The sequence below is a fragment of the Myotis nattereri genome (assembly GCF_964212035.1).
Source record: "Myotis nattereri genome assembly, chromosome: 5".
Lineage (NCBI taxonomy): Eukaryota > Metazoa > Chordata > Mammalia > Chiroptera > Vespertilionidae > Myotis > Myotis nattereri.
This window is the reverse complement of record NC_138080.1, coordinates 62,089,723-62,233,901: the sequence shown is the minus strand read 5'-3', so window position 1 is coordinate 62,233,901 and position 144,179 is coordinate 62,089,723. Positions and strand designations below refer to the sequence as shown.

General features: G+C 40.8%; 2 protein-coding genes and 1 pseudogene across 7 annotated transcripts; 2 read left to right on the top strand and 1 right to left on the bottom strand.

The window, feature by feature from the left end:
• Positions 1 to 27,254: 27,254 nt before the first annotated feature.
• NOCT (nocturnin) lies at positions 27,255 to 47,250 on the top strand. 2 transcript variants are annotated; one of them, XM_081091755.1, is made up of 3 exons: positions 27,255 to 27,638; positions 44,059 to 44,328; positions 45,279 to 47,250. In XM_081091755.1, exons 1-3 carry the CDS (start codon positions 27,458 to 27,460, stop codon positions 46,112 to 46,114), a joined length of 1,287 nt encoding a protein of 428 aa, XP_080947881.1. In that variant the 5' UTR covers positions 27,255 to 27,457; the 3' UTR covers positions 46,115 to 47,250. The 2 variants fall into 2 exon arrangements, with proteins under 2 accessions (XP_080947881.1, XP_080947882.1); XM_081091756.1 differs by lacking the exon at positions 27,255 to 27,638 and adding an exon at positions 37,558 to 37,625.
• Positions 47,251 to 49,871: 2,621 nt separating this feature from the next.
• Positions 49,872 to 129,284, bottom strand: ELF2 (E74 like ETS transcription factor 2; the record flags this gene model as incomplete). Of its 4 annotated transcripts, XM_081091751.1 has the most annotated exons (10): positions 49,872 to 52,291; positions 52,694 to 53,041; positions 53,869 to 54,061; positions 59,546 to 59,632; positions 65,524 to 65,697; positions 67,648 to 67,761; positions 105,199 to 105,364; positions 118,793 to 119,031; positions 121,138 to 121,222; positions 128,231 to 129,284. In XM_081091751.1, 8 exons carry the CDS (start codon positions 118,865 to 118,867, stop codon positions 51,664 to 51,666), a joined length of 1,785 nt encoding a protein of 594 aa, XP_080947877.1. In that variant the 3' UTR covers positions 49,872 to 51,663. The 4 variants fall into 4 exon arrangements, with proteins under 4 accessions (XP_080947877.1, XP_080947878.1, XP_080947879.1 ...); XM_081091752.1 differs by lacking the exons at positions 105,199 to 105,364; positions 118,793 to 119,031; positions 121,138 to 121,222; positions 128,231 to 129,284 and adding an exon at positions 96,526 to 96,542 and having other exon boundaries at positions 65,524 to 65,661; XM_081091753.1 differs by lacking the exons at positions 105,199 to 105,364; positions 118,793 to 119,031; positions 121,138 to 121,222; positions 128,231 to 129,284 and adding an exon at positions 77,417 to 77,474.
• Positions 55,544 to 56,049, top strand: LOC308519235 (ubiquitin-conjugating enzyme E2 variant 2-like; annotated as a pseudogene). The gene is made up of 2 exons: positions 55,544 to 55,586; positions 55,649 to 56,049. The product of its transcript is annotated as a ubiquitin-conjugating enzyme E2 variant 2-like (transcript).
• Positions 129,285 to 144,179: the final 14,895 nt, after the last annotated feature.

The following is a 144,179-nucleotide window of genomic DNA, read 5'->3' as shown; positions in this document are numbered from 1 at the left end:
CTGGTGTGGCTCAGTGGTTGAGTGTCAACCTATGAACCAGAAAGTCACGGCTCAGTTCCCTTAGGGGCACATGCCCGGGTTGTGGCTCCACCTCCAGTGGGGTTGTGCAGGAGGCAGCCAATCAATGATTCTCTCTCATCATTGATGTTTCTATCGCTTGCTCTCTCGCTCTCTTTCTCCCTCTCCCTTCCTCCCTAAAACCAATTTTAAAAATATATATTAAAATAAAGAAGATTTGAAAATGAAATCTGACTATATTAGCTACATGTTAATTACACAAGAGAATGTTTTTATTTTGTTTCTCTTTAAAAAATAAAACTCAGGTTGGTATTGTAGCATGTGGCATCAGCATTAAGTTTACTTTCCAGAGACTTTTGTCTCCTTGACACTTGCATTTGCATTCAGGTGAAGGTCATCTTGCAATGCAAAAAGCATTTATTGAGCTGCTTCTACATACCAGATTCTGTGCTTGCTGTTATGAGAGACTCCAAATGCCTAAGAACCGGCCAGTCCTCAATCCAGTGCAGTAACACGAATCATGAGGGTCTCACCTTTTAAAACTATGAACTCCGAGAAAAGCCATGTCTATGCCACCTAAGTCACAAAAGGCATAATGTCAAATGTTTGAAGAGCAGCCACAATTTGTGTTTATGTATGTGAACTAGTACTTCTCTGGGCATCGCTGGGGCGCGCTATGATGTATGTGAGGTGACTAACAAATTCTTTTCAAACAAAGTTGACAATGATGACAGTGTTAAAGAATAATGAGGCCGAAACCGGTTTGGCTCAGTGGATAGAGCATCGGCCTGCGGACTGAAGGGTCCCAGGTTCGATTCCGGTCAGGGGCATGTACCTGGGTTGTGGGCACATCCCCAGTGGGAGATGTGCAGGAGGCAGCTGATCAATGTTTCTCTCTCATCGATGTTTCTAACTCTCTATCTCTCTCCCTTCCTCTCTGTAAAAAATCAATAAAATATATTAAAAAAAAAAAAGAAGAATGAGAACATGCAGCCCCAAGAAGCATTACACAAATGAATGTATAACCACATATGTACTAGTACATAGGGTCATCTAAACCACCTTTGTATTCTTGCTGGTGACGTATAAATTGTTTCGAAATATCCTCAATGACCTCTCAGGCTGAACTTAGTCCTTGTTTTTACTTATTAGAATCACACCAGGTTTTTTTGTGTGTGTGTTTTTTTAGGTTTTCAAATAACATTAACTGAACTGTTGTAACCTGTCAATAATTGATTATGAAACTTCTTATATTTAATGAAAACATATTTCACTAATTTGTATAAATATATAATTTATAAATCAAATATAAAAATTTCATACCCAATTAGTTGTGAAAACTTTTGGTAACCTTTCAATAAGTATAGATCAAAATGGAGTGATCTCTTATAAAGATCCTTTCTATAAGTTAATTGGAAATTAAGTGAATTATAACATTGGAATGATAGTGAAGAATATGAAATATGGAAATTATATTTTTTAAGTAATTTTATTTCCTAAGTACATCACTAACTTCCTAGTATTTTATTAAGTACTTGTTAGAATGGTGGGAAGCGTAAAATGGAAGAATTCTCATTTTTAAAACCAGTAGACACTACTTTTCAAAAGATGTTAAAGGTAATACATGATGTATGCTGCTGAGCTGTGCATCCTTTGAGAAAACAGAATTTGTTGGCCAGAATTGTAAGAAAAGTAACTGAAAAAAATCATTGCTATTATATCCAGGAGACTTGTAATCATTGTGAAATGTTTACTGGTAATATATTCTTTCCAGAACTTTTTACACTAAGGATAATTTTATATAAAAAAGTAAGAATAGCCCTGGCCAGTGTGTCTCAGTTGGTTGAAGTGTCGTCCTGTACGCCAAAAGGTTTCCGGTTTGATTCCTGGTCAGGGCACATACCCACGTTGCGGGTTTGATCCCCAGTTAGGGCACATGCAGCAGGCAACAGATCCATGTTTCTCATATCAATGTTTCTCTCTTTCTCATTCTGTCCCTTCCTCTCCCTAAAATCAATTTTTTTAAAGTAAGAATAATATTTGCTTACAATGCAAAATCAAGTTTCAGCTGAAAAATTAAGGCTATTAAAAACAACATCAGAAACAACAAAAGCAAGTATTTCTTCGGCAGTTCTAACAAAAGTATTTGCACTTTTTAAAAAAAATTTTAGTTGCCGAAACCGGTTTGGCTCAGTGGATAGAGCGTCGGCCTGCGGACTGAAAGGTCCCGGGTTCAATTCCGGTCAAGGGCATGTGCCTGGGTTGCGGGCACATCCCCAGTGGGGAGTGTGCAGGAGGCAGCTGGTCGATGTTTCTCTCTCATCGATGTTTCTAGCTCTCTGTCTCTCTCCTTTCCTCTCTGTAAAAACTTAATAAAATATATTTTAAAAAAAAATTTTAGTTGATTTGAAAGAGAGAGCAAGAGAAACATTCATATTTTTGTTCTACTTATTTATGCATTCCTTGGTTGTTTCTTTTATGTGCCCTAACCAGGGCTGGAACCCACAACCTTGGCATACCAGGACGATGGGCCAACCAACTGAGCAACCTAGCCAGAGCAAGGATGTATTTGCTTTAATAAAAAATTTTTTCTGGTGTTTTCTTTCTCTAAAAAGGAAGACAATTAAAGAGACTCAGATATCTGAATGTACCATTAGTAGGTTACAAAAAAATGTAATCAGAGCTAAGATTTCTCTTTTCTGTCACTCTTCTCAAACTGTATTTTTTCCATAATTTTCTTTTCCAATTGGTAAGTGATGGAGAAGAATTGGTCAACCAATTTTCAAAATGTCAGATTCCCTTAGTTTCCAAATAATTACCTGCTTTTAAAACAGGTGCTTTTTTTTTTAATTGCTTGACTTGGTTTTGAATTAGTTGATTGAATTGGTTCTTTAAAAACTAGGAAAAGTACACCCAGCCAGCGTGGCTCAGTGGTTGAGCATCGACCTACGAGCCAGGAGGTCACAGTTCAGTTCCATGCTTAGGGCAGGTGTCGAGGTTGCAGGCTCCATCCCCAGTATGGGGCGTGTAGGAGGCAGCCAGTCAATGATTCTGTCTCCCTTCCTCTCTCCCTTTTTCTCTGAAATCAATAAAAATATATTTTAAAAGAAATGTAATAAAATACACATGTAGTAAAATATGAACGTCCTCCTTGGCCCCTAATTCATTTTCATTCCCACTTCTCAGGGCTTTCCCTGCTTTACAGTCTTTGTATGGATCTTTCCAGATACAGATAGTTTTTCAGATGAACATAAATACATGCTTATTTTAAACATTGTTCTACCACATTTTTAATATGCCAAGTTCACACAGCTAGAAAGACCCGGGACTGAGGTGTGACTCCAGGTCTGTCTGATTCCACAAGGTCAGACAAGGTAGTGAGATAGGGTGTGTGGTGAAACAGCTGCACTGTTTCCAATGCTCAGTGGCCAAGAACATGGCACGAATTTGGGAAGGCTGGTCTGTGGTGTTGTAGTCATATAACATCAAGTGAATTCTTCATTTAATCAAGACATTCTCGATTAGTGGCTTGTAAATACCCAACAAACAGGTAATAAACTGTGTATTTCAACTAGCTCATCTATCAATGGTGAAAATTATGAAAACTATGTTGCAACCTGGAGAAGTGACTGTGATGAAATCTTAAGTGGAAAAAGAAGGTATCTTCTCCTGGTTTTTAGCAAAACAAGCAAATTTTTGGACCACATCTAAATAGGCATCCTCGTCTTCTGTAACGAAACCACCACCTGGTTTTAATGGGAATTTCCCCCTTAACAAAACATATAAAGTCCTGTCTTCCTGGGCAGAGATAATAAAAGCCTTCTAGAAACTCTAAAGTTATTAGACAATTCCTGATTATTATTATTATTTTTCTACAAACGATGAGAAATTGTTACAGGTTGAATTGTGCCCTCCAAAAAAAGATTTGTTGACACCCTAAGCCCTGGTACCTATGAGTGTGACCTTATTTGGAAATGTGGTCTTTCCAGATGTTATCAAGTTAAGATGAGATCATTAGGATGGGCCCTAATCCAACATGACTGGTGTCCTTATAAGAGAGAAATCTGGACACAGACACACAAAGGGAACCTCATGTGAAGGCAGAGACACAGGAGGAAGAAGGCTATGAGATGAAGTGCCACCTGAGGTTAGCAGCTGCTGGGAGAGGCCAGGGAGGAGGCGCCCCAGGGGCTTCAGACGGAGTAGGGCCCCGCCAACACCTTGCCTTTGGACTTCTGGCTTCTAGAACTGTAAGAATAAATATCTGTTGTTTTAAGCCACCCAATTTTTGGAACTCTGTGATGGCAGTCCAAGGAAACTAATAAAGAAATCGTCGAAGATGTTTGAGAGGGGGGAGGGGAAAACTAACATTTATTGAGAACCTACGATGCTGTCCAGGCTCCATGCTAGATGCTTTGCATATTTTATTTAATTCTAACACTACGGGAAGAAGGCATTTTACAGATGAGGGAGTTGAAGCTCAGAAGGTCAGGAATACACTGAAGTTCCCCCGCTGGAGAGGGCTGAGCTGAGCCTCTGCCTCTAAAGCCCACACAGCGCTTCCAGCGCACCACTGCCAAGGACACGGTGCTGGTCTGAGAAGGCTGACTCAGCAGAACTGCAGCCACCGATGGTAAACATCAGTTACCACGCAACCTTTACCCAGGTGAACCAGACCTTCACGGTCTCCTGGGAGATATGTCAGCATCTCTTGACTGCCAAATGCTGTTGCTTATATAGCACTGAAGGTTCATAATTTGCCAAATAGTACTCGGGCCCTGTAAGTTTTTAACCAAAAGTTACCTGTAAGGCTGAGACTGTGGACAAATAATCCCATCTACTTACTTATAGACCTTGATAGAGAATGGGAGAAGTGAAACATGGCATGGTGTACTAGGGCGAATGACTCTTTCTCCAGCAAATACCGATCACATCATAACCTAGTATCCAACTTAATCTTTGGTTTTAAAAGGTTTGCTTCTACCTTCATATTTTCCCAAGGCTTCCGTGCCTGCTGGCTGGTAAGTGATAAAGCTGGTTTCCAGGATATAAAAGGTCAGGCCACTATCAGTTTAGAAAGTCAGTCTGAGTTCAGAATGGCTGGGCTCTAACATGCACAAAGACACATGCTGGGCAGTGGGCTGGATTTCGGGCTCTGCTTGCCCTTCAGCTGGCATCCTTATGCAGAGCTCAACCTGCACAGTCCTGCAAGGCCACCCTGAAGGTAGGTTTCTCCCTCCCCTGACTATAGGTGGGAGTGAGATAGGGTATGTGGCCAAACAGCTGCACTCAATAAAGCCATAGGAACTGTCAAGAAGATAGTAAGACCACTCCCCCCAAACCCCACCTCTGGCTGATTTATGGCTTAACACCTGCAAAGACCAGCTCAATCCAACATGGCCACTAATTTCACCTTATGATAACCCCTAGCCCTATTATATGCTCATTGTAATACATCAGCATGCAAAACAGCACACCCCACCCCAGGATGCCCTGGTCGGAAACAGAAAGCCCATATAAGGACACAGAGTGGCAGATGGAGCTCTTCTGAGAAGTCTCCACCTCTTTCCCCAGAAAGATCCTGAATATTCCTCCCCTTCATTGAATGCCTATCTCTCCCCCACCCCATTAAATAAACCTCAATAAAGGAAGCAAACTCTGATTAAGAGGGGGCTGCTCTGTCTGTGAAGTACCCACTCTCTGTCTTGGGACTTCACTAACAAACTCGCTTTCACTTTAAACTCTATGCTGGCTCATGTTTGGATTCTTTCCTGCATGGAGCCAAGAACCCACAGTGGGTCACAGGTGCTCGGGCTGCTGGACACCCCCCCCCACCCCCACCCCCTGAGCACCTGCATCAGTAGTGTTCTCCATATCACACTACCTGCCCCAAACATACAGGTAAAAAGGAAGCAAAACAATCTGTGAGTCCAAATCCATTCAAAATATTTGATACTCATGATATTGCTAATGAAATCATGCATCTCCCCCCAAAAGGGAATGCAGAAACTGTGTTACTCCAGCACCATCGTAACCCTCAAGTGGGACCACTTGGGGAGAAAAGACAGGACTTGGAGATGTGGTATTGGGATTTAGACAGCCACGCCCCTCGCCTGTTCATCTGATCCCGCTCAGGAAGCCGGAGTGGGGAGATGACAGCCTGGATGTGGTTGGGGATATGTGTCTCCAGGAGGGCTAATTAGCAGCTCATGGAGAAGAACCCGTTCTCTGGTGCCCCATTAATTACAGAGCTCCTGGCAACCCAGGCGGCCCACATGAATGCCTCCTGCACAAAAAGGTCACATCCTGGTGTTGCTAGTCAGATCTGTGCAAGATCTTATTGCTCTTCATGGTTATTTCCCTGATAATCACTCCCCAGAGGTCGGTCTGGCTACAACCTAGAATATTTGAGTGCAGTAATTTGCAAGATTTATGGAAAACAATTTCTCAGAAATGTGCTTCCAAGTTTCATTGGGCAAATTCCTCTTTCTCTGGCAAGTGCTGGAGCATATGGAGGAGGTAAATGTCTTAATGGACAGCATAAAAGTAACATTTTTCTTCTGAAGTTGATGATTTGCACTTAGAGCTTCCAATCGCATTTTTTTTTTTTACTATAGTGAGTGTTCAGAACAAATTAAAGGGAAAGGGGAAAGCTTCACTCTTTCAACCTCACTTCTCTGCAGCTCAGAAATGATGGTATCATTTCCCAGACTCGCAACACCCCCTCTGGTGCTCCCATCCTGGGGAGGAAACTTTTATTGAATTTCTCTACCCCAGGTTTTCGGCTCCTACCTGTCTCTGTTCTAGACAAGGAGCCATTCCTTTCTAAGATTTAACACAATAAGATGAAAATGGCCAAGGGCAGTCTTCCCAGTCTCTGGGTAGAAAGATTAATGGTAGAAACAATCACCTAATGAAAAGTTAGGAAAAAACACCTAGTGCAGGTAAACATCACCCAGGTGAATGTGCTCGGCAGCCTGCTTGCTCTTTGTAATCATAACATTCACAACCATTATTACATTTTGTTCTTTTATGACATGGAAGAACAATAAAGGGGGGGGGGGCTCAGAATCAGCCATCTCGCCATTTGAAGTTGGAACAACAGCAATATAGTTCATTCATTTGTTCAGCCATATCCATTTATTAAGCATCCACTAGGTTTTACACACCTATTTGTTCCATCTCCAAGTGAAACCCCCTATTTTACTCTTACACGTTCATTAGGTATAATGCCTTCTTCATGTCTCCGCAATGCATTTATCACTACATGTTGCAATTACCTGGTCACATGGTTGTCTTCTACGTTGACAGTGGACTGGGGTGCTAGGTGGGGCGATAATACATCCTGTTCTCCTCCGAATACTGGGCCAGGTGTTCAATAATGAATGGCAACATGTGTTCAATAAAATAATGCGACCTCACCTGATAGCAAAATAAACTCTACTCTCCTAAGGCCTACACTGAGAGTCAATGGGAACGGTTGGACACTTCTGAGGAATTATGAAATCGAAAGGAAAAGCCCTTTCTCTAAAACTGAAATATCAGGGTGCTCTTTAAGAGCTGCTATTAGATTTTTTTTAAGCACCAGGAGGAGATGTAGAGATCACCTGGGAGACTCCACTCCTTTCTCTGTCCTCCCCAACATGTAGAAAAATGGAAGTTATAAAATCTGCTTAAAATCATGCAGCTTGTTGGCAACTGAGTCATAAGAAGAGTAAAGGTTGTCGGATGCCCTCTGGTCCACATGCCCTGAAAGGCAAGCTGACCAACCATGCAAGACATACCCTCCGAGCACTAACTTCTGCTTTCCGAAATGAACTCTGTGTTGCAATCAGAGAAGAAACATCTCCTGAGTGTTGTGGGTTAGGTAAAGGTTTGTGCAAATGAAGTTTGTCCTTTAGTTAACCTCTTCCCATCTGGCAGGCGCACGCACACACACACACCAATGCAAACATCACTTCTTCAGGGAAACATTTACTTATTATCCGCTCATCCTCACGCCCGATCAGGTTCCCCATTATACACCTGCGGGGCACCCCATACTTGTCACAATTTGAAGACTTACCACAATTTAAAGTGACTAACATATCTGTGGGACTGTGCAATTAACGTCTGTGAGCTGTCTCCTCCATTAGATTAAGGGGTCATAAATGATATCCCTAGGACAGGAATGGGGAACTTCCAGCTCCATTTGGTCTGGCCCTACCAAGGCCTTAGGGGAGAGTTAATTAAATGTTTGACCAAATATAGCAGGCTAATTTTTAATCTTTATTTTTGAAAGTACATATGTCTCCTGTTCCCCCACATGCACCCCTTCTACTCCCCCCCTCCCAGGCTTTCACCACCCTATTGTTGTGTCCATGGGTGATGCATATATACATACAAGTTCTTTGATTGATCTCTTCCCACTCACTCCTGCCTTCCCTCTGAGACTGACAGTCTGTTAGCAGGCTAATTTTTAAGTTGATAATTTTGTAAGGCCCTCGAATACTGTTATAAATATCCAAATGGCCCTTGGCAGAGAAAAAGGTTCCCCACCCCTGCTCTAGGGATAAGACGCGTGCTAAAAGCACATCCTAACCCATCTTTTCTTCACAATACCAGCCTGGGAGTACAGACAGCATCAGTGTAATCATATCAAAACTATTTCATCCAGTCTACCTCAGTACCTGGTGTGGGTCATTCAAACTCAATTGAAGACCTCCTCATCTAGGGTTCTAGGGGTCTGAGGGTGTGTCCACCACGTGCTCACACTTGAGTCCTGTCCGCCCTCCTTAGGCATCTCACACTTTGTCCCTGTTGGGTGCTGGCTCCCTGCGCAGTGTGCTGCCACGGCCTCTGCATGCCTCAGGCCCACCTTGGAGCTGTCATACGTGATCCGTGGGTCCCAGTCATGGAGACTTCAGTCAAACTATTCTCTTACTTTTTTCTCCCAACCCTGCTCCCTAGGACTCAACACTGATGTCCTTCAGGGTTGGCAGAAAAAGCAAACCTCTCCCCTGTGTCTGGAAGCAAAGGCTTAGATCAAGCTCGTGAGCCTCCATACCCTTTGCCAGAAGCCTCCCTGGTGGCTCATGTCAATAGACCCCTGTAGGGCCTACCAAATGGGCCTTCCTGTCAACCCAGGCCTGTGTGCATTTAAGGGCAACACAACTAAGTCTCAATCTTGGGCCCCTGCCAAATCCAGAACCAACATTGAATGCCTGCGTGGCTCAAGGGGGGTCTCATCCTACTGCATCCATCCTACCACAGCTACAGGGGACTTAAAGGCAAGGCTTTCCAGGACAGGCCCTTGCACAGGCCTGAAAATTACAGCCAGGGACACTTCATGACTTACAGCGCCTGGCGGAGTCATGATGTGACTTCTGGACGGAGGCGGGGATGGACAGAGTCATGATGTGACTCTGGACAGAGGTGGGGATGGACAGAGTCATGATGTGACTCTGGACGGAGGCGGGGATGGACAGAGTCATGATGTGACTCTGGACAGAGGTGGGGATGGACAGAGTCATGATGTGACTCTGGACAGAGGTGGGGATGGACAGAGTCATGATGTGACTCTGGACAGAGGTGGGGATGGACAGAGTCATGATGTGACTTCTGGACAGAGGCTGAGGACATGCCAGCTGAACCTTGGCTCTGACACTTGCCAGATGTGTGAGCTTCGGCAAGCTTCTCAGCCTCCGTGAGCCAAAGGTTCCTCATCTATACACCAGTACAATCTCTGTCTCTCAGGAAAGTTTATTAAAATTAAACAAAAGTAAACCAGCTGGCACAGTGCTTGGGATGTAACAGATGTTCATTCCCTTTCCTATAACTTGTTGATTTGTTCTGATTTTTACAATCATGCCTTCTCCATAAAAATCTTAAGATGTATATTTCATGAAGCACTGATTAAAATTCTACTGTGCTCCTAGAGTTTATACATTCAATCCAATAAATTATTCTTACTATTTTTTTTCTTTTTACCCCTTCACTATTTGTATTGATGGATTACTTTTTTAGAGAGAGAGAGAGAAATATGGATTTGTTTTCCACTTCTCTATGCATTCACTGGTTGATTCTTGTATGTGCCCTGACCGGAGATCAAATCCACAACCTCTGGGTATCAGGACAATGCTCTAACCAACTGAGCTACCCAGCCAGGGCTCTGCTCACCATCAATTAGCTATTTCCTGGATTCTTCCTTGTGATGTGAGGGACACTAAATTCCCCCACTTAGAAAATGGCTTCCAATGGAAGAAGCCTATCTTAGGTGAAAGGAGGGGAAGCTAACATTTCTTTATTACCTACTCTGTGTGTAGGTAGCAGTAAAGCTTGGCAGCTAATGGCATGGGCTTTGGAGCCACAATGCCTAGGTCAGTGATGGCGAACCTTTTGAGCTCGGCGTGTCAGCACTTTGAAAAACCTTAACTTAACTCTGGTGCCATGTCACATATAGAAATTTTTTGATATTTGCAACCATAATAAAACAAAGACTTATATTTTTGATATTTATTTTATATATTTAAATGCCATTTAACAAAGAAAAATCAACCAAAAAAATGAGTTCGCGTGTCACCTCTGATAAGCGTGTCATAGGTTCGCCATCACTGGCCGAGGTTTAAATCCAGATTCCACCCCTTAGCTAGCTGTGTAAATTCTCGGGGCCTATGTTTTTAATCCAAACAATGATGGTGATTGTACCTACCTCATAGGATTGTTGTGGCAATTACATGAATTATTTAAAACAATGTGTGGCACATCAGTCCTCAATAAATAGTAGCTATCATTACTTTCCTGTGTGATGGATACTTTGATCCTCACATCAGCCCTCCAAGGGCTGTGTTTTTTGCTCTCATCCCTGAATGAGAAACCGTGATGGCAACCCTGCCCCAGAGCCCACGGCTAGGACACAACACCCTCGTTGCTGCCCACGGTTTTATGAGCCCAGAGCTGTGACCGGTCCTCTACAGCCCCATGCTTTCCCAGAGGTGGCACCTGGTTCCCCTGAAGTGTTCAAACAATGAAGAACACATTAATTACGTCCTAAAGCGCAGAGGTCTGAGTCCAGGTTAGACAAATGAGTTTCAGAGCCACTTTGTTCCAGGTTAAATGATGGCCACATCCATGGTGACTGAGCCCTGCACCCACCTGGCAGCCAAAGACAACACTGCAAACCAGAAGCTTCAGAGCTGTTTCAATAGCAAAAAGGGAAGGGAACTCTGTCTAGTGAGTGCCAATGTGTTGTGCTAAGCATTTTTACCTTTGTTATTTAATTCTCTGTGCAAAGTAGGAACTATTTCCCCCATTTTCTTTTCTTTTTTAAATATATTTTTATTGATTTCAGAGAGGGAGAGAGAAATAGAAACATCAATGATGAGAGAGAATCACTGATCGGCTGCCTCCTGCACGCTCCCCTCCCCCCTGGGGATGGAGCCCTCAACCCGGGCATGTGCCCTGACCAGGAATCCAACCGTGATCTATTGGTTCATAAGTCGACACTCAACCACTGAGCCACACTGGCTGGGCAATTTCCCCCATTATCTATATGACAAACAAAGCTCAGACAGATTATGTGACTTTTCCAAAGGTCACACAGCCAGTACGTGTCAGAGGCTGCACAGGTGTAGACACATGGCTGCATTGTCTTATAAATAAATCATCTCCATAAATACCTGGCAGCTCTTTATGACATCCTCTCAAACACCTAACTTAAAGCATAGCTAAGGCACCCTGGTCAGCATGGGTCAGTGGTTAGAGCATCGGCCTAAAGGATCCCGGGTTTGATTCCCAGTCAAGGGCATGTGCCTGGGCTGCAGGTTCCATCCCCGAATGGCGTGCAGGCAGGAGGCAACCAATCGATGTGTCTCTCTTACATCTATGTTTCTCTCTCTCTCTTTCCCCCCCTCCCTTCCTCCCTTCCTTCCACTCTCTCTAAAAATATAACAATATTAAAAAAATAAAATAATGAATCACTAGAAAAAATATCCTTGGGTGAGGATTAACAACAACAAACATCGTAGCTAAAGCTTATCAAGTGCTTGCTGTGCACTAGGCCAGTGATGGCAAACCTATGACACGCGTGTCAGAGGTGACACGCGAACTCATTTTTTTTTGGTTGATTTTTCTTTGTTAAATGGCATTTAAATATATAAAATAAATAACAAAAATATGTCTTTGTTTTACTATGGTTGCAAATATCAAAAAATTTCTATACGTGACACGGCACCAGAGTTAAGGTAGGGTTTTTCAAAATGCTGACACGCCGAGCTCAAAAGGTTCGCCATCACTGCACTGGGCTCTGATTTGGGCTTACATGTAGTATTTCATTTAATCCCCACCACAGTCGCTGGGAGGTTGGTACCACCACTACTTCAGTTCACAAAGGAGGAAATGGGCCTTGAGGAGTTCACGGCACTTATCAGATGATTTCAGAGTGTGTGATCTTAAACACCAGGCTAGGCTTTCTTGCAGGTAAGGAGGTTATGAGCATGGACAGTAACTCCGGTGTTCCTTCTCTAGCAACATGCTAGCCTCAACAGAGCACTGGACTGGAGACAATCTATCTCAGTGCTGATCCCGATCTCCACTGTTGAGCAAATTCATCACTCCAGGACTCAGTTTCCTGATCTGTAAACTAGAGAGCTTGAACTTGGATTTATTCCCGTGTATAGCACAGGATATATTCTAGGATGTATAGCACATCAGTATAAATGACATAAGCAAATCAATAGAGAAATTTTCATTTGGCCATGTATGCTCTTCCTCGTCAAAGACTGTCAGGCAGGTTGCTAACATCCATCTGAACTAGAAACTTGCTTTAGAACTCATATTTTGCCACCCTAGAAAATGCACTTAATACAGGAATTTAGAATTAACTTACCACCCATGTGAAAGCGAAAGTTCAGCATATATAATGTAGATATTTTACTGTCTGGGATGGATGGATAGAGGGAGGGGTGGAGAGAGGGACAGGTAAATAGATGATAGACAGATATGGCATTGAAGGCAGATATCTACCTGTGTTGCTGTGCTCCCTCGGACACTTCCTGGCTGTCTGACTTATGCAGAAGTCACATAACCTGTCTGAGCTTTAATTTCCTCACCTAGAAAATGGGGGAAATGGTGCCTCCCTTCCTGAGAGAATTAAATAACAAAGGTAAATGCTTAGCGCAATATATTGGCACTCAATAGACAAGAGTTCCTTTTCCCCTTTTGCTTATGAAACAGGCATGCACACATATATATATAATCCTTAATTTTAAAAATTCAAAGACTAATAGGAAAAGAAAAAAGAGGCAAGGACTACAAAGAAATAATTCAAGAGTGAACTGAAAGATGGCTATGTTAGGGCAACCACCTAAATTCAAATGTATCCTCCAGGGAGGGGCGTGCAGGGGGAGGGGCGGGCCAGGACAGGATGAAGGGGGCACATGGGCTGCAACATGCTGCCAATCCACCGAGAGCTGTTGACCGGCTTCTTCCCCAGTCCCTCCCGCCCAAGTTTTAGGAAATGCTAGCAAGCTCTAACCTCTCATTTTCCCCAGGGGAATTCATGTTGTAATTCACCAATGTCCCTGTTGTCAACTTTAATCACTTCAAATCAGGGAAATCTGCTAAGGAAATGTGCGTGCTACATCCCACACAGGCTAACAAACAGCAGGTCCCTTTGACGTAGTTAGAAGAGTCATCAAAATCACTTCCTGGTATGTTCACACAGTGCCTGGGCCACAGGAAGAGAATAAGAACAAGGCCTCCCTAACAGGTCAGGGAAAATGCCAAGAAAGGCAACTGGAGAACAGAGCAAGCAAATTTTGTCCTTTTTTTTTTTTTTAATTGAACTTCCTATTTTGAGATACATTCACATTTGCATGCAGTTGTAAGAAATAATACAGAGAGATCCGGTTTGTTCTTTACCCAACTTCCCCCAGTGATAACCTGTTGAAAAACTAGACCGCAAGTCACAACCAGGATATCAGCACTGACAGGCAAGACTCGCTCGGCTCCTCCACCGCAAGGCTCCCTCGTGGTGGCCTCCCCTACCGCCTCCTTCCGTAACCCCTGGCAACCATGCTCTCTTCTCCTTTTCTACATGTTTCTCGGTACAGAATGATAAGTGAAATCATACAGTATATCATCTTTGGGGTTTCATTCTCTAGAGATTCACCCAGGTCATACGAGTACCAACAGTTCTCTCCTTGTATTGCTAAGCAGCATTCAGTGTGGATGTATCACTGTTCGTTTAACCATTTGGAGAATATCTGGGTTGTTTCCAAGTTTTAGCTATTATTAATAAAGCTATAAACATTCACATACAAATTTTGATACACAAGTCTTCATTTCTCTGGGATAAATGCCCAGCAGTGCAATTCCTAATTTACACCCAAGTATTTTCTTTAAAAGGAACACAACTATAAATGGTATTGTGATTTTAATGTCAGTGTCTATATGTTCATTGCTGGCATAGAGAAATTCAGTTGATGTTTGTATGTTTATCTTGTATCCTGTGACCTTGTTGAATTCACTTAGTTCTGGGAGGTTTTTAATTTATTTATTTTTCTGGAGATACCTTGGGATTTTCTACCAAGAAAATCATATAACCTGCAAATAGGGACAATTTTATTTATTTCTTTGCATCTGTATGCCTTTTATTTATTTTCTTGTCTTATTGTTTTGGCTGTAACTTCCAGCGCTATAATTGAATTAGAGAGATGAAGTGAGTATTTTTGTCTTGTTCCCAATCTTAGGGATGCTGTGGGCTATAATTATGTCCTCACCCTTCCCCCCAAATTCATACATTCAAGTCCTAACCCCCACTATGATTATATTTGGTAGAATTCTCCAGTGAAACTAGCTAAACTAACTATATTTCTTTCTTGGGAGTACTTAAATTCAACTTCCTTAATAATTATAGGAGTATTCAAATTATCTTGTATTGGGTGAGTTGTGATAGGTTTTGTTTGTTTGTTTGGTTGGTTGGTTGGTTTTGTTTTTATTTTGTGTTTTTGATAATGCTCACCCGAGGTATGTGCCCTTGACTGGGAATCAAACCTGAGACCCTTCAGTGCATGGGCTGACACTCTAACTACTGAGCAACATTAGCCAGGGAAAGTTGTGATAGTTTGTGGGGTTTTTTTGAGGAATTGTCCTTTCCAGCTAAATTATTAAATTTACGTATAGAATTGTACCTATTATACTCTGTTTATACTGCTTATTTTTTAATATGTTGATCTTTTTTATTTTTGTTCCAAAGTGGAAAAAGATTTTATACTTTTTAAAAAAAGTATAAAACATACTCATAGTAAATAAAAAAGCTAAATAAAAGAGAATAGCACCCAAAAAAGAAAGTAAATCAAACCAATCAAAGACTGTTAACATTCTAGTGAAGATCCTTCAGACATCTACTTATCTATCTGTCTGTCTATACATTGTCTATCTACACACTCGTGTATATTTAAATATACATTTTATTTAAATGGAATTGTACTATGTATGCCCATCTGTAACCACCTCTTTCATTCAACAATATGCGGTATAAATCCTTCCATGTCAATGTAGATCTGAATTGTCATTTATAATGGCCACAAGGCATCCCATTGTGCAAATGTATCATAATTTATTTAAATAACCTGGTGCCAATTGACCCAAAATTGAAAACATAAATCAGAGGATGTATTTTTTTGTTGTTTACTCTCCAATGGATTTCCATTGCTCTTAGAATAAAATCAGAACTCTAAATGACAGCTGTGATCTGGCTCCTGTCACATCGGCTCCTTCTGTCTCTCAAAGTCATCAAATGATTTTCCCACCTCAAGGCCATTACCCTCAATTCTCTGCCCCAGCTCTTTCCACAGTGAGGCTCATTCTCATCCTTCAGTCTCAGTTTAAATATTGCTCACTCTCTCCTCTCTACTTCCTTCATAGCACTGACCACACTGTATAAGCATCCCATTTATTATGCTGGCTTATTATCTGTGTCTCCTCCCTCAACTAGGGCATTTTTCTGCCTCACTCACAGTTTTATGCCCAGCACCTAGTACTGTGCCTGGAATATAGTGAGTGCTCAATATAAGTGTTTATGGAATGAACAAATGAATGAATGCTTAGAGATCCTTATACCCTCTGCCCCAAATCAGAGTTAGGAGCCATGAAACTGAGTTACCTAACATACATCACCTTGTGGAAAAAATAAGTCTCCAAGAATTTATAGGCTAAAGTTCATTCTTATAAAAGGCAAATGCTCAAAGTGCTAAGAATTACAGTTAAGGAGTCTCTGTCCCACCACCAGAATTGATAAAATTGGGATGAATTTATCATTTGGAAACAGAACACATGGTGGCTTCTACCCACAGGTGTTGTAGAAAAATCCAGATGTTTGCTAACTCTCCATTGTCAAACTCGCGGCCCAGTTGTACCCAGTGGGCTATGGTTTGAACGGAGTCTAGAAAAATGAGCGCCAGAAGAAAGAATCTGCCTATGTTTCTCAACCACTGTATATTCTAGGGGAAAAGAATATTTGTTTCTAAACAACCAGCCTTTCTTTAAACGTAATTATTCATCAGAAGTGGAAAAGCACTCCTTTCACAGTTAGCAAGCCCAGGGGCAACTGAGAAAGAGGCTGCCCCAGTGGGGTTCAGCTCAGGCACTTCCTCTACCTCCTGTCCTACCAGCAGTTGGAGGCCCTGTGACTTCTCTCTGGAGCCTGAGGCAGTCTCCTTCCAAAGGAACTGTTGGTAATAGTTACCTGGGGGGAAGGAGTGGCTGGAGTGAGGTTGGTCTTGTCTGGTTTGAATGATGTAATGCCTGAAAATGAGACTGTAGTATTGCATTACTTATAATAAAGAGAGAAAATACTTTTACTTTAAAAACAAACCTCTAGCCCTAGCCTGTTTGGCTCAGTGGATAGAGCATTGGCCTGCGGACTCAAGGTTCCCAGGTTCGATTCCGGTCAGGGGCATGTACCTTGGTTGTGGGCACATCCCCGGTGGGGAGTGTGCAGGAGGCAGCTAATTGATGTTTCTCTCTCATCCATGTTTTTAACTCTCTATCCCTCTCCCTTCCTCTCTGTAAAAAATCAATAAAATATATATTAAAAAACAAACAAACAAAAAATCCTCTAGCATACCTTCTCAGAGTGAGGCTCTCTGTCTTCCTGTGTAACAGCCACAAGAAAAACCATTTGGCAGGTTTTTTTTTATCAATGTACATTTGCCATACAATCCAGCAATTCCACTCCTAGGCATTTATCCAAGAGAAATGAAAACATATGTCCACACACAGATGAGCACATGAATATCTATAGCACTTTATTCTTAAAAGCCAAAGCTGGACACAATCTAAATGTCCAACAACAGATGAGCAGATAAACAAATTTTAGCATATATGGAAAACTACTGTTAAAAAAAAGAAACACCAGGATAAAATGGAGTCACTTTTGCTAAGCCACATCACCACACCACAACACCACACCATAACAAGCAACTAACCTAAATTTCAGCCTTTTCCAGGAGTGCAACTTTAAACCAATCAGTCGACAGTTTCCTGATCAGCACTAACTAGTATGGCGATCTGCCTATTAAGACCCCTCTACCTTCCCCGAAGAAAAGGTGCCCTTGTCTGAAATAACCCACTCCTTTGACTTTTTTTTTTAATATATTTTATTGATTTTTTACAGAGAGGAAGGGAGAGAGATAGAGAGCCAGAAACATCGATGAGAGAGAAACATCGATCAGCTGCCTCCTGCACATCTCCTACTGGGGATGTGCCCACAACCCAGGTACATGGCCTTGACCGGAATCGAACCTGGGACCTTTCAGTCCGCAGGCCGACGCTCTATCCACTGAGCCAAACCGGTTTCGGCTCCTTTGACTTCTTAACCTCACCCTCTTTCTGCTGAATAAACCCTTCCATTTTGTACAAGTCATCTAACTCCAAATTAGTTACTAGACAGGAGGCTGCTCAGATTCATGAGTTGCTTAATAAAATCAAAGAGAGATCTTCACATTTTGTCCGGTGAATGTTGACCTTGAACTCTACACTACCCAGCAGTAACAGAGAGGGAACTAATTAGACACACAACATGGATGAAACTAAAAGCATTATTCCAGCCCTAGCCAGTTTGGTTCAGCGGATAGAGCATCAGCCTGCAGGCTGAGGAGTCCCGGGTTTGATTCCAGTCAAGGGCACATGCCCGGGTTCCAGGCTCGATCCCCAACAGGGGGTGTGCAGGAGGAAGCCAATCAATGATTCTCTCTCATTATTGATGTTTCTATCTCTCTTCCCCTCTCCCATCCTCTCTGATATCAATAAAAATATTTTTTAAGTAAAAAATAAATAAATAAAAGCATTATTCTGAAGAGTACACACTGCATATTCCATTTATTTATTTGTTTGTTTGTTTACTTATTGCATATTCCATTTATTTTTAGAAAGAAAAAAACAAATCTACTCTATCATAATAGATGGTGTAATGGTGCAGAAACTCCATTTCTTTAACATGACCTTTTATAGACAGTGTAGTAAGAAGCTAGGAAAATCCCTTGGCAACTGGAATGGGGAAACTGAGACAGGCAGCTGAACAAATAGGCCCAGCAATTGACAGCCCAATACAGAAGGTCGCCAGGGTGCAAAGGCCGAGAGCCTAGCAACAGGCCAAACTGGTGCCAGCGTGGCCTTTCCTCCCCTGACGTATGTTTCAGCCCCTGGCCTTTCCTCCCTAGAGATAACATCTAGGCCTCAGTTGTGTTTCAGCTCCAGGCCCAGAGAAGCAGCAAAACCAGGCTGGTGAGGCCAGGAGCAGCTGTGATGACGACTAAGGGCACCCCGCCCTGGCACCGGCCGATCAGTGGAGACCACAACCTTGAAAGGACACACCTGGGGAAGGTGATGACTACTTTATTGAGATCCTTCCCTAAAACCTCCCCTAAACTCCCTGCCTTTAAATTTTTCATTTATTGATTGATTTTTACAGAGGGCGGGGGAGGAGAGAGGGAGAGAGAGATTTGTTGTTCCATCTATTTTATGCATTCCTTAGTTGCTTCTTGTATGTTCCCTGACCGGGGATCAAACCTGCAACCTTGGTGTACTGGAATGAAGAACATAGATGGACAGAGTCTTCATTACTTGATTTTGTTTGATTACTCATGGATATGTTTGAGTCTTTGACAGTGCTATGGGCTAAATTGGCCCCTCTGCCCCTAAACATCAAAATTTACATATTGAAGCCCTAACCTCAGATATGACTATATTTGGAGATGAGGGCCTTTCAGAAGGTAATTAACCCTGTGATTAGGCATCTATAGTAATAAAAGCATAATATGCTAAAGCCAGGGCTTCGAGGGAAGCCTGGGTCCCAGGTGAACTAGAGGCCCGGTGAACAAAATTCATGGGTGGGTATGGTCCCTAGGCCTGGCCTGCGATCAGGGCCATTTTCCCTGACTGCCCGCAGCCAGCCCTGCCCCCTGCCGTCACCCACCCTGGTTTCCCATTCACCATTGGGTGATTGGAGCCTGCCAGCTGGGGAGAGGGACCAAGAGGTCAGCCATTCTGGTCCACTCGCTGGCCCCACCCACGCCGCCAGTCACCCTCTGTGTGTGGGGCAACCAGTGGGGCGGGGGCCTTGGCCTGGCACCGCTTGCATCTCCTGCACTCACCCCCGCTTCCCCATTTGCCATCTGGCAATGGAAGCCTGCCAGCCAGGGAAAGAGACCAAGAGGTGGTCAGCATGCCTCATAGTGACTGGTCGAGCAGTCGTTCTGGTCGTTCCACAGTTTGGGTCAATTTGCATATTACTCTTTTATTATATACTAGAGGCCCGGTGCACGAAATTCGTGCACAGGAGGCTGGAGGGGTCCCCTCAGTCCAAGCTGCACCCACTCCAATCCAGGACCCCTTGGGGGATGTCCGACTGCTGGTTTAGGCCCGATCCCCAGGCAGTTGGACATCCCTCTCACAATTCTAGACCACTGGCTCCTAATCGCTCACCTGCCTGCCTGCCTGGTCGCCCCTAACTTCCCCCCTCCCTGCCAGCCTGATCTCCCCTCACTGCCTCTGCATGCCGGCCTGGTTGCCTCTAACTTCCTCCCCCTGCTGGCCTGGTCGCCCCCAACTGCCCCCCCTGCCGGCCTGGTTGTCCCACGCAGCCTGCTTGTTGAGTCTGTTGAGTCTTTTGGTTGTCCCTCACTAAGCCCCCTGCCGGCCTGGTGGTAGGCAACCATCTTGTGAGGGCATGAGGGTTAATTTGCATATTATGTCTTTATTATATAGGATAGGATAGGATAGGATAGGATAGGATAGGATAGGATGAGGTGTGAATGAAAAAAAGGTTCTATGGAAAGTATCTTCACAGAATGATCAGGTCATAAATTTCTAACTGGGCAGGTCATGGTGGGTAGTCACTCCCAGACATAAAACTTTATAGTAAAAGGTTTATCTTTGCCTTAAGCAAGCCCTGTCCATTGTTTCTGTGCATGTAGATTAACACACCTTTGAAATAAGCCCTAGCCACCCTCAAGAGAGCACAGAATCTTAACTACCCATAATCCAATCCCTGTTTTACTTTCTCCCTCCTTCCTGTAATCCAGTGGTTCTCAACCTTGGCTGCACATTAGAATCACCTGGAAATCTTTTTAAAATCCTGACTTCTGAGCCTCATCCTCCAGAAATTCTGTTTCTTTGTTATGGGTGGGGCCACAACATTAGTAACAAAGAAACAGAATTTCCGGAGGATGAGGCCCAGAAATCAGGATTTTAAAAAGATTCCCAGGTGATTCTAATGTGCAGCCAAGGTTGAGAACCATTGCTGTAATCTTCCTTATGTCTCTTCCTTAATGTCAAATAAAAGAAGCTACAAAACTGTTATTTTCAGGAGCACTTGAGGTCTTGCTCCCCAGCACATGTTGTCAGTTTGGCTCAATGAAACTCAAAAATTCTCTACAGGTTTGGAAGTTTCAAGAAAACCAGAGCTTCAAAATGGCATCATTTGTGCTGAAAGCCCACCACACCTAGACTTACTACCTGATCTAATTGCAGTTTCAGCCTCTCCCAGAAATGTAATCTTAACCAACCAGTTTGGAATTTTCTGGTCAAGCCACAGGAAGATAATCAATCTGTCACATGGGCCCTCTCCATCCCCCACAGAAAGAAGAGGCAATCTGCTTGATAAAGCCCTTCCCCTTCTCTTCCCTTAAAGAAAAGATAGCCAGACCCCAAATAACCCTTTCTTTCCTAATCGCTCCCTTGCTCCACCCTTCCTCCTGTAAAAGCCTTCCATTTTGTAGAACCCCTCAGAGCATCCTAGTTGTTAGATGGAATACTGTTGGGCTCATGATGCCAATTAGATTTTCAATTGTATTTAGTTGAATTTTTTTTAAAATATTTTTATTGCTTTTTACAGAAAGAGGAAGAGATAGGGAGAGAGAGGGATAGAAACATCGGTGAATGGGAAATATAGATCGGCTGCCTCCTGCAAGCGCCTCCCCCGCCCCCCTCCCCCCCCCCCCCCCCGGGATGTAGCCTAAAACCTGGACATGTGATCTGAATGGGAATTGAACCAGCAACCTCTTGGTGCAGGGGTCGACCCTCAACCACTGAGCCACACCAGCCGGGCTTGAATTTTGTTTGTTAATGAAGGGTGGGGCCCTAGTCCAGTAGGACTGGTAGCCTTATAGGAAGAGGAAGAGAAGAGATTTCCTTCCCCTCTAGCTTGCATGTCTTCTTATACAGCTTCACTTCTGAGAGCTGAAGCCAGACGCTGATCAACTCAGGAACTGGTGAAAATGCTGGGCAAATAGCAGTGCTAAGCAGGAAATCTTCAGAGGGGAAAAAAAAACTACAACTTCTATGATTATTGGCTCCTTTGCCTCAACGTATATTTTGAGAGTAAATCTTAAGAGTAAAAAGACAACTCACCTGGTTCTTTATCTCATTGTCCTTTCACAATCTGGTTTCCACCACCATCTGCCTATCTACAATTATTCACACAGAGATAAAGCCACCTTCTTTTTTAAAATATATTTTTAATTACAGCTGACATACCATATTATATTAGTTTCAGATGTAGAACCCTGTGAATAGGCATTTATATAACTTACGAAGTGATCAGCCTGATAAATTTAGTACCCGCCTGGCAGCATACATAGTCATTACAATACATAGTTACTGACTGTATTCCCTATGCTGTATTTTACATCCCGTGACTATTCTGTAACTACCAATTTGAACTTTTAAATCCCTGCATCGTTTTCACCTGAAAGCCATCTTCTATTATCACCTCCAAAGGATTCAGTCCCCACCTTGACCTCTTGGAGCATACATCACCGTTAACCCTTCCGAAAACCCATCCCTTACTTTTAAGACACCAATCTCTCCTTGTTTTCCGTCTCAGACCAAGTCTCTGGTCTCTTTCCCACAGGAATTTATCTTGGACTTTTTGTGGGTGATCTAGTTATCCACAGCTGCAACTACTGAACTCTTAAAGGTGGCCCTGACCCTGCTGTGAACCCCAGGTTCATAGTTTCATTTGCCTACAAAGCGACTCCACCTGGGTGTTCCAGGGGCACATCGCAATCATATGTTTCAATCTTAACTCAGGGTCCTCCTCTGACAGAGGCATCTCCAACGGTTTCCCTTGTTTGGTACTATTATCCACCAGTCACCAAGCCATCCCTAGACAGTCCTCTCCTCTCTCCCTTGGACTTCATCTGTTTCTCACGCCTGTGGTTTCTGTCTCCTTCATAGTCCTGAAGCCCATCTCATGGCCGCTTTCATTGACCCAATTCATTTGTTTAAGGAGCAGTGCTGAGGGACGAAGGGAACGTGCACCACAATCCCCTGGGTAGGTTTCTTTTCTTTTTTAAATATATGTTTATTGATTTCAGAGAGGAAAGAAGAGGGAGAGGGAGATAGAAACATCAACGATGAGAGAAAATCATCAATCAGCTGCCTCCTGCATGCCCTCTACCAAGGATTGAGCCCACAACCCAGACATGTGCCCTGACCAGGAATCGAACCGTGACTTCCTGGTTCATAGGTTGATGCTCAATCACTGAGCCACGCCAGCTGTGCTCTGTTTAGTCTTTCAAAGGTTCCCCAGAACCCTCAGAATCAAGTCCAAACTCGTCTGAAAACCATTCATGTGTTCCTTCTTGCCCACAGCCCCCGACTCATCTACCCCTCCCTTCTGGGTCCCCTGCACTCAAGCCTTATCAGGTGTGGTGGCACTCACTGTTCCTAGAACATTCCTCCTTTCTTTGCCTTGCTGTTCTCTCTGCCTCATACCTTTCTGCTTGGAAGTCACCTTGTTCAAAAAGCTTCACCTGACTTCTCCTGGCAAGTAGGCATTTCCTGGTCTGTTTCCTTGTGTCATGATTCTATATTTATCAGATACTAGTGGCCCGGTGCACAGTTTTGTGCACAGGGAAAGGAAATTAGAAGAAATATTTTAATATCACTATTTACATTTTCTCTATAATAGAAGTGTCAACCAAATTCATGATCGACAATGACAGATCGAAACACACGCGTGCGAATGGCACCAGCAAGAGCTTTATATGTATCGTGCATGCGGGAGTCAACTTAGCCTTTAATATATATTAAATAAACTTGCTTAATTAGACCTGCTTTCTGATTTAGCTAAACTTTTTCCAGCCTAGTGAAGCACCCCAACTTCTCTTTCAGGTAATTGTCAGCAACACAGCAGTAAATAACAACACAAAGCAGATTATTATTGTAGATCACGCAGAGAGAACAAAGGGTAAAATATTTAACTGCAGCAGTGTTTGACCAAATTCTGCACAGTGAGAAAACCTGAAGTCATTTTCAAAGGTCCACCATTTCTTACTTCTTTTAGGTTGGGTCAAATTTCTAAACTTTCTAAATCTCCACTTTCCAGATAATGAAAAGAAAATAGTATTCTACCGAGTCTCCTATCTACCTACTTCAGGACTTCTGTGAGGATCAAATCAGACGAGGCACAGGAAAACGCTTCACAGATATTTGGTTTAAGTGTAAAATGTTTGCACCTGGCTATAAAGCAAGTTGTGTTCCTGGGCTGAAGAATCTCCAAGGAGGCTAGTTGCTAGGGAGAGGAAACCAGGTGTTGCTATGTGACGTCATTACCTACAGTGACCATTTCCGGGGTGGGGTGGGCTGTGGGCCACATTTTGCACTATGGGGTCTCGGCAGCGTTGGCTGCGATTTGGTGGGGTGTCACTCCAGGGTGGTGGCAGGGCCCGTGTCCCACTTGGGAGAAGCTGAGTATTGTTTTGTCAGCGCCAGGTCCAAGGTTCCCTTTCTTTGTAAATGGCCAGTGCGCATCACGGCAACTCCTGCGTTGCACGTCTGCCCCCTGGTAGTGCGCATCATAGCAACTAGTTGGACAGTTGGAGGGACACTTAGCATATTAGCCTTTTATATATATAGATTATAAGAATTTGTGTTTACACCGCACCCATTAAACTGTGAAAGGACTTTGTTCAATTCATTTTTGTATGTTCTTATGTAGAGCCTGGGATATAATATGTACTAAACAAATAGCCACTGAATAAATTTTTGAAGTGATTCAGTTTTAACTCATATTTTTCTGATTGCTTTAATCTATACATATAAAAAGCCAGTGACCATAATGACCATAATGACCAGTCGCTATGACGCCTATTGTGGCCAGTGAACCGGCCTGATCAGGGGGTGGGGCTAGCCAGCCATCCTCATGGCCCCTCCCCTTTGCCAGCCTGCCCCTGATCAGACTCTGAATCAGACTCTCCCATCCTGATCAAGAGCAGACCGCCAGCCAAACACCCCCACCCTTTCCCCCCACACACACACCAGCCCCGCCCCTGATCAGCCTGCCCCACAACAATAGGCCTGCAGCCCTTCCTCCTTAACGTCCCAACCCTGATCACACCCGCCACCCCAATAGGGGGCGGGGCTGGCCAGCCAACCTCCTGCAGCCACTCCCCTCTCCCAGCCCCACTCCAGATCGGCCCCCAACTCCTTCAGGGGCAGGGCCCGCCAGCCAACCACCCATGGCCCCTCCCCCAGGCCACTGGCCCCTGATTGGCACCCCCCACCCCAATTGGGGACGGGGCCCACCGGCCAATCACCCGTGGCCCCTTCCCTCAGCCTGGCCCTGATCGGCCCCAATCGACAGGCCCACCGGATACGCCCTGATTGGGGTCAGGCCAGCCGGACGCCATCCATGCCTCTAGTATATAATACAAACACAATACTACTTTCAGGATGGCATGCTCTTTGAGTCCCTTTTAATAATGACAGTTTATATTTGAACAGTACTTTAATTTTTCTAGCAGTTTTTCCCCAACACTTTGTTATGAGTATTTTCAAACATATAACCCATCACTTATATTCTAACTTAACCTTTTGTTATTCAGGCATACCTCGGAGATATTGCAGTTTGTTTCAGACTACTGCAATAAAGCAAGTCCTAATGCTTTTGCTTTTGGAGGGTCTTGCTTTCAAATTTGTATTGTGAATCCCAATACAACATGAGGTATGCAAAACACTCTTATGGCCTATTTTATTATTGCCTCTTATTTCTAATGACTAAGGTCTGATTCTACCTGTTTTATTAACAAGGGAACTGAGACTAAGGGTTTATTGACTTGCTAAAGAGCTTGCCTTTCAGGAGCTGTAATCTCCTGCCCTCTGACTCATCCACACCTTCTGGCACTAGATATGTTGACGTAAGAAGGTCTGAACCTGCAGAGAATTTTATAAGAGTTTATTTGAACCAAACTGATGACATAAGCTGGGGAGGAGGACTGTAAATACTCCAGAGATGAACAGTTTCTTTTATGCATTTGAAATTATGGAGGTGGGGAAAAGCAAAGCGAGGATAGGATGACAGGATAGTTAATAAGATGATGTGCTCTCTTAAGGGTGGTTACAATTTACTGCAAAGGTGTGTTAACCTAGATGCACAGAAAAAATGAACAGAGCTTGATGAAGGCGAAGGTAACCCTCTTACTTAAAGTTATGTGCTTGGGGTGTGACAACCCACGATGACCTGCCCAGTTAGGAATTTATGATCAGGTCACCCTGTGAGGTCACTTCCCATATAAGTCAGGTCTGAAAAAAAAATAGGAGAATCAGCAAAATTATGGGATAACCAACAAGAAAATGTTTGTAGCTCATAAGTAATTCAGAGAGGTGTCCAGTCTTGGGCACCCTCCCCCTCACCCCACTTCCATTCCTGGTTAGTCATCATTTCCTGTGGGACCTAAGATGTTACTTCCATGCCTTCTCCTCTAGCACAAGAAGCAAGTCTAGAGCATCTTCCATCTCAGCTGGTCCACCCTTTCTTTATATGTGCCAGAGATACCTCACCTCCATTAAAGCAGGGCCCTAATCACATCCTTGCCCAACTCACAAAACACAGCAGCTCACCATTTCCTACCAAATGGAGTCCATTATAATCTCCGCCTTCCACAGTGTAACCTGCCCAAGTATCTGTCCTCTTACTCCTTAGCTTCCACTCTGTATAACTAAAAGGGAGAGTTGTTGCCCCCAACACACCCAGGGCTTTGTGATTATTTCCTTTCTTCATGTATAAATCGCCACCACTCTCCCCCAGATCCCAAACGTGTAAATTCTAAATTTACACGTTATGGCCCAATGCCAATTGTTCTAATAAGCCTTCTGGGAACTCCAGGCTCGTTATAACCCCTATCGCCAAATTTATGACAACTTGTGGTACCGATATGGTCTGATTTCTCCTACGATCTTCTGCCCTTCGCCTGAGTAAAGCAACCTTGGGGAAAGGGACGCTACCGTATTCATCGCCCACGCACAGTAGGAGCTTTATCGTGCTCAATTTCGTTGAAAGTAATATATTCCGCCCAAAGAGTCGGAAGCATACGCCCTTTGCTGTATTCACACTCACACTCACACGCACACACGGATGCTGTCTTCTACTCGATACACACGTGCCCCGGAGCCCAGCCCTGGAACTGCCTGGGGACTCCCAGCCTGTGGGCGCTTCCATTCCAGCCATCTGGAGGGGAGGCTCATTTCTTTAAAACCGCTCCATCGGATATCTTAGTCCTCCTTAGGCCTCAGACAGCCTCCTCTCCACCATCAAATAATAACATCTTTCCTTTAAAAATAAAATTACCCCGATTCTTGGAATACAGCCTGGCCGCGCGTGGGTCCGCCCCATGCATCCCCCCCGGGTCCCACTTGGTAGCGCCCGCTTTGTCAGCGTGCGGGCTCACCGCTTACCTCCTGGTCTCGCAGTCCACAGTCGGCAGTGCCGCCGCCGTCGCCGCCGCAGGTGTAGCCGCGCTCCAGCCTCTCGGTCGGGCTCGCCTGTCCCGGACTCTCCCCGGCTCTGAGCGTCCCTACCCAGGGACGACCGGAGTCTGCTCACCGCCCGTCTCGGCCGTGCTCCGCTCCTCGGGCGTGCGAGGGGCCGCGGCGGTGGTTGGCAGCGGCGCCCGGCATGTATCAGAGCCCGCGGCGGCTCTGCTCCGCCCTGCTGCTCAGGGACGCGACCGGCCTGCGCCGCCGGCCCGGCCCCGGCCCGCGCGGGCAGTCGTCCCCGCGGGCGGCCGCCCCCGGACCAGCGTCCCCCCGGCTCCTGGCGGCTGCCTCGGGCGCCGCGACGCTGTGTTCGCGAACAGGTGAGTGGCCGGCGGTCCCGGGCGGAGGACGCGCCCGGCGGCCGCGCGGAATGAATGGGAGCCGCGGGCGGCGGGGCGGGCGGCGGGGCAGGCCGGGAAGGCGTCCTCTCCCGCTCGCCTCTCCCCTTGCCTTCCGAGCCTGGGGTTTGCGTCCGGAACGTTGTGTTCGGGCTCATTGTGTGTGATCCTTGGGTGCCGAGCCTCCAGTATTTCTCGCCTGGACCTCCCTTTCATTCCCCGCTAGCTGAGCCGAAAATGATTTGTGTTGGTTTTACTTCTTATTCCGCGACTTATGGAAATTTTATGCAAAAAAGGTAATAATTGAAAGTTACACTTATTTGACCTGTGGCTTGCAGGGCCTCGATGTTCTGTTTGGTTATATATATATATATATGTACACACACACACACACACACACATATATATAATTGATTTCAGAGAGGAAGTGAGAGGGAGAGAGAGATAGAAACATCAATGATGAGAGAGAATCATTGATAGGTTGCCTCCTTCATGCCCCCCACTGGGGATCGAGCCTGCAACCCGGCATGTGCCCTTGACTGGAACCGAACCCCGGACCCTTCAGTCCGCAGGCTGATGCTCTATCCACTGAGCCAGACCAGCTAGGGCTTGGGTTTTGTTGTTGTTTTTGTAAGTGTATCAATGCATTGTAACACACCATGACTCGCTTTACATTTTTTTGGATTTTTGTAATTTTTTTTCCTTTTGAGCCTTCAGCTCCTAGTGCGTCATTCTGTGTCCTATATACCTGGGTTACAATCTTGTAAAGGTGATGCCTTCTCCAAGAGCCAATTTTAAGGCTCCACATACCTAGGACTTTTCCTTTTTTTTTCCCACCTCAGTTTCTACCTGAGGACACATCCCTGTGGCCACAAAATACATACAATTTAGTCATACTTTTAAAATGAGTAAGTTTCTCTTTCAGAATGGCAGTTTGCACTGAAAGTGTATTTTGGTTGTGCTCAAGTTAGGCTGTTGCTGTTTGAGACATTATGTGCCCACCCTACATTATAAATAACGTACATTTCGCTCGGAAAGTTTTGGAATCATTTAAGGACAAACAGGAAGAATATGTTCAATGTGACTTTCTTTAATTAATGAAAGTGATAATCCAAAATGTGACTGAAGCCAAGACTTGAAACTCTATTCAGATTATTGGCAAATGTTATGCTGAGGCATTTATTTATGTATTTATTTATTTACTGAAGCCCTTCTTGAACTAAAATTACTAAAGAAGACACAAATTTATTACGACGCTAACCATGAGTACACTAACACGTAGGATAATGTGAAGCGGAATAATCCTACACTAACCGGCTGAGGCGTCCTTACACAGTCAAGATGGTAAACTGGTAACTAAGACTCTAAAGTAGGTTGTTCTTTAGAAGGGGTGAACTTGACAGCCTTCCGTATTTTTTCCCAGTTCTGTAAGAATGAGGCACACTGAAGGAACTGTTAGAAGACGTAGCACCATATAAGTTAGTGTTTTCCTTGCTGGAAGTTTTCAAGAGAAACGTAATTAGGCTTGGGGCGGAAGGAGGAAAAGAAAACCAGTTGGTGTCCCAGCTCATGCCCCTCAGGGTAGAGTTGTCAGTAGGTCCACCCTGGAAGCAGATAGCTTGTGCAATACACGGATGTACATAGCTGTGCTGTCAGCTGAGGGGAAAAAATGGTCAGGTCACACAGAACGTTGGGAATGTTAGGCTTTTCGCACAGAAAGGTGTTTTATGAACTTTTTAAAAAGTCCTCTGAAACACCCTTGTTTCACATAGAAAGAAGTTATTATGGCCCGAAAACTACTGTAGACAGTTACTGCAAACTCTAGGCAATCTTCCTGTTTCATGTACTTTTACCCTCATCTACTTGTCAGGACATTGGTTCACTGGTTGCTCCATCATCCATTCATTACCACAAGTTTAAAATGTCTCAGGCACTGTAGGCGCATTATTAGAGGTAAAAGAATGTGAGTCTTAGTCTGCCTTTAAGGGTTTCACTGCCCAGTAAGACAGTTGAAATCTGCAAAAAGAAATAACTAATGAGATTAAACACCTTTTACATTAAGATAAAGGTTTACAAATGGCACAAGGGTGTGGGAGGTAAGGGAGTCCCTTTCTGCAAAGGTCATCCTTAAGGGCTCAAGAAGTGTGTTGCTTGACCATGAAGATGGCTTTTCCAGGTTGAGGCTCGCTCATTGCACTCGGGGTGTGCTGACCTATGTGATTTCCCATATGTGGGAAACTCAACTGCATAATTTGTATTACCTGGGGGACTGCATTTGTGCTTTACCCTGAAAAAAAAAGGGGGAGGGGGGAGTGCATTTGAGATGGGCCTTGAAGCATGGTTAGGATTGAAAGATTGAAACTTTTTGTGTGGGGAAGAGCCCGGAGCAGGGGGTGGCGTGAGACGTGGATGCAGGGTGAGAGAAGAGGCGCCTTGCAACATATTTCTGAAGAGCCTCAGACCAGCATTAGGTGCTCTTAAAACTGCTGTTCCAGGTCTCTGACCAGTGGGGTCAGACCACACCTGGGTTCAGCAACCTCAGTACTTGATTTCTGGCCCAGAAAAGAATTCAGAGCCAAGACTCAAACCCTGAGAAGATAAGATTTACCAAGTAGGACACTCAAATAGAAAATTGCAGCCAGTGGCTCAAAGAGCTGCCCTGCAGAGTGGGCTAGGGCTCCTTTTAAAAACTCGAGGGGAGTTAACTGCTTTCTTCTTCAAATTGACTTACCAGGGCCTGTCCTGTCTCGTGTGCCCTTGCATGGAAGTTAATGGGGCTTTCCTCCAGCCCCCTGGGGCAACCACATGCCTGGGGAGAAGAGATCTGGAGACTCACCTGCATGACCTGAGGCACTATAGGGTGGAGAGGTCTTAGGGTGAGGATTGAATAACAACACTTATCTCTAGTACCTGCCATTCTAAGGTGGAGAGAAGTCTTAAGGGCAAAGTGTTGAATATCTCCAATGTCTGCTCTACCAGTTCTTCTTCATCCCTAGGTGTCCGTCCTCCCTGGTGACCTTCTGTAACTAGCGCATCGTCCTTGCTCTGCTGCCTACCACAAAGCATGCAGGTTCATGAAGCCTCCTGTGGATCTATTAAACAGGATCATTATTGCTGGGCCCCAGGTTCCGTATTACTTAACAAAATAACAACCGTAATAAAACTCCAGGTTATTTGTACGTGCCCCGAAGTTTAGACATGTGGCAAGAGAAGCCTTCAAGGAGCTAAAAGCTGTTCTCTTCAGAGAGTCTTGGGGGTAGGGTAGGGGCAGTAAGTCCCAACACTTGACCCCATTCCATGATCAGCTCCTTCCTAGCTTATGCCCCTTGGCAATCAGAGGTTACTGGAAAGATGAGTACAGCCCCTTTGGAGTCAGCAAATGCTAGGCTATTAGAATTTAAAGGGGACATTGTTTTGCTACCTTTTCTCTTAAAAGGACAGCATCCCCCATAAAGAAGCACCAGTTGCCACAGTTACTGTCCCAGATGAAATGCAGTCAGGAGTCATCTGGGGGCTTCTACATGCTGTCCTCCAGGTGCCCTCTCAGATAATGGAGCATTGGCGGAATTACTCTTCTCCACCACTGGTATGTGTTACTTTTTTCTTAGTACAATTTTAAAAGCAAATACCAGCTCATTTGAGGAGACAGCTTTATTTAGTATGTTCCTTAATTGTGAGCAGACTGCTTAGGAGAGGGAAGAAATGGGAAAGCTTGTAATTATCAAGCTTCTACAGAAATGAATTGCCTTCCATGTGAAAGAACTAAGGTATATTTTCCTGTAACATTCAATGGGAAGAGTTTGAATGCAGTACTGTTGAACACAGTACACTTAAATGGCGAAATATTACCTGGTATCTCATGACTAATTGTGGCAGCAATTGACAAAATAGAGTAATTGACTAAAAAGTGGCTGGATTTGGGGGAAATGGCTTTGCTTTCAATTGGTGAAAGGAAGGAGAGGAGACCTCAAGGTGCCTGAAAGTGACAGGCATGTGAGCAGTTCTGTTAACCCCCACTCCTCCTTCCCAAAGGCACTTCGTACTGGACAGTTTGAGGAAACTGGGAGAGGATTCTGAGAAAGTGTTAAGATCCTCCAAGCTTGGGCCTAATACAATTCTAGAGACTCTGGAGGAAGAATATTGACCTGAACAAAAGCAGGCTTTTAGAAGAGGAAGGCATTGGTGTGTTTATGGGAGCGAAACCAGACAACCAGTGGGTCTGGGCTGCCTGTCACTACTGGAGCCAGTGAAGCAGAGATAGGGTTGAATCATATAGTATGAGCATTTATTCCAATAGTGCCAGCAGTATGGGAGAGGAGTAGGTCCTTCGTAAACATTTGTTTTGTCCCTTCCCCCCATAAGCCATCTGCTTGTAAGGGATACAAGAACCAAGATTACATGGGGAAGTAGGCAAAAGGAATAAGAATGGGCAAGCCAAATGGTCTTATTGGCCTGGGGAAGCCGGCAATGCGGGCTGGGTTGGGACTTCATTGTTTGGGTAACAAACAAGGTTGTTAATCTTTCCATGATAATAGGTAGGTTTTTGTTTTGTTTTTGTTTTTATAGTAAAAGGTAGAGATTTATTGAGAAACAAGCACAGACTCCCACAGGGGGAGGGAGAAAATCCTGATAGGTAGTTCTTGAATGAGAATGGACTGCATTCCAAGGTTGATTATAGGTACAACTCCACAGCCAGGTTAGAATGTGCTTTAATTTAGAACAACAATCAAGGTTAACAGAGCATGGTTAATATTTCTTATAACTATATTTAGTCCCCAATATTCTATTTCTGCCCCTAACAATGGAAGTGGATCAGTGTAGCTGTACAGCTTTTGGAGTGACTAGGTAGGTAAATGTAGTATTATGTAGGTTTCTGTGATGTATACTGAAACAGAAGTGCATGGGGCGATTATATTCTGTTTTCTTGGAAAAAGGAGGGAGGGAGGCCTTTGCTGTGAGCAGTCACTGCTCGAATCAGAATGTTTAGGTCCTTGATAACCACTTGAATACATAGAAATTCGATAGATGACATCCATAGGTTTCGGCTCCATAGTAGAACCATCTACTTTAACGAAAAACAGTTAAAATAATTTGGATTTATTTTTAGAATAGGGGAAATCTGACTTTCCAAGGAAGGAGTAAGACCTCCATTTAAATCTTAGGTGGCTGCTCTCTTTGTTATGCCCAGAATTCAAGATCCCCAAGAAACCACGCCAGGGAGCCAGTCCGATGCAAAAGCAGAAGGTCCTTTATTGAGTTAGCTAACCCGACCCGGGCCTCCAGCTGACGCAGCGACCGGAAACCGAGTGCCACCCATGAGAAAATCAGGGCTTTAATAGTGAGGGGAGGGGAGCTGACTGTGGGCCCTGCCGATTGGCCAGGCGCAAGTCGGGTCTTGTTACACAGGATGTGGTCATCTCTATGGCGCGCACATCCCTTGCTTGTCATTGGTTAGTTCAAAGAAATCCCGGGCGTGGCCAGCAGGGGCCTGGGCTTCCGGAAAGAAGGCACTCTTCTGAGCACATGGCCTCTGCCCCAACATGGAGGATCCAGGGTAAGATAGAGGGCATAGCCCTCGCCCTTTCATCTTGTCTCTACTACAATGGTCTCAAAGCAACACTTGAGAACACACCAGCCACTGTGAATTCATTGAGAGGGAGATGGGCAGGAGTGCCCAGGGGAAAGAAAGCTAAAGAAAATTATTACCATAAGCTTTGACTGTTTTTGTAGAGCCCTTTTTTTCTCCTCCCACTACCAAAAAAATGGATGAGCCCAACTGGGTTCTTCTGAGTTTTCATGTCTGCCAGTGGGGCCTGAGCATGTGATGACTAGCCCCGTGGACAGCACTTACTGACAACCCAGGTGAGCAGCCAGGGAGGACATTTGTTTTACTAAATGCTCCAGGGGGTCTCAAACTACGGCCCGCGGGCCACATGCAAATACAAATATTGTATTTGTTCCCGTTTTGTTTTTTTACTTCAAAATAAGATATGTGTAGTGTGCATAGGAATTTGTTCATAGTTTGTTTTTTTTAAACTATAGTCCGGCCCTCCAACGGTCTGAGGGACAGTGAACTGGCCCCCTGTTTAAAAAGTTTGAGGACCCCTGGCTTAGACACCTGCTAGAAGTTTCTTACTAATGAAGTTTCTTAGTTTCATGAGAAGTCCATTGAAGTGAGTGCCTAGAAGTTACCAGCAGCCAATTACAATAAAGAAATTGATACCCCCACTGCTAAACTTGACTGGCTTAAAAAAAAAAAGAAAGAAAGAAATTGATAAAGAATTATTGCAGTAGCCCTAGCTGGTTTGGCTCAGTGGATAGAGTGGCCTGAGGAATGAAGGGTCCTGGGTTCGATTCTGGTCAAGGGCACATGCCTGGGTTGCGGGCTCGATCCCCAGTAGGGAGCGTGCAGGAGGTAGCCAGTCAATGGTTCTTTCTCATTGTTGATGTTTCTCTCCCTCTCCCTTCCTCTCTGAAAATCAATAAAAATTTAAAAAAAAAAACACAAAACGAACTATTGTGGTAGATGTCTGGGAAGTGCCCTAGGCTTGTCACACCCTCTCCCACTGTCTTCCTTTCCCCTAACTCTCTGCACTTCCAGTACTTGGGCAGGCTGGCTGCCAGCCTGCAGATATGCTGTGACTCACCATGCCTCATCCTGTGTGGAGTGCAGAGTAAATTGCTTTGTAGATTCTAGTGATACCTTGAATATAATAGCTTTCTATTTCCTCTCAATGTTTTGCTTTCATAGATGTTAACCATCATGGAGAAGGAAGATGTCATCTTTCAAATTATAGGTCAGATTTTTGAGATTTGGCTGATATGTACTCTACAGTTAATTTCTATCATGGTTTAAATTTTTTTTAAATTTTTATTTATTGATTTGAGAGAGAGAGAAGGGGGGAAGAGGCTGGGGGAGAAACATCAGTTTGTTCCACTTATTTATGCATTCATTGGTTGATTCTTATATGGGCCTTAACCAGGGATCAAACCCTCAAGCTTGGTGTATTGGGATAACACTCTAACCAACTGAGCTACCCGGCCAGGGCCTAAACAAAAGTTTTTTAGGTCACAAAAGTAACATATACTCATTACCAAAAACTCAGAACTTTAAATGTCTTTGTGAGTATGTATTGATTATCTTCATAAGCTAATGGATTTTTCTTATTTTTGTTCCGAAGTTCCATCAGAATCAATGTCTATTATGTGAGATTTTCTTTTTTAAAAATGTATTTTTATTGATTTCAGAGAGGGAGAGAGAGATAGAAACATCAGTGATGAGAGAGAAATCATTGATCCGCTGCCTCCTTCACACCCCCTATTGGGAATCGAGCCCTCAACCTGGGCATGTGCCCTTGCCTGGAATCAAATCTGGGACCCTTCAGTCTGCAGGCCAGCGCTCTATCCACTGAGCCAAAACAGGGCCTAACCAGGAATTGAACCAGCAACCTCTGGGTGCATGGATCCACGCTCAACCACCGAGCCACACCAAATGTCATTCCCTGTTTTTTTAATCCTCACCCAAGGATATTTTTCCATTGATTTTTAGAGAGAGTGGAAAAGAGGGAAAGACAAATATCGACGTGATATTGATTGGTTGCCTCCTGCACAAGCCCTGACCAGGGCCTAGGCCGGGTAGGAAACTGCAACCGAGGTATGTGCCCTTGACCGGAATCAAACCCGGGACCCTTTGGTCTGCAGGCGGACGTTCTATCCACTGAGCCAAACCAGCTAGGGCCCAGCTGTCATTCTTGAATGAGCTGTTCTAACAGTTGCCCCCCAGCTTCTCCCACCCTTTGTGTTGACTCAGCATAGAGTTTCTAGAAGCTTCCTTTGGAAGAACCATATTTAATTTATCTTTGGTAACTAGGCAATATTCCAGGCTTTGTAGGCCAGGCCTCTCTGTTACCACCACTCAGACCTGCCATTGCAGTGTGGGAGCAGCCACAGGTAACACCGGCTTTATTATGGACACTGAGATTTTAGTTTCATACCATTTTCACATGGCATGAAATATTATGACATTCCTTTTAGCTTTCATATTTCCATTTACACCTGTAAAAGTGGGCCATTTCCCTGAGTGTCTCAGGAATGTTAGTGGTGGGCATCATGCCCTAACACAGACCTGAGGCTCGAGTGGACAGCCATTGTCCCACAGCAGCCTGTGGTTTCTTCTGCCCCTGACACTGCCCTGCAGTGTCATCATGTTAGAAAAGCCCAGTTTGTGCAGATGATTGGCCAGCCAGCTGATGGCAGCACCAGCTATAAACGTTCAATCGAGGCCATTTTTTGGAGGCATTTCTTCTTCTGGAGTAATACTTTCTAGATGAATCTGGCAGGACTGGAGGTACAGCTCAGCCCCCTCTGGAAAGCACTTTGGACTTCTTGTCTGTTCTGTGACTGCTGCCCAGCAAAGAAAGGTCGTTGGGATTGTCGCTGTGGTAGGTGCTTGTATTTTTAGACACGTTAGGCCGAGAGTCCTGACCTTCACTTGATATCTCTAGCAGTGCCACGCGGGGTGTGATGCTGCTCTGTACACTTTGTGCCGTGCCAGTGGGTGTGCTGTGATGGCAGTGACGTCCACAGGAGGCGGTGGAATTCGACCTGTTTACTCCTGTGTGTGCCCCTGGCCAGGCTCCATCCCAGTCGTCCTAACTCAGAACCAGCAGAGATGCAGGTGAGCGGTCCAAGGTGCAGGAAGCCTTCTCCAGCGCCAGGCCCTTCACTGGTTATGCAACCTGGAGAAAGCTGTGCAGTCTCTGAACCCTAGGCGCATACCTGTGAAATGGTGAGTCAGGACCAGCTCTGCTGGGTTGCTGGGGAGAGGAATGAAAATGCCTGGAAGTAGAATGGTACATGGCAGGCTGTCTGATGATAGCCGCCTTCTCCTGAGCCCCAGAACGTGAGCTGCACTAAATAGGACAGAATAGCTAACATTTTAGCTGACACTTGGGATGTGCTGGACATGGCTCATTTACCTTGATCCTCACCGCAGCCCAGTGAAGTAGGCTGCACTGATCCCCAGGTGAAGGAACTGAGGCACAGAGAGGTACATCAGTTGTTCAGGGATGCTATTAGTGAAGAGAGGAGCCGGAATTTGAAGCTAGGCAGCCTAACGAGTCATGTGTTTGGATGTTTTGCCTCTGAAACGCAGCCCAAGCATGTCAAACTCAAAGGCTAACACGGGCCAAATAAACAAGGCATGCGGCCCATGGGCCAAGAGTTTGACATGCTTGCTGTAGCCTGATCTTACTGAGAAAAGCTGACGTGCGAGCCACCAGGCTTTCGCCCATAGCATGCTCCATTGCTGAGGACTCCAGGCAGGCCTGCCCATCGCCCACCAGGGTGCAGTAGCAGACATTTGAAGACTGGGCACTGACTAAAATACTGTATCTGACCCTTCCCAGAAAAATCTCTTCCTAGGTTGGCCCTTAGAATCCAGTCTCGAGGGGCCAGCCAGGAATTAATGTCTTACAGCCTTGCACTCAGTCGTAAAATGAAGCCTGGCTGGGTAAGCAAGGTGGACAGAACCTGCCCTCGTGGAGCTTACAGTCTAATGAGCCAAGGACAGGAATTGTAGTTCACATATCAAGAGTGATTTAAGAGAAGCCGGCCAGGTGTAAGAGGGGAGGCGTGGGCTTGGTCCTTATAGCTGTGCAGGCGGGGGACTAGGAATCTGTTGATTTCTGCAATCAGCTTTAAGAAAAGGAACCACATATCCAGTATCCAGGCTGTTTCATGTCAGTGGGTATCTTGCGAGTGTTCTCACTCACTGGTGTTGAAGGCGGCCGCATTTACTCAGGAACCACTCTGTGCCCTTGCTGCGGTGGTTCAGCACGCGGCCACTAGATGGCAGCGCAGGACTGCTCGGCGGCGCCTTCCTGTGACGTCTGTCGTTTACAGTTTGTGTGAACTTGACTGGCCGAGGTTTCCTTGGGGCCGAGGTTGGGCAGCTCCGCAGCTTCCCAGGTGTGTACCCAGATAACCTTGACTTTTGTTGAATTTTTGGTTTTTAACTCGCGGCTTTGCCAAGCCCGGGGGTTGAGAGGCTAAGCTCCAACTTAAGGGTGAGCAATGATTCACGGACTGAATGGTTTGGGCAGGCTCGAGAATAGCAATGGCTGGGCAACTGCAGAACATCGTGGGGACAGACGTCCCTCCGCGGCGAGTTCCCGGTGCGGCCAGGGCCCCTGGAGGGGGCCCAGTCAGTTTGGGTGTCAGCGGACGGGGTTCTTTCTCATCCGGCACGCTAATCGCCAAACCCTGGTCGCTTCCAAACTCTGGTGGCCGGCACTCGGACCTGGTGTTGGGGTCTGCTTTTGCGCCACAGTGATTGGCAATACGGAGAGTAACGTGTATGCTAAATCATCTCTGGCAAGTCTTTAAAGACTATTATAAGGGTAAGGAGAGTTCGTTTTCTATTCCTATAAAGTAAAGTAGCAGTGACTTAATAATGCATCCAGTTCTCAATGTATAGGGAAATGTGCTTATGGAATTAGGCAGTGGCAAGGGATGGAGTGGTGTTGCTACATGAACAGCTCCGCATAAGCAATAAAGCTATCCTGACCTGTTGCCTGTATAAGTTATATAATGTATATCATAGGGAATGATGGCTGATACTTTTTCTCCTGAATGGCTCAAGGCGGGGGGCATAGGGGAGCGAGGAATTTGGGGCAAAAAAACCCCACAAAAAAAAAACAGTTGCCGAACCGGTTTGGCTCAGTGGATAGAGCATCGGCCTGCGGACTTAAGGGTCCCTGGTTCGATTCCAGTCAAGGGCATGTACCCTGGTTGCGGGCACATCCCCAGTGGGGGGCATGCAGGAGGCAGCTGATCTATCTCTCTCATCGATGTTTCTAACTTTCTATCCCTCTGCCTTCTTCTCTGTAAAAAATGAATAAAATATATTTTTTTTAAAAAACAGATAAGTTATGAGGTCTAATAGAAAATACCCACATCCAAACACACACAAAATTGGAACTAGAAGCTAGTATGAGTGCCAGATTTCAGCAGAGGTTTTATCAAGATTTTGTATTTTTCAATATCTTAATTTTACCACTCGATGAATTATTTGTGCTATCTCACCTCAGGCTTTTGATGGTGAGCTATTCTGAATCTTTTTTGAAGCCCTGAATAGCAACCCCTATTAAGGCATAAAAACTTCAGTAGAATGACTTGAAATATTGCAATTGGACATGTGTGAAACAATTTTTTTTAATGATTGATACTCCTAAAAAGAAAAAAGTTAATGTTATCTTTAAGAACAGGTGAGAGACAATCAGTTGTCACCAGCATCATTCTTAGGATCGGAGAGGGGGAGAAAGGTCCCCCATAATCTTCAGCTTTCTTTTCAAGTTTAAGTAAATGGCCTTACTACATTGCGGTTCCTAAGTGGGCCTAAGTCCTGGTGTGCTGTGTTAAAAGTGTAAAAATAGTATCTGAAGTCTTTATAGTGTTCACTTCAGTTATTCGTTTTCTAGCTTGGGAATTAATTCATTTGTCAAAGTCTGCATTCCCTCTTAAAGATCCCTGCACCTCCTGGTTTACATCAGAAATGCATTTGAGACACCCATGTTGCATGGATGAATCCTGCAAGTTAACAGCTTGTTTCTTTGTATCACTGCATACTGTTGCATTGTATGGGTGTACCACAGTCGTTTATCCACTTGCACAGTGAAGGGCATCTTGGTTGCTTCAAATTTTGACGATTGTGAACAAAACTGCTTATAAACATCTGCATGAACCTGATTTTTCAGTTCACTTATGTAAATACTTAGGCGCATGAGTTCTAGGCCATATATTAAACCGATGCTTAGATTAGTAAAAAACTGCCAAGTTGTCTTCCATCGCGGCTGTGCATGGGAAGCAGCGCACAGGAGTTTGTGGAGGATTGGTATTATTTATTTAAATGTTTGATAGATTGGCCGGTGAAGCCACCACAGCCTGGGCTTTTCTTTGTGGGAAGATTTGAACTTAATTCCATATCCTTGCTGCCCTAGTTGAACTAGTGCCACAGAGCGGAGGTGGGGGGGGGTGGGGGGAATGCCTCAGAGGAGCGCCGTTCTGACCTGAAGCTCCCGGCCTTGAGGAATAAGCTTCCCAGTTTGTTGCATGCCTGTGGTCCATACCCAGGGCACGGAAGCAGCTGGTTTTGACAGCTCTGTCCAGGTTTATGGTTGCCTTTGGGGGAGAGGATTTGTCAGCATCCTTAGGACATCCTGCCAGAGTCCTGCTTTGTGGCGTTCTCCCACCATCACCCGTCAGCCAACGAACAAGGGTAGAATAATATCCCAGAATGCTCTTGCCTCCATCTCCAGCCACATCTCTCCCCTTTGGGGGCAAATTTTCTGTAAAATACTCCTGTCTGCGCTATTTCCTCATCTCCCCACAACTCCACCCAATCCCGGAAGTTGGCGATTTCCATGTTGCCAAATCCAAGTCTGTTCTCAGTCTTTGTTTTCTTTGCACCGTCCAGTAGCGCCTGACACAGGAGAGGACCACCTCATGGATGAGACCCTGTTTTGTCTCCAGGAAGATCAGACTTGCCTTGCTCTTCTCCTCCTCCTCTGGCCAGGCCGTTTTTGCAGACTTCTACCGCATCTTCCCCAGCCTGCCCCAGAGCTCAATCCTCTGACCCGTTTTTTCTCTAAACTCACTTTAGTGTCCTGTCCACTCACATCTCCCAGCCGTTTGTTTCCAGTTTGCATGTCTCTCCGGAACATCAGTCATAGCTAATTGCCAAACTTGTTTTCCGCAAACTCACCGCATCCTCCCAACAGGTGCTATTGGCGACTGTCCCTCTCGTTGTCCGGCAGCAGCTTTGGAGGCCTTTTGACGACTGCTCTCATGGACCACGTCCAGGTCACCAACAGAAGTCGCTGTCGCCAGTTGAGATTTACTCAGAACCCCACCACTTTGACTATTACCACTAGTCCAAGCTACCAGTGTCTCTTGCCTGGATTATAACTGTCCTCTAAGAGGCTTCCTCTGTCTGCCCTTGTTTCCTGACACTGTAGTGTATTTTCAACACATGGACCAGTGAGGCTTTTCATGTAAATCAGACCCTCTCTCCTGCCTAGAATTCTCCAGTTTCCCATCTTAGAGAAAGTCCTGAGGATGGCCGGTAAGGCCCTTCACCTGCTCCCCTGTCCTCACTGACCTCATCTTCTGGTCTCTCTACGGCACTGCAGTTGCCTTGCCAAGCATGCTCCTTTCTCGGGGCTTTTGCATTTGCTGTTCCTCTGCCCAGAGTGCTCTTATGCTGGATCTACGTAAGACTTACTGATGTCCTCACCACCTCGAGTCTCGGCTCACATTTCACCCTTCAGGGAGGCCTCACTGAGCATCTTGTGTAAGTTAGCAGCTCCCCGCTCACTAACATTCCTTTTGCCCTTTCTCTGTTTTTCCCCATAGCACTTCGACCATATGACAAACGGTCATCTCGTCTTCCCCCACTACCACATAAGCTCCACGAGGACAAAACGTTTAGCATGGTTACTGATATATCTCCAGTGGGCTAGTGTCTGGTGTCCAGTGTGTGTGTGTGTGTGTGTGTGTGTGTGTGTGTGTGTGTGTATAACAACCTGTAAAACCCTTCTTAGCTCAGGGACTGCACAGAAATACTCTGGCTGTAGTTTGCCAGCCCCTGCTCTAGTAGTTCCCTCAAGAAGGTCTCCTAGAGTCAGTATTGGTTTTGCTGGATAGGAAGTTCTTCAGTCACATATAGATTAGCCATATATTAGTTTTCTTATAAGTTACTTGCTGGTTTTGCCTATATGCCCAAGGGACTTTTCTCTTTTTCTTTACAGTCCAGTTGGTGTTGGTTATTCTGGGTTAATATTCTCAGGTATGTGGCATGTTATTTCAATATGTAGTTTCAAGTATTGCTTTTTTTTTGGCTTTCTTTTTTTTTTGGCTTTTTTTTTCTCAGAGTGACAAAAACCAAGCTTTATGCATTGATGATTGAAAAAGTCTGTGATACATTTTTAACCTGACTTTTTCTTATTCATTTTTTCCAGTTTCATTGAGGTATAATTAATAAATAAAAATTACATATATTTAAGGTGTACCATGTGATGTTTTGCTATGTGTATACATTGTGAAATGAATACCTCAATCATGCCAATTAACATCTGTCCTCTCACATCGTTTTGTGTGTGTGTGGTGAGCACTTAAGATTTCGAGCAAATGAAACAGTTTTATTAACTATAGTCACCATATTATATATTAGAACTCCACAACTTAATTCATCCTGCATGTTTGAAACTGATTTGTAGTTCTTAGTGTTTTGTTTTGTTTCATTTCATGCATTGGATTTCTTGCTACTACAACTCCTGTTATTCATGTGTGTTTTGGATCTTCTTTGCCTAAAATAAGCACATATTTGCCACTATCTCTCCGATGCTTTATCTCCTCATTTCTGGGTTTTCCCATTCTGATTTAGGCCAGTTACCATTTTCTTAATGACCTTCGACTCATTTTGCAAATAGGATACCGTTTTGATCTGCTTTCTGGGTACATCTTTCTGGCAAGCTTTCCTTGTCTGGACAGATGTTATGCTGTACCATATTCTTTTTATCTGAGGTTTTTTCTAAGTTTCTAGAAGGAAGTGTAATTCAGGGCAGTTTTTCTGGCTTCAGATAACTCCGCAAACCATGAACTCCTCCAATTGGGCACTTATCCTCTTTTTCACATACTTGCTTTTTATCAGTTAACCACCCCAAAACTCAGCTTGCAAAGATATGATGCCATCAAAATGATGTAGAACCATTCTGTTGTAACTGAGCTACATTGAGCTGGTAGTTCCTCTGACAGATGTCAGGTATTGCTGTTTGCTTCACATTGAAAGCACTCCACTGTGCCCTGTGAGTTTGCTGTGGCCCATGTGACACTTTGATCTACAGTTGAGGTGATGCTGATCTGACCACATTTAGTAGGACTCTTAACTGCTTTAAAAAACGTGGAGGTACAGAAGAAAGATTTTCAAAGGTTTTCTGCCAGCCAAGAAGAAAAGTTCTTCCTTTGGACCCATGTACTCAGGCAAGCAGATTGATTAAAAAGAACATATTCAAATCCGTTTGAAAACAGGTGTGTATGTGCCCATCTGTGCATGTGTGAGAAAGAAGTCTTGCTTGCTGATGCATGTACACTTAAATGTATGCTGGGGAAACTAGGGTGTTTCTTTGCTTTAATATAGTTTTATTGGGGGGAAAAATTACTTTTGAGTTGATGAAAAGGAATGAGAGAGCATGCTTTATTGACCTTGATATTTAAAAGACATTTGGTGCTAAGTATTTGAATTTGCTTTTGTGATCTGTCACCGTGAATATGACTGACAGCTAGTTTCAGATTCAGTCCATCAGCCTGCTAAACAATGTATTTTCATAGAGAAAATTTTGTGTCTTTCAAAAGAAGGCAAAGATATGGATGTGGTAGGAAAATTCAAATTCCTCCATTCCAATATTCATCATACACAGAATTGGAGGTGGTTCCAAGTAAAACATGCCCCTAATTTATACCATAGTGAACACAAAGAATGGTTAATTTCCAAAAGAGCAATCACTGCTTACAAGTGAAGTGACAGGTACAGCTTCCTTCATGCTAATTAGCTGAAGGCCATGCTCTGTTCTCCTTAGTGATTTAAAAAGGAAGCACTGGAAAATGCCCAACAGGCAGTGCGCCACCTGCGCCGCCTCACCCTTCCTCCCTCCAGGATCCCAGGAAATGTGGGCAACTGTCTCTTGTCCCTTTCCCTCCTCCAATCCCTTTTCTGATTTCTTGTTGTTTTTTAAGAAATACGGCTATTGATAATAGATTATCCACTGTATTGCTCAGTGAGGTTCACAGAGCTCGGCAAAAAGCTGACATCTAAGCGAAATGAGGTAGGGGTTTAATCCAGCCGCTTCTCTTCCTCACAGGGATCTGGGTAGATGACAGGCTGGAGCAGCGGCCTGCTGTAACTAGCCTAGTCTCTTCTCCAGGATTAACATGAGCTTCCTGACATCTGCCTCTTCACAAAATTGGTTTTCAAGTTTTTGAAATTATGTAGAAAAAGGAATGGGGATTTTGTTTCAGCCATGCTTTTCTAAGACTGGGTTTATACGTTATAAAGACAAGTAGTAGGTTAGAGGAAGCCATAAAGATCAAGGTATTTTTCCCTTGTAAGAATTATCTTAGTTCTGAGAGACCAATTTTAATAGTATTTTCAATGACCTGTCCCAGTACAAAGGTAGAACCTGGGAACGCCTTTAATCTACCTGTGCCAACAGCACCATTTCCCTACATTAAGGTCTCCTCCTAAGGACAGGAAAAGTTTCCCCTTCTAGTTGAGCTGGGTGGGAATTGAAGAAAGGCAGGAAAAGGAGCTGAGTGTGTGATTGTGCTTTCCTTTCCTCTCCTACAGCCTGTTCCATGGGAAACGGCACGAGCAGACTCTATAGTGCTCTTGCCAAGACACTGAACAGCAGCGCTGCCTCCCAGCACCCAGAGTATTTGGAGTCACCTGACCCAGAACATCTGGAGCCCATTGATCCTAAAGAGCTGCTTGAGGAATGCAGGGCAGTCCTGCACAGTCGACCTCCCCGGTTCCAGAGGGACTTTGTGGATCTGAAGACAGATTGCCCCAGTAGCCACCCACCTATAAGGGTCATGCAATGGAACATCCTCGCTCAAGGTAAGGCCGATGCTTTTGTTCCTGAGCATTAAGTTTGTGGTGACTGCCTTTCTGCCTCTGCACTTGCCAGTGCACTGATGTCTCACGTGGAGGGAAGAGGTGTGGGCAAATGGGAGGTGTAAGATGGGGTGACAAGGGCAGCATCCGCTCCCAGAAGGGCAAGTTAGGAAAGCAAGTCTTCTGGCTTTCACTAATAACTCCAGCAACTCGAGACGTATTCCTTACCTTCCATGTTGTAGGCCATCTAGATACAATGAAAGTCTACTTCCCATCACTTGAAAATCTAAAGGACCCCATCACTTGTCAGCCTCAAAACTTTTGTTGTCTCCACTTTCAGTCCACAGCATTAAGATAGCATTTGCAAGGGAGAAACTGAGTCTCCTGAATGGTTACATATGGAACTTGCTACAGGGAATGGGAGCTGTGTGGGTGGTGCTGAACCTGTCATTCTTATGGCCATCTTCTCACCCATTCACATCTCCATCAACTTTCCCTAGTGTTCTCTCTCATGTAGCAGTTGAAATTTTAAGGAAAAGGAACAAGGGCTGCTTTTTTGCCCCTTCCTCCCCAAGAAAAGGGCATGCTTGCTGACTTCCCAATCTTTGGTTCATTCGTTTTTTTCCAGCTGTTCATTCATAAGTAGGAAAAGCTGCCTATTTAGGATCCCATTCATTCTGAGTGGTGTCTGTATCCATTCATAGTCAGTGTTGAAATTAGTATATAGAGTTAAACCTATCTATCTCATCTGACATAGTTTAGAACCCTAGAACTGCAAAGACTACTGTTTAAAGCTAAAACTTAATGCCGTTTAGGCAGAGAATCACCCACAGCGCCTGAAGGAGGAAGCCCTGGGAGGGTCTTGAGTCATATCAAAAACCCAAGGAGATTCCCAGGAACTTAACAATCATGATTCTGTAGTAGCTGACAACCGACTGGCTTTTTTATTTCAGCTCTCGGGGAAGGAAAAGACAACTTCGCACAGTGCCCCGTGGAAGCACTCAAGTGGGAAGAGCGGAAGTGTCTCATCCTAGAAGAAATCCTAGCCTACCAGCCTGACATCTTGTGTCTCCAAGAAGTGGACCACTATTTTGACACCTTCCAGCCACTCCTCAGCAGACTGGGCTATCGAGGCACATTTTTCCCCAAGCCCTGGTCACCCTGTCTCGATGTAGAACATAACAATGGACCAGATGGCTGTGCCTTGTTTTTCCTCCAGAACCGCTTCAAGTTAGTCCACAGTACCAATATCAGGCTGACGGCCATGGCATTGAAAACCAACCAGGTGGCCATTGTACAGACCCTAGAGTGCAAGGAGTCCAGTCGACAGCTCTGCGTCGCTGTCACCCACTTGAAAGCACGATCCGGCTGGGAGCAGTTTCGATCAGCTCAAGGCTGTGATCTTCTCCGGAACCTGCAGAACCTCACCCAAGGAGCCAAGATTCCCCTTATTGTTTGTGGGGACTTCAATGCAGAGCCAACAGAGGACGTCTACAAAAATTTTGCTTCCTCCAGCCTCAACCTGAGCAGCGCCTATAAGCTGCTGAGTCCAGATGGGCAGTCAGAACCTCCGTATACTTCCTGGAAGATCCGGACCTCGGGGGAGTACCGGCACACCCTGGACTACATCTGGTATTCTAAACACTCTCTGAGTGTGAGGGCAGCTCTGGATTTGCTCACTGAAGAACAGATTGGAGCCAGTCGGCTCCCATCCTTCAACTATCCTTCCGACCACCTGTCTCTAGTGTGTGACTTCAGCTTTAATAATGAACCTGATGGACTTTCATAAACACTTTGTAATCACAAGTCTTAACCAGGGATGTTTCAGGAAAACTGAAGTCAGGATACGCTGCCCGAGGAAGGATTCCCAGTTTCTCTCACTTCACTCTCCGTTTCCAGCATGCCTCGGGGAAGGAATCCCACTAGTTAACAAACATTTCCCATTAAACCCTTCAGCGAAAAAGGTTTTTGCACTCCAGTTTTGGCTTGTTTTTTTCTCCTTTCCCCTAGCATTAAATTTAGATCAATTAAGGGCATTAAATTAGTCTTGTGAAGTTTTCAGTTTGATGACGCTATATAAAAATACTTTGTCTTCCATAATTAACAAGTATGCAGGAACAATTTCCTCTAGACAGTATTTCAAGTTATTTATTTGTGGTTTTAAGTATCAACAAGATATGCATGGCAGTATTTATTTTTTATATCTTCATGTGAAAATAATAGCATTACAAACATTTAAGAACCATGCAAAATGTAAGTTAGAGAGTAATTTATAGTAATTTTCTTAAGGCTTTAAGATGTTTTTATTTGGGGTCTAACAAAATAGTGTACAAATAGTGTACAAAGGAACTATTTAGCCTGGAGGCCCCAGGGGTTTGTTTTTTTTTTGTTTGTTTTAAGTGGAAATAGCTGGTCTCGATAAGTTCTTCATAACAATTCTTGCTGTGCCTCCATGTTCCCCATTATTTTATTTCTTGAAGATTCCATGACCAGTTGGTCTTTGTCATTTAATCACTGCTATGCATTTACAGATTTCTGTTGGAATGCTATTGGTATACATTTGATTTGTGGCCACTCAGTGTCACAGTGATTTGTATTGGAATGTACTGTTCACGATGGGTTATTTAGGAGCAGTGGCTGGTAAAGTCAGGGGGACCTTCTTTTCAGAGATGGGCAACCAGAAAGCCTGTTCACAAGGCTGTCATTGTAATTTCCTAAGACAGCCAGGTGACTGGCTCAGAGTGTCTAGAAAGAATGTAAAAGGAAAGATAACCTGGAATTCTCTTTCCTTAGGGGAAAAAAGTGGTCAAGGTGAAGCCCCTTCTAAACAAAGTCCCAGCAAATAACCTATGGGTAATAAATTGAATATTTTAATCCATGAATTGTATATATTTAAAATTAATAAATGGTCTTTTGAAACTAGTACTTTAATATCTTGTATTTTTAGTCCAAAAAGAATCTGGGGTAGACTTGATCTTTTATACTGACTTCAGAAAGGGAGCTATAGAAACCTCAATGATGAGAGAGATTCATTCATCGGCTGGCTGCCTCCTGCACGCCCCACACTGGGAATCGAGCCCACAACTCAGGCATATGCGCTGACTGGGAATCCAACCCGGGACCCTTCAGTCCACAGGCCAACACTCTATCCACTGAGCCAAACCAGCTAGGGTGATTTGATCTTTTAATACTGTTAACATGGTGGGTTCACACTATTCATTTACACACAGATATTTATTTTAAAAGTGAACAAAGCAGATCTATAGCTGCACATTGAAGGCATCTTTGCTGTGCTTTTGTGGTATGGTATCTCTCAGTGCCAAGGTTGGAGCTCCCAAAAGGGTTCACCCAAGTATTCTGCTTTGGAACCACTTGTGAAACAAATGAAGTTTCTCAGTACATTGTATACATAAAATCTTGGGGCTACCTGGAAGGAATGGCAAGCAGAAAGACCATCCATACTTTTTGGTTCAAATCTTAGCATGACTAATAGTAATCATGTTGCTGATAAACAACACTAATTACAATACTTATATGTACAGGCATTAAATATTGTTTTTCTACCCCAAAGTACACCAATCTGAAGAGAGATCATGACAGCCTTGAGTAAACAAATCTGAATGAGAATGAAAGTCAAACTAATATGTGAATTTCAGGTATCCAACAATAGTCACCAGCCACTTATTGAGAGAGACATGTTCTGAGAAATGTGTCATTAGCAGGTTTCAGCATCATGTGAACATCATACTTACACAAACTGCGGTGGTACAGCCCACTACACACCTAGGCCGAAGGATAGAGCCTATTGCTCTGTAGGGGAGGGAAATAATGTTCACTCTATCCTTTTAGGTTCTTGTTTGAGACATCCCTGTAATAAAAGATTAACAGGAGAAAAATTTAATAACATGTATGCTTTCTGTATACATGGAGACCCAGGAAAACACTCGAGTAACTTTGCCAAAGTGGTTGGGCCAGCACCATAAAGACCACAGCTGAAGACAATCTGTTAGCGGTATGGGGAGTCGGTTATGGGAGGATACTAGGAAAAGCACAAGGGGAGGAGGTTGTCATGGAGGGCAAGGAGTAATGGGTTACAGGCAACATCATTTATTGAGCAAAGAGGAAAAGATTTCAGATGGATGAGTTGGACATTCAGGAGGAAATAGCCAGTTGGCAATTAGATAAACCCATCTAAGGCCTAAAGAATAGGCTAGAACAATATATTTGGTAGTAGAAACCATAAGAATGAATGAGATTGTCTAACATGTTGAGATGATCTATTAAACATTTTCATAAGAGTGCTATGTGCCAGGCACTGGTTCTAAATCCTTAACATATTAACTCAATTCTTACAACTACTCTAAGAGCCCCATAGACATTAACTGGGAAAGCTGGAGGAAAGCAAAGTCAACTAAGAATTGGTCATACAGGAGGAAAACTGCAAGAGGGATGTTATGGAAAACCCAGAGAATGTAAAAAGGCTGAGGCACAAGATCATGTGAAAAAATAAAGCAGTTTGACTTGACCACTGGATTACTGGAGACTTCAATGGTAACTGTTTCTAAGCCAGAATTCAGACTGTAATTAAGAAAAAGACAGAATGATGGGCTATTAAGTGTTGGAACAAGGGAAAGAAGTAGGTGTGAGAGGGAAGGAGATGCCGAGTACAGGAAGAAGGCACATCTGCCTCTCTGGAGACAGGTGGTGGATGCATGCTGGAATAAGATGGTCTTATAGCAAGGGTTCCAGGGAGTGGGGAGTTTACAGCTCATGACCTCCATGTTCCCTAAGAGGTTTGCTGGTTATTTGGTAAGCAGAGTGCTGAAGGTTGGAATCGTTGCTGGAAGATGACCTGAGGACTAAGTGGACAGAATGCTGATCAGTCATTGTCCAAAGCCTAGTGAGGCTGGAAACTAGACGCATAAAGCTATTATTATATGGTTTTCCAATATGCTGGACACAAAAAGCAAATATAATGATCTACGGTTCAAAAGGGTTGAGACTAAAAGGCATACACCTGGTAATATCAATCACCAGAAGCACTCCAATCAATATATGCTGTGAACATGTGTTTCCCAATTTAGACCATAAGTGTACTATTCTGAAAGATGTACCCAAAAGTATTCAGGTAGAGCAGTGGAGGAAGCTAGGTAGCCCTGGCTTCACCTAATTAGAACCAATTCATATAGCATAGGGGGAATTACTAAAAATTTAAAGTTCCTTTACCCTCCATAGCACATGACATATTCGTAGCAAGTTACCAAAATCAAAAAATGTCCGTGTCCCATATGCTCAGCACTTGAGGAGGGGTGTAGGTATCGTAGAGTATGTAATCCTTACCCTACATCAGCATTATGTATGAAATTGCCGTGCAGAAAATACAGTTGGGGGGGGGAGATTAACCAAAGAATTTATATGCATAACCAATGGACACAGACAACAGTGCAGAAAAGGCCTGGGGGACGGGGGAGCGGAGTAGAGGGGGTCAGGTTAGGGGACATCTATAATACTTTCAACAATAAAGATAAAATTTTTTTTTAAAGAATACAATGAATTGCCAAAGCAGAGTAGGGAATGTTTAAAGAAGTAGAATTTGAGATTAACTTTCAAATGGGATAAGAATCAGGTGAGGGTTTTTTTGAGCTTTTATTAAAAAGTACCATTAGGTATGTTTATGGAAAAGATAAAAAGATTACAAAGGGAGGTGTTAAAAAAAATCTTTGTCAATTTAAGTAGTATCAGATGAAATGAACAATTAAAGGCCACAAAATATTAAGTATCAGTTTATTTAAATTTCTAAAAGATGTAAAAATAGACAACTTTTCTTTGTAATAGAGCATTAAGATGTAGTCACACGACCTAGCCGGTGTGAAATTCGGAAACTCCTGTAATTCCTCTGGGCCTCCAGTTCCTCATGTGTAAAAGAGCCAGAATATTACTTGTTCTTCCTAACCTTCAGAAAGTATGATTGAGAAGCAAATGGTCTTGATTTAAAGTATAAATTCTTTAAGTGTGGCCAACATTAAAATAAATTCATTATGGTAACTAGAACATTATAGTTCACGATTATAATTAGAAAGGAAGTGGCAACATGCAGTAATTTGCCAAATATTAATATAAAGAAAAAACAGAAGTAGGATTTCTTTAGTTGGAAAGGAGAAATAGGACCTCTATTCTTAACTAAAATGATGTCTCTATACTAGCTTTTGAATATTGTTAAAAATATCACCAGAGACCAAAATGCAAGATAAATTTCTATATTTCAGAAAACCTACTTGAATACACTTTGAAACAAGAGTACAACAAAATAGAATATACTTCAAATGTTGAATATACAAACTATTATAGTTCAAATTTGAACACTGGTACTTTCCCTCTTAAACTTCAACTAAAAAAAAAAAAAAAAAAGGAAAAAAAGAAAGAAAACTCCAGGTATCAGGAATTACCTGACAAAAATTCATGCTGAGCCTTAACTTCCAAGTGACAGGAGAACAGAAACTGGTATGTCTGCACAGATGACAGGGCTGAGTGACACAGGCATGTTACAGCAAAAGGCCAGAGCCAACTGTTAATTTGTCCACAATTAAGAAACTGACAGACTTAAACTACCATATAAAATGTTACATGTAAATTCTATAACAATACTGTGCTAGGTACAAGATTTTTAAAATTTTTCTTTTAATAAAAAAAGCTTTACACAAACAAGCCATTAGCTTATTTCAATAAAGAAAACCGAAAATTAGTCTAAGGCCTTTGTTTTAAATCTGCTTAAGCTATATGATATTTTATTAAAAAATCGCACTAGATCTTTTTTGCTATCCTCTTTCTGAAGCTTTTGGATCCATTCTTCAATTCACATTCTAAAATACCTACATTAGCAGAGTCTTCACATAGCACCAGTTAAGTGAGTTCTGTGTGAACACAGTAATAATTGCTGGTATGCATATAAAATGCACAAAAATTGCTATATGTAACAATGAGATCACCCATCCCAACCCCTCCCCATTGAAAACTGTAACCTCTTACAGAATGTTAGTGTTCCAAGTCTTAGTGTAACTTGACATTGTAGTGAGTTGCTTGGTCCCTTTCAATCCTTTTTTATTGATGGGTTCAGTTGTTTCCTAGGTAAGAGGCAGTTTTCTGTCAGCATCTCAACATGTAGTTCATTTCCCACTGAAACATGGGACAGGTAACTTATTTCCAGTAAGTTTGATTGTTTTCCTATATGCGTAAAAATGTTTTAAAGTCTCCTTTTGACTTTTCTTGATGACATCCCTTGCAAACATTTATGTTAGTACTGTTACTAACATGTCTAAAGTCCATGGCAGAGCTGCTCTTTTATTTCTCACATGTCACTAGTCCTTCCGTTTTCATAGTTACGGGCAGGGCAATAGCTGAAGGGGCACTGACAACCACTACATGGGTCACTGTCTTATTTCCGTCTGCTGGTTTTTCTTCTTGTACCAGCTGCAAAGTTTTCACGTCATGTTCCTGCTTTATTGTCACTGCCTCCGATTTAACCTCTGGCCCTTTTATGACCGCACTGATCACTCGGGGAGGAGTCTGGCCAGATGCCTGTTGAGTAGGCACTGATAGCCTCATTACAGGTGCACCATGGGCTATGGAAACAGGAGTAAGTGCTCTCACAGCCAGTGGGGTTCCAACAATGTTAATGCTTCCAGATCCAGTCAGATTTGACTTTGTCTGCAGTTGACACTGTGCAAGCTGTGTAGCTGGGATGGTGATAATTTTGGCAGGCTGCATGGTGATTTTGTCTCCATTTTCAGTAGAGGCTGGCATCACAGTAGGGATTGTCTGAATAACTACCTTTGGAGAGGTGGCTGTTGTTGGACTAGTGCTGGTTATTAATGGTGCACCTGCATTAACTGACTGAACTGCCACAGTTGAAATTTTCTGGCCCAACGATGTCATTACAACAGGAACTTGCATTGCCACACGAACTGTCCTAGTGAATTAAAAAGATTAGACTATATTTAATGCTAAATTAGAAATAGGTTTCTTGAGAAAATGATGAATGCAAATACAAAATGCATAAACTAGTGCTCCCAAATTTTCCGTATGTACTGACAAACCCCTAACATCTAGAATATGAACTACCATGAAATAAACATATTTAGAAAACTAAAGCCCATATTAAGTTCCATCTAGAAAACCATAAAAATCAATCCAGGTTAAATGAGACATCACCTAGTTTAATAACAACAAAGTACGTTTAAAATATCAGGTACTTGTCAATTCCTGACCAACAGTGGGTTCTTAGAATGCTAATATTGAACATATTGAACATATCGTTTTGCCAAGGAGTTTTCTAAAAAAGCAAATGCAACTAACAGTTTCCCTCACTTACCTTGGGGCTGCTGTTGCTGATACAGATGTGGTCGTAGTGGGAGACCTGGACGAAGCATCATGACCAGGGGAAGTGATATTCACAACTCTCGCTACTCCCTTCTCTGCTCTGGAGCAGTTTAGAGGAGAGGAGTTTTTCCCACCACGAACAGAGGTTGCTTTCAGGAGACTTTCTGCAGATAGCGACACTCGTTCTAATGACTTTTCATCAGTAGCTGCTGCCAAATCTTCATTGCAGGTTTCACTTTTGTCATCGTCTATGACCACTATGTTTTTGGGCATATCCTTGAACTGATAAACAAGCCTCTGTCCTTCAACCTTTGCAAGAATACCCCTTTGGTAATAATATCTGTAAGGAAAAAGAACTTAATGAATCAAGTTCTCCAAAACAAACAAACAAAAACCACCATGAAGAATGGGTAATAACAGAAACATGCACTTATTTCTGTGAAATAAGAAGGAGCTCTTCCTGCCTGGATTGTTCAAATGGCTGAGACTCATGAGTAGGAATGAAGTTGGAACCTGGTGCTGTAGGCCCTATAACCTTGAGATATATAAAGTAGCAAAAAGTTCATTCTTAAAGGAAGTAATTTAACCTAAATACAGACTATTTTACGAACACTGATAAAAATTCAACTCAGATTGAATACATAGATTACAAAAACAATCTGACATAACACAGAAAAATAATTAAGCTGTGCTTAGGAGAGATTAATCTGTGGGATATGTGAACAGTGTCACATAAGTAATGTACAAGGACCCTTAGAAAAATCCAAGTACACTACAAGTTTTGTGGTTTCTCAAACTGAAAAAACTTGAGAAATTTTCATATCAAGATAAATTCATTATAACAAATTCACAAGAACTGAAGCAAATTAACAATTTGGAGACCTTCATTTGGGTTTAATTTTCTTAAAGGCTGTAACTTAACTTTGTATTATGGAATAGTCCTAAATACAAAAGCACATTTTTCTGGAGAAACGGATTTTCCAATCATGTTGAATTTTAGACATCCAGACCAAACTCCTCTCTCCCCATCTATCTCCAAATCTAAGAAGCTTCTCTAGAATACCCTCCAAAATTAAAAGTTATCATAAATAAGGGATTTCCACAGCTAATAGACAATAGAAAGAGATGTATAAATTTTGTTTGAAACTTGTTCCTTCATGCTCTTACCTCAAAGCTCGTCCCATGGTTTCATAGTTCATGTCTGGCTTGTTCTTATGCTTTCCCCAAAGCTTAGAGACAGCCTTTGAATCTACAAGCTTGAATATGCCCTTTTCTCTCTGAGTCCACTTAATATATCGGGGACAAGTATTTTTATCTTGAAGTAGATCTAAAAGAAACTCCCACAAGTAGGTTGTGTTTCCTTAGAAAAACAATGACAGACATTGATTAAAAATTCATTAACATCATTAAAAGCAGTATTTAATTGTGCTGGATAAAAATAAAATCATTTACTACTTGTAAACGCAAATGTACTAAGAGTCTGTCATTAAGTACTTGACTATATTGGCAATCTTTGTGGTGTCAAATTGTGTTGTCTAGTAAGTGATATAAAATATCTTTCATCATAACAAAACTCATAAATATACTTCTTTGCTGGATTTTTTTTTTTTTTTAGAAAGCAAAAGGGAGAGGGATAGAAACATCGATGAGAGACAGATATCATTGATCAGCTGCCTCCTGCATGCCCCCCACAGGGGATCGAGCCTGCATCCCGGGTATGTGCCCTGACCTGGAATCGAACTGGTGGCCTCTTGATTCCTGGCTCAATGCTCAACCGCTGAGCTACACCAGCCGTGCTGTTTGCTGGTGTGTTTTTTTCTTTATTTATTTTTCTTTGTTTTCTTAGTTTCTTTCTTTTGTTTGCTGGATTTTTAAAATAACATCCTATGCATGTTTCCAGTTATGGTACTAATATAATCAAGATCCTACATTTAGGTTTATGTATTGTTGGGGATGTTTTTATTGTGCTGTTTTAGACAAAATAAAAATTATATTAAGACTATGTTCTTAACCCAGCTAAGATTGTTTACAAAAATTCCATATGGCAGTGATACGTTATCCTTGTCCCAAAATATTTTTAGACATTGCCAAGTTTATTAAAATCAGTTAGTGTAGTTTTTACACAATGTAAGCAATAATGTAAAAGATGAGGATAGTCTATAGAATGATGGTCTGTGACTCAGAAATCTGGGTGGAAACAGTTGTTAAAACTAAAGAAAAACTAAAAATCTTAATATCACCTTTTTGCTGCTAACTAATGAAACTTTCTGATTTATAGTTGAATTTATATGATACTCTAGGCTGGAGTATACTTTTCATCTAGTACCAGTTAAAGCATCACTTACCTTGATCTGGAATATTCATAAGTTTATGAACAATGAACTTTGAGTAACTATGTATATACCCAAAGTTTAATAATTATGAAAGCACCTGATTAGATCATTAAAAAGGGGATTAAAATACAGTTTCTTATTCAGCAAACAAGATTTGAATTTTGTCCAGGTGCTAGACCTTAATAATAAAACATATTTTTTAAGTTTAAAAAAAAAAAAAAAAAAGATCCTACATTTTATACTATCATGTATGATCCTAGCCTAAATTTTGAGTTCAATAAAGGCAAAGGCATAATGCATAGTACGAAGTGAACTTAAAACAGAATCATATTTATTTACAGATTTAAACTCTGAATAAATTTATTTAAACTTGTATTTTTTATATAAGCTCAAATTCTATGATCAAAATTCATCAAAAGGCATTTATTAATTTGTTAAAAAGGGATGTTTCCTCCCACCACATTCCTCTCTCTGAAATATATATATATATATATACACACACATTATACATGACTTTGAACTACATCACTTTCAACTACTATACATCAAGATGTATGGCTGGGAACAGCTGTGTTGGGGTGAAGAAGAGGGCGGTCTCCTCAGGAGCTAAAAAGTTCCTTGTCATTTTCACTTGTTAGAAGAACTTGAAGGACAAAAAGGAGTAGGCGATGGTATGGTTAGCTGGAGCCTTGAAGATGATGAAGATATGACACAAGGTGGACAGGCATGATTATTGGGCCACCAAGGACAAATTATGAAAACAGAATACATAGCCTGAAAGTAGAATGTGGGCCTAAATACCCGGGAGCTCCTGTCAGTTAGACTTATAACCAAAATTAATATGAATAGAATAAATAATTCCAGTGGAATGGTAGATGCACAGAGCATACCAGCAGTAGCAAAATGCCAAAATTCATATAGCATTAAACTTGTACTTCAAGAACTAAGATGTCTAATGATGTCCAAAGAAAATATGAAGCTTCCACAGCCACCAGGACAAACATACAACAATTAATTTTAGTGCATCTCAAACTTGTCTTAAATCAACAATCTTCTACTCATATTAATGTCTTGATTAAATATCACAATGCAAAATACCCACATATTAAGTAAAAGAATGCCAGCTGGTAAATATGACCTGGACATCTGTAAGAACATATTTAATATATGTATACACATTATGTTTTCAGGTAACAGGAGAAAAAATGCAGCACAATTTTTTTAAGGCACTGTCATTTCAACATAAACCTGGAGTATTCAAAATAGAATTCAGGTTTACAAGATGGAAGTATGGTGATTTTTACTAAAAAGTAAAAATCTCAAGAAGGAAAAAGAAATGGCATGCTTTATCCATTTTGCTTAGTGAAAGCTTCAATTTAAATTGTCTAAAGTAGCAGGTACACTGAATATTGTCTCAAATTGTTTTAATTTTTGAAGTGGTGTGGGTGCTGACTACCAGTAGTATAAAAAATATGTCCAGGATTGTTTTGATATCTATATTTATAATAAAAAAATGTCATGGGGAAGGTCAATGAATTTCTGTTAAAAGCTGTTTGTGTTACATGTAAAAGACATGGTAAATATTTGTTTAGTCTTTGACAAACCATGCACTTAAGTTGAAGTGAAATCAGCAAAAAGGAAATAGGTGAATCGATATGTGATTTTTGAGATTAAAATTAGTCTTAAAATGTGGATCACGTTCTCAGAAACTGTGCCATTTCTATGATATTGATATGGTATATGGAAAGTACCTTGCTGAGGTAGCAAAGACTGGAATTGTAGGTCTTCATCTATAAAATTATTATTGTTTATCATGTTTTGTATGTTTCTTGTGAATTGGAATTTGCAGAGTACTTTAGAGAATTACTTAATTTTTTCTTTGCAGAAGGAGGAATCCCAAGTATTATATTTTGACTTTGTTTCACCAGAAATATATTAAGAAGATGTTTGAATTTTAGCAATTTTTATAGAATTATAGACTGTAATTATCCAAATATACATTCTGTTTTTTATTTATTTTTTTTATGGTGACACTTTTTCTCCCAATGCTTTTATTACTAATAGGGATTAATTTATCCATTCCACTTGTCTTTCACTTTGGCATCTGTGTAATTCTGAACTGATGTTCTGCTTTTACCAAAGTGAGAGGTTTTGGGTAATTGTTTTTCATTTCAAACACTAGGTATACTACTTTGTTGAAAATACTCTTTTCTTATGGGTTCACTGCACAAAATAGAAAGGTGGTCAGGTAACAAGGACAGATTTCTTAAACATGCCCTGACATGTTTTTGTCAGGTTCATTCATATCTAAAGCTTTGAGCTACTTTTCTTATCATTAATATATTAAAGTCAGTGATAGTTTGTCTCAACTTTTAATTTCAACATGGCTATTCTGTTTTAAGTATCAAAGATGTTTTAAATAACACAGAGAATATATAGATACAAATTAGTGCAGGTATAATTTATTAAAATAGGTTTGAAATGAACTATTACATTGGAATACATTCTGAAAACTTTTAAATTGTTAAGGGAGATTAAGTTGAATCACACTGATGTCATATACAGGAGTCTGATGGTTACTGATGGTCTAAATCAATCTCTTTAATAACTTCTTTTCCACTTCGAAAATGTGTCTTATCATACGTGGGTGCTGAATTATTATTATATTGGTGGGCTAAATTATTCATATATTGGTGGGCTGACACTCTGGGTACTCCTTGATCTTTTGTCCTCTTTCCTTTCCCCATATCCACTAATTGTGAAGGTTTTTTTTATTTTTCCCCCTCAAGTATATGTTTGAGTTGGCCCCGTAATGTTTATTTCCCCTTTTTGTTTTGGGACTGTGAATCTCTGCTGAAATCTGCATGTGAAAGCAAGATCCATTTTGCATGTCACAATTAAGATGTATGTGGCAACCTAAGACACATTAGTTGATTATAGAAGTTAATACTGAACCACTCTTAATTGTAGTAACATTTCTAAGACAACAGTTTTAAAGCTATTTTCCTTCATCTGTTTTGTAAAGAGGCTAATGTTGTAGGAGTGTGGTATTAAATGAACTGTAAAACTGCATTTGAAAATTGTTTAAAAAGCTAGCAGATGAGCCTTAGGGGATGATCTTATATTAATAAAGATTACAAAAAGAAAATATGTATGGCTGGGACAATGTTATTTTGTTTATGACCAGGGGATTATCAGGTCCTATGAGCAGATATAGTACAAGTGAGCAGAGAACTTATTCTGGAAGAAATTTTTATAGTAGGGATTTGAAAATGCTTCCGGATCTGCTGAATTAGACTCATCTATAATCCTCAGGTTATCTTGAAATGTTCCACCCCACTTCCCACTACCAAGCAAAATTGACAAATTCTATTTCTGGTTTTAAAGAAAAGAGAACTAAGAAAAAAAAAAGCCTTCTCTAACAGACCAGGTAGTTCTTTAAGCCTACTAGTATGTAGAATTATGATAACAATTCAGGTATGTTCTGGAAATCTGATAACATTTATCATTTTCACAAGTAAACATTTTCAAATTGAATAGTTGGGTAATTTTGGATTAATATATTCAAATTTATTCTATCCCCAACAGGTAATTCTGCAAAAGAAAAAACACTGGCTGGATTTTTAATCCAGGTATGACTTTAATAATTTTAATCTTTACATTACACCACGCTGCCTCAACTTTAATACAGGCCAAAATTTTAAAAAAAGGTAATTTCCTTCTATTTCTTTGTTATGGGGTGGGGCCACAATGGCAGCAGCAGGCAAGCAAGCTACCGAGGACAGGGGTGTAAGAGTGAGCACCTCCTGCCAACCCAGAACCTCTTAGTTGGGGCCACAACATTAGTAACAAAGAAACAGAATTTCTGGAGGATGAGGCCCAGAAATCAGGATTTTAAAAAGATTCCCAGGTAATTCTAATGTGCAGCCAAGGTTGAGAACCACTGCTCTAGAACAAGCATGTCAAACTCAAAGGCTAACACGGGCCAATAAACGAGGCATGCAACCCGTGGGCCGCGAGTTTGACATGCTTGCTCTAGAACAACAGCTCTTAAGAAGGGTGTACATCAGATTCCAAAATAAGTGCTTACCCCTTTACACTCCCCTCTTGTATCCATGGCTACAGAAACTCAGGCGGACAGGAGTGGGCATAGAGTTTGAAAAGCTCCCTGTTAAGTACTACTGAAGACAGTACTGTCCAGCCAGGGTAGCTCAGTGGTTAAGTGTCAACCAGGAGGACACAGTTTGATTCCCCATTAAGGCACAAGCCGGGGTGGTGGGCTCAAACCCCAGTAGGGGATGGGCAAAAGGCAGCCAATCATTGATGTTTCAATCTCTCCCCCTCCCTTCCCTTCCTCTCTGAAATCAATAAAATACATTTTATATATATATTTTATATATATATATATTTTTTTTAAAGATAGTACTGCCACATGGGCACATACTAGAAATATTTCAGCTGACTGAAAAAAAAAAATCATCTTGCCTCCAAAATAGCCTTCCCCAAATTACCTTTTCCTTCTCTGGGTTTCTTCTTTATACCCAACTCAGGAGACCCATTGGAAATTGGTGATTGCTGGGTCTTCGGTTTACGGCCAACTGAAAAAATAAGATAATGAAACCATACATTAAAAACAGTAATAAGAAGCATGATTAGCAGATTCTTTGATAATACATTATTCATGAAGACGAATTTGTATATTAATATATTCGGTATATATAAGAAGTCTCACTTAAGAAGAACATTAAAAGCACTTCTACAATTTTAGATTACAGCAGTTAGTTGGTAGTAATCTCAAAGTATAAGGCAAGTCAGGTACTACTAACCTATTATTTACATGGTCAGAGCCTCAGCTTGCTAAACTTTTCCAATAATGTGGCAATGGAAACAGATTCTACTGCAAACTATTTTTGTTTTCTGTTCTAGATGATTGTTACAAAAAGCTTTACCTAGTTACTGCAGAGGACCTGATAATCTCACAATCCCTTTGAGTTCAAATGAAAAAAGGTAAAAACTATTATTTTAAACACTCTCTACTACTCTGAGCCAATCAATTCACCAGAATGTAAGCATGTGTTTAAATTTCCCTCAAATATGCTGGTACACTATAAAGGTAAGAAAATCTTCCAACTAATTATGTCATATGTCTAGTAAATGTTTATCTTCTGTGTTTTTTTAAAATATATTTTTATTGATTTCAGAGAGGAAGGGAGAGGGAGAAAGAGAGAAGCATCAATGATGAGAGAGAATCACAGACTGGCTGCCTCCTGCACACCCCACACTGGGGATGAGTCTGCAACCCAGCGCCTGTCCTGACTGGGAATGGAACTGTGACCTCCTGGTTCATAGGTCCACACTCAACCACTGAACCACGCAGGCTAGACTCTAGTAAATGTTTATGTCCTTATTCTTGTTTCTCCTTGCTTCTGTCAGAAGGCTCCCTCAGACTAGCATCCATAATGAACAGAAAAGCAAGAGCTATACTTCTCTACCCTAAAGAAGGCATAAGCCTGAAATGCACTGTATTCAATTTTCAGCACTGATGAATGAATGCTGGCAGGTGAAGAGAAGCCTCCACAAAGAGGTTGGGAATATTCACATATATTATCCAGTAGTCCTCCCTTATCTGTGGGAGATACCTTCAAAGATTCCAGGTGGATGCCTGAAACTATGGAAAGTACTGAACCCTATGTACACTATGTTTTTTCCTATACATACATACATACATACATGCTTTTTTACTTAAAGGAAGCCAACATCACTACTCTAGTGCTTTAGGGCCATTATGAAGTAAAAATAAGGGTGACCTGGACACAAGCATTGTGATACAACAGTCAATCTGATAACCGAGATAGCTACTAAATTTAATGGGCAGTGAGCATATATACAGTGTGGAGATGCTGGACCAAAGGATTGACGTCCAGGGCTGGAAGGCTCAAAATTTCATCACACCACTCAGAACTGTCTGCAATTCAAATCTGATGAATTATTCATCTGTGGACTTTTTCATTTAATGTGTTCAGACCTGGGTTGACCATGGGTAACTAAAACCATGGAAAGCAAAGCCAGGGATGAGGAGACTGCTGTATTTTCAGAGATCTTTGATGTTACTATTGCTGTTTTGGGGTGCCATGAATCATACCCACATAAGCCAGTGAACTTAATTGATAAATGTTATGTGTGTTCTGACTTCTTCCACTAGCTGATCCCCATCTCTCCCCTCTCCTCAGACCTCCAATTCCTTACAATTCCAATTGTAAGGAATTGCCACAGCCACCACAACCTTCAGTGACCACCACAACCTTCAGTGACCACCACCCCATCAGTTAGTAGCCATTAACATCATGGCAAGGTCCTCCACCAGCAAGAAGATTCCAACTTGCTGAAGGCTCAAGTGATGGATAGCATTTTTTAGCAATAAAGTGTTTTTAATTAAGGTATATAGTTTTTTTTTAAGCTATAATGCTATTTAATACACACTTAATAGTATAAACGTAACTTTTATGTGCACTAGAAACCAAAAAAATTGTGTGACTCACTTTATTATAATGGTCTGAAACTAAACCAGTAATATCTGAGGTATGCCTGTATATTATTACAGATTTTGTGATTTTCATACACTGGGATTTATTTTGTCACTCTACTCTTCATGAGCAAGGACTATTTTCAACCAAATAAAGAACTAAATTAAGGTACCTACCTTAATTTATATCTTCAAATGCATAAATACTATGATCTAGGATTTCATTATGTTAATTCTAATCAACAAGAAGTATGCTTTGCCAAAATAAAAACAGCAAGTTCACTGGTTTCCTTGTTAAAATAGAATTTAATTTCTCAATGTAAATGATATTTATATGTACAAATCAATCAGTAATAATACAGACATCTTTACTGTATCCTACATCACAAAATAGCCCACTTCCTTAATGGAAAGGTTAGTCCATAAAGCAGTGGTTCTCAACCTTGGCTGCACATTAGAATCATCTGGGAGTCTTTTTAAAATCCTGATTTCTGGGCCTCATCCTCCGGAAATTCTGTTTCTTTGTTACTAATGTTGTGGCTCCACCCCATAACAAAGAAACAGAATTTCTGGAGGATGAGGCCCGAAATCAGGATTTTAAAAAGATTCCCAGGTGATTCTAATGTGCAGCCAAGGTTGAGAACCACTGCCATAAAGGCTTACTTTACTTTCTTATAAAGCAACATTTCCCAAACCATATTACTTGAGAAACAAGTAGGAAAAGGGTACTACAGTCAAATAAACTTTTTGGAAAACTGCATGCTATCTTCCCTTAGAGATTCACAACACACGAGTATATTACAATCTCTAGAGATACAAAAGACCATGCTATTAAAAAATAACCTACCTAACTATATGTCCTAAATGTACTTAAACACAAATAAATAAGTGAATAATGATGTTATATGTAATTCTTAAATTAAGGCCATCTGTTTTTTAAATATATAAAATCAGAATTAAATTCGCAAATTATTTCCTGGTTTATATCAAACCACATAGGTTAATTCTGCATATCACTGATTTATCTAGAGGTCTTGGTACCCACCCTAAATGTTCCCAGATTTTCATGAACTTTTCTATCCTCTTATAAACCTAAATATTTCTTTGTCATAGCTCTCATTGGATGCAATCAGCCAAAGGCTACAGTGGGCAAACAAGGGTATTAATATGTATGTCTTTTGCTTTTAAACATTTACAGTAGGAAGTGATTCTTCCTTTTAAATTTTGTCATGTATTCATACCTCTCAAGATATATATAACCTATTAGAGGCCCGGAGCACCAAATTCCTGCACTCCGAGGGAGTGGGCATAAGCCATCACTCGGACATCCTTAGCGCTGCCGTGGAAGTGGGAGAGGCTCCCACTAGTGCTGCTGTGCTTGCCAGCCGTGAGCCTGGCTCAGGGCTTCTGGCTAAGTGGTGCTCCCCCTGTGGGAGCGCACTGACCACCAGGGGCAGCTCCTGCATTGAGCATCTGTCCCCTGGTGATCTGTACCCATCATAGCAACTGGTCTTTCTGCTGTTCAGTCGATTTGCATATTGGCCTCTTATTATATAGGACTAGGGGCCCGGTGCACGAAATTCGTGCACTGGGTGTGTGTGTGTGTGGGGGGGGGAGTGTCCCTCAGCCCAGCCTGCCCCCTCTCACATACTGGGAGCCCTCAGGCATTGACCCCCATCACCCTCCAATCGCAGGATCGGCCCCTTGCCCAGTCCTGACGCCTCTGCCAGAGGTGTAGGCCTGGGCAGGGGACCCTCATTTCCCCCCATCACTGGTTCTGCTCCCAGCCCAGGCCTGATGCCTCTGGCCCAGGCATCAGGCCTGGGCAGGGGACCCCCCAGACCCCTCCGATTGCTGGCTCTGCCCCTTGCCCAGGCCTGATGCCTCAGCCAGAGGCGTAGACCCCCATCACCCTCCGATCGCCTGATCGGCCCCTTGCCCAGGCCTGACGCCTCCGCCAGAGGTGTCAGGCTTGGACAGGGGACCCCCATCTCCCCCCGATCACTGGCTCTGACCCCCGCCCAGCCTGAGGCCTCTGCCCAGGAATCATGTCTGGGCAGGGGACCCCCATCTCCCTCTGATCGCTTGCTCCACCCCCCACCCAAGCCTGACGCCTGAGCCAGGCTTCAGGCCTGGGCAAGGGGACCATCATATCCCCCCAATCCCCGGCTCCGCCCCCCACCCAGGCCTGATGCCTCGGCCAGAGGAGTTGACCCTCATCACCCCCTGATCACCAATCACCGGATCGGCCCCCTGACCAGGCCTGAGGCCTCCGGCAGAGGTGTCAGGCCTGGGCGGGGGACCCCCAGCTCCTCACCGTTGCAGGCTCCGCCCCTGCCCAGGCCTAATGCCTCTGGCTGAGGCGTCCAGCCCGGGCAGCGGGGACCCGCAGCTGCAGCAGCCCCACGATCGTGGGCTCCGCTTTAGGCCCAGGCAAGGGACCCCTAGCTCTTGGGACTGCCAGCTTCGACCGTGCCCAGCTCCCATCGCTGGCTCCACCCCTACTTCCTGCTATCACTGGCCAAGGCAGAAAAGGCACCTGATTCTCTGATCATGGCTGGGGGGCAGGGCAAAGGCGGCCCCAGGGCCGCCTTTGCCCTGCCCCCCAGCTCTTAGCTCCCCCCTGGGTTTCTGATCACTGTCAGTGGCAGGGGGCTTCTTCCTGCTTTCCCTTTTGCCTCCCTGCATTGTGCCTACATATGCAAATTAGCCACCATCTTGTTGGCAGTTAACTGCCAATCTTAGTTGGCAGTTAATTTGCATATAGCCCTGATTAGTCAATGAAAAGGGTAGCGCCGTACGCCAATTACCATTTTTCTCTTTTATTAGTGTAGATATTAGAGGCCCAGTGCACGGATTCGTGCACCAGTGGGGTCCCTCGGGCTGGCCTGCACCCTCTCGCAATCTGGGACCCCTCGGGGGATGTCAGATGTGCACTGGGCCTCTAGTATGCATATAAGATCTTTGGTTAATCTCTTCCCGCCCTCCCTCCTCCCCTTCCCTCTGAGATTCATCAGCCTGTTCCATGTTTCCATGCCTGTGTGTTGTGTCCACCCCTGGTGGTCAGTGTGTGTCATAGCTACTGTTCGAACAGTCTAACAGTTACTTAGGCTTTGTATTATATGAGGGAAGGCACTCTGACTTAATCTTCATTGTATCACTCACAGCAATAAGCACAGACCTGGGAACATCACATCAATCTGAAACACTTCTAATAAAGAAAAGAAAAACATCATTATTTTTAATAAAAGTTTTCCTTATTTTTGCCTTTGTTTTTTCTCCCATTTTAAAATGTGAAGAAAGAAGAATTAGATGAGTACCAATTTGTCTAAGATGTCATTTCAAGTTTTACCTTTGACTCAAACAGGAAAAGGATCCATTACTGCCCATCTCCTCAGGATGTTGGAGATGTGCTGGAGCCTTGTGCCTCACCTACCAGGATCAGGTGAGTGATGTCCCAGCAGGAGACAACTAAGCGGAAAGACTCTTTCTCTTTACTCACCAGTGAGTTTATTTCATTTATAGAGCCCTATTGGCAATCTTGGTATTTAAAAGAAGGAAGGGGGGGGGGGGGGGGGAGGTATCGGAAAAAAAAGTTGTGCTTTTATTTTCATGTCCACAAAAGAACAGGAAGACAGGAGTATGAAAAATAGAGAAAGATTAAATTCCTTTTATAAAAAGTAACCAAGTACCTAAAAGGACCACAAAGTAGACAAATGTGCAGTGAATCTCTGATTTTCCTACTGTGTGTCCAACACTCATTATGATCTCATTTTCACGCAACTACTTTTAGGGCTTAAATACTAACTCCTTTTAAACAGTATGAACATGTTAAAATACAAAATGAAAATCTTAATTTGTTGATTCTTTGAGAATATCTAGTTAAGATAACAGCAATCATAAATCTACAGTATATATTTCATACAAAAAATTTCACCCACCCTTCCAGAAATTTATATACTCTACCTTTTTTCTTTTTCATTGGTTCATGGCTATCAGGTGATGTAGGAATAGGAGAGGTATCCATTGGTTCAGATTCTTCAGTTGACACCTCCACTACAGTTTCTGTAATGACATCTGGCCTCATAGCAGCATGGATAAATTCTGGAGTTGATACACAAGGAGGGACAAACACTTCCACTATAAAAAAAAAGTTGAAAAATTAAAATTTCCCACCCCCATTAATGCTTCTTACTGTGGACAATTCAATACTTAATAGAAGTGAGGTTTAATAATTCATCAAACCAGGGTAAGAACTTGAAGTTAACTTGCTGAATATGCAATATGATCGAAAGTATGTAAGAAAATAAAATGCAAGAAAAATCAACTTAAAAAAAAAAAATCAACTTAAAGAAAATGTTAATCCTCTGGGTAAGGAGGGGAGATGAGTAGTCACCTTCCGGTATTCACATTTTTATATACAGAGTAGGGCAAAAGTTAGTTTACAGTTGGAAAATAATGCAATAATTAATAACTAATAATACAGGAACTCTGTATTTCACGTACTCACAACTGTAAACCTACTTTCTTCCCACCCTGTATTTTTAAGCACATTGTAGATGACTGTATTATTTTGACAATTGGGAAAATATTTGAAAATAAAATAATGAGTTCTTTAATACTTTCTGTCCATGAACCCATCATTTTCTAACTAGGTAATTCATGCACATAGTATAAAATTTAAAACATTTAATAAATGATTTCAGTGATAAGCACTTATAATTCATTTTAAAATATGAAAAAGAAAATATGCTCATTACAGCCCAATGAATATTTTTGATATTTAAAGCTTTATTTGCCGAAACCGGTTTGGCTCAGTGGATAGAGCGTTGGCCTGCGGACTGAAAGGTCCCGGGTTCGATTCCAGTCAAGGGCATGTACCTGGGTTGTGGGCACATCCCCAGCAGGAGATGTGCAGGAGGCAGCTGATCGATGTTTCTAACTATCTCTCTCCCTTCCTCTATGTAAAAAATCAATAAAATATATTTAAAAAAAAAAGCTCTATTTAATGAAACAGCCCTGAATTTTGGGTCACTAAAACAGTACATAAAGATTGCTATTTGGTACTCTATTACAAACAATAATGTTGTCCCGGCTTTCTTCCAATGTGCATAAATAATCAGGATGACATTTCTATTTCAATAGAGATAGTTAATACCTACTCTCATGGATTAACACACCGACCAATATGTCCTAATTTTCTTTTCATACTTGTGAATACATAGGATTACTATTTTACTTTAAAAGTCTGGTTACTCTTAGTATTTATTGTAAAATCCTGTAAGAAGAAGGTCCAGCCCAGATGTGTGGCTCAGAGGTTTAGCACTGACCTATGAGCCAAGAGGTCACGGTTTAATTCCCAGTCAGGGCACATGCCCAGGTTGCTGGCTCAATCCCCAATAGAGGGCATGCAGGAGGCAGCCAATCAATGATTTTCTTTCATCATTCATGTTTCTATCTCTCCCTCCTTCTCTCCCCCCACCTTCCTCTCTCCAAAATCAATAAAAATATATTGAAAAAAAGAAAGAAAGGAGGTACAAACTTACTGTATCAAGTTAAATTAAAATCAGAATATTAAAATTAGGGCAAATGAAAATTAGGACAACATAAATCTCAAAGGCAGCCTTAAAGAAAAAAAGGGACCAAAAGAAAAGAAAAACTCACAGCCTGAAGGGAGTATAAGGAAATGGTGGAAGCATCCTCTCCTCTCCACAATGTATGGTTCCCTGGAGTCACTTTAACACAGACTAAAGAATTGAAAGTGGTCATAGGAGGCAACCACCCATCTGCCATTCATTTAAGGACTATTGTACAAAGGTTTATAAATTTACCCAGAGTTAAGGAAGACATGGTAGTCTAAATAGAAACTTAATAAACTTTTGTCTATCTATACTGGGCATTCATTTATTATGAAAATTAAGTATTTAAGACTTGGGTACTTTGACAAATAAAGATCAAGTACTGCTGTCACAGGTATTCATGTATAACCGATCTTGAGAACACCAACAATGCCCCTGTATCTTAAAAAACTTCATTCTAGATACATGAAGTGATGTGACAGATTTAATATAAATAGGGAAATTCACATACCAGGACTTCTTGAATCCCTCAAGCAGGTAGGAGATTCCATATGAAGCAGGGCTTCAGCAGCTTCAATTGTCTTATCTGTACAGTGTGCATTACTGCTATGAACTGATGCTTCCACTGGAGGGAAAATAAGTTCTACTTAATTAAAAATGCACTGAACACATTACTAAATTAAAACACACTGCTGTAGAAGACATAACTACAAATTAATTCTCATGTGCATGACTCTAAGTCACTGATATACATTAGTTTATGTAAATTATTTATAGAGATGCTTTAAACACCAAAACAATCTAGTATCCTCACTTTGTAAAATGAATGTTAACTATAAAGCAACTGAGATTGGCTAGCAATTACTGAGAAATTTCTGAAACTTATCCAAAGGAAAACAAAGAAAAACCCTTACAATTTTAAACCTGTATCAATTTTAGGCCAAAACTAACCTATGGAGAAAAAGGATGGTTGTGAATTAACAATCCTAAAGTCAATTATATATTTTAATATACTGTTACTAAAATCAGGGGTCATGATATCAAAATTAGTCAGAAACACATATTTCTAAGTTACTTTAATGAATTAAATTCCTACAGACCCTCCTGGGTGTGCGCATTAGCTGCGGCACCAAAGCATGTGGGAATTTCCTTCACAATAACCTTGCTCTCTCCTTCAGGACTTGGCTAGGTGTTACCCAAGAAATTTTTTTTAAAAGAGTTTTTATGGTTTGGTTTTGTTTTCCATGAATCTTTTTCTAATTTTACCACCTTTTGTAACTCTCTCCTTGAACTGAGTTTATTGCTTTGCTGATTGAATTATTTGTGAAGCAGTAAAGTGTACGGCAGAGGTTTGGACTTCCAGGTCTAAGAGCTTGAGTTCTAGCCTCTGCCACTTCTACCAGTAATTTCTGTTACCCTAGGCCAGCAATTTACTTTCTTGTAAGGCAGGTTTCCTAATACAAAACAGTAGTGAGGTGACTCCCATAAAAAGCATACACATAGATAAAAATTCAATAAACTCTTTGAGATCAGAGTGGCTATATTAATTCATCTTCATATCTGTTTTAGTTCCTAACAGAGACCTTTCATATAGTACGCAGGCAAGTATGTCTTTTATGTATTGAAATTTAAGAACAACCCAATGACCCTACAGGAAAATAGGCAATTCAAAAACAAACTTATTATCTTAACGAAATACTAATTTCATATCCTGATTTAAAACATTGAATGTTTTACTTGGTGAAGGGTTCTGCAACATGAATATGTAACAGTTTCTAATCCTCTAAAGGAACTAAAAGAAAGTATTTATACAAATTCCATAAAACCATATTATAAATCCACAAGTTCTACACACTTAAGATATGAATCTTTTAAAACTGTTTCCAGGAAACTTTTAATTGAAAAAAAAAAAAATTCACTTAGTCTCAAAATTCCCCAAATGCTCAGCCTTAAACACCAGTCATTTGAAGACCATTTACTTAAAAAAATCCAGCGACTGTTTTTACCACCTGTTGCACATCATCCACACTCTCAACCAAGGTACTGGGTCTCTCCAGTTGCTCTGTCCATTTATGGACATCTGCTCAAAGCTGACCGGTTCCAGAGAGGCAGCCAAACCTCTAAGTAAATCTATCTTTAGGTGACCCTGCTTACTCTTATCTGCAGCTTCACTGAAGCAAAGGATTCAATCAGTCCTTCCAGCTCAGCTTTAAGAAACTCAGTATTAGTAAGTATAAATATGCTGCGGTTCTCAAGTATATTCTTCAAAGTACCTCCCTATAATACTCACATACATAAAGAATCCTGGTAAGCAAATTCTCAAGTTTTTAAAATTTATACCAGGAACTTCATTCTCTTCAAGGTCTGCTTGTGTTGCAATTTAGCTGTTGTCTTAGCTGCTATTAATAAACCATCCAGGGTAAACTAATTCCTTATGTAATTGTATTAAGACACACCCTAAAAACTACCGTATTAAAATCAGAGCTTCAAGTATTTGATAAAATACAGCAATAGAATTATATCAGATTTTCAAGTTATAAAACAAAAATGAAATATGTCTAGCAATTATACATTATGTTGCCGAGTCCTTAAGTAGTTTGAGGTACATTTTCAAGACCATAATTTCATATTAGTTATGTCAGTGGAAATTATTTTCTTGCCTCTATTTCTGACCTTAACATATTATATTTTCCCAGAAATTTTCTATTTATAGATTAAAACAAATACATACAAATTTAAGGAGAAAACTTATTTATTCATACTTTAAATTTAGGATGGGAATATACATAAGTTTTCTATGAAGTATCAATCAGAAGATCTAATTATATACAATCGACAAATGGTTGTTGAGCATTTCTCACGATGCCATAAAACTGCGATAAGTGTAACTAGATCACTGGCCTCGTGTAGCTAGATAATGACAAAACATAAATGGAAGTAAAATATTTCAAAACTAAATGAAAGTGCAAAATTAATTTAAAGTTACTCTGTAAGCTAAGTTTGTTTAAAAGGAGTGCTGATTTCTTACTTTTATGCTTATTTTATTTTTTGTCATTTTTATTTACTAAAATAACCCTAAGCACCTATTTAAGAAATGAACACCTAAGAAATCAAAATCACTTAGATCAATTTACAGTAATGTACCCATGATAGTTTCCAAGAATATTTCACCCATTTTATAAAAAGTGACACTATCTTCTCCCTTTTCTTTCATTGACATAAGTCAACAAGTTGTTTTTTTTTAAATATATTTTTTATTGATTTCGAAGAGGAAGAGGGAGAGAGAGAGTCATTGATTGGCTGCCTCCTGCAAGCTCCCCTCTGGGAATCCAGCCCACAACCTGGGCATGTGCCCTTGACCTGAATCGAACCTGGGACCTTTCAGTTCGCAGTCCGACGCTCTATCCACTGAGCCAAACCAGCTAGGGCAACAAGTCATTTTTTATAACAGGAATTTAAGAGAGATTTCTCCTCTTCAAGTTTCTGTAATTTTCAAAAACTTTTTAATACTAGATGTCCTGCTCAATAATTCAAACACAATTTAAACTAAAAATTTTACACAACTCTTAAGGATAAACATAAATTTAACAGTTTTGTGTAATCAAAGTAAGCAACTATAAGCAATGGCTGAAAATTCATTTTTTCTCACTTAAAACCTGACTTGCTGGAGTCTTTCTAAACCTATGTATAAAAAATGTGGGCGCCCTAACCAGTTTGGCTCAGTGGATAGAGCATCAGTCTGCGGACTCAAGGGTCCCGGGTTCGATTCCGGTCAAGGGCATGTACCTTGGTTGTGGGCACATCCCCAGTGGGGAGTGTGCAGGAGGCAGCTGATTGATGTTTCTCTCTCATCAATGTTCCTAACTCTCTATCCCTCTCTCTTCCTCTCTGTAAAAAAATCAATAAAATGTATTTTTAAAATGTGGGAGAAAATAATAAGCAACTCATTTTAAAAATAGAAACAATGAAGCTAAAAGTAATCTAAGAGTTTTTTTCTAGTTAACACTAGTAGTTGGTGTTGCTGGTAAATACTCCTTGAAGAAATAAATCTATCAAATAAATTTCAAAACTATTTTAATTTTAATCATAGGGCCATTAAATTTGCTTATGCCTTCTTTTACCATTGGTAAGAGGTCTTGTTCGTTTCTAGCTTTCTAATCAACTGGTGTTTGTAAGGTAGATTATTCCAGACTCACTCAACAGCTGTTACTAAATACCAAACTTGGTAATTAAGTCTGACAAGAGACATACCTCTCAGCTTTGCAGAAGAGAATGCTGGCAATGGACCTAGTTCATAACAATGTTCTTAAAAGTCAAAAATGTAACTTGATAGCAATTTAACTTAAGAGCAATGGGGAAAAAAATCAGAAAACACTTCATTAGGTGATAGTGGTATCCCCCTACAAGCAAGACCATAAACATTACAAGGTCATCACTCAACTATCTGATCTACCACACCTTATCCTCTAATGCCCCAAGGCTATGTATCACATAACGGGTGAGTGAAGAATATGAATGAATGCTATGAAAAGAGGGAAAAGGTAAAGGCCTGGGACACTCTCATCTTTACCTGTTCCCCTTTAACTTTCTCATCAATAGTTGTTATAAGGTTTAAAAGGGAAAGAAAATAAAATTATTTTCTAAAGTAGAGCTGTGTGATAAAAACATAACATGAGCCAGGCCAGCATGGCTCAGTGGTTGAGTGTGGACCTATGAGCCAGGAGATCACCGTTCGAGTTCCAGTCAGGACACATACCCCATTTGCGGGCTCCATCCCCGATGTGGGGCATGCCAGAGGCAGCTGATCAATGATTCTTATCACTGATGTTTCTCTCTCCCCTTCCCTTCCTTTCTGAAATCAATAAAAATATATTACATATATAAAACATGAGCTACATATAATTCTTAAATTTCGTTATATTAAAAGCAGGTCAAATTCATACCTTTCATTTAATCCAGTATATGCAAGATGTCATTTCAACATGTAATTGACAAAGTTTTCCACTGCTAAGTTTTTACATTTAAATTAATTAAAATTTTTAAAAATTCAGTTTCTCACCCACATTTCCTGTACTCAATAGCCTCATGTGGCTAGTGGCCACAGTACTGAAAAGTGTTTACTAAATAAAACTATATTTCAGCTATTCTCAAACTTTTTTGGTAAAAGGGCCCCTTTACATCCAACTTAAGGACTGCCAAGATTTTGTATGTATAAATAGTTCTATGTGTATTTATACTGTTTGAAATTAAATCTATCAAAACTTCAAAATATTTATTAACTCATTTAATTAATCCAATACTTGTAAACATAAGTAACACTTTATGCAAAATAACATTTCTTTTTTTTTAATATAGTTTTATTGATTTCAGAGAAGAAGGGAGAAGGAGAGATAGAAACATCAATGATGAGAGAGAATCATTGATTGGCTGCCTCCTGCACACCCCAACACTGGGGATGGAGCCTGCAACCTGGGCATGTGCTCTGACGAAGAATCGAACTTCAACCTCCTGGCTCATAGGTCCACACTCAACCACTGAGCCAAAATAACCTTTCTAAAACAAAAAAATTCACTGAGTAGCTTTGTTTTACACTTTTACAAATCTTTTAAATACATGGTGGAAAACAGTTGATCTCTTATTTGCTTCTTCATTCAGTATGCTGGAGTATCAAGTCATGTAGCCTCCAGAAAACTCCTCAGAACACTTGTGAAAGTGAAAAGGTAAATATGTAATGTCTTAGTATTATTATGAAAACAATTTTAACTTCACAGACTCCCATAATTCCCAGACCAGAAATTTATGTTTTTTAGAACTGCAGCTGTAATTTGTAATCAAATGTAATTATATAATAAGCACCCAAATTCTATCCCCATGTTTCTGTAAGTTTTAACTTCTAAACATAAACATCAAAGTATTCATTTCCATAAGCACAACAATATTTTGTCCACTTCCACGTAAGAGATTTTTTAAGTTTCTCATAAATATTTCTTTGCAACCTTTTGAACATTTAATTTACATGTAACACAGAGTTTAAATAATTACCAAGAACACTCTCATGCCTGCCCCGTGCACCAACCAAATTTATTTCTGAAGGAAATTGTTTTGTTGAATTATCCTGATTGACTACACTGATGTTACTCTTTAACTCAGTTTTTCTATGACTTTTAGTACTAATGCTGCAATGAATTCTTAAAAGTAATTTCTTAAACACAGTTTCAAGTAAATTTTTAAAAAAGTTAACGCCATTCTTGCCCTGGCCTGTGTTTCTCAGTGGTTCGAGCTTGGGCCTGTGGCACAGTACCTGGGTTGCAGATTGATCCCCAGCCCCAGTAGGGACAAGTGCAGGAGGCAGACAATGGTGTGTCTCTCTCACATCGATGTTTCTCTTTCTTTCTCTCTCTCCTTCCCTTTCACTCTCTCAAAAGTACATACATACATACATACATACATTAAATAAATAAATAAATAAATAAATAAATAAATAAATAAATATCCTCCGGTAAGGATTAACAAAAACAAGTTAATGCCATTCTTTGTTTTATTTCAACATATGCTTCATCTTTTCACATCCTGTTAAACTTTTTCCAGATTGATACGGACATTCCAATATATAGTAAATTAGAAATAAGATTTTCAAGTGCAAATTTCACAATGAATTTTGACAAACCAGACACATTTGCTTTGTTAGTAAAAATACTTAGGCTAAATTTCCAGAAAAAATTCCCTCCTTCAATTTAATAACTGCCTTAGAGTAGAACAAAGTTTCTGGTGACTCTACTTCTCAATTCTCAAAAAGAAGAAGAAGAAAAAAAAGTCAAGAATATTTGAGAATAAGAAGGCAGAATATTTTAAATTGAAAATCTTCAAGAAAAATCCAGATTATACATACACAATACTTTTGCTGAAATATTAAGGGACATTCTTTTTTTCCTATAGACATCTATTTTTCCTATAATAAGGTATATATATGTACATACTAGAAATGAGCCTAAATTATTAAGTAAATTATATCATAGTCATATTCAAGTTTCAAGACTGGCTAAAAGAAAGTGAGTAACCTCCCAATTACATAACCTTAGACATATTCATTCACATGGTATAATGTAAAGAAATCCAAGAAAAAGAAAAGTCTTCACTTCCTATTAAATATGTGAGCCACTTATAATTTCAGAACTTTAAAAGTTATTATAGATCACCTAATCAATCCTAATGAAGCCTTAGAGTCCAGAGATAGTTTAGTGACAGCCAGATATGTAGGTCCTCTTCTCCTGACTTCAGAAGTAAGGTTCTTTCTCATATCATGTTGCCAGTGAAAGTTTTATCAAGTATGTCAACTCTTTTTATGTTAAAATGATTTTTAATAACGAAGCTTACTTATTTCATTCTTTACTCAAACTCTTCTGACAGCATGTTTATAACTAAAGCTGAAGTTGATAGCTAACTAAAGTTGATAGTTAAGCCTCTAAAGGAGGAAAGTAAAAGCAAAATATATGCTCTAGCACCTTTATAACAGTGTTAACATATAACAATATTAAGTGCTTTATACTTGCTTAGAAAAAAAGTTTAGCAAACAATATTCAACTGAAAATCTTATCTCCTCCATAACTTTTCCTTACTATCAGTCATTCTACACTAATCATCAACCCATTATATCAATCACTGTATATACCTATGTAGATTTGTATCTGTCTCCTCAATTTGACTGTAAAATCTTTGTGGAAGGATGATGTGTAACACCTGACAACTTCCCTCAAGGGAATTAAAAAGGTATCATCTCATCCATTTTACAATGACAAACATTATAAACTACTCTCCCACTGTCATTGGAAACCGGCAGCAATAAAAATTTAGATCCCTGGTTCTGCATTTCCTGGGCCACCTTTCCTCCCAACTTTAACTCACCGAATAAACCTAGTGTAAATCAGCAAACCTATCTCAAGTTTCCTTCTAAAATAGGACTTGTAAAGGAGCTTCAGATTACATGAACATAATTGAGGAAATAATTTGAAAACAATTATACATAAAACATATTTACAAGACATTAAAATCATGAAGTAAACTTCAATTGTAAGGTTTATATATACTAAGTAAATGCAGTAGGGCTGCAAGTCGGCTTTTAACTTAAAAACCACCACCACCACCACCACCACCACCACCACCACCACCACCACCACCACCACCACCACCACCTTAACCAAGAGATATAAAATATTTGTATTTTCAAACTGTAAGCTGCCTATATGTATCCACTCCAAGCAAAATATCTACAGTTCACATTCAGTTTCACTAATAACTCTAAAAGCTTATAAAAAAAAATGTATCTTCCATAGACAAAATTAAGCCCTTCACCTTTACAATATTTTTCAAAGTTCTAACTGCAGAGGTTATTCTAAGGTTCTCTCCATATGTTCAAAACCACTGGAACCATTTTCTGAAATGTACATGTTTATCACTCACAGAAATATCACTGACCCAATCAATCCTACAAAGCCAATAATTCCATCCCTTAATTCATATTACGTTATTAGTGAACTGAGCATACACAAAGGAACCAAGTTCTCTTTGTACTCTACCTCTTATTCACTAAGTTCTTGCTCTGATCAGAAAATAACTGGCAAATGTGTTTTAATCACTACTCAGTAAACTGATTTTTTCCCTAAAGACCCTTAAAACGTCTTGTATTGCATTTTCCAGAATAAAGATTGGTCACTCATGTGTTATACCATACATACGGTTACAGCATTGCAGAGTTTCTTTAAACTGAAAGTTCTGTTAAATTCAGAGATACACATGTGTTTATGACTGCCCCCAGTCGAACAGAATCAGTTTCACCAACCAAACTAATTTCACGTGCCCTACCTAAAAACAATGGCTGGAAAACAGCGGGGCAACATCTTTTACAGCATTACTCCTTGGTATTTCCCATCTTCCAATCCCCATCAGTGGCGATATGAAATAGCACCCGGGGAAAGGAACATGTGTTTATTATTCTAGTAAGTAAATAGGATGCAAGCACTGCTGCACCGATTCCGGGCCCTCGCTGCGCTGTCCATTAAGTAAAGCTGCCGCTTCTATGTAACTTAAGTCCGTGCCCTTCCGCTGCAGCAGTGGCGCTGCACATCCCCCACCCCCGCGGCCACTTCCGTGTTTACACTCCTCTTCCCTCCAATTCCATGCGTACATTGTCAGCTTCACTCCCGCCCAACCTCCATTGGTCCAGCGCGAGCCCTGAGTCCCGCCCCCAGAAATCAACGTTCTCATTTGGAACATCTCAGCGAGCAGATTGGAACAAGAGGCCTGTCAATCCCGGCCGTTCTGTCCTCTCCGAGGCGCTTCCGCTATGGTGGGAGGTTTGGGGGGGGAGGGGGTACGGGGGCAATTCCGTGCCGAGACTTCCCTGGGGCCGAGACTCCCTCCCGCCGCCCCACTCCTTCGCATTCACCCACTGTTTACAAAAATTAGCCTCCTCCTCTGACACCCCAACGCGCCAGGTCGGGGGTACACAAGAAATTCCGTGTCCTTCCCATTCTCCCCCTAAAAAAAACACCCACCCACGAGGGAAGGGGCATGAGCCTACTTCTTCACTGCCACCCAGGTGGTGAGGAAGGGGCGGCGGGCGGCCGGGAGACGCCGCACCCCGGGCCGCCCCACGCCGAGTGACCCTTCCAGAACCGTTACTCCGAGGCTGCACAAGGTGGGGAGGGTCAGGCATTTTTTTTTTTGGCGGGTAGCGGTCCACCGGACATGGCCCGGGCTGCCCCGTCCATGCGGAAGTCGTGGGTCCGTGGACCGGGTCTGAGAAGAACGGGGCGGGGGCGGCGAGCGTTCACCGGGGAGCCCGCCGTCCCCGGCCGCGGGCAGAGCGGCCTCTCCGGCCAGACAGCGTGGCAGGCGCCGCCGACAGACAACAGCCGCACTCACTTCCTGGTTCCTCGGCGGCTGGGGCGCAGCGCGCAACTCGTCCGCCCCGAGTCCCCAACTTCCCTGCGGCTCGGCGCCCCGGCTCCCGCTGCCAGCGCTCCGCCCGCCGCTGCCGCGCTGCTCGCCGAGCCCCCCGGCAGCGGCCGTGCCGGAGCCGAGGCAGGTTACTCTCCAAGGTGATCACTTCCTGATTCGTCGCCTCCATTACTTCATTCACTACCCCCCTCTCCCCCGGCCGCCCCAGGGACCGAGGCGGACACTGTACCCCGGCACTGACCGCCGCGGGGGAGGCACCCCGCCTCGGGTGCACCCCTAGTCCGCTGCACCGCTGCACCGGAGAAAAGTTCCCCTGCCCTTACCAGCCCGGATGAGCAGATCCAGCTGGTTCGTGGGCCCCTCATGCAGAGACGTCGCCATGTTTATCCCGGGGCTGGCGCTGCTGCTGCACATTGACTTCCACCGAGCGCGGCGGCGGCGGGGGGAGGCGGAACCCGCGGCCCGAGCCACGCCGTGCGGCCGACACACACTCACGCACTCGCTCACACCCCGACGCCCAGATCCTTGCGCGTCCTCCGACAGGAAGCCGAGGCCGGCCCGCCTCCCGCCGCCGGGCGGAGAAACCCCACCACCTAACGGCAGGGGCGGCGGCGGCGGCCGCCTCGGCTGGCAACGCGATCCTTCCGCCCCGCGCCCAGACAGGAAGTCCCGACGCCCCCGGAGCGCCCGCCCGCCCGGCCGCGGCGGGAGGGACACCTGAGGCTGGGGTCGCCCCGGGGGCCGCGGGCGGGGCGGGCCCGCGGCAGGAAGAGGCGCGTTTCACGCTCTGCGGAAGGAAAGTCTGCAATTGTCCCCGCGCTGGAGGAGAGCCATAAGTCCAGTTTCTTCCCGGAACAGACCTAACGCCTGGTCCCGCAGCCGTAAATAAAGGTGCCTCTTTAACTTGTTTCGGCCGTTTTAAAGCTTAGGCAACATGGAACCCCTGCACTGGAAAAGGCTGCACTTTAAAACAGAAATACCAACCCCCCAAAAAAGCCATATGCACAAAATATTCTAAAAGCTGTACTTGGAAAGTAAGACCCTTCCAACTACTTGAGAGACCCCTGCGTCCTTTTTCTGGGCTGAAGGCACACTCAGCGGGCATTTATTAGGAAACAACATTCCTACCCCTGAGGGGTGGATGATCCTTCCCCAATTTGATTGTCATGACATTCAAGCACCCTTTCACTTCCACTGGGTTCACTGGGGAACAAATAAACATTCATTTATAGCAACATCTACTTCAAAAAATCTTTTCGATAGAAACCTCATTACAAATGAAGTTCCATTAAAATACAATAGAAGGGGGACGTAAATTGCCATTTGTTGACTATAAATTTATTAACACAGGAAATCAAACCAATAAAATGACTCAGATGTGGCTTCAAAACAAAAACTACCAAAATGCTTCCCTAGTTTCAGAATTTCACAATATAAAAGAAGTTTGAAACAACTTTTTCCTTAAAGTTGTTCCTACACAAAATTTAAGTACAACAGTGCCTCCTACATACTAAGTGCTCAATAAGTATTTGCTGAGTAAACACAAAAAGGATTTGGTAGTTACAAGTGAAAATAAGGCATAATTTTTATTATCGGAATTGAATGAACTGTGCTAATAATCTAGAGAAAAGTATTCTTCCAGTGGTAATATTAATGCAGTATCATTTAAAAAATATTTGCCTGACATGTCAGTGCAACTTTGGAATAAATTTACATAGCTATAACTTTTTATCTTTTTCATTTCTTCTGAATACTAATTTATTCTTTTGACCCTTTCCCCTGGCCCAACCACCACAATCTCCACCACCCCCACCACCCCCCAAAAAAGAATCTATATGCCATTTTCAAAATACAACTCCCCTTAAACCAAGTAAGGAACTCTTTCTTGCAGTAGGTAAACTTGCTACTCCTTGGACAAAAGGAAATATATGACTGATAGCTTTTATTTTTTAGATCTAGTCAGTTTAAAATAAGGATCATCCATTGATAGCAGCATCTTAGAATGAGATAGTTTCCAGGCCTGGGATACTAAGGAACATAAAGGGAATTGCTGGCTTTAGGCAGATAATTGAAATTATAACATATCTGAATTTCCGCTCCTATCAATCAGTAGTTTTTCATGTATTTAGAAGGGAAGAGACTAATATAAGACAAAGGTTTTTGTTTGTTTGTTTTCTGGATATGACAGGTAAGCTTGACTCTCTTCAACGTGGGAGTCAGTTTAAAGCCTGATACCTAACTTTTTACTTTACTCTTTGCTTCTTGATCTATACCTTAAGAATAGTGTGTGTGTTTTTTAATTGCTATACATCCTAATTATATATATCCAGGTCTTATAAGAAAATAGAAGCTGTATCTACTCCTGCATAATACTTCACAGTTATTATATACACACATATATACTATATATGTATATGTGGGTTAATGATAAAAATTAATGAAGAAAAAACTGATTCCTTTATATTTAATGCTCTGTAAAAAAAACAATTTCCTGGACTATATATGCAATTCTGCCATGCTATTATTGTAAATGGAATTCCGCATTGCTATTTTAACCAGCCTTTCAAAAGCCATCAATACTTCTTATAAACCAATAATATACTGGGAATAGCAAGTAAGGATAGGATGCTGTTGGAAATAGAAATACATTCTTTAAAAACGTATTTGAAGACCTGGCTGGTGTGGCTTAGTTGATAGAGCGTCGGCCTGCAGACTGAAGGGTCCCGGGTTCGATTTTGGGTAAGGGCACATGCCTGGGTTGTGGGCTCAATTCCCAGTAGGGGGTGCTGCAGTTTCTATCTCTCTCTCCCTCTCTAAAATTAATAAAAATTTATATATTTTTTAAAAAACGTGTTTGAAGAATTTAGCAACATGGCAAGATGTAAAAAATATAAATGTGACAGGATTTAAATACACACATACTTTTTCAAACCATATGTGAATATGTACATATATAACATGCATATGTGTGTATATGCACACATCACACACACATTCTGCATTTCTCAAGTCTTCAAAGATTAAGCGGGTATTAATAAGCAGAATAAAACACTGAGTAAGAATATCTAGACACTAGAGAGCAAATTCATATTCTGATAACATTACAGAGTTATTGCTGTGTCCTAGCAAGAAAAATTAAGGTAAAAAATAGCTAATTCTTATTGAAATAAAAGCCACTAACTATGCTAAATGCTTTACATTCACTTTTCTCACTTATTCCTCTCTACCTTCCTATGAAATGGGTATTACTATTGTGCTCATTTTATAGATGAGGAATCTAAGGTTCCTCGACCGAGGTCAGAGTTAACGGGAAGCAGGGCCAAGATTTGAACCCAAGCACATCTGGCTCTAGAGCCCTTACCCTCAAACACTCCCCAACCACCAAAGTAACAAGGCCTGTTTTTCTGTTATGATGCATTTAGTACCTATGGATTTTCTTGTCTGAAAATTCTTTTATAATCCTCCCTTGGAAAGGTAGAGCCTAATTCCCCCTCTCCCTTTGGGTGTGGGCTGGACTTAATGGCTTACTTCCAACAAACAGAAGAAAGCTGAAGTGATGGGGTGTGACTTCAGAAATTGTCCGCTTGATCTCTTCCTTTTTAGTCACTCTCATAGAAAGCTCACTGCCATGTCTTGCGTATACTCAAGTAACTCTGTGGAGAAGCCCATTAGGCAGGGAAAATGCCATCGTGCCAACGGTCATGTGACAGAGCTACTAGGAGACAAAACCTGCAGCGCCAACCAAGCCTTCGGATGACTGCAGCTTCCGGAAAGACCCTGATTGAGAACCACGAGGATAAACCATTCCCCACACCTTTACCTTGAAAACTACACAATATAATAAATGTTTGTTGTTTAAGCTGCTAAATTTGGGGTAATATGTTAATCGGCAAAAGAGAATTAATACAGAAGGAAGGAGCAGTTTAAACTCCCAACTTGTGACATTTCACAGCTTAGATAAAGAACAGGGTAAAGTTTGTGAATGACCTTTAACTTCCAACCAGAGTCCGAGCAGTTCTTTCCACTTCATAATTCTTTATAGTCTGGACATCAACTCTTCCATCCTCCAACCTCTCCATTTTGAAAACAAGTCTTTCATAATATAACCTTTATCATTAAAGTCTAATAATTAGATACCTTTGGCTATTCCATGGATTTTATGATCCTGTAGTAACCATGGTGGAAAAAATTCTTGGGAGATACATATAAATATACAATTATTTCAAATGCCATATAGGTTTTCAGTGTGTTTTTTATTTTTAGCTTGCCCTGGTGATTTCATTTGTGTTTTCCCTTTATCTAGTGCACAGAATCAAAAAATGTTATGGTTGGAAAGGAGCGTAGAGACAACATCACCTAGAGGTTTTAAAAAAATAAGGAACTTGAACATCATGATCTCTTTCCCTACCATGAATGAGATAATATATAACACTTAAAAAGACAACTCAGAATTGTGAGCTCTACCAGTTACTAGTACAAACAAAGGACAAAACAGGCTTTAAGTTTTAAAAAATTATAGGTAGGAGATATTCTATCCATTAATTTTTTCTATAATTTGGGAGAAGGATGCCAATTTCCTATTTTAGTACTAAAAGCTCTTTAACTACCAATGGTAAAATTATTTGAGAATCACTGATTTAGTTCAATGACCTCATTTTACACATCAGGAAACTATGTGTAAAAGTTAAAATTTTGACCAAAGTCACACAGTATATATGATTTCAAGGACAAAAATTCTACAAAACAATCTTCATCTATAAAACTTAGAAGTTATAAAATGGATAAAAAATTAAACCCATTTTACTATTATATTTATGAATTGTAAATTGCAAAATGGTTGTCTGGCTTTTTAATAAAAGCTAAAGCAATAGATAAAAGTCTGAGAAATTTTTTAAAAATGGGAACAATTTTGAGCAGTGAATTGGTGGGAGAACAATAAGAGGAGGCCAAACAGCCTAAGCTTTTTTTCTGATAAAACCAATCTAAGGATGAAATTCAAAGCTGGGGTATGATGTGTTGAGCATACTTAGCGGGGGGAAAGGTTAAGAAAACTAAGCTACAAGAAAAATATATCTATCAAGAATAATAAACTGGAAATCACGTGATTTAGGACCATTAAGTAAGGCCTGGTTCACCAACCCTGTAAGATAGACAATAGATTAGGAATACAGTCTAAAGATTCACACAGAATTTCATGCATCAGGACTCTAGTATATGTATATATATGCCAAAGCGACCGTTTGACCGGTAGCTATGATGCGCACTGACCACCAGGAGGCAGACATTCAACACACAGGAAACATGGAACAGACTGATGATCTTAGAGGGAAGGGGGGAGTGGGGAGGGCAGGAAGACATTAACCAAAGATCTTATATGCATACTAGAGGCCTGGTGCACGGATTCGTGCACCGATGGGGTCCCTTGGCCTGGCCTGCAGGGATCGGGGCTGAAACCATCAGTCTGACATCCCCTGAGGGGTCCCGGATTGTGAGAGGGTGCAGGCCAGGCCAAGGGACCCCACTGGTGCACGAATATGTGCCCCGGACCTCTAGTTTTAAATAGCATTTAGGACAACTAATTTCAAGGACTTGGTTTCTTTTTTATTATTAGAGAATGTTTAGTCTCTGGAAAAAAATTTTTTTAATTCCTGTGAAACTTTACAAGGGCTAATACATGATTCTTTTTAGCATATTTATGAAAAAAACTTACAATGGAGTTCTTAACTAAAACATATTACAATTAAACTCAAATTCTATCTTGATTGATTCCAAAAGGAATATTCAGATTAACTAATCTCCCCACCCCCCTGAAATACAGCTTCTGCACCCTACCCATTAAAAGGTTCTGCAAAGGTCAACACTGAGCTTTGTTGTTTTTTTAATCTGTTTTTATTGATTTTAGAGAGGGAGAAAGAGAGAGGGAAACATCAATGATGAGAGAGAATCATTGATCAGCTGCCTCCTGCATGTCCCCTACTGGGGATCGAGCCCACAACCCAGGCATGTGCCCTGACCAGGAATCGAACCGTGACCTCCTGGTTAATAGGTTGATGCTCAACCACTGAGACACACTGGCCAGGCAACACTGAACTTTTAGGAAATGCCAAATGCAGCAAAGTCCTCTTACTCTTCACCTGACTCTACTTATCCAAACAAATGGCATTACTAACTACCCCTTATTGAAATCCTTCCCTTCGTTTGATTTTCATTATAATCCTATATAATAAAAGGCTAATATGCAAATCAACCAAACAGCAGAACGACCGGTCACTATGACATGCACTGACCACCAGAGGGCAGATGCTCAATGCAGGAGCTGTCCCCTGGTGGTCAGTGTGCTCCCACAGGGGGGGCGTCACTCAGCCAGAAGCCGGGCTCACAGCTGGCAATCGCAGCGGTGGTGGCAGGAGCCTCTCCTGCCTCCACAGCAGCACTAAAGATGTCCGACTGATGGCTCCCGGACTGCGAGAGGGCACAGGCCAGGCTGAGGGACCCCCAACCAGCCCAAGTGCACAAATTCCGTGCACCAGGCCTTTAGTAAACTTATAAACTGTCTGGCTTTGTTTTTATTCCTATTTCTTTTCAGTTGATTTCACCCTTAATTCCGACTGCTCTCCCAAAGTGTCATCTTTAGCCACCTTCTCTCTTCATTCTCTATTCTATCAAGAATGATATCTAGCATCAGTTCAGCACCAAGGCTTTCAGTATTATTTCTTTACTGATTAAAAAACCAGCATCTTCGGGCTGGACTTATTTATTTTTTTAGCTCTAAGTTCTAATTTCCAATTATATGGTAAGCATCACTCTTTTAATCCTCACCTGAGGATATTTTTTTACTTATTTTAGAAAGAGAGGGAGGGAGGGAGGGAGGGAGGGAGGGAGAGAGAGAGAGAGAGAGAGAGAGAGAGAGAGAGAGAGAGAGAGGAACATCGATGTTAGAGAGAAATATTGAAAGGCTGACTCATGACCAGGGTTCAAGCCCACAACCTTTTGGTGTATGGGACAACACTCCAACCAACTGAACCACCTGACCAGGGCTAGTAAGCATCTTTATTTGGAAAACCCACTGACACCTAAAGGTCTTTTATCTATAAATCTCCCTTGTTTCACACTCTGTCAATGACATCACCATCATCCCAGGCTAGAAATGTGTAACCTGTGTTTCTAGTTTAAGAACGTATCTCATACAATTTTTGAGAAAGATTTAAAACATGCATGAAATTACAAAAACTAATGTAACAAATAGTCATATTCCAACAACACAGGACCAACTATTTTGTTATTTATGGCTTAAAGTAATAACATTAATACAGGTGAATATAACATATTTGACTACTACCTCCAGTCCTTATTCACCATTCCATCTCTCCAAAAGAAACCACTGACATGAGTTTTGTATATATTTTTCCAGTCTATTTTTATACTTTTATGTTTTTGTGTATATATATATATTTGTATATATGTGTACGTGTATATCCCAGAATAATATATAGCACTGTTTTTGCATGCTTTGGGTACATACATTATACTATGTATGCCATTCTAAAATTTACTTTTTCCATTCAAGATTTATATTCTATATTTACTGGTATAAGTCAGAGGTCCTCAAACTTTTTAAACAGGGGGCCAGTTCACTGTCCCTCAGACATTCCACACATGTGCACTGCGGGCCCGGGACGAGTCGGCTGCTAAGCAGGACAGGCAGCGGCGGCAAAAACACCCGGCGGGCCGGATAAATGTTTTTGGCGGGCCGCATGTGGCCCGCGGGCCATAGTTTGAGGACCCCTGGTATAAGTAAATATAGCTATGCTTTTTAGATGCTATAAAGTATTCCAGTACATGAATTTACTCCATTTTATTCATCAAATTATCTACCAGTTGGAAAATAAAATTGCTTCAATTTTCACTTTTATAAACAGCGTTGCAAAAAATCTTACCTAAGTTTTCTTAAGCATGTATGCTAGAGTCTCTCCACAGTATATACCTATAGATTTTTTTAGTTCACAAAATAAATGCATTTTTAATTTTTAGATGTTACTCTGTCCTAAGTAGATGTGCAAATCTAAAATCCCACCAATAAAAAATATGATCAGGCTTTAAATTTTTGCCATCTATTATATTAATTTGCATATACTTACTGAGGATAGACATTTTTTCATTACTTATTGACCATTAACATTTCTCCTATGAATTGCTTATTCATATTATTTGTCATTTTTCTGTGATACCTCTTGTATTTTTGATCTGTAGAATGTTAAACTATTCTAGATAATTCAGATATCTGTTGCAAATATCTTCTGCAGCCTGCTATCTGGCTTTTAATTTGGTTGGTCTATGGTATCCTGTCCTACAAAAATTAAATATAGTTGTATTTTTATTAGGAAATAATATAAATTGTATAAAAAACACTGAATAGAATAGTAAGTAGGAAAGAAATTAAAATGTAGTCCAAAGCCTTCTCTCCACAAAATGAAATTCCTTAATGTCCCTTTAGGCAAAACCTTGCAAACTGTAAAATTAATTCTTGTCTTATAAAAATTGTTGCAAAAAAATGAAGAAAATAATATATGAAAGCAACCTGGATTATTTAGGAGCCTAGTGTAATCTTGATTCCAAAACCAAATAAAGACAACACAACAGAAAATTATAATTCTGTAGCATTTATGAAAGGCCCTTACCTGAAAGCAAACCAAAGCAAAATGATGAGCAACAGGTATTCTCAAACATAAGGAGAGTTCAATGTCTGAAAATCTGTCACTTAAGTGACATTAATAAAGTAGAAAAATCATGACTCATCAAAGAAGGCCAAAAAAGCATCTGATAGAACTCCATACTTACATACATAACTAACACATAAACAAACCAAAGGAATAGGTGAAAATTCCTTAACTTGATATATACTATATATTAAAATCCACAACAAACATTAAACTCCAAGTTCAAACTTCACATACACTTCCTTCAAGATCAGGAACAAAACAGGGATGCCAATTAGTATCACTACTCTTACACATGATGTTCCTGTCCAATATTTAAGAAATGGAAAAGTAGTATGATGTCTGAAAAGAAGAGCGAAGGAGGGCTCAGTTGTTCCAGCTAAGGTTCTCCTAGACCAGCAAGTTCCCAGCTGATCCACAGATCACCACACGTAGGAGAGGATGCCCATGCCGTCTCAGTAGAACTATATTGCTAACCCACAGGCTCAGGAGAAACAATAACTGGTTCTTGTTTCGAGCCAATAAACTGGGGGGTAGTTGGTTATGCAGCAATAGCTGATAAAAGAACAGAGTGATGCGTATCCATTACTAGGCAAGTGATAAAATGTGGTGGGTGTCTATCATAGAACATTGTGCAGCAGTTAGAAGCAGCATTAGATATATACAAAGCAACATGGATATTAAGGACAGTAATTACTTTAAAAAGTATGAAACAAAGTGAGATACATAATATCATTATATAAATTTTAAATATATACCACAGAATATACACACTCAAAACACTAAAAAAATACCCATTAATCAAATTAAATTTGATGCTTATAGGGAGGGAGATGAGATTGTTGTGTAGAGAAAGAGAATAAAGAAGAATAAATAAACCAACTGAAAAAATAAAAAAGAGGGTATGAAGTAAGAATCTACTTTTACTTTTCTCTATATAAGAAGCCAAGTATCCTAATACAATTAATTGAACAGTTCATCCTTACCCACTGACTTAAATCAATATATATTATATACCAGGTATCTGCTTAGTCTGTTTCTGGGTTCTTTATTCTATCCTACTAAATGATTTATCTATGGGCCAATAACATATTTAAATACTTTCTATAGTTTCAAAATCATTCTTTAAGGATAGAAGGGCATGTACCCACAGTTTAGTCATATCCAGAATTGACTAGACAATTTTTGGACTTTATCTAAGAGTTTGTGAAATTCTACCAAAAACAAGTCCCCTTAGGATTTTCTCTGGAATTGTACTGAATTTATAGATTTACTGGAAAAGAATTAATAGCTTTATCGTGTTTACTTGTCCATGTGTGTTTGTGTTAAATGTTAAAGAAATAAAATAGTTTGGGTCTGTTTAGGTTTTCTATTTCCTCTTAAGGAATTTACATATCTCTTCATTTATTTATGTCCCTCAATAAAAGTTAAATTCTTGTTTTCATAAAGATATTGCATATTATTGTTAGATTTATCCCTAAATAAGTTTTTTCTACTATTTTGAATGGGAATCTTTTTGTTTCATTTTCTGATTATTCTTCTTATAACACTGCAACCCTGATGAACAATCCAGTTTTAAAATCTATATATTCTCTTAAAATTTGTGTTAATTAAACCATTTGCAAAAAACAATACTGTTTCTTCCCTTCTGATCTTTATGTTTATTTCTTTTCCTTGTCTTATTTGCATTTGCTAGGAGCTCCAGTAATAATACTATTTAGAAAAGATGAAAGCTGGCATTGTTACCCCATTCATTATGATACTTCCTATCAATTTTTAAAAGATTTTATTAAGATTTTAGAGAAAGACGAAGGGAGAGAGAAGCATCAGTCAGCTGCCTCCTGCAGGCCCCCTACTGGGGATGGAGCCCGGAACCCGGGCATGTGCCCTGACCAGGAATCAAACTGGCAACCTTTGAGACGATGCTCAATGCTCAACCGAGCCACACTGGCCATGGCTAGATTTTGAAAAATTCCCTTTTATCAAGTCCCAATCCTGATTAAGTCTTTATCCTCAGAAGATGGTGAATTTTAACAAATGCTTTTTGGGATGTACTGAGATAATTACATTGTTTTTCTCCTTTAATTTATTCATGTGGTGAATTACATTAATAGATTTTCTAATCTTTGGCCTTTCTTGCCTTCCTACTATGTATTTAGTCATTATGTATTTTTTAATCAGCGGGTGATTCGATTTGCTACTATTTAGAATATTTTTAGCTATGACCATACATAAATTTGCAACAAATTTTTTTTACATGTCAATTTTAAGGTTAAGGTTATACTAGCATTGAATAACTTGCCCTTTTTTACTATTTTCTAGATACTTTGTATATGATAGGGATTATATATCCCTTGAAATTTTAGTAATAGACCTAAGTCTGGATTTTATTTGAATGAGGTGATGCATATGTGAAATTACAGAACTTAAATGGTTATTCATCTGTTTAGATTTTCTATTTCTTTTTTAGTTATATGTAATTTATATTAATATGTTTTTATTGACTTTAGAGAGAGAGGAAGAGCGAGGGAGAGAGAAGAAGGGAGGAGAGAAACATTGGTGTGAGAGAGAAACATGATCAGCTGCCTCCTGCACGTTTCCTACCAGAGATCGAGCCCAAAATCCAGGTATGTGCCCTGACTGGGAATCGAACTGGTGCACTCAACCAACTGAGTTACACCAGCCAGGGATATATATTTTTGTAATTGTCCATGTCATAAGTCTTCAAGTTCTTTGGCAATAGTTTGTTCACAGTATTCTCTAATGACGTTAAAACTCTCCATTCTGTCGGTGATATTCTTGTTCTTTATAGAACTCATTGTTCCTTGATCTGTCTTTACAGATGTTTATCCATTTTTATTAACTTCATGGTTTTATTAATAATGTATTATTTTATTTTCTATTTTATTGAGTTTTATTAATTTATTGTTTCGTTTTTACTTAATTTGAATTTATCCTGTTGATTCTTTAACACCTAGCATTAAACATATGTTCATGCCCTGACTGGTTTGGCTCAGTGGATAAAGCATCAGCCTGCGAACTCAAGGGTCCCAGGTTCAAATCCGGTCAAGGGCATGTACCTTGGTTGCGGGCACATCCCAAGTGGGGGGTGTGCAGGAGACAGCTGATCGATGTTCCTCTCTCGTTGATGTTTCTAACTCTCTATCCCTCTCCCTTCCTCTCTGTAAAAAAATCAATAAAATATATTTTAAAAAATAAAATAAACACACGTTCATTATATCAATATTTATTACTTTTCAATAAATACATTTAGAACTATTAAATTTCCATGAGTTCTGCTTAAGTCACATCTCAGATCTTTACATGCAATGCTCTGTTTTTAGCTGCATTTTATAATTTTCATTTCCTCATTCATCCATTAATGAGTTTTTATTTACCAATTTTATGACATATTTTTATCTTTTCATTGTTGACTTCTAATTTTATTGCATTATGATGAAATACTATTTTAATGATACTGATATTCTGGACATTGCTGAAATTCTTCTATGACCTAGTCTAGTACACAGTTAAAAACTGATTTGTGTGTGTGTGTGTGTATATATATATATATATATATATATACACACACACACACATATACACACACACATACATACATACAAGACTGTAATTTACTGGGTTAGGCACAATGTTTTATATATCTCCAGTTTATGAAAGCTGTCAGTCCTGTGGTTCAGTTCTTTGATGCCATTTTTTAATTTTGTGTCTGCTTGATTTTTCAGCTTTAATAGAGGTGTATTAAAGTCCTAATGTTTTATAGACATGTCCATTTCTCTCTGTAATTCTGAAAGTTTTTGCTTTAAATAGTAGTTCAAAGCTATGTTGTTAGATGCATATAAGTTTACGATGATTATTTTCTGGATTCTTTTAGTAATTTGAAGAGTTTCTCAATGTCCAAATTAAAAGACTTTCACCCTAAATTCTATTTTATTTTATTTTATGATACCAGCTTCCTTTGGTATTTTTCTGATGAATGTATTTTTCCATTCTTCCTATTTAATTTTGTTTTGTGAACCTGTTAAAAACAGCACACAAAACCTGTTAATATCACAATAGGTGATTTTAATATAATTTTTGATGTTTGGGACTTATTTCTACTATCTGGATTTAGGATTTAAAAAAATTTTTTTAATTGATTTTTAGAGAGAGGAAGGGGAGGCGAGAGGCAGACAGACATTGATATGTGACAAAAACATTGATTGGTTGCCTCCCTGTATGTGCTTGACTGAGACAAACCCGCAATCTGGATATGTGCCCTGACCTGGAATCGAACCTGCAACATTTTGGTGTACAGGATGATGCCCCAACCAACTGAGCCACACCATCCAGGGCTTGATTTATTATTTATATTTCCAGAATTTTTATCCTTTGTTTCCCCTTGTTAGACTGGTCAAGTTTACTGTATTCTTTAACCTACCTCCCCCCACCCCAATGAAGTATTTTGGAAGCTATGTCTTCTATTTCTATTATTTTAGTATGCTCTAGTTGCTTAAAATAAATGTCCTTTTCACTTCTTGTCTTCTCCAGATCATGTTTCACACAGTTCGTATTTTATTCAACAGCCACCACAACTTAGTTGTACTCTGTCTTTCTAGCCTTTTCTCTCTCAACCATATATCTCCACAAAGTCTAATCTCAAGTTAAATTATTCGTCAGTCTCCAAATAAAATACAAAATTCCTGGCATTCTGTTCTGGTTCACAATGTCTTCTCATTCACTCCCCACCTCATTCAACAAACACTTTACTGAAACCCTACTTGGTATCTTGGCTCTGAGCAATACCAGTAAACACACTGAATATGGTCTCTAGCTGTATGAAATACTGCGAAGAAACATTAAACATAGACACAAATATATATATTCATGAGTAAGACTTCATGAACACACGATTTCAGGTAAGTGACCTGACCTGTAACTGCCTCCCATCTTCCACTCTGCAGTCCCTGGAGTGCAGAGACCACCAGGTGGCACCAAACCACAGCCGCACCTTAGACTCATTTGGATACCTGGCTCCTGGAGCCCATTACACACACACACACACACCTTCCTTCACACAAGACAGACTTGGGTCATTTAATTAAACTTACAATAATGCCATTTTTTATACATTTGAATATATTAAAATATTTATCACCTTAGAGTGGGAGTTTACTGTTTCACAAGTTGTAGCTAAGGCTTTGACAAAAATAACAGAACAGTCCTAAGTAAGATAGAAGAGTATTAACTAAAGCAGGGGTGGGCAAACTTTTTGACTCGAGGGCCACAATGGGTTCTTAAACTGGACCGGAGGGCCGGAACAAAAGCATGGATGGAGTGTTTGTGTGTACTAATATAAATTCAAAGTAAACATCATTACAAAGAAGGGTACGGTCTTTTTTTTTTTTTTAGTTTTATTCATTTCAAACAGGCCGGATCCGGCCCGCGGGCCGTAGTTTGCCCACGGCTGAACTAAAGCCTCACTCTCTCTATGTGAGAAAGTGACATTCAAACTGAGATCTAAGTGATGACGAGGAGTTAGAAGCTGAAAAATGAAAAGGCGTATATTCCAGGAAAAACACAAAACACCTGAGTATGTGAGCACCCTTGTGAAGGTAAAGGATGGATTAATGAAAAGGTGAAAGATAACTGTTCGGATGGGGGGGGGATGATATAATTAATCATAAATACCTCTGAGCTTGGGCTCTGGAGCTCTCCTTACTAAGTTTAAATCCTTGCATCGCCACTTAAACAGACGTCTAGCCTTGGACAAGTTATTCAGCCTAGGGTTGTTGAGAGGATTACATATGTTGATATGTAAAGCCCTAAAAACAATTCCTGGCCATATAGTAAACAAACTTCAAATGTTAGGAGTTATGTTGCTGTTGTTGCTAGATAGCTGAGAAGAGCCAAATTATTCAGTGTCTTAAAATATCCTGAATATCATTCTAAGTGTAATTAGACCCACTGAAAGTTTTTACGGGAGTATTATGACTCAATTTATAAATATATATATTTTAAGTCACTTTGGCTATTATGTGAAGAATGGATAGTTTGGGGTGGTGGAAAGAAGGGACAAGAGTTCAAACAAGAAAACCAATCAGAAGGCCAAAGGACAACGCAGTAACTCATATGAAAAATAACTGCAACTTCGACTAGGCTAGTAGTGATGAAGATGGGAAGAAATTGGTAGATTCAAGATACATTGTGGAGGCACACTTGACATGATTTAGCAATGGATGAGGAATAAAGGCAAGAGAAGGTATAAATGACGACTTCTCAACCAGAAAAAAACCTTGCAACTGACAAAGATTCTTTACCTACAAAACTTAAGTCAGGCTCCTGAACCTTCTCCTAGGCCCGTGGTCGGCAAACCGCAGCTCGAGAGCCACATGTGGCTCTTTGGCCCCTTCAGTGTGGCTCTACCACAAAATACCACGTGCGGGCACGCACATACAGTGCGATTGAAACTTCGTGGCCCATGTGCAGGAGCCGGTATTTTGTGGAAGAGCCACACTGAAGGGGCCAAAGAGCCACATGTGGCTTGCGAGCCGCGGTTTGCCAAGCCGCAGTTTGCCCACCACTGTCCTAGGCCCATCTGTACACTTCCTCGTAAAATCCAGTTTTATCCAAACCAGGCTGCACGGCCAGTGTTTGAGCATTGACCTATAAACCAGGAGGTCACAGTTTGATTCCGGGACAGGCACATGCCTGAGTTGCAGGCTCAATCCCCAGTGTGGGGCATGCAGGAGGTAGCCAATCGATGATTCTTTCTCATCATTGATGTTTCTATCTTTCTCTCCCTCTTTGTCTCTGAAATCATTAAAAATATATATTTTTTAAATGGTGAGATTTATAAGTGCTTAATTCTATTTAATTTGCTCCTCTGCCCCTAAACCCAGAGCCCTTAACTGTCAACTATGCCCTTAGGATGAAATTTAAATATGACCTACCACAGTAGCAAAAATGCAGTCTGAAACCTTGAGATTAGCTACCATATTTGGCAATTCTTTTGTCTTTCCTCACCTTTCCCCAACTCTATCTACTCCATACTATTATTTCCTTGAATACTTGTTTGTTTTTTCAACTTAGTCAGTTGGTAAACTTCTTTAGGCCAGACACCACATCTCATTCAAGTTTGAATCACTCCCTGAGAGCTAGGACAGTACTTGGTGTATAAAAGGTAGTTTTTACATTATAACTATTCAGTTTACCAGTATCTCAACCATACCTAATAACTGTCATATGGAGGAGAATTTATCTGCTGCTACAAATGTTTGAAATGATCCTTGAGTTTATTATTTTAGCTTAATTGCAAATATTAACTCAAAGAACAATTTCAAGATTTGTTAATTTATGTAATCTGATTTGTGACAAAGCAATTTTAAAGTATGGCAACTTGATCTGTTTCTCTACTAGGTTCTAGGCGCCATGAATACAGAGATAGCCCCTGTCTTATCTACTGCTCTAGTCCCATGCCATATATTGTGCCTGGAATACAGATGTTCAATGAATGTCTACCAATGAATTAATAGTAGTAATTCACTATATCACCTCATATAGACATGAAAGAACTTTAGTAACTTTTCACCCCCAATAACAATCTTTTGTGATACCTATGACATAACATAACAATCTACAGTATTAGTTGGGTTTTCATAAGAACAGAAGTTCTTTTTTGGTGCTACAATTCCCAGCAGTCTAGGTAATGTTTCTCAAAGTATGGACCCTGGGCCAACAGCATCAGCATCATCTGGCGACTTGTTGAAAATGTCAACTCTTGAGTCCCATGCTGGACCCACCAAATCAGAAATTCAGGAGATGGGGCCTCACAATTTGTATTTTTTTAAAATATATTTTATTGATTTTTTTACAGAGAGGAAGGGAGAGGGATAGAGAGTTAGAAACATTGATGAGAGAGAAACACGGATCAGCTGCCTCCTGCACACCCCCTACTGGGGATGTGCCCACAACCAAGGCACATGCCCTTGACTGGAATCGAACCTGGGACCTTTCAGTCCGCAGGCCGACGCTCTATCCACTGAGCCAAACCCGTTAGGGCACAATTTGTATTTTAACAAGCATTCCAGATGATTATGATCTATGCTCAAGTTTGAGAACCACTAGTCACAGAAAAATCATGGACATAAAGGGGATCTCAGACGAACAAAGAGGTCATAAATTATGAAATAAGCCTTTAAAGAAATATATGTTCAAACATAAGAATGTTGTAAAATCAGTTAAAGCAAACAATTAAGGGGCAGTAACTTAGATCTGCCACTAGGTCTTAATAATGCATTATTCAAGAAGCATATGCATTAATATATCACAATTAAAACAGTCTGAAAGCTGCATTTCAATACGTGTGGTTCTTGGTAATCCTAGGTATTTTATATATTTTTAAACATTGTTCTGGGAGAAGGTCCACAGGCCTCACCATATGGCCAAAGAGGCCTGTGACACACAATGATCAAAAACTGATACTGAATTAACAGTTGATACCTGTGTTAAAAAGTGTTCATGACCTCCTCTGAGTGATGAATGCAAGAAAACTTATTTTTTAAAAAAAGGGAGGAAAGAAAGCTTGCAGACCCCTTTCCCACTTACAGAAGGCCATGGAGGATGCATAAGGGACAATGATTCCTCCTCCTCCTGAAACAGCACTGTTTCAAAGCACCCAGCTTTTAATTCCAAAAAGAAAGGCTAGCTGTGCAACTACCTCATCTCTATGCCTCTGGCTTAGTATTGGCCATGAGCACGCTGACAGCTCAAATCTATAGAGGCAGTCAGCATAGAAGGTGAGTAAGAATAGTTAAGTGAATGAGGAGCTAAGGCGTTCAGACTGTATTCAAGATGATGTTTTGTCTTATTTGACTTTTCATTTACAGTTCTATTTTGGAAACATAAAAAACATACTTTGCATAAAAAACATACTTTAAAATTCAAACAACCCAGCCAGTGTGGCTCAGTGGTTGAGTGTCAACCTATGAATGAACCAGGAGGTCACAGTTCGATTCCCAGTCAGGGCACATGCCCGGGTTGTGGGCTCGATCCCCAGTGTGGGCATGCAGGAGGCAGCCAATCAATGATTCTCTCTCATCACTGATGTTTCTATCTCTCTCTCCCTCTCCCTTCCTCTCTGAAATCAATAAAAACATTTTTTAAAAATTCGAACATATTGAGGCTAAATAAAAAGGTAAAAAAGAAAAACTCTTAAAAGGTAGTTAATTTTTTGCTGTTGGCCAGTATTTTCTTCTTCACATAGTTAATAATCTGTAAAACATATATTCAAGTACACTAAAAATCACTGGCTATTTTAAAGAGCCTTTGAAGGGTTCTGTTTTAAAATAGTAGTTTAGAAAGCAGAAGCTTTATTTTACCTTATTTTCAGATCATAAAATCCAATTAAAATGTGCCAATTATGATAAAACTATTTATTCACTTAAGTAAATAAATGTGTTATATTAAAATATTTTTTTACCTTCTATACTCTCCATAATTTAATACTATGGTTATTTTGTATAGTTTTACACAATACAGTTAAATGTTTTTTTAAATTAAATACCCTCTCTTAAAAGACAGTAAAGGATTGAAAGATCTTAGAAAATCAGTGGAGGATGAAGAGAGGAAAGGGGATCAAATATATGGTGACAGAAGGAGACTAGACTTTGAGTGATGAGCACACAATGGAATATATTATAAAATTGTGTATCTGAAACTTATATGTTATTAATTAGTGTATCCCAATAAATCCAATTTTTAAAAAAATTTAGAGATCTTAATCAAAACATATAGACTTCCACAACTGCAACTCATTTCCGTTTTTCATAAACCTGATATTTCAATGTCTGATTTCCAAAAAATGAAAATGTTATGATTCATAATTGCATACTATCATATTTCATTAATTCTAAGATATACATTTTTTCACATTTTGACAACTCTGAAATCAGAATGTATCCTACAACTGATGGTCTCCTAAAATATTAAAACTTTTCTCTAATAATGCTTTCTAACTGATCTAAATCACAGTACAATTATAATTCAAACAATTCTAGAATCAAAACTAAACGAACTTAAGATTCACATTTTTATATTTTTAGAAAACTAGTGATTAGGCTAACCTCAAGAAAATAGATAACTGGAAGAAAATGGTTCAAAAAAAATTAGGAAACTTCTAGATTAGAAGCAGGAATACTAGAAATGAAAATTTTTAAAAAGGCTTGAACTCCGGCTGGTGTGTCTCAGTGGACTGAGCGCCATCCCTTGGACCAAGAGGTCCTGGGTTCAATTCCTGGTCAGAGCACATGCCTGGGTTGCAATTTCGATCCCCAGTAGGGGGCATGCAGGAGTCAGCCAATGGATGTCTCTCTCTTCCTCTCTCATCAATGTTTCTATCTCTCTCTCCCTCTCCCTCTCCCTTCTTCTCTGAAATCAATTAAAAAATATATTTTTTAAAAGGCTTGAAGATGTTAAGTGGTGGCTTCTAAGAAAGTGAAGATATGAAAAGCCCTAGAGCTTTATCTATAAAAGAAACAAATATTAGGAATCTGCAAACTGTTTAAGAGGAAAAATACTATATAATATTATTTCTCCTTCCTTCAGGAGGAATGAATCATTTTCACCCTTCAAACAGAAATATGGTGTAGGTAGTTGAAATAATTGTAATTAAATGTAAAATGTAAATATTCTTAATAAATTAAAAACCAACCTACCAGCATTGTCTTCTTTCTGGCTCAATCTGTTTCCCCTTCAGGTAATCCTAGGATAGGGGCTCCTTTTCAGATGCCCAGTTTTTCATGTCGATCTTCTACCTCCCTGTGGCAACAATATTTTCTAATTAAAAGAGTCCTTTTGTGCCACAGGGAGGATTTCTGATGATATAACAAATACAAAAATTGTCACAGCTCATCATGAAGCCAACTTAGTTTTGAGATTCTTCAAGAAAGAAGAAATTGGACTCCTTATCTTATTTTTCAAGAGAGAAATCTGTTTTTATTTTCTTAAACTGCATTTTTAAAACCTAAACTTTCACTTATTTTTTTAAAAAGTGCTGCTTTCATGTTGAATTGTATGCAAATTCTTTTATCATTCATCTGCCTTTTCAACTAATGTCTAAACACAACTTTGTTGATCACAAAAGAAGTTTTCTAAGTTTTCTTGATAATTACTTTATTTTACCTGGTTAAAAACCAAAGTTCTGTTCCCAATGATCAGAAGGGGGAAGGGGGTCCTAGCTGGTTTGGCTCAGTGGATAGAGCATCAGCCTGCGGACTCAAGGGTCCCAGGTTCGATTCCGGTCAAGGGCATGTACCTTGGTTGCGGGCACATCCCCACTGCGGGGTGTGCAGGAGGCAGCTGATCGATCTCTCTGATCGATGTTTCTGGCTCTCTATCCCTCTCCCTTCCTCTCTGTAAAAAACCAATAAAATATATTTTTAAAAAAATACAAGAGAAGGGGAAAGGGGGAAGCTACTAGATGCCTTTCAGTCAATGTTTGTTCATAAAGATTAGTAATTCTACTTGCATTACATAACTTAATGTTAATTATGCTTAAAAGAACATTGGGGGAAAAAGGTTCAGCAGGAAGTGTAGAGAAGCAGCAATTACTGTCCTCTCGCTGGTAAGATTATGGGTCATTTTCACTGATTATTCTTTGCAATATGTACTTGTCAAATTTTCTAATGAGCATGCATTTGCTTTCATTGTAAGAAAAAAAAAAACTTAGGTGTAAGCAAGAATGATTAAAACCTTATGTGATTTTAACATGATAATAACTTCAATATGACAATATGGTTTTGATATATTTTAGATGACCACATTTATGTTTTCTGGATGACTACATTTTTATATTCTAAATAACTCTAAGGTATTCAATATTTAGCATTTAAACAAAAAAATTTAAGATTTTACAATGATGGTTCTTTTCTACGTATTTTACCAAACATATTTTTATTGATTTCAGAGAAGGAGGAGGAGGGAGAGATAAAAACATCAGTCCACAGGCTGACGCTCTATCCGCTGAGCCAAATCAGCTAGGGCTTAGGTATTTTTTTTAAATATGTTTTAATTGATTTGAGAGAAAGAGTGAGAAAAGAGAAACATCAACGATGAGAAAGAATCATTGATCAGCTGCCTCCTGCACACCCCCTACTGGGACCTAGCCCAAAAACCCAGGCATATGCCCTGACCTGGAATCAAACCATGACCTCCTGTTTCATAGGTCGACACTCAACCACTGAGCCACACCAGCTGGGCTAGATGGTACATGCTTAGACTGCGATATAAATCAAAACTCAAGTTGTTTCAGTCTGTAGCTCCTAACAGCTATCCTATATAATAAAAGGCTACTATGCAAATCGACCAAATGGCAGAACGACCAGTCGCTATGATGCGCACTGACCATCTGGGGGCAGACACTCAACGCAGGAGCTGCCCCCTGGTGGTCACTGCGCTCCCACAGGGGGAGCGCCACTCAGCCAGAAACCGGGCTCACAGCTAGTGAGTGCAACAGCGGTGGCAGGAACCTCTCCCGCCTCCTCAGCAGCACGTAGCTGTCAGTCGGACATACCTCAAGAGCTCCCAGACTGTAAGAGGGCTCAGGCCGGGCTGAGGGACACCCCCCCACCATCCAGTGTACGATTTTGGTGCACCAGGCCTCTAGTGTATAATATAATACACTACCTTACATTCCATATTTGAAAAACTTTAAAAATATGATTTCTGTCTTCAAGGGACTTACATGCTCACTTTGAAAACAAAAGGAGTATGTACACAAGAACAGTATTAAGAAAGTAAGTCATCAGCCCTAGCCAATTTGGCTCAGTGGATAGAGCGCTGGCCTGCAGACTAAAGGGTAGCAGGTATGATTCCGGTCAGGGGCACATACCTCGATGGTGTGGCAGTGGTTCTCAACCTTCCTAATGCCATGACCCTTTAACACAGTTCCTCATGTTGTGGTGACCCCCAACCATAAAATTATTTTCGTTGCTACTTCATAACTGTAATTTTGCTACTGTTATGAATCATCATGTAAATATCTGATATGCAGGATGTATTTTCATTGTTACAAATTGAACATAATTAAAGCATAGTGATTAGTCACAAAAATAATATGTAATTATATATGTGTTTTCTGATGGTCTTAGGCGACGACCCCTGTGAAGGGTCGTTCGATCCCCAAAGGGGTCGCGACCCACAGGTTGAGAACCGCTGGTAGCAGATCAGGAAAGGAAGTATTTAATGTAGGCCACAATCTCTGTGGAAAGTTCATGTTGTTGGGACTTAAAGACTGGTTAATACCTGAACACATTCTTGAGAGAAAACTATTTGACCAAAAGCTAAAAAGCATAAATACAGTCCATGCCTGGGGCAGTAAGAAAAGCAGCAAGAATACAGTGTTTCAGTAGATAAGAAGGCCAGATTAAGAAGGAGCTATTTCTGGACGATTCTGTGGGTCACTGAATTTGGCAAAGGAGTGGCCTTTGAAATCTGATAAACAAAGAGCTTCAGGAGAATGATAAATGTAGCTGCCAAACAGTTAAGCTAAGAAAGGAATGATAAGCAAAAAGTACAGACTAGAGGTACAAAGCATTCGTGTGTTTTTTAACAAGTGGAAGTGAAAGGAAAGAGAAAGATAACAGAGAAGTAAATAAATGCTCAGTTTTAATGTATAAAAGACCTTTTCCATATTTGAAGGCACACGGATAGGTGTTAATGAAGAGAACACTTATGGAGCACTTACTACATCATAAGCACTATGTTTGATATGTTTATTTTATGTAATCCTCACAGCACTGATGTCCTATGTTAGGACAGTGAAACAGACTCTGAAGAGATTAAATACTTATTTGGATAAGTGTGGAAATCTTAACCAAGCCAGCGAATATTCTTCCCTTTCCTACTGATGAGAGCTACTTAAAAGGCTAAAAAGAAAAGAAAATAGCTCAGGAATAGTCTTCCAGCATTTTCTGACTACTCTTTGGCTTCTTCATGTTCCTGAAAATGTAAACATTCCCTAAGGTTAATTCCTTAATTCTGTGTCCTTGGTTCTCAATCATAGAGAGAAAATATAGAATTTAAATATCTTCTTCCCTGGGGAAATCTCTTAAATACCTTTCGCCCTGGAAATTTCATTTATTTTCATGGCTTCAATGAGAATGATTCCCAAATCAGTTGCTCCCTGGCCTTTCTTTACTAAGCTTCAGTTGTACTAGACAGCTTCTACTTGCCCCTCCCAATCTAGTCTCCACCTTTCTTCACTCTGCTGTCTGTCCCAGGAGGCTGACTTCATCAACAGAACTCCCCTGGGTTCAGACTGGGTTTGGGCAATGGAGTTCTTGAAAGGGGATTGATTAGAGGGATGAAGGGGAATAAAATTAATGTTCCTTAAATTATCCTAATTTGAATATGCCATCTCTTTTGTGATGGGACCCTGACTATCCATTTGTCAGGATCCTAGCTTTAAATACCTGAATATGTCCCCGTAGGTGCTCTGCTTCAACTCAAAATCAACACGCCTATTACCAAACTTACCTGTTTCCTGAGACAGTTTTCCCTTCCTCAGATCCATACACTATCACTTAGTGAATAATATCTTAACTAAGCTGCTCTCTGTAATCTGTCATGTCTCGTTAGACTCTATATAGTAGTATAGCCTACATATGCCCCTTCTGTTCCTATTACTTCTAACCTTGTTTTAATATTTCTCAAGTTATCCCTTGACTCAAAAGCTAGCCTTTCTGCCTCATTTTCCCCCTACCACTCAAAATTTTTCAAATATTTCTGCATTTTATATACCTAATGACTAACTCTTGGGTTCAAATCACAATCTAGTCACAACTCGTAGTGGAACATCCTGTCAATGTCTTTCTTATTTACTCAGTATCATCTAAACAAACCTTGAGCCCTAGCCAGTTTGGCTCAGTGAGTGGATAGAGCGTTGGCCTGGGCACTGATCGGTCCTGGGTCTGATTCCAATCAAGGGCATGTACCTCAGTTGCAGGCTCCTCCCTGGCCGGGGCCCTGGTCCAAGCACATGCAAGAGGCAACCAATCAATATGTTTCTCTCTGTATTTTCCTCTCTCTTCCACTCTCTCTAAATAAAAATCAATGGGAAAATGACCTCAGGTGAGGATTAAAAAATAAAAAAATAAACCTTGAGGTGAGGATTAAAAAATAAAAAAATAAACCTTGAACTTTAATATTCCACCCATTTATTAAAGACATTTCCCTTAGTCAAAAGTGCCTTTCGCCTACTTCCTACCTGTCCATCCAATCCTACAGACTGTCCTCCTTCTTCGCTTTCTCAACATGCCCTAATCCTGTAAATTGAACTTTTCTCTGAAACATGCTGAAAACAGTGCCTTCGCACATAAAAAATACAAAGTACTTATTAATATATTCTCATAAATTTAAGTGAAATGTAAGTGCAAGATGAAGAGGCAGAGAGCCTAAACAGCTCAATCTTCTCAGACAAGTCTTAAAAGATTTCTATCAAAACTTATCTATTATTGCCCTGGCCAGGAGCTTCATCCTAATGCGCCAAGGTTACAGGTTCAATCCCCAGTCAGGGCACATACAAGAATCAGTCAGTGAATGCAAAAATAAGTAGAACAACACCTCTCTCTCTCTCTCTCTCTCTCTCTCTCTCAAATCAATAAATAAAAATTTAAAAAGCTATCTATTATTCATTGCACTGGCATAAACTTATTACTTTTAAATAGTAATCTGTAACAACCTGTTAAAATTTACAGTCATATAATATACATATATGTTGAGTAAACATAAAAACTGCATTTTCCAATCTTAGAATGGAATTCAAGAGATTCCTCTCCACCCTCAACTCACCCCATCAGTCTCAGGAACAGCCTCCAGAACTGGTAGAGCCTACAGCCCCTGACAGAGGTATTTCCTGCCTGCCATTCAAGACTGCCTTCAGCCAGACTGCACTGCTAGTCTTCAAAGGCTCTTCATGATTACTAACCCTAAGCTCTCATCAAAAAGCAATTTATAGATTTATATGAATATGCCTATTTTTAAAGTTTCAAAACATATCTGATTTTCCCTATAAATTTTTAAGAGACTATTACAATTACATAAAAACTCTGTGAGGAAAATGTAGACTTTTAGTCTATAATTACACCTAATAAAATTAGAAATCATTTTATTCACAAAATAATAAAAATGGCTAAATATATATCATTACATGATTATAGTACTCCTGCATGGGTGACATCATGAACATGTTTCTTGTGTGGATACATACATATGGATATATAGGAATAAAAGAAGAAAAACTTATTGTAAATATGCAGAGAACTGACATACAGATCAATTAGCATAATTATGAACATTTTTAAATTTATGTATTTTTGTTGATTTCAGAGAGGGAGAGAGAGAGAGAAAATCAATGATGAGAGAGAATCACTGACTGGCTGCCTCCACTGGGGGGTGAGCCCACAATCCAGGCATGTGCCCTGACTGGGAATCAAACCATGACCTCCTCGTTCATAGGTCGACGCTCAACCACTGAGCCACACCAGGCTAATTATGAACATTTTTAAATGTATATAAACCTAAGTTGTAATTATAGGAACATTTCAGGAAGTGTTCCCTAGATGTACAAAAGGAAATCTTGTCTGTATGAATCTCATTTCCACCAATTCCCCAAATAAAAACTGATATAACTATTTTATAAATATTCCTTTGCTTTTCTTCCCACTCAATTTCTCCAAAATTTACAGGTATCTGGAATTTAAGTGAAAACTTTGTATCATGAGAAATGAGCCTGATCCTACTCCACTACTCAAAAGAAAACATGAATTAGGACAAATCATAACAACCTTCATTCATTTTGTAAACATTCTAGATGTTAGATGTCAGAAGAATAAAAATTTAGTCAGATTTTAACTCATTTGAAAATGCATTTGATTCTTTAAATAAAAACAAAATTAAGCTATGATGAAACTATTCTAAACTAATCTATATATATTAACCATCCTTATAAGGTTATTAAAAATCCATGAAATATAGTATTGTCAAATAAGTCAGTATATCATAGACTCATTCCATGGTCTGCATGCCTTATGATGAATAAATATAAGTTTCAAATTGTTGTGATTATAGATGTATGTGCCAGCAGTTTTCAGTATGAATTTGGCATTGCCTTTTTAAAATAATTATATCTGAATTCTAGGTTTTACAGTGTTGTTCTGTAAAGAGAGACAAGATTATATTATACTAACCTTTATTTTTAGAAGTAATAAAGCAAGCATAGATTTCATTAAAAATCCACAATCTAGTATGTAATTAAAAATTAAGATGAACCCTAGCCAGTTTGGTTCATTGGACAGAGTGTCGGCCTACAGACTGAAGGGTCTTGGGTTCGATACTGATCAAGGGCACATACCTTGGTTGCAAGCTATACCTCCGGCCCCGAACTCAGGGTGCATGCAGGAGGCAACCAGACAATGTGTCTCTCTCACATCAATGTTTTTCTCTCTCTCTGTCTCTCCTCTCTCCCACTCTCTCTAAAAATCAATGGAAAAAATATCCTCGGGTGAGGATTAACCAAAAAAAAAAAAAAAAATTTAAGATGAACTTCTCAGTACACTTAGACTATTTTAGAATAATGTGAGTTATTTACTAACATTTCCTTTTAGTATTAAAATAAATAAATCTAAAAAATGTTATCAAGTGTTCAAAAACCACTTTTAAACTATCATAAAAATAGCTATTACTTTACCCAGACTTTGTATATCCTCCTTTCTAATATCACAATCACTCATATCTCTGCCTTGTAAATGATATAATCACCCTCAGAGTTCAAGACTAAGAAAATCAAATCCTTTAAGTGGATTATATTTGCTTCCTATTTGGAATTGTTTTTATCTAAGTAATTTAAATTAATGAAGCCCTGGCCACCAACTGTACAACCAATAAGATTTGGCCGACGTGCTCTGGTATTTAATAAATATTTTGTGATAAAACAATGTTCTACTGACGCAAACTTGGCACTGTAGTTTTCATTTTTTGTAATTTCTAATTTGCTACTAAAATCATAGCCTTCTTTACACTTTTGAATGTTTTACAGAAATTTCACACAAGTTCTACTTTTTTCATTCAACTTTACCTATCAGACTTTTTGTTCTTGTACAATTAGTTTTCTGTTTAGTTATGCTCCTATAACAAAATCAGTTTCATCAGCTACTTCATCATGCATAATAATGTTAGCTGTTCTTGCTTATTGTTTTCCTCAAGAAGAAAATTCATCTCTGCCACTAGACTTCTACCTTCTGAATGGAAAACTCTCCAAACTCTCAGGAAAACACATGTATCTTCCTGCCACTTGCATTCTCTATCATAAATGAAGTACCAGCACAGACTACAGTCACCACGCCCATCTAAAATGTTTGGCAACCTGTTTTGAAAATGAATTGGTCACCAAGTCACCTGGGGTTTACTGGCATTGTTGTTGCCATCGCTCGGAAGCTCTGAAGAGCAAGGGAGCTTCCAATCCCTCAGCTCAACAACAGATAAGGCTGGAGGAAGAACAGCTTTCAGCTGGAAGAAGCTAGTATGCTACCCAGTGCTCCTGGGCCTCCGTAAGCGGAAAGACGTCCAACTCTCACCATGTTGAGTCATGAGACTTTGCTACATTTGTAGGAATTTATCGACATGCTTACGAATTCTTACTAGGATTGTACACCAGGCATAAGGATTCTTTTTCACCATTAATAGCTAAAGATAAATTTTAATGTTTATTATTATAAAAGGGTCATTGGAATCCTCCTGGTAAAATACTCTTACTTTCTTTATAGTCAAAGGCAAAAATTAAAAGGTTTCCCCAAGAATTATACACACTAACCCCCAATTAAACTTACAGTTATCTCACCAAAGACAGACTAAAACACCACAATTTCTAAGACTTAAAGGGAAGAGGAATCTGATAGATTACTGCAAAGAAACTCTGACCTATGAAAAAAGGAATCATACCGCTCCATCAATACTGATTCAAAGAAACTCTTAATCTGTTACAGAATGAGAATACCCTATTTATTTTTAAATTTAAAAAAGTTACCCTCATATGCTAGCCTACTGACCTCTAATATAAGTAAATAACTAGTCAACTTTTGCACTTCCAAAAAAACTTTATAAAAATAATTATTGGGGTCCATGATATAAGACTGTTATACTTCAAAGAAATTATAATAGAGAACTCCTTCTGTCCATATAAATTTCCTTAAACAAGAGATGTTTCACTGCTTTCCAATCTATACTAAATAGCATTAAAAGGAGGAGTTTTGGGGATATTATTCATCTGGCAATAGCAACGATGACACAAAATGAGAAAGTTATAAATAATAAACATTTGATGAGATGTCTACCTGTTTCCACATTCTCGGTCTCAACTTCTTGTTCTTCTGCCACATCTTGCATCATATAAGTCTCATCATCATAAACCAGAACCTGGGCTGCATAGCCCTGCTCTAATCTGGCACTCGGAACTGGCTCCACAATCACTGCTGGATAGTCAGAAACCTTCTCACCTTCCTACAAGAGCAAATTTAAAAAACAATCAACCTTTTTATTCACAAATGCTGGATTCACTTATAAAGCCTTGAGTTCCTAGAGTCTCAAGGAATCCACACAATGAGTTTAATGTAGTATAAATATGAATGTAAAAAAAACAACAACAAAAAAAACACGAGATGCAAAGGATTAACTTTAATAATCTGTCCAAGTCTTAAGAGGTGAAACTTAGACTAATACACATTTTAAATAATCAGGGCTTTAGACTTAAGATGGCAAATTAAAAACTTGCATAAAATTTCACTCTCATGAAAGTAGTAAAAGACTTTTAGACACCTGTGTAAGGAGAAGAGATAAAAGCTACAAAGGAGAAGAGATAAGAGCAACAAAACCTTGGAAGACTGAAAGTGGATGGCTGAGTATTATTAAGTGGTTTAGTGGACCCAGGAAAGCCAAATCAACAGCCTTGCAGCAGAGCCAGCTGAGAAACAGCAGAGACACTGGAGGACCCACAGAAGGCAAAATCTCAATTAATTCTGGAAATAATTAATTTCAGCAGCAGGTGGTAGAAAAAGAGGAGGCTCCTCAAACAAGAAAGATCCCATTAAGCCTGTTTAAAAAGCACTTCGGTTCCTAGACACACTCCCGTCTCCACAATGCTTAGTAACCAGCCCTCCCCACCGGAGCAGAAGATTGGAGAGGGAGAAACAAGAGTACTTTTGAGGTCGATTAGGCACATTTGCTAGTATCAGTACTGTACCAAAACCCGTTTCCAGTCAGCATTTTAGTCCTCAACTGTCAATCAAGTATTACTAGTTGTCTAAGACAGAATATACACATACATGCACACACATATATATTAATATTCTTCAGAGATATTATATCCATAAAACAAGAACAGAATACAATAAATAAATAACATTTAAAAATAAAGAGTTCTTAGAATTAAAAACACAGTAGCCAAAATGAAAAGACAGAGGCTTGGGAGATAAAACTGAGGCAGTCTTCCAAGAACCAGAGAAAAAAGATAAAGCACTAGAAAACAGGACAGAAAAGAGAACAATATTAGAGGACAGTCCAGGAGGCCGATGTATGAATAACAGGAATTACAGAAAAAATATGGAGAGGGAGAAGGGGTGGCTGGAAAGAAATCAAAGAATTAATAGAGATTTTTCTAGAACTGAAAAACTTAAAGCTGCCCATTTGAAAGGACCTACCAAGTAATTAGTATAAAAAATTAAGAAAGATCTATACTGAGGCACACCATTGTGAAGTATTGTAATACCGGGGGCAAAAAGAAGATTCTACGAGCTTCTGGAAAGAAAATACACGTCTCACACACACAGACTTGAGACTCAGTTCAGTCTTCTCAACCCTAATACTGGAAGAAAGATGACAATGGAACCATTTCTTCAAAGTTATAAAGGAAAATTATTTCCAACCTAAATTCTTCACCCAGCCAAACCGTCTATGAAAGCATTTTCTCAGACAGGAAAGAGCTCACATTTACCTTCCCTGCATTCTTTCTCAAGAAGCAATTGGAAAGTATTTTCTGTATTTTAAAAAAGAGTGCATTTGGCCCTAACTGGTTTGGCTCAGTGGATAGAGCATCGGCCCGCGGACTCAAGGGTCCCAGGTTCGATTCCAGGCAAGGGCATGTACCTTGGTTGCGGGCACATCCCTAGTAGGGGGTGTGCAGGAGGCAGCTGATCGATGTTTCTCTCTCATCAATGTTTCTAACTCTCTATCCCTTACCCTTCCTCTCTGTAAAAAAAAAAAATCAATAAAATACATATATATATATTTTTAAAAAGAGTAAATTCGTAATTTAACCAAAAAAAGAGATGACTTAGGATACAGAACATGCAGGAAATCAAAGCTGGGAGAGGGATGCCAGTGATCTTCAAAGAGGCCTGGGAAAAGAGGTTCCAGCATGCAGCTGTGCACTGGACTTAAAGGGCAACCAGTCCAGACTGCAGCAATAGGACTCCCGAGACGGCACGTCAAACTGCCATCTCCAAGATAAACACCGACGTTTCTAAGCACAGGACGTCCAGATAAGCCTATTCCAGATTTTCATTCATAGCGAGCTTGCCTTGATGGACCCACTCACCCCACCTTGCCTTGCCACCTGCATCAGCTGCGAACACTCTTTTCACCTCCCAGTATTCTGCTCTGATACTCTCTCCTAAGTGCTGAAAGAAGACCACAAAGAGCGTAGAAATAAAACCTAAAGAGCAGCACTCTTTCCATGGGAACATATGCCTGCTGAATAAACATGCAACACAGGGTCCCTACTGTAGCCCAGACTGATTCCCGACCAAGCTGGCCCTATGTGTCCAAGAACTAACTCGTGACACCACTTACTGATTGCCTGAGTAGAAGCTCTTGAAAGTCAGTGAACCTGATGCCAACTAGTCAGCCCTCTTCCTGGAAGCCTTCATCTAACTCTGGAAATGCTGTCCTTTCCTATTGCAGTTAGCCGGGTACACACTATTCATTTTCCAAAGTAAATTTAGGAACACATACACCGATAATAATACTATAAAGAAAATAACACATAAGTCAAGATAATGGCACCTCTGGGGACAGACAGGGTAGAATATGAGAAAGGGACACTCTTAGTATTCTAAAAGACTAGTGATTTCTATTTTTTCACCTGAGTGATAGGTAATATGTATTCTTTCTGTTATTCTTAGGCTGAAGCATATATATTTTATACACTCTTCACTTTGTATCAAACATTTCACAAAAAAATCCTATATAATAAAAGCCTAACATGCTAAGTGTCCAGTCGTCCATTCAACCAATCAAAGCATAATATGCTAATGACTAGAGGCCCAGTGCACAAAATTCATGCACTGGGGAGGGAGGGGGGGGTGTCCCTCAGCCCAGCCTGCACCCTCTCATAATCCGGGACTGCTGGCTTCCAACCACTCACCTGCCTGCCTGCCTGATTGCCCCTAACCGCTTCTGCCTGCCAGCCTGATCACCCCCTAACCACTCCCCTGCCAGCCTGATCAATGCCTAACTGCTCCCCTGCCGACCCGGTCACCCCCAACTGCCCTCCCCTTCTGGCCCAGTCGCCCCAACTGCCCTCTCCTACCGGCCCAGTTGCCCCCAACTGACCTCCCCTGCAGGCCTGGTCCCCCAACTGCCCTCCCCTGCAGGCCATCTTGTGGTAGCCATCTTTTGACCACATGGGGTGGCCATCTTGTGTGAGGGTATGATGGTCAATTTGCATATTACCTCTTTAATATATAGGAATAGGTTAAGGCTACTCAACAGCTCGCAGTGACGTGCACTAACCACCAGGGGGCAGAGAGTCGACCAGTCAACCAGTCACTATGATGTGCACTGACCACCAGGGGGCAGCTGCTCCAACTGGTAGGTTAGCTTGCTGCTGGGGTCCGGCCGATTGGGGCTGAGCAAGACAGGCCAGACATGCCCTGGAGTCCTCCCACAGTCCCTCCCCGGCTGGCCAACCTCCCGCGTCCCTCTCCGGCCCCGATTGTGCACTGGTGGGGTCACTCGGCCTGGCCTGCGCCCTCTCACAATCCAGGACCCCTCGAAGGATGTCAGAAGCAAGTTTCAGCCCGATCCTGCAGGCCAGGCCAAGGGATCCCACTGGTGCACAAATCTGTGCATGAATTCATGCACCAGGCCTCTAGTTTCTAAGTAAATTACAAAACAAGGTTACAGCAAATTAAAAAGAGAAAGTACATGCTGGCCCGGCTGGTGGGGCTAAGTGGCTGAGTGTCGACCCATGAACCAGTAGGTCATGTTTCAATTCCTGGTCAAGGCACATGTCTGGGTTGTGGGCTCGATCCCCAGTAGGGGCCGTGTAGGGGGTGGCCGGTCAATGATTATCTCTCATCACTGAAGTTTCTATCCCTCTCTTCCACTCCCTGAAATCAATAAAAACATATTTTTTTGAAAGTACATGCTGAATAGTAACATTACATTTCCTACTCTGTATAAGGTGAAAAATACGAGTCCAATGTTTTACCATTAAAAAATATTCTTTCCCACAAATTGAATATAGTAACAGTTGAATCACCATGCCTCTTGCTCAGCTTTATAAACACAGCCTTCAGGCAGCACCACCCAGCTGGAAGACAGCAGTTAATGAGGAGCATGGGATAGGTAATACTGGAAGGAAGATGAAATGAGGTCTCCACTCACTGGAAACTCAGAAAACAGCATCATAAGTAGCAGCTGAACTAGTATTAACCCAAGCAGTGAATATTTTATTTAAATATAATCCAAGGGATTTATAACTTCTTTCATTCCTCTGAAATCGAACAGCATATTTAATAGTAAGGTTAATTTGAGATTAATTTATAAGTAAACTACCCATCCCCACCCTACAAGTAGAAAATAAGTCAAGTTTTCTGAACCATGAAGTACTTGAGGACTAGAATTCTGTAGAAGGCCAATACTTTCTTCCCCACCAATTAGGATTCTGGACTGACTATGCTCTCTCTTTGTTTTGTTTTAATGTTTCGATGGTTCTTTCCGTTTAGGCATAAAAAGCACACAAAAAAATTTTTTAAATTCAGCCTGGCAGGGTAGTTCAGTTGGTTGGAACCTTTTTCTGTACATCAATTTCCATTTCTGGTCAGAGCACATACAGGAGGCAACCAATCAATGTTTCTCTCTCACATCAATGTTTCTCTCTCCCTCTCTCCCTCCTTTCATCCCTGAACTCCAGATCTTTGCTCCTTATCCCTCCTGTATATACCTCTAAAAAAGACAATCTAATTCTCTGACTCATTTTGTACATATATCTGTAATCTGGATTCCACCACCTCATTGAAACTATTCACTCAAAATGTCACTAGGGATCAAATTCTATTTCAGTTTTCACCCTTCTCCGCCATTCTGCCGACTACACACTGGCCAATACCTCATTTCTTTTTAAATGAAGTGGTTTCAGGAACCACTTCTCTTTCTAGAAACCACTTTACGTTTAAGCATCTACTCTGACTCTTCTTCCATCTCCAGTGATTCAGACCTAGCCAACTTGCTAAGGTTCAGTCTTCAGCATCTCCATTCTTTTTACTCTACACTACCATACCAGGCAAGCCTATCCATTCTTATGGTTTCGGATAGCACCTCTATGCTGATGATTACTAACTATTTGCTTTAGACTCTGACCCATTTCCTAAACTCCAGACCCAACTTTTAAACTACCAACTTAACATCACTACAGGAATATTCAGCCGATACTTCAAGCTTAACATGTCTAACTGGGAACAAATCTCTCCCTATTCCCCCACCCTGTGTTTTTCCTTTCTTCATATTTAAAAAAGAGGTTATAATACTATTCTTAAAGTCCCTTGAAAATTAAATATGCACAAATTAGTGACAGCTATTTTTACATTGTAACAATAGCATTCAAACATACTATACTTGCCCTGACATTGGAGGGCATCTTTTCACATTACAATCAGAATTCTTTGTGCAAAAAGCTTTCATGATTCCCCATTTGTCTAAAAGGTAAGTTTAACTACTAAACAATGGTTTTTAACATTCTTTGAAATATAACCCTCAATTCACCTATTAAAGGTTGAATCGTGTACCCCAAAAGATGGTGAAGCCCTAACCATCAGTACTTGTGAATCTGAGCTAATTTGAAAATAAGGTCTTTGGCCCAGCTAGCAGTGGTTGAGCGTTGACCTATGAAGCAGGATGTCACAGTATGATTCCTAGTCAGGGCACATGGCCGCAATGCAACTCAATCCCCAGAGTGGGGCATGCAGGAGGCAGCCAATCAATGATTCTCATCATTGATGTTTCTATCTCATTGATTTTCTAATTGTCCTATCAATTACCAAGAGAGAAATGCAGCAATCTCCAATTAATACTGTGGATTTATCTACTTTATTTCTTCTTTCAGTTTTGTCAGTTTATGCTTGATGTATTCTGAAGCTCTAACACTGAGTGCATATACATTTAGGGTTAAGTCTTCTTGACAAAATAGTCCTTTTATCACTTATGAAATGTCTATGTTTATCCCTGGTAATAATCTTATCCTGAAACCACTTTAGCCTTTTTATGATTAAATTTACATAGTACATCTATTTCTAAAGTTTTATTTTTAAGCTGTGTTAATACTCAAAATGAATTTCTTGTATGAAACATAAATTGGTTTGACTTCTTTTTAAACCCAGTCTGACAATATCTACATTTAATTTGGACTGTTTAGAATATTTACAATTATCGATAAAACAGGACTGAAATCTACCATCCTGATCTTGTTCAGTGTTTGATTTATTCTTTGTTCCTTTTATTCTGTCTTCTTTTGAACTGAATATTTTATTTTATTTTTGAACTGAATATTTTAGTAACCATTTTAATTCAAATATTAGCTTATTATGTGTATTTGATTTTTAGTGATTCTCTAGATTTTATAATATGCTTAACTTACCAAGTTTATCTACAAATATTACTTTATGTATAACAAGCTTTCAGTAGTATTCTTCCAATTCCCTCCTCCCACCCTTTGTTCTGCTATTGTCAAACATTTTCTTCACATTGTAAACCCTAGCATATACTGTTCATATTTTTGTTATAAACAATGTTTTAAAAATTAAAAACTGATTTTTAAAAATATTTTGTATTTACCCATACATTAGGTATTTCTCCAGTGCTTTTCATTCCTTTATGTATATCTCAGCTTCCATTTGGTATACTTAAGTTTTATTTACCTTCTCCTAAAGAACTTTTTTTATTTTTCTTATAACACAAGCTCCCTGGTGATAAATTCTTTCAGCTTGTTGATCTGAAAAAAAGCTTCATCGGAAGGACATTTTCACTGAACATATAATGGCAGGTTGACAGGTTTTAGTCTTCCAGCATTTTAAAGAAATCACTATCTTCTGACTCGCATAGTTTCAGTCAAGATATCTATGGTCATCATCTTTGTTCTTCTGTGTGTAAGGAATCTTTCTCTGGGTACTTTTTAAGATTTTCTTTCTGAAATTGGCTCTCAGCAATTTTATGATAATGTGCCTCAGTGCCTATTTGCTCCTGTTGGGATTTAAAATTCTCAGATTTTTTTTTTTATATTTATTGATTTCAGAGAGGAAGGGAGAGGGAGAGATAGAAACATCAATGATGAGAGAGAATCAGATTGGATGCCTCCTGCACACCTCCTACTGGGGATCGAGCCCACAACCCAGGTATCTGCCCTTGACTGGAATCGAACCCGGGACCCTTTGGTCCCCAGGTGGACGCTCTATCCACTGAGCCAAACCAGCTAGGGCAATATTCTCAGATCTTTAAGTTTATGCTTTTCATCAAATTTGGAAAATTTTATGGCCATTATTTCTTCATATTTTTTTGTTGTCCTCTCATTTCATTCTGGAACTCAGATTACATAAACTTGATATTGTCCTACAGGTAACCAAGTCTGTTTTTTGTTTGTTTGTTTGTTTGTTTAGTGATTCTCTGAATTTTATAATATGCTTAACTCACCAAGTTTATCTACAAATAACATTACTTTATGTATAACATAACAAGCTTTCAATAGTATTCTTCCAATTGAGAGGGCATGTGCCCTTGACCGGAATCGAACCTGGGACCCTTCAGTGCGCAGGCTGACACTGTATCCACTGAGCCAAACCAGCTAGCACCATAATGTAGTTTCTATTGCTCTCTTCAAATTCACTGGTCCTTTTGTTTGAAGTACCTAATCTATTTTTAATCCTATTCAGTGAATTTTTCTTTTCAGATAATATTTCATTTCTGGAAGTTTTATTTGGTTCTGTTATGTCTTTTATACCTCTCCTCTGAGATTCATGTTTTAACTTCTTTTAAATTCTTACTAAAGTTATTCTTATTTTAATTCTTTTATTAAATTTATTGGGGTAATATTGGTTAGTAAGATTACATAGGTTTCAATTGCAGATTTCTATGATAATCTGTATATTGCATTGTGTGCCCACCACCCAAAGTTAAATCATCTTCTGTCACCATATATTTGGCCACAATGGAAAACTGCATGGCAGTTCCTCAAAAAAATTATAATAAAGTTACCATATGACCCAACAATCCCTCTTCTAGGTATCTACCTGAAAAACTTCTTTTAACTTCCTGAGCATATTTACAACAGCTGTCCTGAAGTCTTACCTGTTAATTTCATCATCCTTATCTTGTTTGTTGTCATTAACCGTTTTTTCTCTCCAAGTTATAGATTTTTATGCCAGCTCCTTTGCGTTTAACATGGCTGGGTGATGAATATGCAGATTTTACAAAGTTGGGTTCTACTTTTGTTGTCTTATTTTAATATTTTAATAATGTTTACTAGGACAGATATTTATGGATAAACTTTCAAGGCCTGTTTTTAACTTTTAAGGCAAGTTTGGAGTACCCTTTGTTGCAGAGCTGTTGTAACCTAACCATAAGGCATGACTTCTAGAGTCTCTCATCAGTGTCCTGGGTCTACTCTACTCTGACTGAAGCTCTAGTTTCTCCCACCATTGAGTGAACTCTATAGATTTTTCAGTATTTCACTGAGTTTACACATACTCTGATCATTTTTTGCCTGGCTTCACAGAACTTCCTACTACACCTGGGCAGCTCACTCAGCTAAAGGCCAGGGCAGAGTTCTGATCTTCTTTCTCTGATGCCCTGCCCCTGAAATTAGTTGTGTTAGCCTCTCCAAATTCCAAATTTTGTTTTCTCAATTCAGTGAGACTGTCACACTTTGCTCAGATCCTTCCTCCCACACTGTGGTCCAGAAAGTGCTCCAAGCAATAAGGCAGTACAATCAGACCTTCTCTTCTCTCAGAAAGCACAGTCCTGCGCTGTCTAAGATCTAAGTGTCTTAGTTCTTGCAGACTGCTATTACAAAACACCATACACTGGGTGTCTTTTAAACAGCAGAACTTTATTGCTCACAGATGTGGAGGCTGGAAGTTCAAGTTCAGGGTGCCAGCATGACACTTCTGGGTCACAGACGTACTATTATAGCCCCACATAGCAGAAGAAGCAGAGATCTCTTTGGAGCCTTTTATTAAGAGCACTAATCCCATTCATAAGAATTCCTCCCTCATGACCTAATCACTGCCTAAAGGCCCTACCTCCTAATACTATCACCATTCAGGGTTAGGATTCAACATAGGAATTTCGGAAGGACATAAACATTCAGACCATAGCACCAATGTTTCAAAAACAGTGATTTCACATGTTTTGTTCATTTTGTTCATTGGTAGAAGTACAATCTGGCCTCTTATTCCATCACAATATGAAGTGAAAAAATGCCCAATCCCACCCTGGCTGGTATGGTTCAATGGTTGAAGCATCAACCCACGCACCCAAGAGTCACAGGTTCAATTCCCAGTCAAGGGCACATACCTGGACTGAAGGTTCCAGCCCTGACCTGGGTGTCAAGGCGCATGTGGGAGGCAACTAATTGATGTGTCTCACATTGATGTCTCTCTCTCCCTCTCTCCCCCCCCCCTTCCCCAGACACCCCCCAACCCCACTCCCGCCTTCCATTCTCTCTAGAAATCAATGGAAAAAATATCCTCACCTCTTGAGTGAGGATTAAAAAAAAAAAAAAAAAAAAGTCCAATCCTGTTTGTTTGGAACCAGATGCCCACTAGACCTTGTATGCACTGTGTTTTGGAATTATATTTAAATCTTTTTCTCCCCCCACGTTAATCCTCTATTTCTGTGAAACCTATTTCTGCATGCTCACTCTCCCATGCAATCATTAGATTTAAATAATCAATTTTCCCTAAAGTTGCCCTAACATTTGATGGAGATGGAATTAAATATATAAATTAATTGAAGGAAATTGATGTCCTCCACAACACTGACCTTCCCATCTCTCCTATCCCCGTATAAAGTATAGCTCTTTGTTTATTAGTCTTCTTTCATGTACTTCAGTATCAGTGATTTTCCTCAAACAAGTACCATATATCTTATTCCTCAACATTTTATATTTTTGGTTAATTTTCTAAAAGGGATCTTATTATCCATGATCTTTTATAACTAATTATAGTCCTTACAAAAGTAAGCTAAATATTTTTGTGTTAATTTTGTAGCTGCCAAACTTTTATTAGCTCTAATGAGTTTCCATGGATTCCCTCTGGTTTTCCCAGGTAGCTATTCATATTACCTACAAATAATAATTTGGTCTCCTTTATAATATTTGTATCTTTTTTGTCGGCTTGCAGAAAAATATTAAATAATAATAATGGTACTACCAACTTTAAGGAAAATAATTTAGTACTTCACCATTAAACAGGATTCTGGCTGTTGATTTGTAACAGTTATTTTTTATAATGTTAAGAAAGTATATACCTATACTTATAGTATTAACCCTTTTCGTTCCAACGTGGAGGCTGACTCGACAGACCAGGCGCTAGGAGCAGGTCCAACGTCGAGGCTGAGACACCACAAACCGGTTCAATATTCAATCCTGTCAATTAATTTGGACCAGACTGTTTGAATTCCAAAAATAAAATTGGACCACAAAGGGTTAAGAGTTTTTACCAGGAGTGGATATAGAATTTCATAAAATCCCATTTCATCAAGTATTTTATTCCTAATAATATATCATATGTCATATTAGTAGAGAGATACAGTAATGGTTTTCTCAATATTGAATTATCCTTGTATATCTAAATCCTATTTGGTAACTGGATTTTTAATATATAATTGCATTTTGGATATTTATTACTATTTTTTATGGTTTTTATATCTACACTTATAAGTTTAATTGCAATTTACTTTTGTGGTATCTTTGTCAGAACAGAATTATCCTCACTTTATAAAATGTACTACTTTTAAAATAAGAAATAAAGTTATAAAAATAAAGCCTAAACATGTATTAATAACTCTCCAAATGCCTACCACTTTTGTTTGGCCAACTACTGACTATTTTTTAAATTTTATTTTTTAATTATAGTTGACATACAATATTATATTAGTTTCAGGTATACAATACAGTACCCACCACTTTTTATACATTTATTTTTTCTTCAGATTTTAGAGTTACAATTATAAAATCTTGAAGGTCATTTTTTCCACCCACCCTATATTTTACAGTATGGATATTATATACTACTATATATTATAGATATATTCCTGAAAAATTGCTTGTAAGATAAAAATGTATCTCTCAGCCCTAGCCAGCTTGGCTCAGTGGATAGAGCATCGGTCTGAAGGGTCCTGTCAAGGGTTCGATTCCAGTCGAGGGCACATGCCCAGGTTATGGGCTCCGTCCCTCTCTCTCTCTCCCCCCCTCTCCCTTCCTGTCTGAAATCAATAAAAATATATTTCTAAAAAAATTTTACCTTTCAAATGTCACTATCTCCAAAACTCCCTTTGTAAAATGAGAATATTTTCCAGGTATTAATGGCTTTTCTTTCTTCCTGGTATTCTCTTTCCCCAGATGTTTCTATTGCCCAATCCCTTACTTTAGTTAAGTCTAACTAAAATACCACCTCTTCAGAGAAGCCTTCCCTCACCACCCTAATTAAAATATCCTCTACCACCTCTCCATCTCTAGTCCTGATTTATTTCCACAGCCATTCTGAAGTATTTTATCCCTAATGCCTAGAAAATTACTTGACACAGGTAAGTGGTCAGTTAATATTTGTTGAAGAAAATGTTCCCCAAGAATAGTTTACCCCACTCTGGTGTAATACTACTTAATATGCTTGTGACCACCCTGTAAGGCTACCACATAAATCATTAGTCAAAAATACCTTGGGCCCTAACCGGTTTGGCTCAGTGGATAGTGTCGGCCTGCGGACTCAAGGGTCCCAGGTTCGATTCCAGTCAAGGGCATGTACCTTAGTTATGGCACATACCCAGTAGGGAGCGTGCAGAAGGCAGCTGATCGATGTTTCTCTCTCATCGATGTTTCTAACTCTCTATCCCTCTCCCTTCCTCTCTGTAAAAAAATCAATAAAATATATTTTTAAAGAAATACCTTGGTAAAATGACTACATTTATCAGATTTTCTCTTTCATATTAGTTCTCTAAACCAAGAACACCTGGGATTCCATGTAAAGGAAGAAAAATATGAGTCTTCCTTATATTTATATGGAAATAAACTATTGTATTCTTTTCCATACTGATGGTACCCAATCAGCACAAGGTAAATATATTCTGCCTATTGTTGTCGGCATCTCCCTTCATAGGGTTCAATACCAACAGAGAAAAACTGTAATACAAAGAGAAAGCTCTTGAAAAAGCAGCAATAAATGGTTTGGGTGATATGGATGGAAGTCCCCCAGGTCCCTGATCTCTGGTGAATCAACACCTGAAAGTGATCCTACAGAAAGTAAATCTTCAAGGAAGAAGTAGACATTGATCACAAGAATAAAGTATGTTCTGTAGCTGTGGCTTCTCTTAATGGATTTTGAATCACTTTTAGATTCCTATACGACAGGAGCATCTGAGTTACCAAGTCCACTGAGAACCAAGGAAAAGTAGTAAGCTTCGCTTTATCTCCTTCCCACTGAATTTGCACATTGCTATCTTGGAAGACTGACAAACACCAAGCAAGACACCAGGCAAGCAAGAAAAAGAACCCAGATTGCAGAACACACAGCCTGATGCCCTACCTCGTTTCTCAGTCATGTCACTATACCACTATGCTGGTACCGGGTACCAATAACAGCAGGATCTTTCACAGACTATAGAGAAAACAGATTTTCTAAATACAGTAAACTCTCCATTTTCCCACCTCATGTCTGACCAAATATTTGTCCATCAGTGTGACAGCATTATTGTATTTTAATTTAGCTCCTTCCCATTGGTGGTAATAGAAGCCAGGCCCTGGAAGTTCATATATTTCTGGTACTATTATTTTCCTATTCCCATCTCTGATTCTTTAATGTCATCAATAACATGAAAATAACCCAAAATGCTAATAATGTAAAACATTCTACATGCCTAAAATTTCAAAACCTAAATTTTTCTGATTTACAAATTATCTAAAGTCTTAAATACACACACGTATATATGTATAGGTTATGTATATATACAAATATATTAAAATATGATGGATCCTCACACTGAATTAGATATTAAAAAAACAAAAATAAAGATGTCAACTAAAGGAGATACAAAATTCTAATTTAAGATGAATTTAATTTAGGTACAGTATATACCTATAGACTCTATAATACAAAACAATAAATTTTAAAATCTCTCTGTCAACTAATACTACAGTATTCTCGCTTTCAATTTTTTCCTCCCAGTTCATTCCAACATATGCATGTTCCAACAACTCAGGTGAGTCCAGCAGTACATTCCCTCAACCTTCTATTACCTAAATTATATAAAGACACATGATATGTATATGTACAATTTCAATCATACATTTCTACTCTCAAATACCTGTTTCTCATTAATTTCAAAACTAGTTCACGCACTGAAGTCTATGAGCAAAACAGTAACATAATACATTAGGTGCCTAACCTCTTGATTCTCTACTCCACTGCTGGAAAGCTCCAAAACAGAACCTCCTCCACTGTCAACCACAGCTGATGTCATTGTATATTCCCTGAGGAAGCTTGAAACGTTATTAATCAGTGCAATTAAAGGTTCATGGATGATTGCCAGTGTTATAGGTTTGCATTATCATATCTTAAAAGTCAACAGAGGAGTGGAGTAGATGTCCAGCAATCCAATCTTGATTGGATGATTAACCAGAGAGCCTAAAAAGAGGAAGAATTTGAAAAGTTATTAAAAATGTATAGGAAACATGTAAAGCACAACCTATTTTGCAATCTAATTTTTAACATTTGTATAAACTAAAAGGAGATATGCTTATACAGCCCTGTGTCAAAAGAGGGCAGTAATGAGCATTCTACTTTTTAGCATTGCCAAGTTCACTGAAATTAAGTTCTTACCAAGCTACGGCACGTTCATGACATTATGATATTTATATTTAAGAGATAAAATGCTATAACTTTCTATCTTTATGAAGATGTTCTTTTATTCCTGAAATATTTTCATAGATATTTTAAAAATCTTTTATGCATTAAAAACATGAAACGTGCTGGACCGAGACAACTTCTAAAATTATTTGCCTATATGACAAATCAAAAGATTTATTGGTCTGTAAATATTTCACTGTTCTTCTTTGGCTCATTTAGTTTATTTATCTGAATAATTAGAATTGTCTTTTGCTATGGCAGCAATCTAATGTTGTGGTCACATTTTGAATACTCTACAAGAACTATAAAACAGATTATTTTGAATAGCTTATACTTTCAAATAGAGTAGTTTGAAAATAAAGTAGTGAAATCACTTGGAATGCCTTAAACATTACTTTACTATTCTTTCCTCAATAATTTTTTTGCTACTGGTTCAATATGCAATATAGCAAATGGTTTCAAGTAAACATAATTCAGTTTTCCTCAGTAGGGATGAATTTCAATATGTACACCATCTAGATTTATGCATTAGATTATTCCTAAAAAGTTACACTTTATTTGATTTTGTAAATGTAAAATTTTTCATAGAGAAATTACAGAGATTTATTTCTAATAGGATTTTTCATATAAAAATTAAAGAATGCAGAAAAACTAAGTATAAAGAAAAAATACATTTCTAATAAATCATTCCATTAGTATTATATCCTCTATTAAGTTTAACTACTGGTACCATGGAAATGTGGTATAAACTATTTCCATAAACTCCTACAAGCAAAATAAATATCTGGGGAGGGGGGCAGAAATTTCACCTCATTACCTAAGACCATTCAGTACTATTAGTCTCCTTTTTTATCTTATCAACAGAAATGGAGGAAGTATTTGTATCTTAATAAAAAAATAAGAAAAATCCACAGCCCCACACACTGAAGCTCACCATTATTGTATAAGGAAATGACTATTTTCAGTTTCAGTTTTCTAAACATCCTAATATATAAAAACCCAGGGTCCATCACATCCACAATGACCAGAGGCTCGACCTAACACCCAGGCTGTGCGCCCAGCAGGCTCTGGTGGGTGGGGACTTGTGGCAGCAGAGATGGGGACGGGGGAGGCGGGGCCGGCACTCACACTCACGCACAGACACACACAGCGACCACCAGCTCACAGCCTTTTCTCCCTTTCTTTCCCTTCCTCCCAGCTCGTGCTCAGAGCCTCTCTCAGAATGAGGAAACAAAACAGACTGGCCTGAAGAGGTCTGGATGAAAGGGAGGGTGGGCAGAGGGTGGAGCGGCCCCCACTGGCCCAGGCCCCTCCCAGCTGGGAAAGAGGAAGAGGAAGACAGGGAGGCAGGGAGGCCTGGGGGACTGCTAAGAAAAACAAAGAGACAGAGACTGGGCGAGATCAGGCTGGCAGGGGAAGGCAGTTAGGGGTGATCAGACAGGCAGAGGCAGTTGGGGGAGAGATCAGGCCGGCAGGAGAAAACAGTTGGGGCAAGATTAGGCCAGCAGTCAGAAGCAGCTAGGGGTGATCAGACAGGCAGAGGCAGTTGGGAGCAAGATCAGGCCAGCAGGGGAGAGCAGTTAGGGGCGATCAGGCAAGCAGGCAGAGGCAGTTAGGGGCAATCAGGTAGGCAGGCAGAGGGGTTAAGGGCAATCAATCAGGCAGGCAGGCAGGCAGGTGCGCAGTTAGGAGCCAGCAGTCCCAGATTGCGAGAGGGATGTCTGACTGCCGGTTTAGGTCCGATCCCACAGTCAGACATCCCCCAAGGGGTCCCCAATTGGAGAGGGTGCAGGCTGGGTTGAGGGAAACCCCCACCCCTGTGCACGAATTTTGTGCACCTGGCCACTAGTATAGATAATAATAACATAAATAAATTTTACTTACAATTTGAATGTTAAGTAGTCTAAGCATCCTTCACTATTTTCACAACTTGGCAAGAGCTAAAACATAAACCAGCAGTTCTCTGGAACTAGTAGCGGGGGGAAAAAGACAGTATTAATATAACTTTATTAAAAATAGTTACCCAAAATAAGTGTAATTCAGACAGTATGTACTTATTACAAACCATCTCCAAAGTCTAATAATACACATTATATAATACACATAATAATAAATTCTTTCTAGGGTATTGAGAAATCAGGTTTTTATCAAACTTAAAATTGCAAGTCACCACTAAATAACAATTACTAAGTATGGACAGATTCAACATACACAGCCTATGCCCCATATTAGGGCTTATATTTCAAGTGGCTACAGGATATAACCCCTGATCCCCAGGAATATAAAATGAGGTTTTTAAAAACTAACCCAAAAAGCTACTATAAAGCAATGTTGATGATATATTATTGCCTATTAAGTCACCTTCCTCCTGCTCTTTCACCTTCCAAATTTACATTCCAGACACATCCAAACATCCCAATCCTCCTCAAAAGCCCTCCTCCTTTCAAAGGCTAATCCACTGACCTATGCCATGGAGCTCAGCCCTTGCTCCATCAATTATTTCCTCTTCTTCCCTAACCTTATCTGTTTTAACACTGGGTCCGCTCCCTCAATGTCTAAACATTTACAAGACTCTCTCATCTTAAACATGGAGCAGTCCTTCTCTGCTGGAAAGCTCCAAAACAGAACCTCCTCCACTGTCAACCACAGCTGATGTCATTGTATATTCCCTGAGAAAGCTTGATCCTGCATACTCCTCCAGCTACTGCTTTGGGCCCTTTCTTGGATAATGTTCTAGAAGAAAAGTCTTCTATACTCTGTCTCCACTTCTAATTTCTCAGGTACTCCACCTTCAATGGAAGTTTGTCATCAATTACCACCAACTGAAAGTTTTACGAAATTCTGGTTGTCCAATCCAATGCACACATTTCTGTCTTCATAGGACTTAAGGGCTCTGAAGCATTGACACTGTTGCTCATACCCTCCTTGACACTATCCAGAATTTATTTCTCCCTCTCTAGCTCCTCCTTTTCAATTTCCTCTTACAGACTCACCCCTAATCTTCAAGGAACTTGGAGGAAGGCTACAATGGAAATCCATATATCGTATATGTAACTATTTTAAAAGTTATAAATCAAGCTAACAAGCTATTAATTATTATTCTATCTTCCCATACATATTTTTATAAGAATCTAAAAGGCTAAGTTCTGATTTGAACTTCTGAGACTCCCTCAAGTTCTATGGGGGCATGGGAGAACCATACCCTCCCCCCACACACACACACACCTGGCCTGCAGCCTGTCTCTTTTTCTCTTCCCAACTTTGGCTCCACTCCATACTACAAGAAGCCACATATACATACATGTAGCATCCCAACCTCTGGCCACATGCCTGCAAACTGCTACCCTTTGGCCATTCCTTAGGCTACAGTCAAGGGAGGAGAGAATCAGAAAAGAGGCCTGTGAAGGGCGACATGGGCAGGGGTTCAAATACTCAGAACTTGACCTAAAAAAGGTACAGATGGACTAGTTCAGTTCTTCCCCAAATCCTAATCTTATCAGGAGGGGCGGAGGCCCAGAGCAGGGCTCCCACTTTGCTAAGTTTAAAGACAGTGCTACTCTCTGATCAACACTAACATGGAGGTATTTCCAGGATCCCATGCCTAGTCCTCTTCTGACTCTACACTCCCAAGCTCCCTCATGTATTGGCATGGCTTCATGACAAACTCTCTTCCAGTCTAAACCATTTCATGGGCTCCAGTTATCTACTAGATACTTTCTTACCTCCACTTCTTTATGAAATGAAATAGGGCATGTAATAAGTTGTACACATCTATTCCAAGATATGAGGCATACCGTTAATTAATCCAAATATTAACTGAGTGTGTGTGTGTGTGTGTGTGTGTGTGTGTACCATTACAACCAAAGCAACCATTTCGACCGAACGACCAGAACAACCAGTTGACCAGTGGCTATAACACACACTGACCACCAGGGGGCAGACTGCTAACCTCCCCCCATTCTACCCCCCTGGCTGGCAAACCTCCTGTGATCCCTCCCCGTGTCTGGCAGGCCCTGGCTAACAGCCAGCAGGCCCCGGCCAGCCCAGCCCCAATCAGGACTGGGCAAGATGGCTCCGATAGGCCCTGATTGCCAGCCAGGCCTAGGGACCATAACCATGCACGAATTTCATGCACTGGGCTTCTAGTCTATTATATGCTAGCACAGTGTTGGATGCTAGAGATACAGCAATGAATAAAGCAAAAGTCCTTGTCCTTATGAATCTTAAATTCCAGTGGGGGAAGATGAAAATAAACAAAATAACCCAGTCAGTGTAGCTCAGTGGTTGAGTGTCGACCCATGAACCAGGAGGTTGAAGTTCAATTCTGAGACAGGGCACAGGTCCCAGTTGCAGGCTCAATCCCCAGTAGGGGGTGTGCAGGAGGCAGCAGATCAATGATTCTCTCTCATCATTGATGCTTCTATCTCTCTCTCCCTCCCCCTTCCTCTCTGAAAGCAATAATATGCATATATATAAAATAAAAACAAAATATGAATAGCACATATGTAGATGCGTGATGAAAGCTAAGGAGACAAATGAACCAAAGGGAGAAAATATTTGACAGGGAAGAGGATTGCAATTTCAAATTGAATGGTCAGAGAAAGATTCACTAAAGAACTGACATATGACTAAAGACCCAAAAGGAGTAAGCTATGACTGGGGAAAGAGCCTTCTTTAAAGGAAAGATGAACTTCAAGATCTGCAACAGCGAGTACACCTGACTAGTTCAAGGATCAGCAAGGAGGCCAATATGGCTACAGTGAAGTGAGCAAAAGGGAGAAAGAACAGAAGATGACAACAGAAAGTAAGGGCCATAAAGGCCTTCTGTAAGGACTCCAGGAGAAGGATGACCTGATTATTAAAAGGATCATTCAGATGCCGGGCTAAGAACAGACAGGGGGCAAGGGCAGAAGCAGGGAGATCAGTTAGAAAGCTACTAGAATAATTGGGTAAGAAATGAGTGGCTAGGACAAGTGGTAGGGTTTGGAGAGAATAAAAAGTGGTCAACTTTTAGATATATTTTGAAAGTAAAATGGAAAGATTTGCTAGCAAATGGGATGTGGGTTGTGAAAGAGTGAAGAATGAATCCAAAGATGCATCACAGCACCATTAAATGGTATTGGAGAAAAGTGTGGGAGGAGAATATGTCCCAAACTAAACTCTTTTTTTTTTCCTTGGCTACCTTCCCAAAAATATTACCTCTCCTATTGTGCTTAGCTCAGTAAGTTACCCCAACACTCACACAAGTTGCCTACAAAACAGAGATCCATGACTCCTTTCTCCATCAATACCATCATACTCTTACTCTTGACCCCTTCTCTATCATCTCATATCCTCTACCCTTGTTGAGGCCCTCTTTATCACTTCTCTATATTGCTGTAAGAGCCTCAGAATTTGTCTCTTAGCCCCTAATCTTGCCCCCTTCCAGCCCATTTACTGCAATATCAGGATAGTCTGAGATAGAATAATGTCAGGCCCCTCTCAAGTCTTCAGTAGTTCCTCAACACCTGCAAGATGAAGTCCCAAACCCTTCGCAAATCTTGACAAGCAAGAAGTCTAGGTCTATTTTCAGAAGTTATGAAATGTTCATTCTGGTATGTTCAGGTATGTAAATCATGCATCCAATCCACGCTCACTTGTCCAGCCTCACCTTCCTTCACTTCATCTAACTTCATACCACAGTTGTTTGTAGTTTCCTATATTCTTCTCTCCTGTCTTGAGCATCCCTCCCCTGCTAACCACTGGGCCAATTCCTGTCTTACAGGTCTCAGTTCCAATGCTACTTCATCCCCTCAGAGCTCAATTATAATTTTCTATAATTCTCTTCCCCCAATCACATTACAGGCAGTCCTCGGGTTACATCGGACTCGACATACGTCGTTTTGTGGTTACATCTCCATCTCCCATTTATTTACAAAAAAAAAGTTCCGTCATTTCGATGTATGTACATATGTGCTTTATGTTTTTTATAATTTATTTACCACAAGTAAAGGTCAGGAATTGTTATCTTTCTTTTAAATTTTTTAATGTTCACTTCATTTCTTCTGTGTATGTGCTCCATGTGAGTGATGTAGGTGCTTATGTAGGGGGGTTCCGACTTACGGTGAAAATCGCGTTACATCGCGCCGTAGGAACAGATCTCCGACATAACCCGAGGACCTACTGTATATAGCTCCCTGACTCAAAACATCTGGAAAATAATAGCCTCCAGCAGATCATTCACTTGCCCAGTCCTATCAACCATACCAGGCCAAACATCTATGTCTTCCCTTCAGTGTTCTTTAAAACCCTGCTCCTTTTTAACTCCTTAATCTACTCCCTACTAAATTCCCAAAGCACCAAGTTTTAAAAATCAGTGTATCCAGGTTTGTTAGATCTGTGGTTTTACTACCTAAATTAGTATCTTTCATAGAGTAGGTACATAGTCAAGATGTGATGAAAATAAGAATAAGCAAACATGCTCCAATCAGACAAGTACCTCCACTGTTCATTGTACACACCACCATGCTCATTCACATCTCCATCCCTCTCCTGCCACCAGGAATGTCCTCTTCATTTATTCAAATTCCACTTGTCCTCCAAGGACAGTTTTTTCTCCTACAATGACATCACCTCTTTCCTATCTCTTACTATACCAGTTCTTCCAATAATATTTATTGAATACTTACCATATGCTAAGCAGCACTATGTCAGAAACACAAAAATGAAGTAAAAACTCAGCCTTTAAACAGTGTAGAGCAGTGATGGCGAACCTATGACACGCGTGTCAGAGGTGACATACGAACTCATTTTTTTGGTTGATTTTTCTTTGTTAAATGGCATTTAAATATATAAAATAAATATCAAAAATATACATCTTTGTTTTACTATGATTGCAAATATCAAAAAATTTCTATATGTGACACGGCACCAGAGTTAAGTTAGGGTTTTTCAAAATGCTGACACGCCGAGCTCAAAAGGTTCGCCATCACTGGTTTAGAGTCTAGTAAGGAGAAACACAGAATTACAGTGTCAATGCCATAAAGGAAACTACAAAGTACAGTGGAGACATAAAAAAGGAACACCCAAGTTGGCTTTGGAGGGTTCTAGAGAGACTTCAGAAAGGAGCCACCATTAGGTCTAGAACTTAGAAGAAGGGGTGAAGACTGGCATGGCAATAATAAGAGAAACAACTTTGAATAATGAATACTAAGTGAATTAATCAGGACGGAAGAAAAACTCTGTGTGAAAAGATAGCAAAGCTAAGTAGCACCCAGAAGTAAATTCTGCTTGTACTATAATTTAGTTGCCCTAGAGTACAGACCACATTCTCATCAAAAAGTTTGTGTGTACATAAAGCGCAAAAACAAGGAACATTCAATCTATGATATTAGAAATAGGATGCTACATCACAAAGGACTAATATTACTAATATATAAAGAACGCGTGGAAGAGAGGAATAAAGAACCAAAAACGTCAAGGAAAATATACAGGTCACAAAAAACATATAAAACGGACCCTTAACATATGAAAAATTCAAATTCACTCATAGAAAATACAAATTTTCAAAAAACGATATACCATTTCTCTCATCTATCAGACTGGTGAAAATTAAAATGTATGACACCATATTCTGTTGGCAAAGTTGTGCAATTTTATACATTGGTGCTGGGAAGACAAGTTAATACAACACTTTGAAAGTGAAATTTGGCAATGTCTAACAAAACTGCATATGCATTTACCATTTTTAAAACAGCTTTATTGAGATATAATTAACATGTTTACCCACTTAAAGTATATAATTCAATGGTTTTTATTTACTTTTTATTTTTTAATTGATTTGAGAGAGAGGAAGGGAGAGAGCAAAACACTGATGTGAGACAGAAACATTGATTGGTTGCCTTCCACACGTGCCCTGACAAGGTATTAAACCTGAAACCTGAGTATGTGTCCGATTGAGAATCAAACCCACCACCTTTTAGTGTGCGGGACAATGCTCCAACCCAGGGTTCCTCAAACTACGGCCCGCAGGCCACATGCAAGTACAAATATTGTATTTGTTCCCGTTTTGTTTTTTTACTTCAAAACAAGATATGTGCAGTGTACATAGGAATTCGTTCATAGTTTTTTTTTTAAACTATAGTCTGGCCCTCCAACGGTCTGAGGGACAGTGAACTGGCCCCCTGTTTAAAAAGTTTGAGGACCCCTGCTCCAACCAATTGAGCCATACCAGCCAGGGCTCAATGGTCTTTAGTATATTCACAAAGTTGTATGATATCCCCACAATTTGTTCTAATTTTAGAACATTTTCAGCACTCCCCCCCAATCCCATGTCCATTAGCAGTCACTCCCTATCATTCCCCAATCCCCAATCCCTGGCAACCACTAAACTACTTTCTATATCTAGAGACTTGCTTGTCTATTTCATATAAATAGAATAATATGTGGGATTGTCAAGGGCGGGGGGGGAAAAAAAGGACACATATGTAATACCCTTTGTAATACTTTAAGCAATAAAGAAAAACAACGTATGTCCATATAAAAATATATATATATATATTATATAATATGTGATCTTTGCTGACTGACTGGCTTCTTTCACTTAATGTTTTCAATATTCATCTATGTGTAATACGCATTAGTATTTTCTTTTTATTGTTTTTTAGAAAAAAATGTTGGCCTGAAATTCTGCATTAGCAAGAAATTATTCTTAGGCATAGGCCTTATTCAAATTTACCCATGTAAAAGAACTACCTAGAACCAAAATATAAACTTTTTATAGTGCTAAATAAAAAGGCCCCCTGTAAAAGCAGCTAGGAGGAAAAGTGCACTTAGACTCCCGTTAAACTATTTACACAAGATCATCTTCTTTTACCTAATTAAGTCAAAGGTTTACAGCTTCTTCCATAGGACTAGAACATGGGCATGAATGGGCCTGTAGAACATGTAATAAACAAATGCATGCTTATTTTTATTTGAAGGATTAGAGTCCCTGTACCTGGAACTCTAATCACCAGGCAAAGGGAACTAAAGTTCTTGCACAGACGTTAAAACACAAATCTTCAGCCTCAGCAGGGCCGGATCTTTTGTCTTGAAGAGGTATGTCAGAGGTCATTGTACTCATGGCTAGAATAAGGATACACAGCAGGTCATAAAGGAAAAAGACATAGGTGGAGTCTGGAGGACTCAATCTGCAAGCTTCCTATGCTCTCTCCTCCCCCAGAGAGGTCAGGCAGAGCTTACTCCTCTCCCCCAGCAACAAAAATGCACCAATGTGCACGCAGTGTTTCTGCCCAGGCATGCCCATCGGAGACTCAGCGCCCAAGCCTTCACTGCGGGCAGGTCACAGGGGCACCCTCTGCCTTGTGTGCACCAATACTACAGACCCCCAGAAGAAAAGCAGGTGTTCAACATAAACCGTACCGTTTGCACAAACAGTCTAGGCACAGTTACTGGGAACACCCTGAGAGCCAAGTTCCCAGATGCCAGCCAAGGGCCAACCTTGCAAACAGGCCTTTCTGAGGACAGCAGTTTCAAACTTGCTATGTTAACTATTTTCTGAAGGGCAAGTTATTTAACTTCTTGAGATCTCAGAAACATAATGGTCTGGAATGAAGAGAACATGGACACCATCTTTCCCACATATAATATATGGGAGGCTTAAAATGCTTTATCATTATAGAGTGATATCATGATTGAGTTTAAGTGCTTACTAGTAGATATGACATAGTAAGGACATCATCTCAATATCCAAATATTATGTAAAGATTCATAAAGGCAGACTTCCTGGAACATTCTCAACTCATCCAGATTATGAAATAAAATATAAAAAATGAACTGGCTCTGAAAGTTTACTTAAGCACACCATTAGAGAACAAAAATGTAAGATGAAAACATTCAGCCCTGGCTGGTTTGGCTCAGTAGATAGAGCATTGGCCTGTGGACTGAAGGGTCCCGAGTTCGATTTTAGTCAAAGGCACATGCCGGGTTTGCAGGCTCGATCCCTAGTAGGAGGCATGCAGGAAGCAGCCAATAAATGATTCTCTCTCATCATTGATGTTTCTATCTCTCTCCCCGTCTCAGTTCCTCTCTGAAATCAATAATATATATTTTTAAAAAATTTTTCACTAATCTGTTCTAAAATGAATACACTTTCTAGGTCTTACTAATTATAATCTAAAATTAAATGTAAATAATCATGAAATTTAGCGTTTAAAGTATTATATGTTTAACATAGATTTGAGTTGTTTTCTTTCTTTATTAAGGTATTACATATGTGTCCTTATCTCCCCATTGACCGCCCCCTCCCCTGTCATGCCCTCACCCTAGAATTGAGTTTTATAAGAAAAACTTACTTTTTTTTAATATATTTTATTGATTTTTTTTTACAGAGAGGAAGGGAGAGAGACAGAGAGTTAGAAACATCGATGAGAGAGAAACATCGATCAGCTGCCTCCTGCACATCCCCCACTAGGGATATGCCCGCAACCCAGGCACATGCCCCCGACCGGAATCGAACCTCGGACCCCTCAGTCCGCAGGCCGATGCTCTATCCACTGAGCCAAACCGGTTTCGGCAAGAAAAACTTACTTTAAAAAAAATTTTTTTTTTAATTGATTTCAGAGGGGGAGAGGGAGAGATAAAAAACATCAGTGATGAGCGAGAATCATTGATCAGCTGCCTCCTGCACACCCTCTACTGGGGATTGAGCCTGCAACCCGGGCATATGCCCTGACCAGGAATTGATCCATGACCTCCTGGTTCATAGATCGACACTCAACCACTAAGCCATGCCCGCTGAGCAGAAAAACCTACTTTTTTTATTCATGGATCTAAACTGCATCACTGTAAGGTTATAAATATAATTACTCAAAATATGATCAGTTTACTCATGAAAATACTAGAACTGTGGCCTTCAAGTATAGGTAAGAACCCAGAAGATTCTGAGTTTTAATACTAATTCTACAATCACTATACTATTTGCTTGTTATACTCCCAATACATGAATGTGACCTTTTTCTTAAATCATTTATAAAGCTTAGCCCTACAATCAACCTACTGAAATGCTCCTCTAAGTTTCCTCATTTTCATCGATTATGGCTGAGTAGAAAGAAACCTATAGAACTATAAATTACCAGATTAGAGAAGTTTTTTGGACACATTTATAGTCCAATAAAGCAAATTAACATATGCGAATTTAGAACCCAAAATAGATTCGCTTTTGGTTAGGAATCTTTTTTTATGATTTTTTTTAAGACAGAGAAAGGGAGGGAGGGAAAAAAGGGAGGGAGGGGGAAGTGGGAGAGAGATATAAACATCTTATATATGCATTCATTGGTCTATGTGTTCTAACTGGGAATGTAACCCGCAACCTTGGCATATCGGGACAAGACTCTAACCAGCTGAGCTAACCCAGCCAGGGCAGCTTTACACTATTTTATGTTTTAAAAAATATGTTTTTGCCGAAACCGGTTTGGCTCAGTGGATAGAGCGTCGGCCTGCGGACTGAAAGGTCCCAGGTTCGATTCCGGTCAAGGGCATGTACCTGGGTTGCGGGCACATCCCCAGTGGGGGGTGTGCAGGAGGCGGCTGATCGATGTTTCTCTCTCATCGATGTTTCTGACTCTCTCTCTCCCTTCCTCTCTGTAAAAAATCAATAAAATATATTTTAAAAAAAAATGTTTTTATTGATTTCAGAGGGAGGAAGGGAGAGGGAGAGAGAGAAACATCAATGATGAGAGAATCACTGATTGGTTGCCTCCCTCAAGCACCCTGATAGGGGACGGGGATTGGACCTGCAACCGAGATACGTGCCCTGGACTGGGAATCAAACCCGAGACCCTTGGGTCCATGTGCTGATGCTCTAACACTGAGGCCCATATAATATAAACCGCCAGGCCCATATAATATTTTTGAACCACAGTGAACCTTGGGTAGCTGAAACCATAGAAAACAAAACCTTAGATAAGGGGGAGATTATTGGACATGCTCATTGCAAATCTTTCTACCCATCCCACCAACACAAAGTAGAATATAAGCTCCACTAGAGCTGCCTCATAGCTATTTTAATCACCATTGTATATAGATAGACCTCTCAAAACAGTGTCTGGCACATACTAGACAACAATGTTAACTCCTAGCTCAACTTCTTCTTGTTCCTGGTTTCTTCTTCTATTTTATCATCTCTAATATATATAGGCATATCTCAGAAATATTGTGGGTTTGGTTCCAGACAACAGCAATAAGTCAAATAACACAATAAAGCCAGTTCTAATCTTTTTGCTGGTGCTGGGTCTTGCCACCGATTTGTAAAAAGCACAGCACTCTGGAGTGCAATAAAACGAAGTATGCCTGGCCTTGCCAGTGTGGCTCAGTGGATTGAGCATCACTGGTCCCTGGTTCAATTCCCAGTCAGGGCACAAGTCCGGGTTGCAGGCTCGATCCCCAGTGTGGGGTGTGCGGGAGGCAGCTGATCAATCTCTCTCACATCAATGTTTCTCTCTCTCTCCACGCCCCCCCCCCAAAAAAGACTCTATTCCACACTATCTAATCTGAAGTATTTAAAGTTATAATTTTATGTTAGTTAGCCAAATAAAAATAACCATGACAGTTTGTACTAATGAAATAATAAAAGAAAAGATGTTTACATACCAAGTTATTTAGAAAGTCAGTCACGATACAACTACATGAAGTTTTCTGTATATTTTAGGCCGTAATTATAAAGTATAGTTTTATAATACTAATATAAATTGGTTGAAGTTAACACAAGAACATTTGCCACTGCTATAATTGTATTACAAATTTAAAGTTTTATACATATTGGTATTTTATTTTATTCTCAGAGAGTTAAATTTCAAGGAAGAAGTTATTTTCCCTGATATTCTTTATGAAGCTAAAATTATTTATTTGTTTTTAAACCCTACATCTATTTACTCACACTCAAACTGTTAAAGAAAAAAAATGAATACTGAGCTGTAAATAAACTTTTAGTCAAGAATCAAGGTCACTGCTACGTTTTTCCAGTGGATTCCCACCACACTTAGAAAAAAAAATCTAAATTCTTTTATATAAAGATCAACCAGAGCTAGCCCACCCAATGTCTCTGACCTCATCCATCCCTCATCGCTCCTTCACTGGCTCCCTGAGCTCCAGCCACACTGGCTCTATTCCTGCAACACACGAAGTTTATTCTAAACCTCCTGTTCTCTAGGATACAAGGCTCTTCCAGATCATCAACAGACAGAACCCTCCTTACCCATCATGCAGATATCACTTCAAATACCACTCCTGCAGGAGACATTTCCCTCTTGGCTCCCCTTCCCAAACTGATACTCCATTTTCATGTAGCTGCCCTATCATTCTCTACTTGATATCACATTACCCTATTTCATTTCTTCATTATATTTTTCAGACTAAAATTACCTTATTTGTTTATATGTTGTTTTTTTAAAAAATAATTTTTATTAATTTTTAGAGAGAAAGGAAGCAAGAGAGAGAGAGAGAGAGAGAGAACAATATCAATATGAAAGTGAACATCGATCAGCTGCCTCCGCACTTCCCCCAATTGGGGATGGAGCCCAAAACTCGGGCTTGCGCCCTGACGGAAATCAGTTTAATGTCTATCTCCTTAACAGGTACTACATTATCTTGTTTACTGCAGTCTTTCAAGAACCTAAAATGAATGAATACTATACTATTATATGTGCAGACTGATATGAAAATTTTGATATTTTCTAATGGATTATATTGCTCTCTTAGGCAATATAAATATATTTGCAAATATAAAATAGTTTAAATATTTTTTCTTCTCTTAACTGCTTTAAAAGACATACACCTATAAAAAATTATAAAACTGTATTGTTGGCCTTTTAATACATACAAATTTAACATATATGACAATACTAACAACAGACAGGAGAGGGGTTCTAATAAAGCAAAGTTTCTATATTTTACCATAGTTAAATTAGTCAATTAGGCTATGATAAAATAAGATCCATATTGCGCCCTGGCCAGATGGCTCAGTTGGTTGGAGGGTCCTCCCATACACCAGAAGACTGTGGGTTCAATTCTTGTTCAAGCCACACATCTCAGTTCCAGGTTCTGTCCCCAGAACATATGGGAGGCAACCAATCGATGTTTCTCTCTCACATTGATGTTTCTCCTCTCTCTCTTTCTCCCTCCCTCCCTTCCCTTCCTTTTTCTCTTAAAAAAAAAAAAATCAATAAAACATGTCCTTGGGGTGAGGATTTAAAAAACATTTTTAAAGATACATATTGTAATTCCTAGAGCAACCTAAGATAGTAACTCTAAAAATCTAGTTAAAAAACAAAGAAATGCAAAACCCTGGAAAATATCTATTAACTCTAGAAGGAGCAGCAGAAAATGAACAAAGAAATAAAAATAGAAATAAGACATATGGAAAATAGCCCTGGCCGGTTTGGCTCAGTGGATAGAGCACTGGCCTGCGGACTGAAGAGTCCCAGGTTCGATTCCGGTCAAGGGCATGTACCTTGGTTGCGGGCACATCCCCAGTGGGAGGTGTGCAGGAGGCAGCTGATCAATGTTTCTGTCTCATTGATGTTTCTAACTCTCTATCCCTCTACCTTCCTCTCCATAAAAAATCAATAAAATATATTTTTTTAAAAAAAGACATATGGAAAATAACTAGCAAAACTGAAGACATGATTACAGTAAATATAAACAGACTAAACCCTCCAATCAAAAGGGAGATATGGTCAGACTTTTTTTAGAAAGTATTTCATCTACATGTGGCCTGTATGTTTTTTTAAACAATATATTTTTATTGATTTCAAAGAGGAAAGGAGAGAGAGAGAGAGAAAAATCGATGATGAGAGACAATCATTGATTGGCTGCCTCCTGCAAGCCCCACATTGGGGATCGAGCCTGCAACCCAGGCATGTGCCCTGACCTGGAATCAAACCCTGACCTCCTGGTTCATAGGTTGAGGCTCCACCACTGAGCCACGCCGGCCAGGCAAGACACATTTTAAATTAAAAACAAAAACAAAAACACAAATAGGTTGAAAGTAAAAGAAAAGGAAAAGATATGCAATGCAAACAGTAAGCATAAGAGAGCTACAGTGGCTACACTTATACCAGACAAAATAGACAAATAGGGATCTTTCATAATGATGAAAAGACCAATTTATCCATAAGATTAAAGTAATTATACATGTATACCATACCAATTACTAGTACCCCAAAAGCAGGAAGCAAAAATTGGGAGAACAAAAAGGAAAAATAGATACCTCAATAATATTTTAATATCCCACTCTCAGTAATTGATAGAACCGCTAGACAGAAAATCAGCACACACATAGGCGGCCTGAAAACTATCAACCAACTTGACCTAACACCTACAGAACATTCAGACCAACAACAGCAAAATATATATTCTCTTTCAGCACAGATGGGACACCCCTCAAAACAGATTACATACTAAGACATAAAAATGTCTCAATAAATTAAAAATGAAGAAAATCATACAGAGCATGTTTTCCTACTACAGGGGAATTAAAAATCAACAACAATGAAATCTGGGGAATCCCTAAATAATTGGAAATTAAACCATACATTTCTAAATAACCTATGAGTCAAAGAAATAATCACTAAGGAATATATTTAGAACTGAATGAAAATGTTAAAAAGCAGAATATATAAAAATGTATGAGGTGCAGCTAACAGTGTTTGGAGGAAAATTTATAGATTTAAATGCCTAGGTAAGAAAAGACAATCTCAAATCAAAAACCTAAGCTTCTACCTTAAGAAACTAAAAAAATGCAAACTAAAGCCAAAGCAAGCAGAAGGAATAATATTATAAAGATTAAAATGGAAATCACTGAAATAGAAAACAGAAAAACTGGAAAAAATCAATTAAACCAAAACGTGTTTCTTTGAAAAGAATAACAAAATTGACAAACCTTTAGTTAAAATGACCAAGTAAAAATTAGAAAAGATAGATGCTATCAATTTTACAAATGAAAGGACATCACTACCTATACTGGCAATATTAAAAACATATATAGGAACATATTATGAACTATATGTCAAATTAAATAGCTTAGGTGAAATGGACAAATTCATAGAAACACAATTACTGAAACTAAAAAAGTAGCAGAAAATATGAATAGACCTATAACAAGTAAAGAAATTAGTATTTTTAAATTTTCACAAAGAGAAAAAAAAGGTCAGATGCTTTCACCAATATATTTGGTGAGTTTTACCAAATATATTCAAGGACATAATACCAATCCTTCAGGAACTTTTACAGAGAAACTAGAGTGAACACTTCTCAATTCATTCAATGAGGTTAGTATTACTCTTACGAATCCAAAGACATCACAAGAAAAGAAAACTTCAGACCAGTAAGTCTCATAAATATAGCCACAAAAATGTTTCACTAAACATTAGCAAACTAAATCAAGCAACATTTAAGATTATACACCACAACCAAGTGAGATTTATCTCGGGAATATAAGGCTGGTTTATTATCTCAAAATCAATTAATATAATATACCATATTAATGTAATAAAAGGCAGAAACCACATAATCATCTCAGATACTAGTGTGACCAACCATACTGGTTTGTCTAGAACTGAGGGTTTTCCCAAGACACAGAACTTTCAGTGCTTAAAACAGGAAAGTCCTGGGCAATCTGTGACCGTCACAGACGCAGATAAAGCATCTGACAAAGTCCAGTGCCCGTGCGTGATAAAAACTCTGAACAAACCAGGATTAAAAAGCAACCCTCTGCTAAACACAGAGATATGCTATAAAAAATACTGTGCCTATACTTGACAATACTATCATGTATACTTAAAAAGAGGGTAGATCTCATGTTGTGTTCTTACCCCAATAAAATATATTTTACGTACAAAGTTTGTACACTCAAAACTACAAAACATCAGAGAAAAATTAAAGCTCAGTATGTGAAAAGAGCCCTAGCCGGTTTGGCTCAGTGGATAGAGCCTGCAGACTGAAGTGTCCCAGCTTCGATTCTGGTCAAGGGCATGTGCCCAAGTTGTGGGCTCAATCCCGCATGCAGGAGGGGGCATGCAAGAGGCAGCCGATCAATGATTTTCTCTCATCATGGATGTTTCTATCTCTCTCTCCCTCTCCCTTCCTCTCTGAAATCAATAAAATATATATATTAAATAAGTAATAATAAATAAATGAAAAGAGATTTCCATGCCCATGTAATAGAAAACCCAATGTTGTTAAGGTGACAATTTTCCCACGAACTGCATTCCGCATCAAAATTCCAAGACTTTTTTTTCAGACATTGACAAGCCAATCCTTTTTATACTGGACCCAGGACAGCCACACGTTTTAAAAACAAGAACAAAACTGGAGGGCTAACAATACCTGGTCTCATCAGTTACCATAAAGCACATGAACCAAGACAGAACAGCACTGGCCTAAGAACAAACATATAGATAATGGAAAATAATTGAGAGTGCAGAAATAAACCTTTACATTTGCAATCAATGGAGAAATGACAGTCTTCAACAAATGGTGCTGAGACAACCCATACACAACTGAATTTAGACCCATTTATTTCACATCATACATAAAAATGAACTCAAGCCTGGCTGGTGTGGCTCAGCGGTTGAGGGTAGACCCAGGAACCAAGAGGTCACCAGTTTCATTCCCAGTCAGGGCACATGCCCGGGTTGCGGGATCAATCCCCAGTGGGGGCCATGCACTTACAGCCAATTGATGACTTCCTCTCTCATCAGTGTTTCTATCTCTCTATTCCTCTCCCTTCCTCTCTCTCTAAAAATCAATAAAAAATATATTTTTTTAAAATGAACTCAAAATAGATCATAAATCTAAATATCAGAGCAAAAACTATAAAACATCTAGAAGAAAACAAAAGAGAAAATCCTCAAGACTTGAATTAGGCAGAGTTCTTATAACAACAAAAAATTAATCTATAAAATAAAAAATCAGAAAATTAAACCCCATCAAAATTTAAATTTTTTTTTTTTACAGAGAGGAAGGGAGAGGAATAGAGAATCAGAAACACCGACGAGAGAGAAACATCAGTCAGCTGCCTCCTGCACATCCCCTACCGGGGATGTACCGCCAACTAAGGTACATGCCCTTGACCAGAATCGAACCTGGGACCCTTTAGTCCGCAGGCCAACGCTCTATCCACTGAGCCAAACCGGTAAAATTTAAACTTTTGACAAAAGAAATTAAAACTTTTGTGCTTCAAAAGATTCCAATAAAAAAAGTTGAAAAGGCCGAAACCGGTTTGGCTCAGTGGATAGAGCGTCGGCCTGCAGACTGAAAGGTCCCAGGTTCGATTCCGGTCAAGGACATGTACCTGGGTTGCGGGCACATCCCCAGTAGGAGATGTGCAGGAGGCAGCTGATCGATGTTTCTCTCTCATCGATGTTTCTAACTCTCTATCTCTCTCCCTTCCTCTCTGTAAAAAATCAATAAAATATATTTTTAAAAAAAAAAAGTTGAAAAGACAAGCCACTCACTGAGATAAAATATTTGCAAATCATGTATCCAATAAAGAACTTGCAACCAGAATATACAAAGACTGTTATAACTCAATAATAAAAAGACAAACAAAAACTACACAAAAGTTTTGAGTATTTCACCAAATAGGATATATAGAAATGGCTAATAATCATATGAAAAAATGCCCAATACCTTGAGTCTTTAGGAAAATGCAAGTTAAAACCACCACAATGAGTTAACCACTTCATACCCACTAGAACGGCTATAATAAAAATGGCAATAACAAATGTTGCCAAGAATGTGAAGAAGCTGGAACTCTCAAACACTGCTGTTAGGAATGTAAAATGTACAGCCACTTTAGAAAACAGGTTGGCATTTTTTTAAAAAGTTAAACAGATGACCCAGCATTTCTATTCCTAGGTTATCTACCCAAGAGAATGAAACCATATGTCCACATAAAGACTTGTACTCAAATGTTCAAGCAGCATTATTTGCAACAGTCAAAAAACTGGAAACTGCCTAGCTGCGTGGCTCAGTGGTTGAGCATTGCGCATATGAACCAGGAGGTCACAGTTCCAATTCCTGGTGAGGGCACATGTACAGGTTTCGGTCTCCATTCCCAGTAGGGGGCATGCAGGACGCAGTCAATCCATGTGTCTCTCCCATTGATGTTTCTATTCCCCCTCTCCCTCTCCCTTCCTCTCTGAAATCAATAAAAATATATTTAAAAAAACAAAAAACATAAAACTAGAAACAGCCCTGGCCGGTGTGGCTCAGTTAGTTGGGCCTTGTCCCATGCACTAAGGCAGCGGTCGCCAACCTTTCGGACCTCACGGACCACCAGTGGTCCGCGGACCACGGTTTGGCAACCACTGCTCCAAAGGTTTCCTTAAATCAGCGGTCGCCAACCTTTTGGACTTCAGGGACCACCAGTTGGCGACCGCTGCACTAAGGGATTGCTGGTTCAATTCCCTGCAGAGGCACAAGCCCAGGCTTCTGACTCAATTTCCTGTAGGGAGCATGCTGTTTCTCCCTCTCACTCTCACTCTCTCTAAAAATCAATTTAAAAATCTATAAAAAGGTCCTAACTGGTTTGGCTCAGTGGATAGAGTATCAGCCTGTAGACTGAAAGGTCCCAGGTTCGATTCCTTTTTGATTCCGCTCAAGGGCACATGCCCGGGTTGTGGGCTCGATCCCCAGTAGGTGCCCCCCTACTGGAGATAGAGCCCACAACCCGGGCATGTGCCCTTGAGCTGCAGGAGGCAGCTGATCAATGATTCTCATCTTTGATGTTTCTATCTCTCTCTCTCCCTTCCTCTCTGAAATCAATAAAAACATTTTTTTAAATCTTTAAAAAGAAAATAAAAAGACCTGGAAACAATTCAAATGCCCATCAACTGGTCAACAGATAAACAAAATGTTGTCTATTCGTACAATAGAATATTCAGCAATAAAAAGAAAAAAATACAGATACATGCTACAATAAAGATTAATTCCAAAAACAGTATAAGTGAAAGAAGCCATATGTAAAAGACTGTATATGTTATGATTCTATTTACATAAAACCAGTGGTCTGGTGCATGGATTCGTGCACACTGAAAGGAAAATAATTAGAAGAAATATTTTAATATTGCTATTTGCCCTTTCTCCCTTAGCACCTGGGAGCCAGGCAGTGGCCCCACCCTCCGCTGCCACTGCCGCTGGGCAATCGGTGGGGCGATGATCGGCCCCACTCACACCTGCCTTAGCCTGGTGCCGCCCGCTCACCTGCTCCACCATACCATCAGTCCACTTTAGTTGGGGCCCATGGGGGCTGGCAGCACCTCCACTGCCGCCCGCTGCCAGCGCCATGTTGCCAACACCCACCATGTTCCACACCGCCCCCTGATGGTCAGTGCACATTATAGTGAGCAGTCGAACCCCCAGTCAAGGGGACAATTTACATATTAGGCTTTTATTATATAGGATATTCAGAAAAGGTAGATCTACAGAGACAAAGCACAAATCAGTAGCTCCCTGGGGCTGGGGGTGAAAATAAGGGTTAACTACAAACAGTCTAGAGAGAAATTTTGGAGGACAGAAATGTTCTAAAACTGGCTTGTGGTGCTCAGTCGGTATGGCTCAGTGATTGAGCATCGACTTATTAACCAGGAGGTCATGGCTAAATTCCCAATCAGGGCACATGCCTGGATTTTGGGCTCAACCCCTGGTGCAGGAGGCAGCCGATCAATGATTCTCTCTCATCACTGATGTTTCTATCTCTCTCTCCCTCTCCCTTCCTCTCTGAAATCAATAAAAATATGTTTAAAATAAATAAATAAAACTGGCTTGTGGTTTGACACTTCCATTTACTAAAAATCACTGAATGTGCACTCAAAATAAATTAATTTTGGAATTAAATAACTCAAAAAAGCTGATTTTTTAAAAATGCACATACCCAACAGAAATGAAAAAACGTTCAAACAAAAATTTGTACACAAATGTCCATAGCAGCATTATTCACAATAGCTAAAAAATGGAAACTCAAAAGTTCACCAACTAATTAATAACGTGGTATATCCATACAATGGAATATTACTCGGCAATAGAAGAAATGAAATGACACATGCTACAACATGGATGCACTTTGAAAACATTGTGTTAAGTGAAAGAAACCAATCACTGAAGATCACATATTGCATGATTCATTTATATAAAATGCCCAGGAACAGGCAAATACACAGAAAGTAGATCAGTGGTGCCTAGGCCTGGGGATGTTGGGGGAAACTTGAATGTGACTGTTAAATGGGTATGTGGTTCCTTTCTGGGATGATGAAAACATTCTAAAATTGATTATGGTGACAGCTGGCATAACTTTATAAATATATTAGAAAACACTTAACTGTCCTGGCCAGGTGGCTATTGGTTGGAGCATTGTACCATACACCAAAAGGTTGTGGGTTCAAGTCCCTGTCAGGGCACATACCTAGGTTTCCAGTTCTATCCCTGGTCTGGGCATGAAGGAGAAGCAACTAATTGATATTTCTCCTCTCTATATCTCTATCTCTCTTTCATTCCCCTCTCTCTAAATCAATCATATCCTCAGATAAGAATTTAAAAGAAAAAACCCCACTAAACTGTACATTTTAAATTGGTGAACTAAATGGTATATGAATTACCTATAATAATAAAAGCGTAATATGCTAATTAGACCGGGCAGCCGAACAACCTTCCGGATGTCCTTCTGGACAAAGTCACAGTGGCAGGCGAGGCAGAGGCCGTTAGGGGCAATCAGGCAGGCAGGCAGAGGTGGTTAGGGGTGATCAGGCAGGCGAGATAGGAGCCAGCAGTGGGGGATTGTGAGAGAATGCAGGTGGGGCTAAGGGACCCCCCCCAAAGGACACCCCCCCCCCAAGAATTTCGAGCACCAGGCCTCTAGTATCTCAATAAAGCTGTTACCAAAACACACACACACACACACTTGTGCAATCTGTGAGCGGGTAAAGGCCATCAACACAGTTACCAATCTATTAACTTAGGATAGAAAAATCTCAAAGTTACAAATTCTTTCCAATGAAACTCTGATTTTTTTTTAGTATACTATTATATGTCTGAAATGAGAAGCAATGATTGATCAATTAAGTCACTAAGTTTAAAAACAGGTTGACATTAAATATTCAAATTTCAGGTGCCCAAGATATTTCAACTTTCTACTTCATGTGTTTGCTAGGTGACACCTCAGTAACATTCATATGAATGCACTGTGTAAACTGTGTTGCACTGTCTATAAACTTTAATTATTCCTAAATTCCTTTAAGCGTAACTTAACAGCTTCCAGTTTTATATAGTCTTGAAAGGAACAAACTCTGAAACAAAAACATCCAATCTTATCTTAGTAAAGGGTATATACATTCTCCGGTGATTCTGGCACCAGAGAAAGTGCTTAATTTACCTCTCCATAGAGGCTCACTTATAGATAAAAAGGAAAGTAAATCTGATTACCAAACACACGAGCACTGTTCTCTCATCACCGGATTAAAATTTAAACCACACAGCTGAAGTACATGTTCATGATCACAGGAGAGGAGGAAAATTCTAGTTTTACAATGAAGTGTCCCCTCATTTACTTTAATGAAGTACTAAAAACTTGAAGGCTAGTCTGCAGCGAATCTAGGGGAAAAAAAAAAAAAAAAGGGCCCGGGTTACTGGCCCACGAGAAACAAGCCGAAACTGAGCAATCTGGATTCCTCTGGGTGCGTTAGAATATTTTCTCCGTCCTTTGCTGACATGCAATAAAATTGCCCAACTGGAGCAAGAGAGGGGGCTCGGGGGCCCCCGCAGAACCCTCCCCGCGCTTCTTCTCCCGCGGCCCCCCCAAAACGGCCCGTAGCCCGGTCCCCAAGGGCCAGCTTCGCGGAGAGAGGATCCAGAAGGCACGCGTAGTACAGAGCCCGTTCCTGTTTTGTTTAAAAACAGATTCCAAACAGAGACAAGCCTCCCTCGCCCCGGGGAGTAGGGGAAGTGGCGGCAGGGGGCCGGCGAGGAGCGCGAGGATAAAAGAATGGCCGAGGACAACCTGCCGCGCGCGCCAGCCGCCAGGGAAGGATAGGTGAGAGGCGGCGGCCCGGCCCCGGCTCGGCTCGGCTGGGGAGGGCACTGCCCGCCAGCCCGCCACGCCACCCCGAGCCGCCCGAGCCTCCCAGGTCCCGCCCCGAGCTGGCCGCCCTGCCCAGGCGCCGGCCGCAGCCTCCCGCCCGACCGGACCCTCCCAGGACGCGCTTCCTCCGGAGCCGGACCCCCGCCCTGGCCTCCCCGCGGGGGAAGGCGGGTCAGTCCAGCCCGCTTCTCGGCAGAGGTGACTCGCGCGGAGATGTAAACACTGCGCGCCCAGCTGCGCGCGGCCCATCCCCCCGCCGGGGTCCGTAACCTCTCCCTCCGCCCGGCCCCGCGCCCCGCACTCCCCGCGGGCTGCGCGCAGCGCGCCTTCCCCTTTCTCCGACTCCCGCTCCCCGACCGTTGCCCGAGGGCACCGGCCCCCTTCCCCCGCTCCCCGCGGGTGTCACGGCCACAGCCTCTGGAAAACCCCTCCGCAAACCCCGGAGCAAACAACACAGGCGCGGGGCGGGAGGCGCGGAGGGAGGCGGCGGCACTCGGGACAGCGAGGCTCCGTCGCCGCGCCCTCCGCGCTCCCTCCCGCAGCCTCGGCTGCTCGCGCTCTTACCTGCTCGCCGCGTCGCCCGGCAAGACGGCGGCGTCGCTTTCCCTCCCGGCAGGGCCGCGGACTCGCCGCCGCCGCCGCCGTTGGCCGGGCGTCCGGAGGGAGCCGGGCCTCCCCGGCAGCCCGAGCCGCTCCGCTGGGAGAGGAGGAGACAAAACAGCGCGCGCCGCCCCGCGCAGCGCCCCCCGCCCGCACCGCCCCACCGCCCCCCAACCGCCGAGGCGACCACGGCGACACAGAGCCCGGCACGGGGAGCAATGGTGGCCCCCGCCCTCGCCCCGTTCCCCTCCCTCCACCCCCCGCTCGGCTCCTCCCCCTCGGCCTCCTGCCGCCGCCACCAGGACACTTGAGTCCGCCTCCCCCACCCCGCCCGCTCCGAGCGCTCCTCCCCTCCCCGAGCGGCGAGGGGGGCGGGCGGCACCGCCAGTCACCGCAGCGCCTGTCAAAGCGGGGCCGGCTATTTATACCCCGCGCGGCCCGCCGCCCGCGGCCCCCATCAGCCGGCCAAACCAGCCTCCGTGGCTCTCTCGGGTCTCCTGCCCCTGATCCCCCAACTTCTCCCTAACCCGCCTTCTCAGGTAAAGACTCTCCCCACGTGTCCCGCGCCCTGCTCGGAGCTCCCCCATCCCCTTCCCGGACTGGCGCAGAGGCGGCGAGGCCGCGCGTGCACCTGCAGCGCCCGCCCGCTTCCCCCGCCGGCCGGCCCGCACGCACACACGCGCTCCACTCCGAGCGCCCTCGCGGGCCCCGGCGGGCACCCCATCCCCGGCGCTGGACTCTCGCCCCTCTGCGCCAGGACGGCCCCGCGCTAGGGCCGTCTGACAGTTACTGGGGGCCGGGGTTGGGAGTCTAGCCCGCGCCCTCCCGACTGCACTTCTCAGCCGGGCTAAGTGGAAGGTGGGGGCGGGCGGGGAGCGGCGCACCGCCCTCTCCGCCCCGGCCCCGCCCCGGCCGCTGACGCCCGCGGCGCACCGCCCAGCCCGCCGCGCGCCCCTCGGCGCCGCCCGCTCCTCCTCCCTGTCCGGCTTCGTACACCCGCGGACCCCGCCCCGTTCCCAGAAATTACCACCCGCCCAACGGCCGGGCGGCGCGGCGGTTGGTGCCCGCGTTTGCTGACGGGCGGGCGGCGGGGGCTCAGCGCGCAGCTGCGGAGCGAGGCGGACAGCCCCTTGGCGCGGCTCCCGGAGCTGCAGGCGCCCGCACCGAGCCTTTGTCGCTCCTCGCTCCGTCAGCGACGGAGAAGTAACTCAAG

Bases quoted from the DNA above. Each gene is read 5' to 3' on its own strand.
- NOCT (XM_081091755.1), top strand. From the start codon at position 27,458: ATGTATCAGAGCCCGCGGCGGCTCTGCTCCGCCCTGCTGCTCAGGGAC. The intron at 27,639-44,058 runs GTGAGTGGCCGG...CCTCTCCTACAG, and splicing joins GACGCTGTGTTCGCGAACAG to CCTGTTCCATGGGAAACGGC. The intron at 44,329-45,278 runs GTAAGGCCGATG...TTTTTATTTCAG, and splicing joins ATGGAACATCCTCGCTCAAG to CTCTCGGGGAAGGAAAAGAC.